Genomic DNA, 141,412 nt, shown 5'->3' with positions numbered 1-141,412 from the left:
CGGGTGAGTGAGGAGACAAAGGGAGTCTGCGAGGAAGGAGAGGTGGGGAGAGGTTTTATATCAAGGCCAGGCGTCCAGGTCAGGTCCTTCTATATAAGGAAGAAAGCGCGGGCTACAGCGGCGGTGGGTGTCCAAGGGCTCTGTGTCCGTTCCTGGTAGTACCAGGCTGCAGGGGGGGGTCGGTCCCCGGAAGTTTAGCCAGCCTCCGGAACCTGTCTGCGGCACTTTTTCAGGGCAGGACTCAACACACCCGACCTTTCATCCCGGCCTTTTTGCTATAGGACAAGGGGCGCCGGTTCTCTCTGGCTTCTTCCTGCTGAACGGGGGCGGCGAGGGGTAGGGTGTGGCCGGGATGGCAGGGAGCGTCTGCCGCTAATTTTGTCACGGAATGTTTGTTGGAAGCCCTTGGTACTGCTGTCGCAACACCATCAGCTGGACCGTGTTGAGCCGTTGTTTGATAAAGGCCAAGAGCCTATTTAAGAGACAGGGCCCGAAAGTTAAGAGCAACAAGAGGATTATAAGTGGTCCCATTAAGGTCGAGAGCAGGGTGGACAGCCAGGGGGAGTTTTGGAACCATGATCCGAACCAACCTTGCTGGGCTTCCCGTTCCCTCTTTCTGCGCTCTAGTCCTTCTCTTATCTTGGCCATGGATTCTCTTACTACCCCTGTTTGGTCTGCGTAAAAGCAACACTCTTCCTTGAGGGCTGCACAGAGGCCCCCTTGTTGTAAAAAGATCAGGTCTAGGCCTCGTCTGTTTTGTAACACCACTTCTGACAAAGAGGTTAGGGATTTTTCTAAGGCCATCATAGACTTTTCTATTCGTGCAATGTCTTCATCAATGGCGACTCTCAGGGTGATCAGGCCCTGATGTTTCGTGGTGAGGGAAGCAATGCCCGTACCCGTTCCGGCTGCCCCCAGGGCGAACAGCGTTGCTAGGGTAATAGCCGTAACGGGCTCCCTCTTATGCCTAGGAGCTGGGGTGTCTCGGTCCCAAAAGTTGTAGAGGACCTCTTCTGGGTGGTATGTAATTTTGGGTACTACCACTACCATGACACAGAATTTCCTGCTCTGGTCAAAGACAGCCAAATGGAGACAGGGCGTCAGCCCAGTCTGTGAGCATACCCACCACCCCCCGATTTCGGGTATGACGTATGTCTTATTGATGAAACTGGTGTCATTGTCAGTCTGGGCGCATAGGGTTTGTTTATCCGTAGGAATCGTGCCCAAGCAGGTCCCTGAACCCCATACTTTTTTTATGGTAAGGCCCACCTTGCGATCTCTCCAAGAACACTGCGGTGGGTTGGAGAGAGAGGATAAGTTGTAGGTGGCATTTAAGCCCACAGCCTCGTAGTAAGGTGGGTGTGAGGTGTAACAAAGCCAGCAGGATTGGGTTGCATTAGGATTGGAGTGGTTGAGGGCCCCGTAGGTTTCTTTGATCAAGTCCCACAGGGGTTTTTGGGTTTCCAGTGGGTCTGTCCGGGTTAGCTGAAGAGAGGGGGTAGGGGCAGGTGAGGTCACAACCTTCGTGGCATCTGTCCCTTGTGGTGAGGGGCTGGGGGGTGAAATAACTTGGTTGGGCCCCACAGCAGGGGTCTGGGCGGGTTGCAGGACTTTCTGGACATATAACGTTGCGCTATTGCTTCCCGTGCCATAGGTATCATATATCACTACCCCCCAGGACAGCCCGGAAATCCATCTATTTTCAGTCCGTCCCTGCTGTGTAAATGATAATCGGACCTGGTCGTTACATTGCCCTTGGTTGGAGGGTTGCCCCTGCCAACCTGATTTCGGGAGAGGGCCCGTGAAGGACATATTGATCAGATCTGGCTTGGTCACCGACCACTTCCAGTACCCATCGTTGGAAGTGACCCAGCCCCAGGATTTACAGTAGCGGCTCACCATTCCCCCACAGGTCTTTATGTTTCCCCGCTGGTGTCCCGGGCAGGCATAAAACCCGAGGGACCTGACCCTACACTTGGAGTATCCTGATTGTTCAATTAACTTTGTAAGGTTAAAGTATAGGTCCGGCCACCACTTATCTTTTGGTTGGGTGGCTGTGGTCTGGTTTAGCTCTTCGTAGGTCTCTCCATTTTTTAAGATCCAGGTGACTTGAAAAGGCTGGTGGGGGTTTTGGTTGGTGTGCCCCCCTTTTTGCAGGACCCCCAATACCCCCAGAGTAACCCAGAGCAGAGAGCCCCGCATTGTTTTGAGGTAGGGGTGAAGGGGTATGGCGGACAACCAGCCTTGTGAGTCTCGTATGGATGGAGTTGGTAACCAGGTCAGGGTGTCCCAAGGGAATAGCACCCCAGGAGTAGGAAGCAGATGGCTAGATATGTGAGGGCCAGGGACAGTCGAAGAGTGGAGGACCAATTGCGGGGGGCCGCGGCCGCTAATCCAATGGCAAAAATTATGGCCAGAGTTGTGACTGTTAGCAGCCACAGCGGGTGATGCCAGGTCAGCATCGGATATCGGGAGGTGGTCTCTCAATTATTTTGGGATCGACGACAGAGGGGTTCGGGTGATAGTCAGTTTGGTCGGCCCCGTGAGGGTGGAGCGGTAGGAGTAATTGGGAGGAGGGGCCTGGGCTGCGGCCACCCCTGTCTCCGGGAGACCCGGGGGAGCTCGTTTGAGCCGGGTTAGGTGATACCAGGGTTCGTGTCCCAGAAGTTTGGCTGCCGTGGGGGTGGTGAGGATTACAGTATGGGGCCCCGTCCAGCGAGGTTGTAGCGGGCGGGGATTTAAGGCTTTTAGCAGTACCTGATCTCCCGGGGCCAGAGGCTGAGCCGACCCTTCGTCGTCCGTCGGTTGTGGCAGGACCCGGTCTGCGTGTTCTCTCAGCAAGGATCGTAAGAGGGAGAAGAGGGGGAGGTATCCCGCGAGTGGGGGAGCCTCTCCCTCTGGGAGGTGAGTCAGGAGGTAGGGCCTGCCGTAGAGCAGTTCAAAAGGGGTCAAACCTGTTTTGGAGTGTGGTGTGGTGCGAATGCGAGTGAGCGCCAGAGGGAGGAGGTCGACCCAAGACAGCCGCAGTTCTGAGGCGAGCTTGGTCAGGTGCGTCTTGATGATGCCGTTCACCCGCTCTACCTTGCCTGACGATTGGGGCCGATAGGGAATGTGGAGATGCCAGTCGATGCCCAGGGCCGTAGCCACCTGCTGGGAGATTTGTGAGATGAATGCAGGCCCATTGTCAGACTGGAGAGAGTTTGGCAACCCAAATCTGGGAATGAGATGGGTCGTCAAGACCTCTGCCACCGCCGCTGCCATCTCTCGGGCCGTGGGGAAGGCCTCGACCCATCCTGAAAAGGTGTCTACTAAGACCAGCAGATAGCGGTAGGTTCGATGTCTGGGCATGTGGGTGAAGTCTATCTGCCAATCCTGCCCGGGCATATGTCCCCTTAGCTGGTGAGTCTCTTGTGGGGGTCGGAGTCCTCCTTGAGGAGAAGTGGAAGCACATGTTAGGCAGGAGCGGTGGACAGCATATATGGTCTGTCTGAGATGTAGGGGAGAAAAGACAGGGCTGAGAAAGGAAAAGAGAGCCCTTGGTCCGATGTGGAGGGTATTGTGGATTTGGGATATTATGGCCTTAGCCTGGCGCTCGGGAAGCACCAGTTTATTATGGAGTAATATCCATCCCGACGGGTGTCTCTGAGACCCTTCCTGTGCCAGCAAGGCTCTGGCTTCTTTGCTGGAATAATCTGGGTTGAGGGTGGATCTCAAAGCCAGCAAGGGCTCGGGGGCTTGTTGTAAGGTGATTTGTCGAGCCACTTGGTCTGCCATATTATTACCCAGAGCGACAGCATCTTGAGTATTTCGGTGTCCCTTGCAGTGTATGATAGCGACCTCTTTGGGCAGGGATAAGGCATCTAACAGTCGAGTAATGTGGGGGGCATTACAGATGGGGGATCCTTTAGTGGTCAGGAAGCCCCGCTCTTTCCAGATTGCCGCGTGAGAATGGGCAATCAAGAAGGCATATTTGGAGTCTGTGTAAATATTGGCCCTTTTTCCTTTTGCTAAATGTAAGGCTCTAGTTAGGGCTGTTAGTTTAGCCTTCTGAGAGGTCGTCCTGGCTGGCAGGGGCTGAGCCTCCAGGACTTCTCGGGTGGTTACCACAGCATAAGCCGCCCTTCGGTTCCCGTCGGGATCTCTCTTTGAGCTCCCATCGACGAACAAAGTTAGCTCTGGATCTGGTAGAGGTTCGGAAAACAGGTTGTGAGGTGGTTGCATAAGGGACTCAAGGACCTCTGGGCATGAGTGGGCTGGGGGGTTTGAGGAAAGGGGGAGGGAGGGCAATGAGGAAAGCGGGTTTAATTGTGGAGAGCGACCCACGGAAACTTGCGGATTGTCCAAAAATACCAGGTGAAACTGCTGGAGCCTGGATTCGCTGAGGTCAGATAGAAATCTAGAGGCTAGAAGATCACCAAGGCGATGAGGTGAGAAGATGGTCAGGGGCTGACCATGAATCAGCTTTTTAGCATCAGCGTACAATGTTGTCACTGCTGCTAGTGCCCGCAGGCAGGGGAACCATCCCCTGGCTGTGGGGTCAAGTTGTTTGGATATGTAAGCAATAGGCAGCAGTTCAGGGCCAATCGGCTGCACCAAGGCTCCAAAGGCTATCCCTCCCTTTTCATCAGTGTATAAATGGTGGGGATAGTTGGGATTGGGAAAAAAGAGAGGGGGTGCAGCCAATAGGGTTGAGCGTAAAGCGTGGAAGGCCTGAGCCACTTCGGTGGGGGAAGACAGCGGTCCCGTGGGAGTCTCTTTAGCGGCGGCATATAGGGGTTTGGCCAGAGTGGCGTAATTTGGGACCCAGTGTCGGAAGAATCCCGTCAGTCCCAAGAAGGACAATATCTGGTCTCCGTTGGCCGGAGGGCAGAGGGACCTGAGGAGGCTACACCGATCTGCTGTCAGGGCCTTAGTGGTAGGGGTGATTTGGAGGCCTAGATAGACAACAGAAGTCTGAGTCAGTTGAGCTTTGGATTGTGAGGCTCTGTAGCCCTGAGAACCGAGGAAATTAAGAAGAGTCGCAGAATGTCGTCGGGAGGTCTCTTCTGAGGGACTGCAGAGGAGCAAGTCGTCTACGTATTGGAGAAGGGTGCTAGGACGGAGCGAGCATTTGGCCAGGTCCCGGGACAGAGCCTGCCCAAAGTAATGGGGACTGTCTCTGAACCCCTGAGGGAGTACGGTCCATGTGAGTTGTGTGGTCAGCTGGGTGTCGGGGTCAGTCCAGGTGAAAGCAAAGAGGAATTGGCAGTCGGGGTGCAGTGGGATGGTAAAAAAGGCATCTTTGAGGTCAATAACGGTGAAGTGAGAGGTTTCGGGAGGTATGGAAGAAAGGAGGGTGTAGGGGTTAGGAACAAGTGGATGGGCAGGGACCACCGCCGCATTGATCAGGCGGAGATCCTGCACTAGCCGGTAGTCTCCTGAAGCCTTTCGAACAGGGAGGATGGGCGTGTTACAGGGGGAGGTCGTGGGGATCAGGAGACCCTGTCCCATGAGGCGGTCGATGATGGGCTTTAGCCCCCTGAGGTTATGGGTAGACAGAGGAAACGGGCCGGGCTGGGAAACAGGTGGGGTCCCTTAGCCGGATGAGGACTGGAGGGTGGTGCCGGGCCACCACCGGGACTCGGGTGTCCCAGACCTCAGGATTAACAGAAGAGGTTGGAGGGTCAACAAGTAGCATCAGGAAGGCCCCTGACGTGGGAGCCGATTCTGGAGTTAGGTGAAGAGTGGCCTTTAGCTTAGCGAGAATATCTCTCCCCAAGAGAGGAGTAGGGCAGGAGGGGATGACCAGAAAGGAATGGGTAAATAGGCAGGAATCTAATTGACAGGATAGTGGTTGGGTCTGGAGCGGACACGAGGGTTGGCCGTCAATGCCCATAACCGAAACCTGGGAAGGACGTAAAGTGCCCCCGAAAGAGGGAAGGACCGAATAGGTAGCCCCCGTATCAACTAGAAAGTTGATAGACTTACCCACTACCTGGAGCGTTACCCTGGGCTCGGCTTGGGTTATCGGGGTTCCCGAGTCTGGGCGGCGTCAGTCATCGTCGAAGCTCAGCAGCTCTAAGGCCGGAGGAGGGCAGGAAGTCTCCCTGGGGCGCTCTGGTCTTCGGCCCCTAGAGGTCGGGGCCCGAGAGGCCTGGGGACAGTCGCTAGCCCAGTGTCCTCACTGTTTGCACAACAGGCACGGCTTGGAAGGAGGCCGCGGATTGGGGCACATCTTGGCCCAGTGTCCTTCTTGGCTGCACTTGAAGCAGGCCCCCGGAGGGGGGTTTCGGGGCCCCGAGCCCGTCGCCGGCCGCAGGGCCGCTACCAAGGCCTGGGTTTGCTGGTTTAGGAGGCTCGCCTGAAATTCGGCCTTTTGCTTGAGCCTTGCTTTTCGACTGGCCTCAGCAGTTTCTTCACGAGCATTGTAAACCTTAAAGGCCATTTTTACCAGGTCTCGAATAGGGGTCTGAGGGCCGTCCTCAGCCTTGGCCAGCTTTTTTCGGATGTCAGGTGCGGATTGGGAGATAAAACGATTGGCCAAGGTAGCTGCCCCAATGGGGGACTCAGGGGACAGTCTAGTGTATTGAACAAGGGCCTCAGTCAGCCGATTAAGAAACATGGCTGGGTTTTCGTCGGGCCCCTGAGTCACCTCATCTAGTCTGAGGAGGTTTACAACCTTATGAGAGGACGTTTCCATCCCATCGAGAATGCATTCTATCATATAGCGTACCCGCAGCTGGCCGCCACCCCCTTCCTGGTAGTTCCAATTAGGGTCGGTGTCAGGAACTGCCTGAGCTCCCGGGGGACGCTCGGGGGAGGGGCTGGCGCAGTGACGCTGATCAGCCTGCGCCCTGGCTGCCGTCCAAATGGCCTGCCTCTCTTCGGGGGTGGTGGTAGACCCCAGGATGACATATACGTCCTGCCATGTTAAGGCGTAGGCGCGGGTCAGACTAGTAAACTGCTTAATGTACTGAGTGGGGTTGGAGGAAAAGGATCCCAGCTTGGCCTCAATCTGTGCTAAGTCTTGGAGAGAGAAGGGGACGTGAACCTGGGCCAGGCCGTTGGCTCCCGCTACTTGCCGCAGAGGGAGTAGCGGGGCTGGGGGAGGGGGAGGGGAGGCTCTTGGAGGGTTGCTATGGGAACCATCGTCTGCCACCAGATAGCCCTTGGAGCGAGTGTGGGAGCTAACCGGAGAAGCGGAGGGAGTGACGGGGGAAAGGGGAGGGTACAAGATAGGGTAAGGGGCCGGAGGGTCTGGGGCCGGCAGTGGAATCTCGCGGGCGGGAGCAGGGACAAAAGGGGCCGGAGCGGAGGGGGAGGGGGGGGGAACTGGAGAGGAAGGGGTGGGGACAGCTGGAGAGGAAGGGGTGGGGACAGCCGGAGAGGCATAGGGAGGAGGGGCCACCAGATCTTCCGGGGGAACGGAGAAAGCAGAGGACTCAGAGGCGGGGGTAGTTGGGTTGGCCCGGGACGGTGGAGTCGGGGGGGCCATGGTGAGTAGGATCTGGCTAGGAGCGCAGGTGGTGCACAGGGTGGGGCGAGAGCGCAACGTCCAAAAGGCCTGGACATAGGGGACCTCAGACCATTTTCCCGTTCTCCGGCAGTAATTATCTAAATCACGGAGGACGTTAAAGTCTAATGTCCCTGCGGCTGGCCATTGTGAGCCATTATCTAGGGAATATTGAGGCCAGGCCTGTGAACACAGAAAGGTGAGCTGCTTGGGGCGGATATATCCTTTTAGTCTTAGGGTCCGCAGGTTAGCCAGCAGGCACTCTAAGGGGGTGGAGTATTGGGGATCGGGTTTGAAGGCTGTCGATCCCATGGCGACCACAGGGCGTGGAGGCAACCCCCGCCGTCCGAACGTCTTCGGACGAGTCAAGGGGAGCCGGAGGTCCGTGTAGTCGTGGAGAACGTCTTCTTCACGACTGCAGGGGCCCGGGAAGGCCGAAGCCGGAGGCCGGAGCCGGAGGTCTACTCAGCCGCTGGGGACGTCTCCCCACCAGCTGGTGACCGGGAGGGCCCAGTAAGTGCGCACCCGTTACGGGGCCCTAGGAGGTGGTCGCCAGGGAGGGCAGGCCCCAAAGCCGAAGGGACTTACCCCGTATCCTGCCGTCCGGGGGGTTGGTCTGTCGCCTGGGTCCGGGGCTACCGCGGCGGTGGAGCTCGAGGGGGCCTCAACGGCGAGTGCCGGAGGGCTCTCACCTCGGCCCCACGTTTGGGCGCCAGATGTTAGAAAACGCCGCGGGAAGAAAGAGCCACCTCTAAGGACCAGTGGTGAAGGCCTTTATTGGGCGGTCGCTCTCGGGCAGAACTCCCGGGGAGGGGCGGGTGAGTGAGGAGACAAAGGGAGTCTGCGAGGAAGGAGAGGTGGGGAGAGGTTTTATATCAAGGCCAGGCGTCCAGGTCAGGTCCTTCTATATAAGGAAGAAAGCGCGGGCTACAGCAGCGGTGGGTGTCCAAGGGCTCTGTGTCCGTTCCTGGTAGTACCAGGCTGCAGGGGGGGGTCGGTCCCCGGAAGTTTAGCCAGCCTCCGGAACCTGTCTGCGGCACTTTTTCAGGGCAGGACTCAACACACCCGACCTTTCAACAGGGACCACGGAAGGGAGTGGGCGCGCCGCACCCGGGGAGAGTGTGCCCGTCAAGCCCCTGGCTGCCTGGACCGCTCTGACGGGGAAGGCACAAAAAGCAGGCGCAGCTGTTTGTTCCGCTCTTTTGTGGAACACCCGAGGGCTGGAACCGCGCACAGCACGGGGTGCGCTCCATATAGAGTAGCCGGGAGCCTGAGCAGCGCAGACGGAGAAAGCAGCGCCAGCCCCTCCCAGCAGCGCGTCGGAACTAGCTACCTGAATAAGAGTCCACCTCCGCCCGCCTGTGTCAGGGCGGAAATGAGGCCCTGAAGAGACCGGCAACAGAAGTCAAATAAACAAAGGGAACCGCTTCAGAACGGACCGGTGCAACAGATTAAAATCCCTGTAGAAAACACCGATTACACCGGAAGGGGCCTGTAGATATCGAGAAGTGTAAGCTGGAGCGAGGAGCTATCTGAAACTGAGCCGAACCCACACTGACCGCAATAGCTCCAGAGAAATTCCTGGATATATTTTTACCTTTTTTTTTTTGGGAAGAAAAAAATTTTTTTTAATTTTTTCTCTTTTATTTTCCTTTAAAATTCCCTATTACTCCCCCATTACTCCTTAACTTTCATTTTCATAGATTTTTACGATTTTTTTAATTAGGGAAAAAAATTTTTTTCTTTTTTCTTTCTTTTTTTTCCTTTTTCTCTTCTATTTTCTATTTTTCTTTTTCTATTATTTCTTTTAAAGTCCTCTAGTACTCCTCTACTACTCCTTAATTTTCATTTTCAATACACTATAACCTTACCAAAAAAAAAAAAAAAAAAAAAGAGAAGAGAAGCCCAATTTTTAAACTGAACTTCATATATATTTCTGAAATTTTTTTGTGTGTGTTTTGGTTTTTGTTTTTAATATAGTATTTTTAAGAGTCTAACCTCTACTCTAGACTTTTAATTTTTGTTTTTCAGTATATGATATAAATTGTGAACATTTAAGAATCCAATATTCAGTTCCCATTTTTATTCAGGAGTGTGTTGATTATTCTCTCCTAATCTTGACTCTCTGTTTTCTACCTCAGAACACCTCTATTTCCTCCTTTCCCCTTCGCTTCCCAATCCAATTCTGTGAATCTTTGTGGGTGTCTGGGCTACAGAGAACACTTTGGGAACAGACAGCTGTGTAGATCTGTCTCTCTCCTCTTGAGTCCCCCTTTTTCTCCTCCTGCTCATCTCTGTCTCCCTCCTCCCTCTCCTCTTCTTCAGGTAACTCTGTGAACCTCTCTGGGTGTCCCTAATGGGGGAGAATCTTTTCGCCATTAACCTAGAAGTTTTATTATCAGTGCTGTATAGTTGGAGAAGTCCTGAGACTACAGGAAGAATAAAACTGAAATCCAGAGGCAGGAGACTTAAGCCCAAAACCTGAAAACACCCAAAAACTCCTGACTACATGGAACTTTAAGTAATAAGTGACCGTCCAAAAGCCTCCATACCTACACTGAAACCAACCACCACCCAAGAGCCAATAAGTTTTAGAGCAAGACATACCACACAAATTCTCCAGCAACACAGGAACATAGCCCTGAACGTCAACATACAGGCTGCCCAAGGTCACGCCTAACACATAGACCCATCTCAAAACTCATTACTGGGCACTCCATTGCTCTCCAAAGAGAAGAAATCAAGTTCCACGCACCAGAACACCGACGCAAACTTCCCTAACCAGGAAACCTTGACAAGCCAATCGTCTAACCCCACCCACTGGGTAAAACCTCCACAATAAAAAGGAACCACAGACCTCCAGAATACAGAAAGCCCACTCCAGACACAGCAATCTAAACAAGATGAAAAGGCAGAGAAATGCCCAACAGGTAAAGGAACATGAAAAATGCCCATCAAGTCAAACAAAAGAGGAGGAGATAGGGAATCTGCCTGAAAAAGAATTTAGAATAATGATAATAAAAATGGCCCAAAATCTTGAAAACAAAATGGCGTTACAGATAAATAGCCTGGAGACAAAGATTGAAAAGATGCAAGAAATGTTTAATAAAGACCTAGAAGAAATAAAAAAGAGTCAATTAAAAATGAATAATGCAATGAATGAGATCAAAAACACTCTGGAGGGAACCAAGAGTAGAATAACGGAGACAGAAGATAGGATAAGTGAGGTAGAAGATAAAATGGTGGAAATAAATGAAGCAGAGAGGAAAAAAGAAAAAAGGATCAAAAGAAATGAGGACAACCTCAGGGACCTCTGGGACAATGTGAAATGCCCCAACATTCGAATCATAGGAGTCCCAGAAGAAGACAGAAAGAAAGGCCATGAGAAAATACTCGAGGAGATAATAGCTGAAAACTTCCCTAAAATGGGGACGGAAATAGCCACCCAAGTCCAAGAAACCCAGAGAGTCCCAAACAGGATAAACCCAAGACGAAACACCCCAAGACACATATTAATCAAATTAACAAAGATCAAACACAAAGAACAAATACTAAAAGCAGCAAGGGAGAAACAACAAATAACACACAAAGGGATTCCTATAAGGATAACAGCTGATCTATCAATAGAAACCCTCCAGGCCAGAAGGGAATGGCAGGACATACTGAAAGTTATGAAAGAGAATAACCTACAACCTAGATTACTGTACCCAGCAAGGATCTCATTCAGATATGAAGGAGAATTCAAAAGCTTTACAGACAAGCAAAAGCTGAGAGAATTCAGCACCACCAAACCAGCTCTTCAACAAATGCTAAAGGATCTTCTCTAGACAGGAAATGCAGAAAGGTTGTATAAACGTGAACCCAAAACAACAAAGTAAATGACAACGGGACCACACCTATCAATAATTACCTTAAATGTAAATGGGTTGAATGCCCCAAACAAAAGACAAAGATTGGCTGAATGGATACAAAAACAAGACCCCTATATATGCTGTCTACAAGAGACCCACCTCAAAACAAGGGACACATACAGACTGAAAGTGAAGGGCTGGAAAAAAATATTTCACGCAAACGGAGACCAAAAGAAAGCAGGAGTCGCAATACTCATATCAGATAAAATAGACTTTCAAATAAAGGATGTGAAAAGAGACAAAGAAGGACACTACATAATGATCAAAGGATCAATCCAAGAAGAAGATATAACAATTATAAATATATATGCACCCAACATAGGAGAACCGCAATATGTACGGCAAACGCTAACGAGTATGAAAGAGGAAATTAATAGTAACACAATAATAGTGGGAGACTTTAATACCCCACTCACAACCATGGATAGATTAACTAAACAGAAAATTAACAAGGAAACACAAAACTTAAATGACACAATGGACAAGCTAGACCTAATTGATATCTATAGGACATTTCACCCCAAAACAACCAACTTCACCTTTTTCTCAAGTGCACACGGAACCTTCTCCAGAATAGATCACATCCTGGGCCATAAATCTGGTCTTGGAAAATTCAAAAAAATTGAAATCATTCCAGTCATCTTTTCTGACCACAGTGCAGTAAGATTAGATCTCAATTACAGGAAAAAAATTGTTAAAAATTCAAACATATGGAGGCTAAATAACACGCTTCTGAATAACCAACAAATCATAGAAGAAATCAAAAAAGAAATCAAAATATGTATAGAAATGAATGAAGATGAAAACACAACAACCCAAAACCTATGGGACACTGTAAAAGCAGTGCTAAGGGGAAGGTTCATAGCATTACAGGCTTACATCAAGAAACAAGAAAAAAGCCAAATAAATAACCTAACTCTACACCTAAAGCAATTAGAGAAGGAAGAAATGAAGAACCCCAGGGTTAGCAGAAGGAAAGAAATCTTAAAAATTAGGGCAGAAATTAAATGCAAAAGAAACTAAAGAGACCATAGCAGAAATCAACAAAGCTAAAAGCTGGTTTTTTGAAAAAATAAACAAAATTGACAAACCATTAGCAAGACTCATTAAGAAACAAAGAGAGAAGAACCAAATTAACAAAATTAGAAATGAAAATGGAGAGATCACGACAGACAACACTGAAATCCAAAGGATCATAAGAGACTACTACCAGCAGCTCTATGCCAATAAAATGGACAACTTGGATGAAATGGACAAATTCTTAGAAAAGTATAACTTTCCAAAACTGAACCAGGAAGAAATAGAAGATCTTAACAGACCCATCACAAGCAAGGAAATCGAAACTGTAATCAAAATTCTTCCAGCAAACAAAAGCCCAGGACCTGATGGCTTCACAGCTGAATTCTACCAAAAATTTAGAGAAGAGCTAGCACCTACCTTACTCAAACTCTTCCAGAAATTTGCAGAAGAAGGTAAACTTCCAAACTCATTTTATGAGGCCACCATCACCCTAATTCCAAAACCAAAGATGCCACAAAAAAAGAAAACTACAGGCCAATATCACTGATGAACATAGATGCAAAAATCCTTAACAAAATTCTAGCAAACAGAATCCAACAACATATTAAAAAAATCATACACCATGACCAAGTGGGCTTTATCCCAGGAATGCAAGGATTCTTTAATAGCCACAAATCAATAAATATAATACACCACATTAACAAATTGAAAGATAAAAACCATATGATTATCTCAATAGATGCAGAGAAAACCTTTGACAAAATTCAACACTCATTTATGATTAAAACTCTCCAGAAAGCAGGAATAGAAGGAACATACCTCAACATAATAAAAGCTATATATGACAAACCCACAGCAAGTATCACCCTCAATGGTGAAAAATTGAAAGCATTTCCTCTGAAATCAGGAACAAGACAAGGGTGCCCACTCTCACCACTACTATTCAACATAGTGTTGGAAGTTTTGGCCACAACAATCAGAGCAGAAAAAGAAGTAAAATGAATCCAGATAGGAAAAGAAGAAGTGAAACTCTTGCTGTTTGCAGATGACATGATCCTCTACACAGAAAACCCTAAAGACTCTTCTAGAAAATTACTAGAGCTAATCAATGAATATAGTAAAGTTGCAGGATATAAAATTAACACACAGAAATCCCTTGCATTCCTATACACTAACAATGAAAAAACAGAAAGAGAAATTAAGGAAACAATACCATTCACCATTGCACCAAAAAGAATAAAATACTTAGGAGTATATCTACCTAAAGAAACAAAAGACCTATGCATAGAAAACTATAAAACACTGATGAAAGAAATCAAAGAGGACACAAACAGATGGAGAAACATACCGTGTTCATGGATTGGAAGAATCAATATTGTCAAAATGGCTATTCTACCCAAAGCAATCTATAGATTCCATGCAATCCCTATCAAGCTACCAACGGTATTTTTCACAGAACTAGAACAAATAATTTCACAATTTGTATGGAAATACAAAAAACCTCGAATAGCCAAAGTAATCTTGAGAAAGAAGAATGGAACTGGAGGAATCAACCTGCCTGACTTCAGACTCTACTACAAACCCACAATCATCAAGACAGTTTGGTACTGGCACAAAGACAGAAATATACATCAATGGAACAGAATAGAAAGCCCAGAGATAAATCCACGAACCTATGGACAGCTTATCTTTGACAAAGGAGGCAAGGATATACAATGGAAAAAAGACAATCTCTTTAACAAGTGGTGCTGGGAAAACTGGTCAACCACCTGTAAAAGAATGAAACTAGAACACTTTCTAACACCATACACAAAAATAAACTCAAAATGGATTAAATATCTAAATGTAAGACCAGAAACTATAAAACTCCTAGAGGAGAACATAGGCCAAACACTCTCCGACATAAATCACAGCAAGATCCTCTATGACCCACCTCCCAGAATATTGGAAATAAAAGGAAAACTAAACAAATGGGACCTAATGAAACTTAAAAGCTTTTGCACAACAAAGGAAACTATAAGTAAAGTGAAAATAAAAAACTAAGGTGAAAAGACAGCCCTCAGATTGGGAGAAAATAATAACAAATGAAGAAACAGACAAAGGATTAATCTCAAAAATATACAAGCAACTCCTGAAGCTCAATTCCAGAAAAATAAATGACCCAATCAAAAAATGGGCCAAAGAACTAAACAGACATTTCTCCAAAGAAGACATACAGGTGGCTAACAAACACATGAAAAGATGCTCAACATCACTCATTATTAGAGAAATGCAAATCAAAACCACAATGAGGTACCATTACACGCCAGTCAGGATGACTGCTACCCAAAAGTCTACAAGCAATAAATGCTGGAGAGGGTGTGGAGAAAAGGGAACCCTCTTACACTGTTGGTGGGAATGCAAACTAGTACAGCCACTATGGAAAACAGTGTGGAGATTTCTTAAAAAACTGGAAACAGAACTGCCATATGACCCAGCAATACCACTTCTGGGCATACACACTGAGGAAACCTGATCTGAAAGAGACACGTGCACCCCAATGTTCATCGCAGCACTGTTTATAATAGCCAGGACATGGAAGCAACCTAGATGCCCATCAGCAGATGAATGGATAAGGAAGCTGTGGTACATATACACCATGGAATATTACTCAGCCGTTAAAAAGAATTCATTTGAATCAGTTGTAATGAGAAGGATTTAACTGGAGCCCATTATACAGAGTGAAGTAAGCCAGAAAGATAAAGAACATTACAGCATACTAACACACATATATGGAATTTAGAAAGATGGTAATGATAACCCTATATGCAAAACAGAAAAAGAGACACAGAAGTACAGAACAGACTTTTGAACTCTGGGAGAAGGTGAGGGTGGGAGGTTTCGAAAGAACAGCGTGTATATTATCTATGGTGAAACAGATCACCAGCCGAGGTGGGATGCATGAGACAAGTGCTCGCGCCTGGTGCACTGGGAAGACCCAGAGGAATCAGGTGGAGACGGAGGTGGGAGGGGGGATCGGGATGCGGAATACGTGTAAATCTATGGCTGATTCATATCAATGTATGACAAAACCCCCCCCCCCAAAAAAATAGAAGGTTTGAACAAATTTAAAAAAAAAAGTTAGAGGTATAGGTTCCCATGTATGTGGGAACGGAAGGAAGGAAGGGAGAAAAGAAGAGGATAATCCTTGGGAATTATTGATTACACATACAGGTTTCTATGTCTATGTTAGTTCAGATTTCCTAATTCATTTTCAGGCCCTTCACATTCTTTTTTCTTTTTCTTGGAACCCTTTGTTTGTGTTTGAAATCTCAGAGTTCCTTTGGGCTTGTAAATTTGATACTTTGTATGTCTATTGTTATTTTGCCTAGAAGGTACATCACACACTATTGTCTTCCTATGCCTGGCTGACTTTTCTTAGAAATGATCCTTTAAGGTCCATCCCTGTGGTTACCTGTGGACATGTGACCCCAGGTGCAGGGTCTGGGGGTGGGGTCACCTTCGAGAATGTCCACATGTGACCTCAGGTGCAGGATCTTGGGGTTGTGTGGGCCTCACCCCTCAACACAAATCAGGATCGTGTGTACTCGGAGACCTCCTCTCTCTCCTTTTGCAGTAACATGTCTTGTTCCCCTGAGATTTCTGACATCCGAGTTGAGGGTGTTGCCCTGATTTACCTGTGGTCCTTTGTCTCCTCTTGTTTCGTTCATAAGAGGTCAGGTGCCTTGGGGCAGCTGTGCTCCATGTTCTGCTGAATGACCGATAACCCTTGGCGTGCAGTTTCTGAACCCCACTTGAGATTCTGGCCCCGGCAGAGTGAAGTCCGTCCACTGACCCCACATTGTGGTGAAGGAAAGGAAGCATGTGTTGCAGGCGCTGAGCAAGGAGTCCAGGGCAGTCCGTGCTTAAAAGGCTGACACTCCCTGAAGGCTTTCATGGGAAATTTAAATCCAGAGTTAAGGAGGGGGTTATGGAGTGGGTGATCTGCTCAGGGACCTTCTCCTGATTGGCTGGTGGTGAGGTCATCAGGAGTCTGCATCAGCACCTTCTGGTTCTAAGGGGTTTGGAGCCTGCATGCTTGTGGAGACTGCAGTCAACGTCTCCACCTGGTGGGGGCTTCAGCGTATATGAGAGCTCACAGGTCATGGCTCAGAATATTATCTACAGCCCCTGAGGAGGGACATAGGTCCTTGACTTTGGTGGTGGTTTAGTTGCGTCTGACTATTGCAACCCCATGGACTGTAGCCTGCCAGGCTCTATCCCTGGGGTTCTCCAGGCAAGAATACTGGAGTGGGTTGCCATTTCCTTCTCCAGTGGATCTTCCCAATCCAGGAATCGAACCTGGGTCTCGTGCATTGCAGGCAGATTCTTTACCAACCAAGCTATAAGGGAAGCCCAAAGAAAGTCCTTGACTTTGTTTAATGGCTAAATTATTGTTTTGTCTTCTTTGACAGTTTTCCTTCCTTTCTGCTTGTTCTCATTTCTCTTGTTAAATGTACTCCTTGGAACTCAGAGGAGCCTGGGAGTCTAAAGGTTTTCTACAGACAGAAGGCAGGCAGAGGACATGCTGTTTTCCCTTAAAATTTGATTATGTTTTGGATTAATGGATAAGTCAATGTTTTGTAGGAACTTCTCTTCTTGTTTTATTCCCACCTCTTCCCAGGAAGGTCAATTTCAGTGATTAAAGGACACGGTAGGGACTTTCTGGGTGGTCCAGTTGCTAATAGTCTGTGCTTGCAATGCAGGGGCCCCAGGTTCATTCCGTGGTCAGAGAACTAGATCCCACATGCCACAGCTAAATGATCCCATGTGCCAGACCAGACCCTGCCAAATATTATGATAAATAAATTGCAAATATAAAAACCAAAAATTTTTAATTAAAATATTTGGTAAAACCCATCCCATTCTTGCAAGTCCTTATTCAGAGAATACATGGCCATGATACATGTCTGCAGACAGGATCCTGTGACATTAGAGAGATGTCACCAGGCAGGCCGTAGCTCTGATACCAGAACTACGAGAGGCAGTGATCTTGGTAAACAGGCAGGATTTGTGATTGCTGAGTTCATTCACTTTTTCACTCTTTCCTTGAATGTGTGTCTGTGCTTGAAACCGAGCAGGACCCTGTTGTCCTCCCCCACCACACCATGTCCTCCGCCTGCCTTTTGTCTGTGGAAAGTTTTAGTCAAAAGGTAAGTTTAATCAGAGAAATGAGATGCTGAAACAAAGGAAAACAGTCAAAAGAGAGTGAACAATAACAATGCTGTCATTAAGCGTGGTCAAGGACATTTAGTTCTTTCTCAAGGTCTATAGATAATATTCTGAGCCACATCCTATGAGCTGTCTTATAGATACCAAACACCAGGTGGAGAAGTTAACGACATGATTACCAGACTGAACCCAGGACGTGAGCTGCCACAATTCAAAACACTGGCCATAAAGAAATGGAAACAAACTGACCCTGGAACTGAAGATTAACTGTACTTAAAACAAGATGACACTGGTCAGGCCACCGATGACCAATTTCAAGATGACTGTCAGAGCTGACTGTGCTGTTTCTGCGTGTAGTCCCCCCTCCTCTGTTCTCACCCCCTACCCCTACCATCTATAAGAGCTCTCAACCCCTCCTTGTCGGTGGTAGGAACAGTCTTTGGATAGACGTCTGCCACCCCGATCCCCACAATTCCGGCATCTAAAATAAAGCACACTTTCCTTTCCGCCAGCGTGGCCTGTTCATTGACTTTTGAGCAGCAAGCAGCCAGATCCCACGTACTGTTTCAGTAACATGCTGATTAACAATTGTTTTAATAAGTAATTAGGTATTGGTTTAGGTTTATTTTACTGTTAACTATCAGTGGGTTTATGCATTCTGATATAAGCTTTATGCAAGGAGAAACATTTCTTATGTTACTAATATGAACAGTATTGCTTCTGTTAATCAGTTCAGTTCAGTCACTCAGTCCTGTCCAAGTCTTTGTGACCTCATAGACTGCAGTATGCCAGGCCTCCCTGTCCATCACCAACTCCTAGAGCTTGCTCAGACTCATGTCCATCGAGTCAGTGATGCCATCCAACCATCTCATCCTCTGTCTGTCCCTTTCTCCTCGTGCCTTCAATTTTTCCCAGCATCATGGTCTTTTCTAATGAGTTCCTTCTTCGCATCAGGTGGCCAAAGTATTGGAGCTTCACCTTCAGCATCAGTCCTTCCAATGAATATTCAGGACTGATTTCCTTTAGGATGGACTGGTTTGATCTTCTTGCAGTCCAAGAGACTCTCAAGAGTCTTCTCCACACCACAGTTCAAAAGCATCAGTTCTTGGTGCTCAGCTTTCTTTATAGTCCAACTCTCACATCCATTCGTGACTGCTGAAAAAACCATAGGTTTGACTAGACAGACCTTTGTTGGCAAAGTAATGTTTCTGCTTTTTAATGTGCTGTCTAGATTGGTCATAGTTTTTCTTCCAAGGAGCAAGTGTCTTTTAATTTCATGGCTGCAGTCACCATCAGCAGTGATTTTGGAGCCCAAGAAAATAGTCTCTCACTGTTTCCATTGTTTCCCCATCTATTTGCCATGAAGTGATGGGACCAGATGCCATGATCTTTGTTTTTTGACTGTTGAGTTTTAAGCCAGCTTTTTCACTCCCCTCTTTCACTTTCATCAAGAGGCTCTTCAGTTCCTCTTCACTTTCTGCCATAAGGATGGTGTCATCTGCATGTCTGAGGTTATTGATATTTCTCCCAACAATCTTGATTCCAGCTTGTGCTTCATCCAGTCCAATATTTCACATGATGTTCTCTGCATAGAAGTTAAAAAGCAAGGTGACAATATACAACCTTGACATACTTCTTTCCCAATTTGGAACCAGTCTGTTGTTCCATGTCCAGTTTTAAGTGTTACTTCTTGACCTGAATCTTGACAGATTTCTCAGGAGGCAGGTAAGGTGGTCTGGTATTCCCACCTCTTTAAGAATTTTTCACAGTTTGTTGTGATCCACACAGTAAAAGTTTGGCCTAATCAATAAAACAGAAGTAGATGTTTTTCTGGAATTCTCTTGCTTTTTCTGTGATCCAGAGGATGTTGGCAATTTGACCTCTGGTTCCTCTGCCTTTTCAATTAATCCAACTTGAACATCTGGAAGTTCCACAGTTCACGTACTATTGAAGCCTGGCTTGGAGAAGTTTGAGCATTACTTTGACAGCATGTGAGATGAGTGCAGTTATGCAGTAGTTTGAACATTGTTTGGCATTGCCCTTCTTTGGGATTGGAATGAAAACTGACATTTTCCAGCCCTGTGGGCACTGCTGAGGTTTCCAAATTTGCTGGCCTATTGAGTGCAGCACTTTAACAGCATCATCTTTTAGGACTTGAAAGAGCTCAGCTGGAATTCCATCACCTCCACTAGCTTTGTTCATAGTGATGCTTCCTAAGGCCCACCTGACTTCAGACTCCAGGATGTCTGGCTGTAGGTGAGTGATCACAACATCGTGGTTATCTGAGTCATTAAGATCTTTTTTTGTATAGTTCTTCTGTGTGTTCGTGTATAATTAATAAATTAGCCTGGTATTAATTAGTAGTTTATGTATTTATTATTGTATTTAGGTGATTGTGCAGTTGACCCTGAATGCTTTCTTAATTGATAACTGCTTTTAAACTATGGTATTGTATATATTTATTCTCTAGAGACATTTGTTGTTGTTGTTGTTTAGTTGCCCAGTCATGTATGACTCTTTGCCACCCCACGGCCCTCCAGGCTCCTCTGACCATGGAGATTCTCCAGGCGAGAACACTGGAGTGGGTAGCCATGCCCTCCTCCAGGGGATCTTCCCAGCCCAGGGATCTTCAAGTTTCCTGCATTGGCAGGCAATTCTTTACTACTGAGCCAACAGGGAAGCCCAGAGACATTTGTACCCTGTAACTAAAAACCTGTATCTAAATACTTATATCTTTTAAAATAACACTGAAAATTATGTTAAAAGTTACATTTTAAAGTAATATTTAAAGTAGAACTAAAGTTCTTTTCTGGACAACCAGCTATCACCAGGCTTATAAGGCTTATTAGCTTTATTCATAAATCATAGGATGAGTTCTTATAAACTGTCCATAAGCAGCTCCTCTGGCTCCAGGAAATTTAACTTCTTTTATCATCCTTCATGATATTTTGTCCATAGCACCAGCTTTAAATTTCTATCTTCTACACAGAGATGCTAAGTGAGTATTTTATTTACTTATAAAAGTTGAATCTGGTAGGGAGTTTTGTCTGGTTTTAGCACAAAGTGTTCTGAGATTTAAAATCTCCTCTAGGCTTCACTTTGATCCATCCAAGCACACTTTCCAGGATGTTCATCTTGTCAGGACTTATCTCCTCTTGTATGTTAGGAGCTTATTAATGGGTTATGAAGTTAATTGATATTGGAGGGGATGACTGTGTGCTTAATGGCTCAATCAAGCTCTCTATTCTTTATTTACCGCTAAATTCTCCTTTGGTTTTTATATTTCCTAAAAACTTTTTTGTAAGGTATGTTCCTAAGGTACAAAATGTAGCCTCCATCTCCCCTTCCCATGGGCTAGGCCTTGACTGAACATCTGATAATTATGGTAATTATGCTTTCTGCTGTTCTTCACCAGGGTTCCCCGAGGATGGGGTTTACCAGAGTCTGTCAATTATCAAACAGGCTCCTCTAGAGGAGCGTGAATCACTGCCAAGTTCTCTGACTTTTAGGCTGATGCATATCCTATTCTGCTGAGTAATTTTGTTGTTATAATTATGTTAATGTAGGGCTAAGCATAGAGGGATATTTAATCCAGTGTGGATCTTCATTGTGGTATAATCAGAAGTGTTAAAGTCAGCTTCATGACTTATTTATATATTTTTTTTATTTTATTATTTTATTTTTAACTTAAAAACTTGTCTTTTTCTTTTATTGATATGTAATTGACATATAGAGACTGTATAATTTTAAAATATACACACCATAATAAGTCAACTTACATACATGATGAAATGATTACCAGAAAAAAAATTTAGTGAACATCCAATCTTATATAAATACAGCATTAAATAAATAGGAAAAGTATTTTTCCTTTGTGTTGAGAACTCTCAAGATTCTCTTAACTTTCATATGTAACATACACAGTGTTAATTTTATTTCATAGCTTATTTTCTTTTAGCTATGGATTTTTACACCTTCACTAGGACTTAACTTTATTTTGAGGTAATCCTTAACACGCTTTACACCGGGTTTCTACTGATATGAGTTAATCTTAGGACCAAAGTGGCTGTCATACAATGTGCCAACCCTAATTAGTTGCTGTGACTTTACTCAGACTTCCTCCCGTGTCTGCTTGGTCTCTCAGTCATGGCCAACTCTTTGCGACCCCATGGACGGTGGCCCGCCAGGCTCCTCTGTCCATGAGATTCTCCAGGCAAGAAAACTGGAGTGGGTTGCCATTTCCTTCTCCGGGGGATCTTCCCAATGCTGGGATGGAACCTGCGTCTTCTCTGTTTCCTGTATTTCAGGTGGATTCTCTACTTGCTGAGCCTCCTCTTAAGGCTTACCTTTCACCCCTGCCGTTTCCCACGGGGCAGGGTTACACAAGGCATAGTTTTTGTGCATCTGGTGTCTGCTCCTTTTAATCTTCTATGTTTAGAGACCATTCTCACCAAATGCAGATAATTGCATGTGTAAAATTGTATCAATATTAGACATTAGTAGGTTGGAACTTTTGTGTTTATGGGGTTGTTAAATCCATCCAGGTATTTACAGAGCTTCACGTTAATTATTAAGCTGCATCACCAGGTTGAGTAGGACTTTGTATGTATAAAATTTATGCATTTAAGTGATATAATGGCATTCAGTGCAGTAGTTGGTATTGGGTTAAAATTAAAATTGAAATATTTAACATTTTTTTCTTTTGAAGATTATTAAAATGTACTTTATTGCTTATTCTGTTTGAGGTACATGGCAGGTCCAGAGGGATGTCTTTTTTTTTTTTTTTTTAACATACCTTGTCTTTTTTATTGGGGCATAGTTGCTTTACAATCTTGTGTTGGTTTCTGCTGTACAGTGAGGTGAATCAGCTAAGTTTACATATATCTTCTCCCCCCTGAGCCTCCCTCCTCACCATCCCACCCCTGAAAGTCATCACGGAGCAGCACTGAGCCTCCTGTGCTAGGCAGCAGCTTCCCACTAGCTGTGTGTGTTACGCATGGTAGTGTATGTATGCCAATGCTACTCTCTCAATTTGGCCCACCTTCTCCTTCCCGCACCGTGTCCACAAATCTGTTCTCTAAGTCTGTGTCTCTACTGCTGCTCTGCAAACAGGTTCGTCAGTACCTTGAGTCAGCATCTTACTTCAGTAGACGAGGACATGGGAGCTTGTACACAGTTTCATTAGCTGGAGCACAATTAGCTCCTAGTGCTGTCTACTCCTTGCCCAGTGGCCGAAGACAGACTGGTCTGGAGGGGGAGGGACAAGTATTCAGCAAAACTAACTGGAAAGTGGGACATCAGGGAAGGCAAAATTGTGATAATTTAAAGTGGCTCTACATGGTGGCTTTTGTTAAAAAAACAAAATCAAAAAGTTCCAGGAGCCTCTCCAGGATCCAAGCCTGCAGCTGACACAGACCATCTGTATTAAACCCAGCCACACCACTCTCAGCCTGTTGCCACACAATCATCTACATGGAGACTGTCAATTTATTGGGTTTCCCTGGTGGCTCAGCCGGTGAAGAATCTGCCTGCAATGCAGGAGACCTGGGTTTGATCCCTGAGTTGGAAAGATCCCCTGGGAGAAGGGAATGGCTACCTACTCCATTATTCTGGCCTGGAGAATTCCATGGACTGTATAGTCCATGGGGTTGCAAAGAATCGGACACGACTGAGCGACTTTCACTTTGACTTTGTCAGTTTATTACAGCTGCTACACTCAACAACACTTTGATATACTAAGGGTATCTCTTCTGTTTGCTACTGTAAAATCACACAGAATCTATGGTGATACTGCTCCGTTCAAGTGTGGCTTTCCATTAAACAGCTTCAATTTACTCATCCATACAATAAACTTTTAACCATGGTCAGAGTGGGCCTACCCAGCTCAGAAGATGGTTTTAAAAATCAAATGAAGTAATTCAATTTTCATTAATTAATTTGTTTGTTTATTTTTGGCTGTGCTGGGTCTTCACCACTGCTCAGGCTTTTCTCTAGCTGTGGCAGGTGGAGACTACGCTCTAGCTGTGGTGTGTGGACTTCTCCCTGCGGTGGCTCCTTGGTTGTGGAGCATCGGCTCTGGGCGCAGGTTCAGTAGTTGTGGAGCACAGACTTAGTTACTCCACAGCATCTAGGATATTCCTGGACCAGGGGTCGAACCCATGTCCCCTGGAATGGCAGTCAGTCTCTTCACCACTGGACCACCAAGCGAACCCATGAGGTAATTTTTACACCTAAAGAGAATTTTACGGAAGCCATACATGTGAACAATTCCAGTAGTTGGAATTCTTCAGAAGGAAGTAATGAGCGTATCATTTGAGTTTTATATTTAAAGCTTTGCTTGCATAATAGTTTAAAATTGTTTCTTAAAAACACAGCAATACACATGCCTCTAAGCAGGAAGTGGATGTAGTGGAATGCTGTGGAAAGTGAAAGTGAAGTCAGTCGTTTCCAACTCTTTTCGACCCAGTGGACTGTAGCCCACCAGGCTCCTCCGTCCATGGGATTCTCCAGGCAAGAATACTGGAGTGAGTTGCCATGTCCTTCTTCAGGGAATCTTCCCAACCCATGGATCGAACCCAGGTCTCCCACATGGCAGACAGACGCTTTAACCTCTGAGTCACCAGGGAAGCCCAATGCTGTGAAGAGACACAAGGAATTGTGTGTATGTCTACACACACACTAATCAGAAATGATAGAAATACCAGTAGTGACTGTTTTCTCTGGGTAATGGAATCACAGAAAATGTTTAAAACTTTCTGTTTGCTTTGCAGTAAGTTATGAATTTTCTCCCATATATGTATAGCTTTGATAATTTCTTTAAAAGATAATACTTGGGGGGGAAATAAATCTTTAAAAGATAATACTTGGGGGGGAAATAATCAATGTTTCCCTGTAAAATAGCATTTAGATAGCTCTCCCCAGAATTTTCATTCTACAGAATTCGATTATTCGAGGCTTGAGGTAGAACAGTAAGTGCAGGGCCACTCCTGAGTGCTATCAGAAAAGTCTGTTTAGCAAAATTAGTGCCTTTCCAAGTAATCACACCAGCAAAAGGATTTCTTTTCCATTTCCCGTCATTGTAAGTTTAAATTAAATTCTCTCTTCTCTTTGTTTCCTTGTTCTCTTGTCTGTGTTGTTTCTCTGTGGCTTAGAAGAGGATCATTTTGTGACACTGTCTCTATGGAAACTCTAAGAAAATACAGAAAGAATTGGCGAAGTTGAAATGAACACAAACAGTGAAATCCATTTCATAGTCCTTTTGTGGACTGTGATTGTCCAGCGCATCTCTGTCTTTTCTGGTTCTGATGCTGAAATGCTTCACCTCTCATTCTGTACGGCTTCGCCCACCTCTGAGACACAGTGTCCCTCCTAGCTGAGGAGGAAGGATTTACTCCCAACATAAAAGCACCAGCAGGAAAATTGTTCTCATCCCCGCTCATGTCTCTAGGGATCTGAGACAACGGAAAGGATGCTTCACTTGCTTTGTTTACTCCTCTCTCTCCTGGATGGAAGCTAGGGCTCGCAAATGTTATTGTGTTCTACTTATTCTATAATGGCTACTTAGCAAAAGGTTACTTTTTTCTCTGCTGAACCTCAAATGAGAGCTTTTCAAAATGTAACTTCTCTCTTCAGGTCATGCAATAGTTAAGTGAAGTGGCTCAGTCCTGTCTGACTCTTTGTAACCCCATGGACTGTAGCCTACCATGCTTCTCAGTCCATGGGATTTTTTCCTGGCAAGAGTACTGGAGTGGGTTGCCATTTCCTTCTCCAGGGGATCTTCCCGACTCAGGGATCGAACCCAGGTCTCCCGCATTGTAGGCAGATGCTTTACCATCTGAGCCACCAGGGAAGTCAACACATATATTGACATGTGTGTAATATAGCATACACTTTGCCCAGATGGGCTTATAATAGCAGAAATCTCAATGATATTATTTATTATGTATTGTTTCCAAAATATGCACTGTTGAAGACCAGCTCAATGGATAGACTGAGTAGAAGCTCCAAAGCACTTTCCCAAAACCACGCTTGCAAGAAAAAAATGTCATGGTAAATGTTTGGTGGTCTGCTGCCGGAACTGATCCACTACAGCTTTCTGAATCCCAGCGAAACTGTTATATCTGAGAAGTATGCTCAGCAAATCAATGAGATGCACTGAAAACTGAAAGGCTTGCAGCCAGCACTGATCCACAGGATGGGCTTAATTCTTCTCCATGACAATGCCCCACCGCAGGTCACACGGCTAATACCTCAAAAGTTGAACGAATTGGGCTACAATGTTTTGTCTCAACTGTGTATCCACCTGACCTCTTGCCAACCAACTACCACTTCTTCAAGCATCTTGACGACTTTTTGCAGGGAAAACACTTCCACAACCAGCAGGATGCAGAAAATGCTGTTCAAGAGTACATTATACCCGGAAGCAATAATTTTTTTTTTTTTTGCTACAGGAGTAAACAAACTTATTTCTCATTGGCAAAAATGTGTTGATCCTAATGGTTCCTATTTTGATTAGTAAAGGTATGTTTGAGCCTAGTTATAATAATTTAAAACTCACAGTTTGAAACCACAGTTAAGTTTGTCCCCAACTAGTAGATGGACAACAGGCACATAATAAGATGCTCAGCATCACTAATTATTAGAAATGCAAATCACAATGAAGTACCACAGCACACCAGTCAGAATGGCCATCGTCCAGCCCTTCTTGTAAGCAGGACACAAATCAGGGATCTTTTTGTGTCTTTTACTCATAAAAATGATTAATAACAGAGAGGCAGAAAGTAGCGTGATGTTTTGAAAGGTTCTTAATTCTCATCAAATGAGAATTTCTAGCAAAGTATTTATTTTAGATAAAACTGAAACATGATATTAAATGTGAAATTATGAAAAAGAAGGAACCGAAGAAGCTCTGATGCAAACATTGTTGATTTCTTTTGTAAATCTCAGGGAGAGATTACTAAATGTTTAATTGCATTTTAATGATGATAACCTTGGAGTTAGATTTCTCCAGCAGTGTTAATGCTGAGGGAGGCTACTTAATACATAAAAATGTCATGTATGTGGGATTCACATAGCAGCAGTTATATACACATGCAGATAACTAATATTTGCTTTGCTAATATGTATCACTGTAAATCTAAGACAGGGCACAGAACTATAGATTAAAACATTTATCCAACCAGCAAAACAGGCAAATTAGCTAGTTGCCATGGGATTTTTAATTGGAAAATTGCTGACTAGATCCAGGTATGGTATGATATTTTAAATTAGTGTCTTCCTTTATCAGATAATTTCAATAATTTAAGGACGTAAGAAAGAAGCTGCACATATTTTGTCTTTCACAATTCGTGCATGAAAAGGGTGTTGGATATTCTACATCCGAAAGAGTGGAAGGCTCTTAGTCCTCAGGGCAACAAGCAGTATGTTGTAACTCTGTTCCCTTGGGCACATGGAGCTTTAGAACTTCCTGTAAACCCAAGTTCAGTGTTGTTCCTTTGCTTAAGCCTCAGGTCTCTGAGTAAGCTAGTAGTCATGCTACCATCAAAGAGCATGGATAGGCAAGTTTCATCTAGAGAACTAGAGTGCATGCCCACAGAATTTCATGTAGAAAGAAAACAATCCTTCAGATCCATCAGACTGGCTTTTACATGGAAGTTCCTGAGGATCAATGTGTGTGATTTAATCAGCTTCTCAAACTCAGGACACTTGAACACTTGCTCAAGATCCCCAAGGAAAACAGACATCATGAAAAAGGACAAAGCAAGCTTCATCACCAACGCCTTTCTGATGGTCTCTGGTGGTAGACGTGACAACATGGAGAACATGCCTACATCAGATGGTCCCCAGAGCCCAGGACTCCAGCAGGAGGACCACAACCACAACCATGGGCCACCCAACCTGGAATATCAGAACTTCAGTCCCTACCACGTCTCCCAACATGCAACAATTAAAATTGTTGAATGGGTGAGAGAGTATCACTCTCATGACAATGAGAGATGATCTGGAGCAAAGAGCTTGGAAGGAGGAAACTGTGCTTGTCTGATCACCTACTAGGGCTCATCTCTGTAAAATGTGAAACTCAGTGGCCTTATTCTGCACAACACCACACACAGAACACATACACAACACACATACAACATATACACAGAACACACACAGGGAACACATACACAGCACATGCATAGAGCACGGCACGCATAACACACACGGAACCTTTTTCATAGAAGTAGAGTGAGGGGAGGGCCTTGGTCCCTTTTGCTGCTATAACAAAAGACCACAGCCATCCCCGTGGCTCAGAAGGTAAAGCATCTGCCTGCAATGCGGGAGACACGAGTTCGATCCCTGGGTCGGGAAGATCCCCTGGAGAAGGAAATGGCAACCCACTCCAGTACTCTTGCCTGGAAAATTCTATGAATGGAGGAGCCTGGTAGGCTACAATCCATGGGGTCGCCGGAGCTGGACATGACTAAGCAACTTCACTTTCACTTTCATGAAGGCTTATAAACAATAGATGATTCTGGAGGCTGAAGGCCAAGTGTGGTTGGGGTCAGGGTCGGGTCCATGTGGACTCACAGGGAGAAAGGGGGAGGTCCGTGGTCCTTCTGAAACAGCACTGACCCTGTTCCCAAGGGCTCCACTCTCATGATGAAGTGTCTCCCCTGGGCCCCACCTCCTAATATCATCACATGGGCATCAAGATCTAACGCGTGATGTGGCAGGGTCTGGGGAAGGGGCGGCAGGTGCCATGTCGGGCCGCGAGGGTGGCAAGAAGCAGCCCCTGAAGCAGCCCAAGAAGCAAGCCAAGGAGATGGACGAGGAAGATAAGGCATTCAAGCAGAAGCAGAAGGAGGAGCAGAAGAAACTCGAGGAGCTAAAAGCAAAGGCCGCAGGGAAAGGCCCCCTGGCCACTGGTGGAATTAAGAAATCTGGCAAAAAGTAAGCTGTTCCCTTGCGCCTGAGGCAGTGATGACCCTTAGTTCCATTCCTGTTTAAACACCTGGATTCCCTGCCATGATATCTGTTGCCGCCTATAACTAGAATGATGTGTTGTCTTGGAACCTATTGTACATTTAAGAATAAACTTTTGTAAAAAAAAAAAAAAAAATCTAACGCGTGAATCTGGGGCAGACACAAATGTTAACAGGAGCCGAAGTGAACACCCCAGGGCTGTACTTTTGAGTTATTGCTTTTTCTATCTTTTTACATAACAAGATAAATTTAAAAGCTGGATATGATCAACCAGGATCATTATTCTTTTTAAAATTAAAATTAAGAAATGTTGCACCAACTGTGCATACTTGGGATAAACCACCCTTGCTTGTGGTGTATAACTATTTTTATACACTGTTGGGTTCTATTTGCTAATATTTTCATGTAGATTTTTACATTTATGTTCATGAGAGATATTGGTTGGTAGTTTCTTTTCATTTTTTAGAATGCGCTTTTGGCTGTGCTGGGCCTTCCTTGCTGTGTGGGCTTTTCTCTAGTTGTAGCACACAGGGGTTACTCTCCATTTGTGGTGCATGGGCTTCTTATTGATGTGGCCCCCCTTGTTGTGGAGCATGGGCTCTAGAGAACAGGTTCAATAGCTGTGGGGCATGGGCTCGGTCGCTCTGTGGCATGTGGAATCTTCCCGGGCCAGAGATCAAACCTGTGTCCCCTGCATTGGCACGTGGATTCTTATCCACGGTTCCAACAGGGAAGTTCATTATGTGATTTCTGTTGTTCTAAATTTGTTAAAGTGTGTCTGTGACCCAGAATGTGGTATGGTATATCTTTGTGAATCTTCCTTGTGAGCATGAGAATAATCTGTGTTCTGTTGTTGCCATGATTCATAGCTGTGAATTGTAGCCAACTAATGAATGTTATATTTTAAATATTTATTTATTTGGCTGTGTGGGGTCTTAGTTGTGGCATGCGGGACCTTCATTGCATCATGTGGAATCTTTTGTTGCAGCTCCAGACTAGTTGTGATGTGCGGGCTCAGTAGTTGGGGGGTGTGGGCTCTAAAGCAAGTAATTTCAGTAGTTGTGGCACACGGCCTTAGTTGCTCCGTGACACGTGGGATCTTAGTTCCTGAACTAAGGATTTGGTTCAAGTCCTGAACCAGGGTTTGAACTCATGTCCTTTGCATTATAAGGCAGATTCTTAACCACTGGACCACCAGGGAAGTTCCTACATGTTATTGTTGAGTTTAACTGTGTCCTTCCTGGTTTTCTGCCTGATGATCTGTCCATTTCTAATAGACAGTTGTTGAAATCTCCAGCTCAGATAGTGGATTTACCTATGTCTTTTGCAATTCTATTAGCTTCTCCTTCACACAGTTTATCCGTTACTAGGTTCATTCACATGAAGGATTGTTACGTCTTCCTGATAATTGATCCCTTTATCATTATTTAATGCCCTCTTTATCCCTGATACCTTTCTTTGCTTTGAAGTTTGTTCTCTGTGAAATTAATAGGCTACTCCTGCTTTCTCTTGACTACTGTTTACCTGTGTATTTTCCTTCATCTGTTTGTTTTTCTACTCAGCATGAGTTTCCTATAGACAACGTATGATTGACTCTGCTGTTTTGATCCGGTTTACAATCAATTATTGGTCATTTAGAGCACTGACTTTCAAAGTGATTATTGATGTAGTTGGATTAGTATCTACCATATTTGTTATTGTAGTTTTTTTGTTGCCCTTTTCCATCTAATTTTTTTGACATTTTTTTCTGCCTTTTGTGATTTTACCTGAGCATTTTGTATGATGTCATTTTCTCCCTTTTATTAGCATATCACTTAAATACATTTTTTACTTTTTTTAATGGTTGCCCTAGAGTTTGCATCATACATTTACAGCTTATCAAAGGCCACTTTCAAATAATGTCATAATTCAAAGGTAGTATAAATACCTTAAAATAACAAAATAATCCTAGTCCCTTCCTTCAATCCCTTGAATCTTTGCTGTCATTTTTAGAATTTATATACAAGCATGTTGTTATTGTGTTTAGTCACTAAGTCATGTCTGAATATTTGTGACCCAATTGACTGTAGCCTGCCAGGCTCCTCTGTCCATGGGATTTCCCAGGCAAGAATACTGGAGCAGGTTGCCATTTCCTTCACCAGGGGATCTCCCTGACCCACGGATCGAACCTGCATCTCCTGCATTGGCAGGCAGATCCTTTACAGCTGAGCCACTTGAGAAGCCCATATACAAACATGTATAAGTATATAATATATGCTTACATAATTGAATATACTGTTTGTAGTATTATTTAACAAAATGTTATCTGATAGATACATGAGAAATATTAAAAATAAAAGTTTATTTTGACTTCACTTATTCTTTCCTCAGTGCTCTTTCTTACTTTATTCAGGCCTGAGTTTCTGACCATCTCTCTAAACAATTATTTTTTCCTTCTGTATAAACAATTTATTATTTTCCTTCTCTAAACAACTTATTTGTACCATTTCTTCCAAGGCAACAAATTCACTCAGTCTTTGTGTGTCTGAGAAAGTCTATATTTCTCCTTCATCTTTGATAGGTAATTTTGCAGGATATAAAATTCTAAGTTGGTTATTTTTTTCTCAACACTAAATACTGTACTCTCTTCTTGTTTTCATGGATTCTGAGAAATCAAATGTAATCTTTAGGTTTGTTCCTCTAAGGTATTAGAGAATGATTAAAGAAAATTCAGGAAATACTAACAAACTTTAACCCTTCATGAAGCAAACAATCTCCATTTGGAAAACTGCAAAATGGGGGAGAGGCAAGAAACTTTTCTAAGAAAGAATGAAGAACAAGAAGGAGACAAATAGAAAATTTCTGATTGGTTGAGCAAAACAGTCAATCTCATTTAGGATGAGAAAAAGCAAGGTAATGAGTATAGATCCAGAATCAGTTTGGCCTTTGGGGATTGACTGACTGGATATGCAGTGTTTCTGGTCAAGAGGAACATGTCTAGAGGCACAAAAGTCATGAAAGTTTCAATTTGCTGCCATGGCACCCTAGGCAGGAGCAGCTCAATCTTGGACCTATTTCAGCAGCAGACAAGGTGCTTTGTTTTTGTCCCCCACCCCCTCCACCCCGTGTCTCTCAGGATTTCTTGTTTATCTTTGGTCTTATATAGATTGAGCATAAAATTCGAGCCAGTATTATTTCATAACCCTAAAAACAATGATGCCATTTAAGTGCTGCATTCAGTATGCCAGCAAGTTTGGAAAACTCAGCAGTGGTCATAGGACTGGAAAAGGTCAGTTTTCCTTACGATCCCAAAGAAGGGCTATGCCAAAAAATGTTCAAACTACCACACAACTGTGCTTATTTCACATGCTAGCAAGGTAATCCTCAAAATCCTTCAAGCTGGGCTTCAGCAGTATGTGAACGAAGAACTTCCAGATGTACAAGATCGATTTAGAAAAGGCAGAGGAACCAGAGGTCAAATTGTCAACATCTATTGGATCATAGATAAAGCAAGAGAATTCCAGAAAAACATCTACTTCTGTTTCATTAACTACGCTAAAGCCTTTGATTGTGTGGATAACAACAAACTGTGGAAAATTCTTAAAGAGATAAGAATACCAGACCATCTTACCTACCTCCTGAGAGACTTGTATGCAGGTCAAGAAGCAACAGTTAGAACCAGGCATGGAACAATGAACTGGTTCAAAACTGGGAAAGGAGTACATCAAGGCTATATATTGTCACCTTGCTTCTTTAACTTCTATGCAGAGAACATCGTGTGAAATGCTGGGCTGAATTAGTCACAAGCTGGAATCAAGATTAATGGGGAAATATCAACAACCTCGATAGCCAGATGATACCACTCTAATGGCTGAAAGCAAAGAGAAACTACAGGGACTCGATGAGAGTGAAAGAGAAGAGTGAAAAGTTTGGCTTAAAATTCAACATTCAAAAAATGAAGATCATGGCATCTGGTCTCATCAGTTCAATTCAGTTCAGTCGCTCAGTCATGTCCAACTATCACTGCATGGCAAATAGATGGGGAAATAATGAAAACAGTGAGAGACTTTGTTTTCTTGGGCTCCAAAATCACTGCAGATGGTGGCTGCAGCCATGAAATTAAAAGACACTTGCTCCTTGGAAGATAAACTATGACAAATCTAGACACCATATTAAAAAGTAAAAACATCATTTTGCCAACAGGGGTGTGTGAGGCGAGCAGAAGTAACGCAACTTAGATTAGGAGTAGGCCTTCCTACTATCAGGTAGCTTTCGCTTAACAATGACCACTGTTTGCCAATTAGGACCAATTAGCTTTCACTGATGTTTGCCAATTAGGAAATTAGGAACGGGGCGGAAACCCCCAGGAAAGTCCCGCCCGCGCGAAAGTATTGACCAATGAAATTGTTTTGCAAACGTGTAACCAATCCGCTTCTCACTCTATAAATTTGTGTAGCAAGTTGGGCTTGGGGCTCTCTGACCCACACCACTGCGTTGGTTGCGGTAGGGAGTCCTGACTCGAGTCAGTAATAAACTTCCCTTCCTGCGAGTTGCATTGTCTCGGAAGCCTTCTCTCTTCCCGCTCGGGGATTCGGACATTGGGCATAACAGGGTGCATCTAGTCAAAGCTATGTTTTTTGCAGTAGTCACGTATAGGTGTAAGAGTTGGACCATAAAGAAGGCTGAGTGCCGAAGAATTGATGCTTTCAAACTGCGGTGTGGAGAAGACTCTTGAGAGTCCCTTGGGCAGCAAACAGATCAAACCAGTCAATCCCAAAGGAAATCAACCCTGAATATTCATTGGAAGGACTGATGCTGAAGCTCCAATACTTTGTCACCTGATGTAAAGAGCCAGCTCGTTATAAAAGACCCTAATACTGGGAAAGATTGAAGGCAGGAGGAGAAGGGGACAACAGAGGATGAGATGGTTGGATGGCATCACCGACTCAGTGAACATGAGTTTGAGCAAACTCCAGGAGATGGTGAAAGACAAGGAAGCCTGGAGTGCTGTAGTCCATGGGGTTCCAAAGAGTCAGACATGACTTAGTGACTGAACAACCACAAATTGTTTCATATATTTCACTTGTTTCTTTCTCTCTGCTCCTTCAGTTAGGCTCTAATGATCCTAACCAGGTGGGTTAGGTTCTTGTTCCTAGGTCTCCCCAAGTGCAGCCTTATTCAGAACAGAGTGCTCTCTCTCTGTTAGAGCATAAAGGGTTTTCTCACTGATATTTAATGTGAGGACCTGGTTGAGCTCCTCAGGGTAAACCCCACAATCTTGTGGGTGTCACCCCTCCATTGTTAGGTCCTGGAGTTTTTAACACAGGTTGTCTCCACTGAGGCTCTGGCAATTCATAAATTACAGTTAAGGCTTTCCTACTCCAGAACTGGCTCCTGTGATAATTTCCACTTGTGTTTCTCCACTCCAGATGTTTCGTTCTCCCATGTGGGATCAGGAGCGGAACAGAGGTAGGTAGTTCCTGGCCCCAGGGCAACTAGGCAGTGAGGAAACCTGAGTAGGTTAGCCTCTGAAAAGTGGTTTCTCTTGAGGACAGATCTGGTGAAGGCCTGGAGCATTGGGAAAAAGTGATACTCAAACATAAAAGTGTCATGAAGAGGTCCTTGGACCTTATAAGCAAAAGCAGCATTCCTTAGTGCCAATAAAAAGTGCACATTAGGTTTTGACTTGATTTATTGATCATCAGTCCTTGAGTTGAGAAGATCCCTTGGAAAATGGAATGGTTACCCACTCCAGTATTCTTGCCTGGAGAATTCCATGGACAGAGGAGCCTGGTGGGCCAGAGTCCCATGTGGTCGCAGAGTTGGACACAACTGAAGCGACTGACACACTTTTGCTTCTTATCCAGTGTAATGGATGTCACCAGTGACATGTTTTCAATGACATTTATATGATAACTTTTAAAGCTTTGAAAATGCAGTTTTGTTAGTTTGACTTCATCCTCTCTATACTCAGAAACCGCACATGGTAAGTACAGGCTGGGAGGACATTTGTGCAAGTAATTCAGGGAAGCTTGAGAACGCTTTGTGTCAGCAAGATGTGATGAACTCCATGGCAGACGTGTGTGTGTGAGTGGCCACATAGGAAGGCAGTTCAGACATTGTCTTGACCAAGGCCTTCCCAGCAGGGTAATTCCTAAATGACAGACTCTGAAGAATAAGTAGTCTGTTCCTGGGAACCACGCGAATGTCTCTTCATCAGATATTTGTTTACAAAACGAACTGTTGCCTGAGATACTGAACCAACCTGAATCCTTGACACGCTGTTTTTGTGCAATATAGAAACTCACAAGTGTTGTCTTGTGTGACTGTACAAACCACCTAAAATACTTTAGCAGGTTGAAGGCCACTTCTGACTCATTCTTTTTAGAGAGAGATCTGTTTTTAAGGTAGGTTTTAAATGGTACATGAGACCAGAATCTCTTTTTTCCTTTTTTAAAAAAAAATTGGAGTATAATTACCTTACTGCATTCTGTTCGTTTCTACTGTACAGCAAAGTGAATCAGCTGTATGTATAACTATATCCCCTCTTCTTTTCGATTTCCTCCTAATTTAGGTCACCAAGGGGGACAGAGGGGTTGGATGATTTGGGAGATTGGGATGGACATATACACACTATTGATACTATGAATAAAATAGATAATTAATGAGAACCTACTGTACAGCACAGAACCTTTTTTAAAAATTTTTATTTATTTGTTTATGGTTTTGCTGGGTCTTCACTGCTGTGTGGGTTTTTTTCTACTTGTGGTGCGTGTTGGCCGCCCTTGTAGCTCCTGGACTCGAGAGCACAGGCTCAGTAGCTGTGGCACAGGCTTAGTTGCTCTGCACCATGTGGGATCTTCCCAGACCAGGGATCGAACTCATGTCTCCTGCACTGGCAGCTGGATTCTTTACCACTGAGCCACCAGAGAAGCCCCCAGAATCTTTGTAGAATACTCTCCTCTCAGCCATTAACACACCTTGGCAATCAGATTGATACACTTTTTAAATAAATTTAAGTTTCTTTTTCTTTGAGTAGGGGAAGTTAATGCTGCTTCAAATATTTTCTAAAGTTAGGTTTTAAATTTCACATTTGTGTATACCAGGAGGTAGGCAGGACTTTCCAATATGACAGTAAGGGTCAATCGCACAGATTCATCTTTAATCATAACATGCTTACATTGTGGAAATGTGCATAAATTATTAATTACAGCTCATTAAATTTTTACAAATGGCAACTCACACCAGTATTCTTGCCTGGAGAATACCATGGACAGATGAGCCTGGCAGGCTACAGTCCATGGGGTTGCAAGGAGTCAAACATGACTGAGCGACTAACACTTTCACTTTCAACTTTTCGCAAGCAAAAAAAAATCTAGGTATCTTTTGTTCATACTCTCATAAATTAAGACTGTCTCATTAAGATCTGTTGGGACTGTACCTTGGTCTTCATGGTCTGAATTTCTGCAGCTTCTTCACAAAATGCCTTCAGTTGCCACCAGAGCTACTCCTGTTCTACACTCAAAACTTGCCCCCTGCAACTTTTAGCAGGAGTGAGCATACATCTTTAAGTTCGAGGGTCCAGAGATCTCAAGCCAGGCCCCTCAAGAAGTTTATAGTCAGTTTTTCAGGGCCCCTAATCCCAGAATACCGACCAAGATGACGACCCACCTAGGAGACAACTTCTCCAGAAGACCTAGGAAGGAAGCTCCCACTATGAGAGGCGGGTTCTCCTCTTTCAGTCTGCTCGCCTGTGTTCTCCCCTTGCATCCTCGCTTTCTCCTTCACTTACTTAAGAATCTAGATTATTAACAGATACTCAAACTTCTTATCTACAATGTGTATATGTTTCCCGTCTTTAATTTTCCTTTTCATGCTTTGAGTCACACCTTGTGTGTCTTTTGATTAAGATGCATGTTCAGTATAATTATTGTTTTTTACTTGTATTCCTTTGAATGATTACCAGCTTCCTCTGATGCTAGTTCATTGCAATAAGAAAGGCTTTTTTCTGTGTAATTGGAATCAAGCAATAAGTGCTTTGTAAATGACAAAGCTATGAGTCGAGTGGCCAGAAAAATAAAACTCCCATCAAACCTAGACATGAAGATGTCTGCCTGAACAATAGCAACACTTGGCAACTTTGTAGCCCATGTTTCACGGAAATAGAGCTTGGAAACCCTTATCTCCTGCTGAATACAGGACTACAAACCCTGAGAGGTATCTTTCTCAGTATTATTCCATGTCACTTTGCTCAAATGTGTCATCACCAAAATCCGAAATACTGAAAAATGGACTTTGTCCCTTCAAGTGGTCCAACAAGTGATCTTTGAGCAAAAAGAAATAGAAAATTTGACAGTAATAATTCTGAAAAACTGCCAGCAGAGCCTTATCATATATCCACAGCTCACCAGAAAGCAGTGAAGATGGAAATCGCTTCTGTTTGCAGACACTGGTGTTGTAATATCCATCCTGGGCTGACATGGATGTCAAGGGGGAGGGGCTGAGAGCATAAACCCATGTGGATTTGGTTTTCCCTGTGATTAGAAACTATACATCCCCAAGATACATTCCTGTCACTACATGAAGGCTGAGAAAAATGAAGGACAAGGTAAGTCTGGCTCTGGGAAATACTTAGCCCAGAATATCAACTGTAAACAAGTAAAAACACTTGAATTATCAAGACCATTGTGCAAACTCTGCTCAGAACTTGGTCTCCTATGCTCATGAATAAAGCTACTGTGTCTCACATGCTTCCAGGTTCCAAGGAGTTCCTGACCTCACAAGACTCCTCTGAGAATCTGGCACCCAGCCAGACCCTACAAACCCATCACTCCACTCTTCCTGTCTGGGCTGTTAAGATTCTGCCAGGGTGTTTTCCTTTCTTATTTCAGCAAATCCAGCAAAGTAAGCCTTGTCTGCTCAATGGGGTTTTTGCTAAAGCCTAAAGTTGGCAAAAGCTATAAACACAGAAATCAATAGTTTATCTGTAGGATAGCAAGGCATGCATACCTAGAAATAGGATTGGGAAACAATCTTTCCACGATACATACAGCAATAATAAAATGCTTAGAAACGATGTCCACAAGAAAGGCACAGGATCTGTATAAACAAAGCAGTCGAGTCATTCTGAAAGAAGTAATGGAAAATGCCAACAAAATGGAAAAGTGTGAGAAGAATAAAAGTATCAATTTCTCCCAAATTATCACAGAATTTGGGATATGATATTGTATGGGATATGAATTGTATGAATTGGGATATGATATTGTATGGGATATGAATTGTATGCATGCACAATCTTAAAGGACCACAATACTTTACAAATATTTTACGATGTTAAACAATTAGCACCATTCTCAAATGGTAGCCTTAGATGAAATATGAGTGGAGTATTAATATCTGTAATTTATTTTGGCAGGTAAACAATATTAAACTAGATAAACATTAGTCTTATCTTTATAAAAACTAAATAAGATTTAATTACATCTTCAAAAGCATTTATATTCAGCTTAATTTAAGTCATTCTGATTTCTTTATATTTTTCATTCTAATTTATCTTTTAATTTTAAAGATAATGTTGAAGCAATGTAATTTTCATTGAACAAATCAAGGTGATCTATTGAAGGGAAGGTAATGTTTAAATGGAAAAAAAAATTGAGTCATATCTTGTAAACTTTTATTAACCTTCATCTTAGCAAAATCAGTTTTCAATTATTTATATAAATATCCCTTCCCTTCAACAGAACACGAAAGTTGTGCAATGATAGTCAGCGGTCTTGGATATTTTGTCAAATTTCAGTCAAACAGCACTCATAATTTCACACATTTTAAAGTCTTGCTTTGAAGATTCACGTATTATTTGATCATTTATTGGCATTTGTAATTTTATGTTTAAAAATGTAAACACATCACACCCTCACCTCACTTGCACTGCTCACGACTGTTAGGAGGGGCTGGAGGAGGCTTCCTGAATTTGTCTGAAAAGCTGGCAGGGGGGTGAGGAAGCACAGGCGTCCCCAGGAGCTGGAGTGGGGACGCAGCTCAGGTGGAGCCTGGAGGAGCTCTAGGTCCAGAGAAACTGCGGCAGGACTTTGACCATGGTTTCTTGACCACAGTACTTATTTATTTTATTTTTTCTGTGATATCTTTTATTTGTACATTTTACTACTGTAGTACAGACAAAATGGAAGACCAGTATTGGACTGGTAAATTTAGCAATGTCATATCACTTAAGACCTATCTGGTCTTTGGTGAGGATTATTCTCAACGTCATGCTTTATGAAGCTATAGCATTGATTATTGTAAAACCCATTTTACATATGAATGAAAATTCAGTATCATGGGTCTGAAATGTTTCTGAAACAATCTCATAAGAAATAGAAACTTTTGTTAATTTTTTAAATATTTATTTATTTTTCTGTACCTGGTCTTATTTGTGACACGTGGGATCTAGTTCCTTGACCAGGGATTGAACCCTGGTCCCTTGCATTGGGAGAAAAAATATTTTTTTCCTTAATTTTTATCTAGTTGTTAGCTCTGAATATAGCAGCTAAGGCTCTATATAGGAAGACTAGGTCTGGATATGATGAAGAATTAGAATAGAAAACTTCGAGAGGAGTTTTGTTGTGGTAAATAAAGTAAAACAGGGAAAAGGGCAAGTAACACTTTGCTTTAAATGTGAGACAACTGCAAATTCAAAAGCAAGAAGCATGGTGGAAAAGGCAGGGATTGAACTTGCATCTCCTGCATTGACAGGCAGCTTCTTTATCACTGAGCCACCAGGGAAGTCCATTTTCAATAATAAATTACTACAATTACTGCGCATTTTTGAGCTGAACAAGGTAACAGAATCAAATTTTGATATTTTTCTATTAATGAAACAATAGTTAATGTGATGAACTAAGGGTAAGGTCATCTTTGAACCTGTGTATCAGAGAAGAAATATCTAATTAAATTAACTTTTAACACAAGAAGTCCCTGCCGTGGTGATCTGGCATTGATTAAATTTGTATTAAAACTACAAAGTGTTTGCACAAAGTGTTTCAGAAGAGAGAAAAGTTGTAACTGTGCATCTAGGTATATAGCTTCCCTTCTTGAAGTTGCAGTGCTTTTCAGAAATACATGTCTTTACCCCTGTCCCAGAAACGATTTTCAAGTGTGCAGTTTCAATCACTAATTAGTAGGGAATCATGGGAAATAAATCTTTTTCTTAGACACACTCATCTTTTTTTTTTTTTTAGAGACACTCATCTTAACTACTAACATCATCCTTGACTTTCATATATCCAAACATCAACTTTTCAACTCCTTGTCGTCTACCTTTAGATTCACATAATTTCTGATATTTTTTGAGTCCAGAAAAGCCTAAGGAAGAAGAAAGCACAGCAAATAAGTAATTATGTTGTTTTCTCCATGTGTACTTGTGAATTGCTAACGATTTCTCATTTTTTCCCATGACCTGAGTTTAGTTTTCCCTTAGTGACTTTTTCTTCACACCTTTAATATGTGCTGAGCTTTATCACAGAAAATGCTGCTTTTCAATGAACTCCAATCTCTTTGAAAACTCTCAGAAATGTTTGGCCTTATGTGAACAAAAGAACAGAAACCACCTAGAACAAATCTGAAACTGTAATATCTGAACACTGTTCTCCACAAAGAAACAAGTGTTTTAGAACAAGAAAATGGTAATATAATAAAAATAAGATTGGGAGTCACAGAAGAATCAAGCAATAAAATTAGAAGACACTTTTTAGCTCAGGAAAGCAAACATAAGTCCTGGATAATCCAATGTCTGTGCTCAAACAAATTAGTCAGTGCACTTTCAAGGTGAAATGCAGATTGCTTTGTTTAAAGATCCTTCTTTTTATCTAGACAGACATCTTGATGCTGAATCCAAGTGGAAGATATCTAAAAGTACATTATGTGTTCACTATAATGACATCATCTCCATAGCTTGAATAATTCTGGGTTTGTATATTTTACACTAAAAAGTTTCACTGGAAATCCAGAGCCACAACTAAATTTGTCCAAAAGGTCAATGGGTAAGAAGCAAAGTCAGGTAAATCAGCTGGCAAACAGAGCAGAAACTATTTTAAAATAAACACCAGTAAACTGTTTTGACTATGGCATTTGGCTTGCATGAATAAGCATGATATTGTTTCATACGACAATTTAAAAACAACATGAAAAAGAAAACAGCCTTCCAAATAAATGGCTTAATGTCCCTTTTCTAGTACTGAAATAAAACGGACAAAGATTTTAAAAAGAGAAGAATCAATAAAAACATATTTGTGAGGAGATCAGAGTACCCACTTTTTGTTTAAATAGTGTATTGATTGAATATTGGCTCTGATTACTGCATTCAGCCTTTGAAACAATTCCAGCCACAGTACTGATGCTGACTTTCAATGTAATGTCAGGGCTGAGTCACCAGAATCAGATGGTGGAATTTTACTAGTAAGGCTTTGTGCAGCCCCATTTCAGTGAGGATCTCGGGAGAATGTGGAGACATTGCAGAGCCTCAGGCAGAATAGGGTTAAGATGAGCATGGTCGCTCTAAGTTGATGTGCTGGTGATAACTCACATTCTAAGATGCGACTTCAGAAACAGATATTATTGAATGGTAAGGGGGAAAAAAGAATATTTAGCCTTGATATGAAATTAACCCTCAGCCCTCATCACTTTGTATAAAACAGATCACTAATGAGAACCTCCTGGATGGCACAGGGAACTCTGCTCAGTGCTCTGTGGTAATTTAAGTGGGAAGGGCATCCAGAAATGAGAGGATTTATGTATACATATAGCTGATTCACTTTGCTGGATGGTAGAAATGAACACAACATTGTTAAGTATCTATACCCCATTTAAAAAAAAAATCTGATTGCCTGCAAGGCACTTGTGTAGGCTCTAGGGTTGCAAGCGTTGGATAAGCAATCAAAAGTTCATGGAGCTCAAGGTCTAGTAGGGAGAAAGAGAAGAAGGGGATTAATGCATCTATAAACAAAGGAAACTAAAGAGATATATGTCATTAAGTGCTGTGAACAAAACAAGCAGGGAAGCGATTTAGGGAATTTCTGGTGATGATACAGTGTTTGTGAAGATGGCTAAGGGTATCTCTCTAAGAAGGTAATATTTGAACCACGGCCTGAGAGTGCAGGAGCTGCGTGTGCCAGAGACGAGTGGACACTTGTGGAGGCATGTTCTGAAGAGAGGGAAGAGAACCTGCAAAGACCCGGAGGCAGGGGCACAGCAAGCAAGCCTGTCTGTCTGGGGCCAGTGAGAGAGAGCAGGACCGAGGAGACGCAGGGCTTGCTGGTTATTTATTGCGACAACTGTGGCTCCTGCTCCAATGACAGAACGTCTTTGGAGGGGGTGGTAAAGAGAGCATTTGTCGACTTAGTGTGAACAACTGTTAGATTTACATTTAGCCTCCAATTCTATCACACCGGGGATTTGGTTTTAAGTTTCCAGTATAATATTAAGACTTCTTAGGTGGCGCAATGGTAAAGAATCCACATACAGTGCAAGAGATGCAAGAGATGCAGGTTTGATCCCTGGGTCGGGAAGATCCCCTAGAGAAGGGCATGGCAATCCACTACAGCATTCTTGCCTGGAGAATCCCATGGAAAGAGGAGCCTGGCAGGCTACAGTCCATGGGGTTTCAAAGAGTAGGACACAACTGAGCTACTGAGCATATTGTCAAATGAAGAAAAGCATTAGAAATGTCCAGAGGTCCAGTGGCAGCTGGAGAATGTGATATTGACTGCCTCATAAATGTGAAACCATCTTAGGAGATGATACACACTTTCTCTAGTATACAAATCCTTGTATAACCATAGTACTCTAAAAAAAGTCACTTTTCCACTTTCAAATAGTTTATTTATATGTATTCTTTCTGTTGTAAAGAATGTCAGTTAATACTAGCACGCTTTATTGATCATTAGAAAAATTTAACAGAAGTTGTTTTTTAAAAGCAGATAAACACTCAGCAGAGATCATTAAAATGATTTACTTTTTAACTCCCTTCTTAGAGTATGTCACTGCAGTCAATAAATGTGTTATTCATACTTTTCAGCACAGTTATCATTTTCTTTTAAGACTTACAGCATGGACCACTTGTTAGTCTTATTTATTTATTCTGGTTTTGATTTTTATTTTATTTTTGGCTGTGTTGGGTCTTTGTTGCTGCATTCAGGCTTTGTCTAGTTGCTGCAACAGGGAGCCACTCTCTAGTTCCTGTGAGTACCAGGGCTTCTCATTGCCTGGCTTCTTTCTTTATCGTTGAGGAGCATGCAGGGGGTTGTCGGTGCACCGGGTTCAGTAGTTGTAGCACTCAGGCTTAGTTGCCCCGCAGCATGTGGGATCTTCCCAGACCAGGGAGGCACTGACAGGTGAATGCTTACCCAGTGGACCACCCGAAAGTCCCACTTGTTACTCTTGATCTTTGACACTGCGCCCCTGGATCTTGGCGTGTTTCACAAACGCTTCACACCCCAGACTCCACGCAGGTGTGATGGAGGGCTTGTCGTCGTCGCAGAGGGGCGGTCTGCACTCGGGCAGCCGCTTCCCCTAGGGAGGTGGAGATGCCCGCCGTGGGTGGAGAGCTCTGAAGTTCCACTTGGTCGCTGAATGAGAGAGCGCGCGCTTCTGTGCGGAGCGGGAGCTGGCGGCGGGGCAGGCTGCTCCCGAGGCAGGAACGCTGGGAACCCAACGGCAGCAGGAGCTGCGAAGGTCGAACGTCGTTCTGTGAAAAGGAGACAGACGTACTTACCTGAGGGCTCACGGCACAGGACAGAAGGCAGTCGTTGCTCCTCTTCCTCTCATGCCTTTGGCCCCAGGGCGGGTGACCTCACAGCACAGGGCTCGCTGAGGCTGTAAACGCTGGTGGTCGGGCGGACGTGATTCAATGCCTCCCTTTGCCTGGTGGTTGCTCATTCAAAGTGAAAGTGTTAGTCGCTCAGTTGTGTCCGACTCTGGGGCCCCATGGACTGTAACCCATCAGGCTCCTCTGTCCATGGGCAGTTCCCAGGCAAGAATACTGGAGTGGATTGCCATTCCCTTCTCCAGGGGATCTTCCCGACGCAGGGCTCAGACACGTGCCTCCTGCTTGGCAGGCAGATCCTTTACCACTGAGCCCCCTGAGAAGTCCGAACTGCCCCTTAGGTGAGAGTGGAGGTCAGCCCCAGTCATCTGAGCAAACACTGCGCTTCCTCCTTCATCAGAGAAGGCACCTCGGGTTCCTCTCCTCCAAGTGTGTCTCACTGGAAATAAAGCTGTGATGACTATCAGTCTACTTACTCCTGAAAAACAGTCATCAGAAACATTAGCCTAATTTTTGTTGATGTAAACACACTGTTTTTCACAGTGAATTACAGTAGGCGCTGGAATGTTTCTGTCATCCTCGATGCTTGAGAACAAGTTTTCCTTTGTAGTAGTCATGAGTAAACAAGTGTAATCTTTTTTTTCTTGACACACCTGGGTAAATAATTCAAATGTAACCCTTCCTTATAAGTCATAAGAAATTATAAATTGTCTAATATGTGCTTAACTGAGTTTGTGCTTAAGGTCACTAACAGTGAGACTAAAAATGATAATAATGAAATACAGTCATTATTTCTGCTGCTGATGAATTTATAATAGTAAGTACAGAGCTGAGCCTCTACTATTCTCTTGCCATTTAACATGAACCCAAAATTTCCATTTTAGATCCCATTACATTGTATTATAATTGTGGGAATTGTCACAGTTCCCTACTCTACAGTTTAGGAATGTGTTGGAACAAATGTTTATAAGTCAAGAAAGTTGTTTCCACTTGGAAAAATAACCAGGCTCTGGGAGTACAGACTCAGCCTGCTGCACACCTTCAGGAAGCATCTCAGTGGGCTTCTTTAGTTGACAGAATTACATGACAAAAAGAGAGTCAATTACATGAGAAAAATAAAGGGCCACTTTTATCAGCCATAGCATGCATAGTTTTCTTGCAATAAAATGATGGTTATAGTCCTTGTTTATCTGAAGTGTTTAAACGTTGTGTCACAATAATATTTTCCTTCAGCACATTTCACCATCTTGTAACATTTCTTTGCAATCATATAACATTACTCAATATTCTTATTTAGTAAAAGTGGACACCATTTTTTTTTTTTAAATATTATTTTATTAGTTGGAGGCCAATCACTTTACAACATTTCAGTGGGTTTTGTCATACATTGACATGAATCAGCCATATAGTTACACGTATTCCCCATCCCGATCCCCCCTCCCACCTCCCTCTCCACCCGACTCCTCTGGGTCCTCCCAGTGCACCAGGCCCGAGCACCTGACTCATGCATCCCACCTGGGCTGGTGGTCCGTTTCACCATAGATAGTATACATGCTGTTCTTTCAAAACATCCCACCCTCACGTTCTCCCCCAGAGTTCAAAAGTCTGTTCTGTACTTCTGTGTCTCTTTTTCTGTTTTGCATATAGGGTTATTGCCACCATCTATCTAAATTCCGTATATATGTGTTAGTATACTGTAATGTTCTTTATCTTTCTGGCTTACTTCACTCTGTATAATGGGCTCCAGTTTCATCCATCTCATTAGAACTGATTCAAATGAATTCTTTTTAACTGCTGAGTAATATTCCATGGTGTATATGTACCACAGCTTCCTTATCCATTCATCTGTTGATGGGCATCTGGGTTGCTTCCATGTCCTGGCTATTGGACTCCATTTTTTTGTTGTTTTTTTTCTTAAAGCTTATTTTAGTTTGGCTGCCCTAGGTCTTAGTTGCATCATGAAGTTTCATCTTCATTTCAGCACGTGAACTCTTTAGTTGTGGCATGTGAGATCTAGTTCCCTGACCAGGGATCGAACCCATACCCCCTGCATTGGGAGCATGGATCCTTAGCCACTGGACCACCAGGGAAGTCCCTGGACTCAGTATTTTTGATTCATCTAATTGCCACTGTCCTTCCTTTTATGACACATTTGGTCTTGTGCTTGAGCATTTACTATTTGAAATAAATTCACTATGGTTCCATTTTTTATATATTTTTCTCTACTGCAACATATCTTAGATTCCATCTGCTTTAGGTTGTGGAGATGAGAGTGAGTGATGAAATGTCTGTGGAGCCAATAGTACCATCAGTCCCAGTTTTCCTAAACTTGAATTTAGAAATACCGTTCACTCCTCTGTCTCTGAGTCACTCTGTTCTGCAGGACACAGCAAGCACAGCTGATCAAATAGAGCTTTACTGTTTCCCTTCAACCTATCATTGTTTATGGGCTTGCTTGGTGGCTTAGAGGGTAGAGAATCCACCTACAATGAGGGAGACCTGAGTTTGATCCCTGAGTTGGGAAGATCCCATAGAGGAGGGCATGGTAACCCACTCCAGTATTCTTGCCTGGAGAATCTGCATGGACAGAGGAGCCTGGAAGGCCAAAGTCCATGGGGTCGCAAAGAGTCTGACATGACTGAACGCCTAAGCACTGCACAGCGCATTAATTTTTATATGCCAATTACAGGCTCAGTTCAGTCACTCAGTCATGTCCGACTCTTTGCAACCCTATAAATCGCAGCACTCCAGGCCTCCCTGTCCATCACCAACTCCCAGAGTTCACTCAAACCCATGTCCATCAAGTCAGTGATGCCATCTAGCCATCTCATCCTCTGTCATCCCCTTCTCCTCTTGCCCCCAATCCATCCTAGCATCAGGGTCTTTTCCAATGAGTCAACTCTTCGCATGAGGTGGCCAAAGTATTGGAGTTTCAGCTTCAGCATCAGTCCTTCCAATGAACACCCAGGACTGATCTCCTTTAGGATGGACTGGTTGGATCTCCTTGCAGTCCAAGGGACTCTCAAGAGTCTTCTCCAACACCACAGTTCAAAAGCATCAATTTTTCGGTGCTCAGCTTTCTTCACAGTCCAACTCTCACATCCATACATGACCACTGGAAAAACCATAGCCTTGACTAGAAGGACCTTTGTTGGCAAAGTAATGAGTCTGCTTTTTAATATGCTCTCTAGGTTGGTCATAACTTTTCTTCCAAGGAGTAAGCGTCTTTTAATTTCATGGCTGCAGTCACCGTCTGCAGTGATTTTGGAGCCCAAAAAAATAAAGTCTGACACTGTTTCCCCATCTATTTCCCATGAAGTGATGGGACCAGATGCCATGATCTTAGTTTTCTGAATGTTGAGCTTTAAGCCAACTTTTTCACTCTCCTCTTTCACTTTCATCAAGAGACTTTTTAGTTCCTCTTCACTTTCTGCCATAAGGTGGTGGCATCTGCATATCTGAGGTTACGATATTTCTCCCGGCAATCTTGATTCCAGTTTGTGCTTCCTTCCAGCCCAGCGTTTCTCATGATGTACTCTGCATATAAGTTAAATAAGCAGGCTCAGTGGGTAAAAATCTGCATGCAATGCTGGAACCACAGGAGACACAGGCTTGATCCCTGCATTGGGAAGATCCCCTGGAGAAGAAAATGGCAACCCACTCCAGTATTCTCACCTGGAGAATTCCATGGACAGAGGAGCCTGGCAGAGTACAATCCATGGGATCACAAAGAGTGAAGTTGCTCAGTCGTGTCCAACTCTTTGCGACTGTAACCTACCAGGCTCCTCTCTCCATGGGATTCTCCAGGCAAGAATACTGGAGTGGGTTGCCATTTCCTCCTCCAGGAGAATCTTTCCGACCCAGGAATCAAATCCAGGTCCCCTGTATTACAGGCAGATGCTTTAACCTCTGAGCCACCAGGGAAGCCCAACAGTCCATGTGATCACAAAGAGTAGGACATGACTAAAGCATGCACCCAGGCATATGACAATTACAGTTCAGTACGTCAACGAAACAGTTTAAGAAACAGTAACTACCATTAATCTAGATATTTCCATTGTACTTCTATTCAAGTAATATGAAATTTTTTAAATTGGGAATTATATTCACTTTGTTGTTCAGTTGCTAAGTTGTGTCCCACTCTTTTAAATCCCATGGACTGCTGCCTTTTCATACTGTTCCTGGGGTTTTCCAGGCAAGAATTTTGAAGTGGATTGCCATTTTCGTCTCCAGTGGACCACATTTTGTCAGAACTCTTCACTATGACCTGTCTGTCTTGGGTGGCCCTGCACGGCATGGCTTATAGCTTCATTGAGTTATGCAAGCTTCTTCGCCAGGACAAGGCTGTGATGTATAAAATAGGTAACTGGTGAGAACCTACTATATAGCACAGGAAACTCTATTCAGTGCTCTGTGGTGACTGAAATGGGAAGGAAATCCAAAAAAGAGGGGATATATGTGTATACATGTGGCTGATTCATTTTGTTGTACAGCAGATATTAACACAACTGTGTAAAGTAACTAACTATATACTCCAATAAAATAAAAGTAAAGAAAAATAATAAGACTGTTACAATCCTGTTTAAAGGCATTAGAATGAGCACAGTTCAGCTAGAGATACATGAATCTTCTAAAGCCTTATGAAGTACTCAAAGCATAATTTGTGAGATAAGAAAATGATTAATGAGAAGATGGATGTTAGTTAAGCCTACAGTAGTAATCATTTCTCAATACATATCAACCAAAACTGTCATACTGTATGCCTTAAGCTTATACAGTGATGTATGTCAATTATTTCTAAATAAAGCTGGAAAAGTCATAAAAATCCATTTTAAAATTAAAAAATAAAAATTTAAGTTTTAAAAAATATTTTAGGTCTTATTGAGGCCATTTAGATCAGCCCCATGAGAAGCCTTCTGTCTTCAGGGGGCCTTCCTTCAAACACCAAGATCCAAAATTTCCATGTTTCCTCAGTTCCTATGTGCAAAATAAAAAGTCTCTGAAATGGTATACAGAAGTGCTCCTAACCTGAACCTTGTAAATCACCTTCTCTTATACCCAAACAGTTCTTCGTGTTAGGTATGCAGAGTCATTTGTGATTACTTCTGTTCATCACCTTTGCACACGTTGTTCTTTCCTGATTGCCTGGAAGAGGTATCATGTAAGAGGTAACCTGAGTGTTAATTTCCCTAAATTGAATCCTATTCAGGGAGTGCACTTGAGCACTTCCCCTGAAAGGCTTTCTTCTGGACTCTGGACTTGATTTCCCTGCCCCGGAGCCTGGCCCAGCCTGGCGACCCGCTACGCTGAAGCCCCACAGTGAGCTGTATGTGCCGTGAATAATTTGTATAGTAACAAACGTTGGACACCAGTGAGCGAATGAACAAGGACTCACAAGCGCAACTTTTACCGTTGCTATTTCAGGGAGTGGCCACAAGGTGGCAGGCTTTTCTCAAGCCCAATTGTGATTACCTGTGAAATGAAAGCTTTTGAGAGTTTTGACTCATTTGAAAAGACCCTGATGCTGGAAAAGATTGAAGGCAGGAGGAGAAGGGGACGACAGAGGACGAGATGGTTGGATGGCATCACCGACTCAATGGACATGAGTGTGAGTAAACTCCGGGAGTTGGTGAAGGACAGGGAGGCCTGGTGTGCTGCAGTCCATGGGGTCACAAAGATTTGGACACGACTGAGTGACTGAACTGAACTGATTGAATTCAGGGTTGTAAATTAACGTGGAATGTACCTGAATGAACACCCAAAAGCTTTTGCATTTTTCCTGAGTATTCCTTTTTAAATTAACCTTTTTTCCATATTATAGTAACATTGATATACAACGTGTTGTCAATGGTGGCAGGTGAACTGAATGTATTTTCTATTTTGTTGTTCTGTTATTTCTGCTTTCTCACCATTGTGCCCTGATTAAATTCTAGAGACATAACTAATGTTTCTTTTTAATTTACCATCTAAGCCACTGGGGAAGCCCCTCATCTGCATTAACAGAACAAAAATAATACCACCAACGTTAGAAATCTGATTATGAAATAACACGTTCCAAATTATTTGGAATTAGTTAGGTCTTTCTTTTTGAAAGGAATGGTTTTGAAATAACCCAAACTTTGGTCCATCTTGCATTTCTGTGTTAAAATAGCGGAGCTCTTTGAAACATTCTTTCCATTTACTTTGAACTCTTCTCTGAGAAACTAAACCACACAGTGTTTTGCCCATTAGGCTCAGGCAGTTTGATAAAGGAGAATGAAAAAAACAAGACACCTCAGATGTCCTAAGACAGTCTGGTAAGTGATTTGTCTCACAAGAAGCTTCAAGGCTTCAGTTCACTGCTGTTGATGCATGCACCTCATAAGCATGGAAGGGTCACTGATATACATACAGGTCATTGAGCATAATCTTCTATCAACCAGAGACCAAGGGTTTCAGGAGCTGTGACAGGAAGCTCTCACTTCCCACTGACTCTGAATCTCTGTGACTTCCTGAACTCTTGAAAGTGAAAATCTCTCAGTTGTGTCTGACTCTTTGCAACCTCATGGACTATACAGTCCTTGGAATTCTCCAGGGCAGAATACTGAAGTGCGTAGCTGTTCCCTTCTTCAGAGGATCTTCTTGACCCAGGAATTGAACTGGGGTCTCCTTCGTTGCAGGCAGATTCTGAGCTCCTTACTTTAATGAATTCTGTCCCCTCGCCATTCCTTCCTGTTGACTGATGGTGACAGCCGCCCACAGAGCAGAAGGTCTGGTCCAATAACTGACGGTGGGCTCTTCTCTTCCCTTTCCAGTCCTGCCTTTTCACATCTTTCTCTTTTCCCTGCTCGTTGCTCGCCTTTGCCATCATCACTGGGAGGTGGTAGACAGGCTTTATTCTTCATCCAAAAAAGAACAAGTAAAAATGCATTGCTATCCCAGTAGAAACATTTTAATTTAGACATAAGAGCAGCTCACAGTGAATATGGACTTGTACAGTTTTCCATAGGTTTGCTGTTGTTCAGTCGCTTGGTTGTGTTTGACTGTTTGCGACCACATGGGCTGCAGTGCACCACGCTTCCCTGTCCTTCATCATCTCCAGGAGTTAGCTGAAGTTCATGTCCATTGAGTCGGTGATGCCATCCAACCATCTCATCCTCTGTCACCCTCTTCACCTCCTGCCATCAATCTTTCCCAGCATCAGGGTCTTTTCCAATGAGTTGGCTCTTCACATCAGGTGGACCAAAATATTAGAGCTTCAGCTTCAGCATCAGTCCTTCCAATGAATATTCAGGACTGACTCCTTTAGGATGGACTGGTTGGATCTACTTGCAGTCCAAGGGACTCTCAAAAGTCTTCTCCAACACCACAGTTCAAAGGCATCAATTCTTCGGCACCCAGCTCTCTTTATGGTCCCACTCTCACATCCATATATGACTACTGGAAAAACCATAGCTTTGATTAACAGACCTTTGTCAGCAAAGTAGTATCTCTGCTTTTTAATATGCTGTATAGGTTGGTCATAGGTTTTCTTCCAAGGAGCAAGCATCTTTTAATTTCATGGCTGCAGTCACCATCTGCAGTGATTTTGGAGCCCAAGAAAATAAAGTCTGCCACTGTTTCCATTATTTCCCCATCTATTTGCAATGAAGTGATGGGACTGGATGTCATAATCTTTATTTTTTGAATGCTGAGTTTTACTCCAGCTCTTCAACTCCCCTGTTTCACCCTTATCAAGAGGCTCTTTAGTTCCTCTTCGATTTCTGCCATTAGGGTGGTGTCATCTGCATATCTGAGGTTATGATATTTCTCCCGGCAATCTTGATTCCAGCTTGTGCTTCATCCAGCCCAGCATTTTGCTGATGTACTCTGCATATAAGTTAAATAAGCAGGGTAACAATACACAGCCTTGACATACTCGTTTCCTGATATGGAACCGGTCACTTCCTCTGCCTCCCCTTGGGGCCCTTGTTGGCTGGGGGGAAGTGGCCGCCACATGAGCATAGACACAGCAGATCTGGAAAGGCACAGGTGACCCGGAAGTGGGGGCTCCCTCCTGCCCTCACCTGTGCAGCTGGACCACACAGAAGTGGATGCCTCAGCTCCGTCCGGCCAAGCCTTCCGATGCCGGCAGCACCCATGACATTCTGCCTATGTCCTCCAGACACCGAGCTCCCAGATAACCTGCCCCAATAAGACAGGGAGTGAGAAAACTCTTTCCTAAGCTTATAAATTCTGTCAGGAAGCAGACGGCGATGATGGTAGCATCCTCACAACTGAGCTTCTATCCTCAGCCGCTCGTCTCTGTGGTCTGGTCCGGCCACCTCCACCCCTGTGTCTCCGGCCACAGTGGCCTTCTCTTTACCCCATGTGTTTCCCGTAACTCCCACTCTCGGAACTTTTAAAAACCCCCTCATGTGGTACAAGGAAATCGACTCTTTCAGAAATTTATTAACTCACACAGATTTAAAACGCATTATTCTTCCAAACAGCTGAAACTTTTCACCTTTTAAAATTATTTATTTATTATATGTTTATTTGGCTGCATCAGATCTTAGTTGGGGCACATGGGATCTTTGCTGTGTTATGCGGGATCTTTTGAGTCGCTGTACAAACTCTGGTGACTCTGAGGCTCAGTAGTTGCGGCATGGAAGGTCAGTTGCCCCTTGGTATGTGGGATTTTAGTTCTCTGATCAGCGAATGAACCTGAGTCACCCCTCGTGAACTTGGGGCACAGAGTTTCTTGTCAGAAATGGGAACTTTTCCATATTTCAGCTCGGGAGCTTGGGGCACAGAGTTTTTGGCCTGAAATGGGAATTTCTCCCTATTTTGGCCCAGGAACTTGGGATGCAGGAACTTGGGATGCAGAGTTTCCGGTCTGAAATAGGAACTTTTCCATATTTCAGCCGAGCAATTTGGGGCCCAGAGTTTCCAGAGTTCTGCCTTGAATTTTGGGGTGCAGATAAAAATATGAGAAATACATCTTCACAGTTAACACCTTTTGAATTGTTTTTTAAAACATCATCAAAATTTTGATGTATCTTATGATGGTACTCATTATCAGAGTGTGGGTTTGGTAAAATGTGACTTTCCCATGGCTTTCTTGTCCTTCTTTATCTTGCTGATAGATTCATTGGCCTCTTTGACTAGTTAGTTCTTTTTGAAGCAAAGATTGAGATGGTCATTCTAGTTTGTATGATTTTTAATAATCTCATCCAAAGTAATTTCTCAGTTGTTTTTTCTGTTGTATAACATTTCCCATATTCATTTTGTTCTTTTTTTCTTCTTGTTTTCTTTTGTATTTATAGCTGTGCACTCATATTTTTTTGTAAGAAGTACAGTTGATTAACATAACTATTTTTGTGTTGTGATACAGCATAGGGATGCAATTTTTATGGAATCCACTTTATTGGACTATTACCAAATTGTGAGTTTTTTGTTGGTTTTGGAGATGAATTGCTTGTGGGTATCTTGGTTTGCAAATATTTCTTTGCATTCTGAGTTGCCTTCTTCATTCCTGAAGGTTTTCTTTTTTGGACACCTGCTTTGAAATTGAAGTATGTTGCATTTTCCTGATTTTGGTTTCATTGCTCTAGGGGATGGATTCCAAAAGACCTTGCAATGAAGTCATCCGAACCCAAAAGCACTTTGTAGTTTATATCCTCATGTGTCCTGTCTATGTTTTCCTTAAGACTTTCATAGAATCCCTCCGGACCTTTAGATATTTATGATTTGGAGTTCATTTCATGTATGGCGTTAGAGAGTGTTCTAACCTCATTCTTGTTTTCTTTTAATAAGCCTTGCACAATCCTTCATAGTGCCTCTCATATATTGCCGGCATCAGGGGAGGAATATTCCCTTTTCTCCATGCCTTCTCCATCAGTTACTGTTTGTCAAGTCTCTGACTGTGGCCAATCTGAGTCCTGTGAGGTGATTCCTTCCTGTGGTTTCAATTTGCATTTCTCATATTTAGCGAAATTGACCTCTTTTCATGTGATTTCTTTTCAAGGGTGAGTTCATGTTACCTCTAGATGCTGCTGCTGCAGCTAAGTCGCTTCAATCGTCTCCGACTCTGTGCGACCCCATAGACGGCAGCCCACCAGGCTCCCCGGTCCCTGGGATTCTCCAGGCAAGAACAATGGAGTGGGTTGCCATTTCCTTCTCCAATGCATGAAAGTGAAAAGTGAAGGTGAAGTCACTCAGTCGTGTCTGACTCTTTCCCGACTTCACGGACTGCAGCCTACCAGGCTCCTCCGTCCATGGGATTTTCCAGCCAAGAGTACTGGAGTGGGTTGCCATTGCCTTCTCTGACCTCTAGATGCAGCTTTCTATAACTCGGCCCTGTTTTAAATTCTTTTCTGATGACCACCCCTAGGCCTATTGTTGAGATCAGCTGTTTTTGCCTTACAGACCCTTTGACCCTGAGAATACTCAATGCCCATCAGCACAGCTTTTCAAGCTGTAGTTACAGAAAATGGCCACAAGTCAGCAGCATTACTCAACTCCACACATTTCCCACACCCCTGTCATTTCTGTGTGGTTTCATATTGGAATAGGGCTTCCCTAGTGGCTCTACCTGCAGGTAAAGCATCTACCTGCAATGCGGGTGACCCAGGTTCGATCCCTGGGTTGGGAAGATTCCCTGGAGAAGGAAACTCCAGTATTCTTGCCTCAAGAATCCCATGGACAAAGGAGTCTGGTAGGTTACAGTCCATGGGGTCACAAAGAGTCAGACACGAGTGAGCGACTTCACTTCACCTCACTTATATATTGGAATAGAAGTGATTTCTGATTTTATGTGTGTTTCAGGTGTATAGGAACTTGATAGATTCATGGATGAACATTTATCTATTCTCTTTCAAGCTTTTGTTCCCAACTAGGTGATTACATGGACAGAGGAGCCTGGTAGGGTACAGTCCACGGGGTCACAAAGAGTCGGACACGACTGAGTGACTTCACTTCCCTTCAGGTGATTACAGTGTGTTCAATAAACTTCCACCTGCTATTCAGGAGGCTGTTTTTGATCATCTACTGGATACATATATGAGTGTCTATGTTAATTCAAATCTCTTAAATTACTTCGCCTGTACCTAGAGATTGAGGGCTCCTGCTGAAGGCAAGAGGCACTCCAGGAACGTCGTGGGGTCACACTGCCTGCCATATCCTCCCAGGACCCTGAGCCCAAAAAAAATCCAGCCTTGGGACCCTAGCCTGCCCAGTCTCCAGAGATGTGATACCAGCCAAGGTGACCATGGGATGAGGGAAATAGAGTCAGCATATGTTTCTATATTTATTGTGTTTATCCAGTTATTTGAACTTTAGTATATAGGTGAATTACAAGGCAGTGGGTGGTGGGTTTTTTTTTAATTCGTAGTCAATTGATTCACTCACACATTGATGTGTATATGCTATATTTCAGGGACTGTTCCTGTACAGATTATGTACAAAAGTGGAGTATCATTCCTAGTGTTAACCAGTAGGTCCTTGTGGCTTATTTTCTAAATAGTAATGTGCACATACTAGCCAAGTAGCTTATTTCTATGTGCCCAACACCTTTCTTCTCTGCTAACAGTGAGATGAGTTTTTTCTAATTCTTTGAACTTTTTATCTTGACTCAAAAAGCTCCTATGGATCCATTTTTAGATTCCACCTAGAAGTGACATCATACTCTTATTTGTCGCTCCCTGTCTCTCTTACTTCACTTGCTATGATCATCTCTACCTTCTTGCCTGTGCCTGAACATGGCATTGTTGCATTCTTCCTTATGGCTGATTCATATACCGTTATATGTATAGAACCCATTTTCTTTACTCATTTCCATGTCCTTGTATACTCAGGTTGCAGCAGTGTCTTTCCTTTGGAAGTCGGGCTGGCAGGGATGGCATGGGCACCCTTGTCTTCTAAAATGCCTCTTTTCCCTGACTGTATGCCAGGCGTGTGATCGCTGTTTCCTCACGCACTCCCATGTTCCGTTTTCTAAAGATCCTCCATACTGTTCTCTCCAGTGGATGAACCAATGGAGATTTTTAGTAATCCCATCCAAATTAATTTCTTGATGGGAGCTTCTATTTCTCAACTTTTCCCTTTTTTATTTTGCTAACCTTCATTCTTGATTATTATTTCTTGTGTTTGTAGCCATCTATCCACTCTTTGTTTTTCAGTTGAGGTACAGTTGATTCACATTACTCTATTTGCTTTGGGATATAACAGAGTGATTCAGTATTCACATGGAATGAAGTGAAGTGACAGTTGCTCAGTCATGTCCGACTCTTTGTGACCCCATGGACTATACAGTCCATGGAATTCTCCAGGCCAGAATATTGGAGTGAGTAGCCTTTCCCTTCTCCAGGGGATCTTCCCAACCCAGGGATTGAACCTAGGTCTCCTGCATTGCAGGTGGATTCTTTACCAGCTGAATTCATGAAATATATGCCATTTAAAGATATTTCAAAATCACAGCTCTATTTCTCTCTGCTGCATAACATATCCTATTATTTTTCTTACATTATACATAGTGATTTTTATTTCTTAATTTCTTCTTCAATCTGGCAACACCCACAATCAAATCCCCACAGGTATCCGTTAGTTTCTGGATTTGTGTCTCTTTCTGTTTCATAGATAAGTCCATTTGTGTCTTATTTGAGGTGGAAATTAAATGTGATTTCCTATGGCAGTTTTCTCTGTGTTTCTGACAACCTTGCCTTAGATGAGAATATGTAAATAAATTCTCATGAAAGGAGTATAATTTTCAGGAATAGTATTATGTCAAATGGACTATTTCCACCTTTCAGTCCGCAGAGTTTCCGGCCTGAAATATGAACTTTTCCATATTTCAACCTGGGAGCTTGGGGCGCAGGGAACTTAACCAAGGTATAGTTTACTTACAATGACCCGCACAGACAGTAAGTATGATTTGAGGAGTTTAGGCAAATGTGAGAAACCATGTCACCTACACCCCATCAGGACCTGGAATATTTCAGGGACTTCGCTGGTGTTCCAGGGACTAAGACTCCACACTCCCACCACAAGGGATCTGGGTTCAATCCCTGGTCAGGGAACTAGATCTCACGTGCTGCAAATAAGAGTTCATGTTTTGCAACAAAAATGGAAAATCCTGCGTGCCACAGCTAAGACCTGGCACAACCAAATAAATAAATATATATATTTTAAAAAGACCTAGAACATTCCAGCATCCTAAATTGTTCCCTCCATTCCCCAGACAACTGTTTTCCTGATTTCTAGCACTCTAGAAATCACGCCTTTTCTGAAACTTCATTGAGTTGGTTGTACACAAGGTGTCTTCAGGGTCTAGCTAAAGAGCTATGACTTTACCAACTTACAGTGTAAGGTAAGAAAGTTTGAAAAAAAAAAAAAAGAAAATTTGTGTTCAGTGAAATTTAAAACTTTTTTGGTTTTTTACTTGAAACATAAATACCTTTATGGATAGACGTATTGGTCTCTTCCCTGGCAGACGTGGAAGGGTGAGATGTTTAAAAATTAAAGACCTTGTACTTTATTTCTCAAAAGTAATTTAACCACCTTGACCACCTATGGGTCCTAAAAATGGTGATTCGAAATAGCATCATTGGGACTTACCTGGTGGTCCAGAGGTTAAGGCTTGTGCTTCCGCTGCAGGGAGTGTGGGTTCCATTTGGGGAACTAAGGTGCCACAGGCTGCATGAAAATGTTAGTCACTCAGTCGTGTCCGACTCTTTGCAACCCCATGGACTGTAGCTGGCCAGGCCCCCTTGTCCATGGGATTCTCCAAGCAAGAATACTGGAGTGCATTGCCATTTCCTCCTCCAGGGAATCTTCCCGACCCAGGGATTGAACCCACATCTCTTATGTCTCCTGCATTGGCAGGCCCGTCTCTTACCACTGGCTCCACCTGGTCAAATCTAGAGGCTTTTATAAAAGGATTTCAGCTTAAAATAAAATGAATAAGATACATTAAATTTGATATTTCGTACATTTCAGAATATTTTCTTATGTATTGATAAAAAAAAGTCTCAGGATTTTAGGTTTTGATTCATCCTTTTAGCAACAGAGTATTTATTACTAGATGCAACCTTGGGGACAAGCATCACCTATTTCACTTCCTACAAATACTTGTGTTTTTGCATCCATGTTGAAATGGCTAAAGTTTTCTGAATTCTCTCCATTTCCTTTAATAAAAACCCTACCAGTAGGTAAACTACTATTCTAAAAAATGTAAAATAAAATGTGACTATGACTTTATACCAAAATTTGTTATGATCAAACATAGTGATATCTTTTGAAGCATCATTTGTGAAAACCTTTTAACTGAATTTTCTGTCTGGTTCCTTTCTCTCTCTTTCAGAATATTTATTTTAGTTGCACCAGGTCTTAGCTGCAACACTAGGGCTCTCCAGTCTTCTCATTGTGATATGCAGGATCTAGTTCCGTGGCCAAGGATCAAACCCTGGTGCCCTGCACTGGGAGCACAGGGTCTTAGCCACTAGACCACCAGGGAATACCATTATGTTTGCTGAGTTTTGACAGATGCACACATCTGTAAAAGAGATCTAGAACATGCTCGCCATGGCCCTGGTTCCATCCCTGGTTCGGGAACTGGGATCCTTCAAGCCTCTGGGCAGTCAAGAAGCAAAACAAAACAAAATATTGTATCAGGTACTGTAACTAATCTAGAAATAATATATGTATCATTTGTGTATAAGTTATAGGCCATACCACAACTTATAATGCTATGCCATTTTGTATAAGGGACTTGAGCATACTCGGATTTTAGTGTGTGCAGTGGTCCTTGAACCAGTCCCCTGCATTATAGGATGACTGTGAATAACCAGAGTGTCAGGGATTATTAAAATAGGTGGGAGAACAAAGTCACATCCATGTTCCTCATTACTAAGAGGTGTTCAGAGGTGGCCACCAGGGCCAATTGCACCAGTTACCCACCTTAGGCATGGGTAACAGAGAACATGACTCTGCTTGCTTAATTCCACAAACACGTTTATTAGTTCACAGAACAAATAGCTGCAAGCTAGGACAGTCTCCAGGCTCACCCGGCAGGCTTCTCCTCTCTTCTCCTTGGCCAGAACTGGGCATGATGTGCCTGGTCCCTGAACCAATCAGTGGGCGAGTCATTCACACTCATGCAGATAGCTTCTGTGATCTTAGGTCTTAATTTCCAATTAGCAGTTATTTTAGAAACTGTTGATCTTACTTTCATTCCCTGGGTTTATATTTTATGTTGACAGATAAAACAAGGCAGAAATTACAAGTTATAATAGGATCTTCAGAGACTTACATGGTTCATCAAATGATAAGAGTAAAATTATACTTTAGGTGAGGCGTTTACAAAGCAGGATTCTGTAAATATTTTCTGTAAACGACCAGAGAGTAAATATTTGTTGGCTTTGCTGAGCATAATATCTCTGTAGCAACTACTCAAATTTGCCCTGGAAGCTGGACAGCACCCTGTAAGTGAGTGCGTATAGCTGTGTACCAGTAATGCTTTATTTACAACCAGGGATGGTGAGCAGGTTCTGGTCTGCAGGGAGGCGGAAGTTGCTGAGGACAGTCATTATGCAGTTTTGTTAGAACTAAATTAGAAATAGCAACACAAACTCCCAATCTTTGAAATTTATTATTTCCACCTGACAACTGAAGTAGACTTTAATGTTTTCCACCACAGATTTACATGCAAATAGAGTCCCAATATTGGCTCAGTGGTAAAGAAACTGACTGCCAAGAAGGAGATGCAGGTTGGATCCCTGGGTTGGGAAGATCCCCTGGAGGAGGGCATGGTAACCCACTCCAGTATTCGTGCCTGGAGAATTCCATGGACAGAGGAGGCTGGTGGGCTACAGTCCATGGGATCGCAGAAGAGTCGGACACAACTGAGCAATTAAATAACAACAGCTCAATATCCAAATGCGGCCTTCAGACTTTTCCCCACCCCGAGGAATAAGGGATCTTTGGAAACTAGCTAGTTTTATGTTTCAGGGCAGGGCAGGTACATTGTGGGCTTTGGGTATCTCACTGCCAGAAAGAAGGGGTGCTCCTCCAAGTTCTGGGGCGCTGAAGGCACACAGGAGCCCACTTAATGATATCTTTCATCAATACTGATGAGTTAATGACCAATTCAACTACTCAAATCTGAATGCCATGAATTCGTAATTATCCTCAAAGACAAGAATCAAGATTTTTGTTCTTTTTGAAAAAAAGAGATATTTATTTTATTAGGATTTTTGTTCTTTATGAAGCTGCTAGTTCAGTATTCACAGCCAGATTTTATTCTGATGAACTGTTTTTAGCATCCCTACATAAAAAGGCTGACATCCCTGTACCACATGATCTATATTCACGATCCAGCTGTATCTAAAGATTTTCTCTATGTGCGTGCTCAGTCGCTCAGTTATGTCCGACTCTTTGTGACTGCATGGACTGTAGCCCACCAGTCTCCTCTGTCCATGGAATTTTCCAGGCAAGAATACTGGAGTTGGTTGCCATTGCCTACTCCTGGGGATCTTGTTGAACCAGGAATCGAACCCGTGTCTTCTGGATCTCCTGCATTAGTAGCTGGATTCCTTACCACTGAGCCACCTGGGAAGCCCATAAAAAGATTCTACTCTTTGTAAAAAACAAATAATAGAACAGATAGTAGATACAGTATTAATATTGGTTACTTTGGGATTTAATATAATAGATGAAGCACACATTCTTTTCTTGAAATTTTCTGGTATTTCCAAGTTCTCTCCTTTATTTATTCATTTATTTATTTATATATTATGTTTAGAACAAAAAAATAAATCTTTGCAAACATTTTATCTACAGGTTCAAGATGCCTTTGTCTATGGTTATAACATTGTTTGCTTTACCTTCAGGAAATTTCTCACCCCAAGGAGGAGAGGATAGTAAGGTGGAGTTTTATAAAAATCTAGAGCCCAATGCTGGGAGTACATCCTCTGAAAAGCCACTGGTGAAATCTGTAGAGCTGGATCCTCAGGCCCCAAGGATAGAGGCTGTCCTCAGGTGAGGGGACTGACTTTCAATTGTGGGAAAGATTTGGAGGGCTTTAATCATTGCCTACCAGACACCTGGCTTAAGGTGGGAGGAGTCTATATTTTAAAGAGTAAGGAAGGTTAGGTGGTTGGGGCTGAGGGTACTGGTTGTCTTGGAGGGAGCTGGGCAGTTTTAGGAAGCCTTGGAGGAGGAGGAGGAGGGACTGGACTACAGTACAAACCTGGGGCCCCTTGTTAAAAAATTATTATGAATTTCAAGATGGTGACAGCAAGTGCAGGGGCTGCCCGTGAAGCCGGCACCTGTGGAGACCCAGGGTTCAAAGTCCCTTTGGAGGTAAGAACTGGCCAGGTTTCCGGCAGAGACTGGACGATGAGGCGGAATTTCTTGCCTATGGCTCTCTTGGGTGTCCAAGGGCCACAACCCACAGGCAGAAGTCCCTTCTCCATGGGGGAGACCAGGCTCTAAACCCCTGGGGGTCTCCCAGTCACTTTTTAGATGCTAAATTGTCACAGGTGTTACTGAAGCTCTGTGTTCAGGTAGGGTCTGGGGGAAACACCCTTATGCTTCCCTCACTACCCAGTCCCTGCCTTCTGGGATATTAAACAGGGTACCCACCCCCCACTCCCCATTCATCTTCCTGACTCCTGAGTCACTGGTCAGCCTCCCTTCCTTTAGGAAGGCCTCCAGGTTGCCCCTGTACCCCTGAAGTCATACCTTCTGTTACATTCCTCAGGCTGCATCTTCAGGTTGTGACCCCCAGGTTGCTCAAGAGACCCTGTTTTATGGCCTCCTAGCTGCCTGTGCCTCTTCTTCAAGGCATTAGGGCACTCTGACATTGTGGGTGCAGTTAGCTGTTTGTGGGTTGCAGCTCTGTGGACACCAGGCACCTGAGACCTGACTCAGAGGAGGGACCTGTATCTCTGTTGATTCTGGGATGCACAGCCCTCCCCTGCATTCAGTGCTCCCCCCACTGTGGGGTCCCCTCAGCTGACCACCTGGGTTTGGGGCTAGGGCTTGGGGCTAAGGTCTGGGGTCCCAGCTATGGGGTCTGGACTCTGGACTTCGGTCTGTATTTGTGTTTTGGGGGTCATGGGTCAGAGATTGGGATCTGGGGTTTAGGGACTGGAGTTGGGGTCTGAGTTCTGGCGTCCCGGGTCTGGAATCTGAGGTCTGGAGTTGGGATCCAGAGCCTGGGTTCTGAGGCCCAGGATGTAGAAGTGGGATTATGGGGACTGGGGTCTGAGGTCTGCAGCCCCTGAAGTTAAGGATCTAGGATCTGGGCTGGTGATTCCAAATCTGAGGTCAGGGTTTAGGTTTGAGGTCTGGGGTCACAATTTCTAGATCTGGGACACAGAGTCTGAAGTAAGGGGTCTGGGTTTAGTACCTGGGTTCTGAGCTCCATGATCTAGAATCCCGGCTCTGGGATCTGAGGTTAAGGACCTGGAATCTGGAGGTCCAGTGTCTGAGATAACAGATCTATAACCCGGGGCCGGGGTCTGAGGTACAGGATCTAGAACCCGGGGTTGGGGATCTGAGGTAACAGATCTAGAACCGGGGGTCCAGCGTCTGAGGTAACAGATCTAGAACCTGGGGTTGGGGGTCTGAGGTACAGGATTTAGAGTCTGGGGTCGGGGTCCCAGGTCTGAAGTACTAGATCTAGCATGTGGGGGGTCCCATGTCTGAGGGTGGGGCTCTGGGGTCTAGACCCAGGGTCTGAGGTACGAAGTCGCCATCAGCCCCTGCTTGCCCCCGCCCCGCCCCCTCCCTCTCCCTCTCCCCTCCTCTCCCCGCCCTCTCCCCCCCTCTCCCCTCCTCTCCGCTCCTCTCCCCTTCGTCCCCCATCTCCTCGCTCCTCCCCTCTCCTCCCGCTCCTCCCCCGCCCGGCCCGCCCCGCCGGGCGCCGCACCGACAAGATGGCGGCGGGTGGGAGCGGCGGGCGCGCGTCGTGCCCGCCGGGGGTCGGCCCGGGCGCGGGGGGCGGCCCCGGGCCCAGCGCCAACGCCGCCCCGGCCCCCGGCAACGCGGCGGCCGCCGCCGCCGCCCCGGCCCCCGCTGTCCCCGGGCCGCCCCCGCCGGTGTCGGTGTCGGGGCCGGGCGCGCAGGCCGCGGCGGGCGGGGAGCGGGCGGCCGAGGAGCCGGGGGCGGCGGCGCTGCTCCGCGAGCCCGTCTACAACTGGCAGGCCACCAAGCCCACGGTGAAGGAGCGCTTCGCCTTTCTCTTCAACAACGAGGTGCTCTGCGACGTGCACTTCCTGGTGGGCAAGGGCCTCGGCGCGCAGCGCATCCCGGCGCACAGGTGGGCCGCCGTCCGCGACCGCCGCCCGACCCGGGAGCGGGTTTAGCACCGAGGCCCTCCCCCCGGGACTCCGTCATCCCCCAAGACGCCGCCGCTTCCCGGGACCCGGTCATCCCCGGGACCGGACCCCTACCCCCACCCCCTCCCCAGGATTCAGTCATTCCTGGGATCCCGCTCCCCGCCTTCCCCCAGGAAAACCGCCAGCCCCGGGGACCCAGCACCCGCCATTCCTGGAACCCTTGCTGTCCTGGGGACCTGCCCTCCCCCACCGCCCCCGGGCCCCAGCACCCTTAAGGCCCTGTGATCCTGCCAGGCCTCCGTCCAGCCTGGACTTCCAGATACTAGCCATGGTCCGCTCCTGCGACCCCTGCCCCTCCACCCTCATCGGAGTCTCCTGGCTGGCTGATTCCTGACCCTGCACCCATGGCCGAAATCTCCCAGGTCCGCTGACCTCTTTCACTTGCTGCATCTCTGACCCCAGCCTGGCCAGCCGGAGGACGTCCAGAGACCCCATCTCCTTCCGCCTCCTCCATCGGGCCCCAGCGACCTCCTCCCCCGAGTGCCCCCTCCTTCTGTGGCTGGGACCCCCCCAGAGCCCACCTCGTGAACCCCAGACCCTCATAACCCCTGTTCCCTGACTCCATACATCACAGGTCTCCTCTTGAATGGGGTTTTCCTTGGTGCAGGCCCACACCTCTGCCAGTCTCAGGGGTGCAGCCTCCAGACTCCTGGGTGGGGCGGGACTGATAGAGACCACCGTGCCCACTGCTTGCTGGGGGATGCTGGGAGGGTTCTGTGGCGGGAGGGGGCTGGAGAGTCCCCAACCTGCTGTGAGCGTTGTCTTCACCATTGTGACGTGTGGCTTTTACTTGGCCTGTGTCTTCGAGATTCCTCTCTCTGGCCCTTTCTTGGTTATTTATGTGCAACTGGGACTAGATTCCTGTCCGAGGAAGGTTCTAGGCCCGTGAGGGGGTCCCCAGGACCTGGGGCTTGTCCCTGCCCTAACCTTCTCGCCTCCCCTGCGAAGTCTCCCTAGGGGGCTGGTTGCCTTCTGACCCAGGAGCCCCCAGCCTCGCTCATGCCTTTCTTGTTTCATATTCCTGCTCTGTGGATCCTCTTGGTGGAAAGTTCTAGTTCCTTTTCTTTTCAGCCTTTGGGTTGTTATTTCATTTGCATTGTGAAATGTTACCTGCCACGATCAGGAGCATGAGTGACCCTGGGGCTCAGTTTCCCTCCACCCCTATGACCTGCGACCAACCATTAGACACTTCCTTCCTGGGGCCACTGGGAGGGTGGCCCCTGTGACCAACCCTGGGACTAACCAGGTCCTTAACACAGTGCTCGGGCTCATCCTCCATACAGGCTGGCCTCACAGGCTGGTGGGGATGTAACCCAGTGCTCCGGGAAACACTCCAGAGCATTGCTGCTGGAGCCCAGACAGGAGTGGGGAGAATTCCTCACAGCACGCGCCCAGCTCCAGGCTGGACCTCACCCCCGCCTCCCTCCCAGATGGGCTGCATTAAGGGACTGGCTTGTAAGGAGCAGATTGGAACCCCATCTTGGGGAAACCCGGCAGATGCCTCTTTAGCCAAGTGGTCAAGTTGATGGTCCTGGAGGTGTCTGCACCCCCAGCAGGAAAGACTCCTCCCCCCGGTGTGCTCCACCCCCAGCCCTGAGTCCCAGTGTCGTGGGTTGATGGTGGCCCTCAAGTTGTGTCCAAGTCCCAGTGCCCAGAACCCATGAATGGGACCTTATTCCTTATTGGGAAAAGGGTCTTGGCAGATGTGATTAAGAGTTTCAAGAAGAGATCATCCTGGATAATCTGAACAGCACTAAATCCAACAAGCGTCCATGTGAGAAACACGGAGAAGAGGGACCGGGCAGAGACTGGAGGGACATGGCCACAAGCCACAGTCTGCCTGGGGCCCTCAGGAGCTGAGAAGGCCAGAGCCTTGCAGGGTCCATGGCCCTGATCTTGTACCTGCAGCCTCCAGAACATGAGATTCTCTCAAGTCACCCAATTTGCAGGAATTTGTTAGAGGAGTCCCAGGAAACCAGTCCACCTGGAGAGAATAACCAGATAAACCCAGTGGGGCATGCCTCGGGACCAAGACACCGTAGGCTCCCCAGGACGATCCTGGGAGGAGCCCAAGGACACAAATAAATGCCACATGGGATCCAGAAACAGGGCCTGGGGCGGGAAGGGCGTTAGTGCAGAGCTGGTGACTGCTGCTGAACTGGACCTGAGCTTGCTCCACAAAGCAGACTGAGGGCAGGGCTCGTGCTAACTTCCAGAAAGGCTGTTGGGTCTGCACCCATCATTTGCCAGGATCCAGGCTTGTGATCTCGGGCTGGGGCTCAGAATGGCGTGGACTCTGGGTGAAGGGTGACCTGGGGCATGGGACGCAGGAGGCTTTCCTTTGGCATATGTAGTGGCAGAGGAGCCAGCTCTGGCCAGGACAAGCTCAGGCCTCATTCAGAGTCTCTGCCTTCCACCCCCACCCGCTCTCCACTGTACTACTTTTTCATAGCTCTTTTTCCTTCTAACTTCTGTGATGGCTGTCCCTGGCTTGCCGTGAGCAGCGTCTTGCTGCTCTCCCTCCTGCCAAGCCCAGGAAAATGCTGGCACACTAGGTGCTCAGGAAATCCATCGGTCCAGTGTCTGTACTCACAGGGCTCCCTCTGAGGAGGTACTGAGCATCTTCAGGGTAGCACTGTACAATTTGATGGCCCCACATTAATATCTAAAATACCTTTATTCACATATCACTGGAGATTTAGCAGCACAGAGATGTCCCCAAAGTACAGCAGTCTCTGTGTGTGCTTAGCTAAATAGCGTGTTTTTTGGTGGCTTTATGGTGGATTTTGACAACTGCTGTGGCTGTTCTTCCCAGTTTTGCTCAAGACTTTTTGTGAAGGCTTTTTCAGTTCGTCTCACACATTTAGCTGTTCCAGGATCAATTACCCATCTGTCCATCCCTTCCTCCTGTCCATCCCTCGCTCAATCCAACAGTCTCTTAAAACGGTGCTAACAAAAGACATCTCTCCCCGTGGAATTTACTTTCTAGCACAGTACCAGCAAATTTTTGTAAAGAGCCAGACAGTAAGTAGTCTCAGTAGGCCACATGGTCTGTGTCCCAACTGCTTAATTCTGCTATAGCAGTGTGAACACAACAAGACAGAAATGAATGTGCATGGCTGTGTGCCAATAAAACTTTATTTTCAAAAACAACTGGTGGGCTGGATTGGGTCCAAGGGCTGTATTTGACCAGTCCCCTGGCTCAGTGGTTCCCTATAATCTTTAGAATCAGTTTGTCAAATGCTAAAGAAATGACTGGAGGGGTTTGTCTTAGCAAAGGTACCAGGTTGGGAGAGCTGACAGTTTAGAATACAAAGTATGGGCACATATTGTCTCTTCATTTATGCAGGGTGCTTTTGTGTTTCGTTAGGGAAGTTTTGTAGTTTTATGTTTTGTTTTGTTGTTTTTTTTGGCCACACTGCCAGATTGTGGGATTTAGTTTCCCCTCTAGGGATTGAACCCAGGCCCCTTTGACAGTGAGAGTATGGAGTCCTAACTACTGGACCATCAAGGAATTCCCAGTTTTATAGTTCCTTCATTTAGGTCTTGCACATTTATTACTAGGTGTTTTTTTTGTTGTTGTTTGTTTGTTTGTTTTTGTTTTTTCTCTGTTGTGAATAATTTCTCCATTACATATTTCTTAGCTGGTTCTTGCTGGGAAGCTGTAGGTCTTGCACATTTATTTTTATCCACTGGAATGATTTCTTTCTGAATCCTCTTTGGTGTTAATAGCTGTTCCACTGATTCCATGGTCCAGTGCTGTCCAGTAGACTTTTCTGTGACGATGGGAATGTTCTAGATCTGTCCTCTCAAGTCCTAGCCACTAGTCACGCATAGCTACTGAGCACTTGAAATGTGGCCCTCACAACTGAGGAACCAAATCTTTTGTTTTCTTAGTCACACGACATGGCTCGAAGCATCTTAGTTCCCTGACCAGTGATTGAACCTTTGACCTCAGCAGTGAAAGTGTAGAGTCCTAACCACTGGACTGCCAGGGAATTCCCAAACTGAATCTTTTTCTTTTTCTTTCTTTAAATCTATTTATTTTTGGCTGCCCTGAGTCTTTGTTGCTATGTGGGCTTTTCTCTAGTTGCAACGAGTGGGGGCTACTCTCTAGTTGCAGTGGCTTCTCTTGTTGTGGAACACAGGCTCTCGTTTTGCCGTTTGTAGAAATCTCACATAATTAGAATGACAGAATGTGTAGGCTTTGATCTGGCATCTTTCATTCAGTGTCCTGTTTGTGAGATCCATCCACATCCTTGTATCGACAGCTCATCTCTTTTTATTACCAGAGTAATTCATCTTACTGCTGAATCCCATTGCATGGATGGACCACACATTGTCCATTCACCAGTCATATGGGTTATACGGGCATACAGGTTAAATGGGTTATTTCTAGCTTTTCATTATAAGGAATAATACTGCCATGAACAGTCAACATTTGTGCAGAAGTCTGCATATGGAAGTACTGTTTCTTTTCTCTTGGGTAAATACCTGAGGAAATGTTGGAAATGCAAGGTAACATTTACATGTGACATTTTAAGAAACCGCCAAACTGGTTTCCAAAGTGGCTTCCCCATTCCCCACCCGCCATGTTGCCCGAGGACTCAGTAATGTTTTTGGCCTCATAGGTGAATTGGGAAATGTTCCCTCCTCCTCTCCTTTCTAGAAGAATATGCAGAAGGTTGGTGTTAATTTCTTCTGGGAATGGGCTTTTCCTTGTGGGGAGATTTTTTTTCTTTTTTCTCTTTTGGCTGCACTTGTGGGATCTTAGTTCCCTAGCCAGTGATCGAACCTGTGCCCCCTAACAGTGGAAGCTCAGAGTCTTAACCACCGGACCACCAGGGAATTCCCTGTGGGAAGATTTTTTTTTCAATTGGTTGTGTTGGGTCTTCGTTGCTGCATGAGGGCTTTCTCCAGTTGTGGTGAGCAGGGACTGTTCTTTGTTGCCGTGTGTGGGCCTCTCGTTACAGTGGCTTCTCGTTGCAGAGCACAGGCTCTAGACACGTGGGCTCAGTAGTTGCAGCTCGTGGTCTTTAGTTGCTCCACGGCATGTGGGATCTTTCTAGATCAGAGATTGAACCTGTGTCTCCTACACTGACAGGCAGATTCTTATCCGCTGTACTACCAAGGAAGTCCCAGAAGATTTTTAGTGACTAGTTCACTTGTTATTTGTTTGTTTAGATTTTTCTGTCTTCAGTGAGTGTTGGTAGTTTGTCTTTACAGGAAGTCATCCATTTCCTCTAAGTTGTCTTTGTTTGTTGACATAAAGTTGTTTCAAAGTTCTTTTACCACCTATAGGGTTGATAGGGTACTAGTGATATTCCCTTTTCAATCCTGATTTTGGTAACTTGTGTCTTTTTTTCTTGATCAGTCTAGCTAAAGTTCTAGCTGTGGTTTAAATTTTTTTTCCCCCCAAAGAGTGACCTTTTGGTTTCATTGATTTATCTCTATTTTCCTATTCCCAGCTTCATTAATTCCTGCTCCCACTTTTACTATCTTCTTTGTTCTTTGGGCTTGATTTGCTCTTTCTTTTCTAGATTGTTGAGATGGAAGATTACCTTGCTGATTTTATTTTTTATTAATTTTTGGTCACTGTATGTGTGGCTTGTGAGATCTTCGTTCCCTGACCAGGGAAAGAACCTGGACCCTGGCAGTGAAAGTGCCAAGTCCTAACCACTGGACCGCCGGGGCATTCCCAGAAGCTTAGGTTGCTGGTTTTAGATCTTTATTTAATGCATACTTAATGTTTACCCCAAGCAGTGTTTTAGCTGCATTCCTTACACTCTGATGTGCTGTGTGCATTTTTGTTCCAGTCAAGATCTTTTCTGATTCCCCTCGTGTTCCTTCCCTGACCCATGGGTTACTTAGAAGTGTTGTTTCATTTCCAAATATTTGGGGGATTTCTCAGAGGTCTTTCTGTTATTGGTGTATAGTTTAATTCCTCTGTTTGGAGAACAAGCTTTGACTTCTTTCAGTGCCTGTAAGTATATTTGTTTGACTTTGTACCTGGTCTGTCCTGGAGAATATTCCTTGAGTATCCATTCTGCCATCACCGGGCTGAGAGTTTTGTTTGGGGAGTTTAAGAAATCTTTATTTATTTGACTGTGTCAGGTCTTGTTTGCAGCATGCGGAATCTCTAGTTGTGCAGGCTCTGTAGTTGTAACATGTGGGCTCAGTTTTCCCATGGCCTGTGGGATCCTAGTTCCCTGACCAGGGATCCAGGCTGAGTCCCCTACACTGGAAGGTGGATTCTTAACCCCTGGATCACTGGGGAGGGTTTCCTAAAGGTACGTTGGTGGTGGTGTTCAGTGTGGCTGTTTGTCAGTTGTGAAGAGTGAGATGTTGAAACCTCCAGTGGAAACTGTTGGATTGTCTCTCCTGCCTCTTTATGCTTAGTTTCTCTCTGTGTGATTTGGGACTCAGTTGTGTGTTTGTTTGCACTGTTACGTATTCCTGTGTCCTGACCCTCTGTTTGTAGGAAACGTCCATTTTCCAGTAACATTCCCTGTCTTCACATCTGTCTTGTCTGGTATCGGGGCAACCACTCCAGCTCACTGGTGCTTTCTGTCTGCAGGATATGTCTTTCCTCATCTTTCTCCTTTCACCCCCTTTGTGTGTTTAATGTAAAACTTCCGAGCCTGTGATGTCCGCCTATCCCATCTCTGGTGACGTGAGCCTTGGCCATGGGGCAGGTTTCTCCACTGGGATGTCCCTGCTGTCCCCTCGTCATCACCCTTCCCTCCTGAGGGGTGCTCTGTACAGACATCCCCTTTCCCCTCCTCTGCCAGCTGATGGAGTATCTCTGGATGGTGGTTCTAGCTGGAAAGAGTTGTTTACTCTGGCATCTGCCATGTGGTGATTTCCTGTTTCCATAACTCCTTCCCCATTTATTAACTGGGATTCTGAAGGGAAAAGCTGTCCCTTCTCCCTTGCTCACACACCTCCTCCATTATATATTTATTTCATCGTTGACTCACAGTTGTTTATCCTGTGGGTCATTGTCCACTAGGAGCATTACTGTCCCAGATTTGACCATTGGAAGTCCTTATGGTTGGCTCAATTCCATTTAACATTGGCCTGTCATATTGGGAAAATGTCTTTTATTTTTTGGCCCCACAGGATACCCCAAGCTCATTTCATCCTTCCCCTCCCTCAGCCCAGGAATCAGCCGTTTCTCCTTTTAGTGGAAAATGGTATTTAGAAACCAAGATACAGGTGCTGGGTGTGCTCACTGCTGCTGGGGTATTGTTGTTTAGAGACCTTCTTAGCAGATAGAGCAAGGAAATATACCAACACACACAACCTCTATTTCTGTGTCTCTGTCTCCATCCATCCACCTAGTCTGTCCGTCCATCCATCCATTCACCCACCTAAAAGCCACGAGATCCACTTGAGTCCCTCTGACTCTGGCTCAGCCTTGGAGAGTTCACCCCAGCCTCCCTTCCCCTCACCTGTATAACTCTCTTCTCCAGTTCTGAGAACCTGGCTCTCATGCTGCACATGTCTGCTTAGTGGCACAATATGTGTAGCTACAGAGCTGCTTTCCCTCTCCTGTGAAAAATACTTCCTTTGCATGAAGCACAGTATTTGTATATAGTTCTTTTGGCCTTTAACCTGTTTCCCAAAGCTGTTTAGCTGGTCTTTCTTCCCTGTCCCTTCAGGGTAGTATGTCATTCTTTCTTTCTTTTTAATTTTTAAGTTGTAAAATACACATACCATAAATTCACCCTTTTAGCCATTTTCAAGTGTACAGCCAGAACTCTGCCCCGTGAAGCACTGACTCCCCACCGCCTTCCCCAGCCCCTGGCCCCACCATCTTCTCCCTGTCTCTGTGGATCTGACTCCTTTAGGGACCTGTGAGTAGAACCAAACTCTGTGTTCTTCTCTGTCTGGCTTCTCTCACTGAGAATCACGTTCTTAGAGTCTGTTCGTGTTGTAACATGAGTCCAAATCTCCTTCTTAAGGTAACTAACACTCCTTGTGTGGACGGACCACTTAGTATGGATGATGTGCTCATTGCTCGTCTGTCATCTGTTGATGGACATTGGGTCGCTTCCGTCTTCAGGAGTCCGTGGATCATGACACGCTGAATACACATGCGCAGGTTTCATGCGGACACGTGTGTTCACTTCTCTCAGGCACATAACCTGGGAGTGGCACTGCTGGGTCAGACAGGAACTTCGTGTTTCGCCCCCTGGTGAACCACTGGCCTGTCCACCAAAGCTACACACCTCATGCCCCCCCCCCTGTCACCCTGCATGAGGACTCTGATTTCTCCACATCCTCAGCAGCTCTCGTCATTGTCTAGGTTTTTTATTTTAGCTGGTGGTCCAAGGGGTAAGGTCATGTCTCATGGTGGGCTTTTTGTTTAATTGATGCTTTTGCTTTCATGCTGCATTTCCATCTTACTTTCTCATTAGTTTTGATCTTTCAGAGGCTTTTGACTCTTCCACTGTAAGTGCGTGCATGCTCGTGTCTGACTCTTTGTGACTCTGTGGACTGTAATGCACCAGGCTCCTCTGTCCATGGAATTTCCCAGGCAAGAATACTGGAGTGGCTCGTGGTGGTTTTTTTTTTTTTGTTTGTTTGTTTGTTTTTTAATTTATTTGGCTGCATCAGATCTTAGTTGCAGCACTCAGGATCTTCGTTGCCTCATGTGGGATTTTTCCTTGTGTTGCATGGAATTCTAGTTATGGTGCATGGGCTTACTAGTTATGGCACTTGGACTTAGTTGCCCTTAGTTGCTCAGTCGTGTCCAACTCTTTGCAACCCCGTGAACTGTACACATCAGGCTTCCTTGTCCATCACCACCTCCTAGAGCTTGCTCAAACTCATGTGTATCGAGTCACTGATGATATCCAACCATCTCATCCTTTGTCGTCCCCTTCTCCTTCTGCCTTCAACCTTTCCCAGAATCAGGATCTTTTCAAATGAGTCCTTTCTTCACATCAGGTGGCCAAAGTATTGGAGCTTCAGCTTCAGCATCAGTCCTTCCAATGAATATTCAGAACAGATTTCCTTTAGGATTGACTGGTTTGATCTTGCTGTCCAAGGGACTCTCAAGAGTCTTCACCACCACAGTTCAGAAGCATTCAGCTTAATTCTTAAGCGCTCAGCTTTCTTAATGGTGTAACTCTCACATTCATACATGACGGCTGGAAAAAAACCATAGCTTTGACTAGATGGACCTTTGTCAGCAAACTAATGTCTCTGCTTTTTAATATGATGTCTAGGTTTGTCATAGATTTTCTTCCAAGGAGCAAGCATCTTTTAATTTCATGGCTGTAGTCACCGTCATCTGCAGTGATTTTGGAGCCCCCAAAAATAAAATGTCACTCTTTATATTGTTTCCCCGTCTATTTGCCATAAAGTGATGGGAATAGATGCTGTGATCTTCGTTTTTTGACTGTTGAGTTTTAAAGCCAGCTTTTTCACTGTGTTCTTTCACCTTCATCAAGGGGCTTTTTTTAGTTTCTCTTCACTTTGTGCCATAACGGTGGTGTCATCTGCATATCAGAGGTTATTGTTATTTCTTCTGGCAATCTTAATTGCAGTTTGTGCTTCATCTAGCCTGGCATTTTACATGATGTACTCTGCATATAAGTTAAATAAGCAAGGTGACAATATACAACCTTGACATACTCCTTTCAATTTGGAACCAGTCGGTTGTTCCATGTCCGGTTCTAAGTGTTGCTTCTTGACCTGCATACAGATTTCTCAGGAGACAGGTATGGTGGTCTGCTAGTCCCATCTCTTTAAGAATTTTCCACAATTTGTTGTGATCCACACAGTCAAAGGCTTTAGTGTAGTCAATGAAGCAGATGTTTCTGTAGTTCTCTTGCTTTTTCTATGATCCAAAAGATGTTGGCAATTTGATCCCTGGTTCCTCTGCCTTTTCTAAAACCAGCTTGAACGCCTGGAAGTTCTTGACTCACATAGTGTTGAAGCCTCGCTTGGAGAATTTTGAGCATTAATTTGCTAGCGTGTGAGATGAGTGCAGTTGTGTGGTAGTTTAAACATTCTCTGGCATTGCCTTTCTTTGAGATTGGAATGAAAACTGACCTTTTCCAGTCCTGTGGCCACCGCTGAGGTTTCCAAAGTTGCTGGTCTATTGAGTGCAACACTTTCACAGCATCCTCTTTTAGGATTTGAAATAGTTCAGCTGGAATTCCATCACCTCCACTAGCTTTGTTCGTAGTGATGCTTCCTAAGGCCCACTTGACTTCACACTCCAGGATGTCTGGCTTTAGGTGAGTGATCACACCATCGTGGTTATCTGGATCACTAAGATTTTTTTTTTGTATAGTTCTTATGTGTATTCTTGCCACCTCGTCTTAATATCTCCTGCTTCTGTGAGTTCCATACTGTTTCTGTCCTTTTTTGTGCCCGTCTTTGCATGAAATGTTCCCTTGGTATCTCTGATTTTCTTGAGGAGATCTCTGGTCTTTCCCATTCTGTTGTTTTCCTCTATTTCTTTGCACTGATCACTGACTGAGGAAGGCTTTCTTGTCTCCTTGCTATTCTTGGAACTCTGCATTCAGATGGATATATCTTTCCTTTTCTCCTTTGCCTTTCACTTCTCTTCTTTTCTCAGCTATTTGTAGGGCCTCCTCAGGTAAACATTTTGCCTTTTTGTATTTCTTCTTCTTGGGGATGGTTTTGATCACCACCTCCTGTACAGTGTCATGAACCTCTGTCCATAGTTCTTTAGACACTCTATCAGATCTAATCCCTTGAATCTGTTTGTCACTTCCACTGTATAATCGTAAGGGATTTGATTTAGGTTATACCTGAATGGTCTATGGTTTTCCCTACTTTCTTCAATTTAAGTCTGAATTTTCCAGTAAGGAGTTCAGGATCTGAGCCACAGTCAGCTCCTGGCCTTGTTTTTGCTGACTGTATAGAGCTTCTCCATGTGGGATGGATCAAACCTGCGTCCTCTGCATTGGAGGGTGGATCCTTAACCACTGGACTGCCAGGGAAGTCCCCTCATGGTGGTTTTGATTTGCCATGTTCATCATCATGGTTTTGAGGGTGGATGGAGAAGTGGGGATAGGAGACTCCTGGCAGGAGGCCAGTGAGGGGCCTGGTGGGCAGGGCTGCAGAGGGAGATGATCAGACTCCCCTGGACCCAGTTGCTCTGCCAGGCCTGAAGTTTGTCACCTTGTCCACCGGGAACACTGAGGACAAGTATAGCCCACCATCCTGGGTCCTACACAGGCACACAGCCCGGTTGGGCTGCCTCTTATGTCCTGCCAATGAATCGTCAGGGAAGGTTTTCCCCATAGGAGATCAAGATGCTCTGTTGAATCTAGAAGAAAGGAGGAACAGGAAAGCATTGCATATATAGATTGTGTGTGGGGCTGGGGACCCCGATGTCACGGTGAATGAGCGGGGCTCCAAGGACATGACAGGGTTGGCAGCTGAACAGGGCATGAGCATCCTGGGGTGGCCAGATGGTGGCGCAAACTACATCAGTTATCTTCTCTTGGAATCTGGCAGGGCTGTGCTCCCTCCAGAGGCTCCTCCAGCTTCTGGGGCCCCAGGCGTCCTGGGCTTGTGGATGCTTCTTCTCAGTCTCTGCCTCCCTCATCATGTGGCCTCTCCTTGGTGTCTTCTTATAAGCCATTGTGTCAGGGTCCAGCCTGGATGAGGGTAACCTGGGCTTAGCAAGTGACATCCGCAAAGACCCTATTTCCAGACGAGGTCCCATCCTGACGTTCCAAGGGGATGTGACTTTGGGGACACTCCTTTCATTCACTATATTCAGCCTCTCACCTGGCCCCCATCTCTGGCCTGGCCCTTGGGGTGCTGTTAAGCCCTGGGCAGGACTGGGGGTCAGACCAGAGCCTGGCAGAGCTGGGAGCACACATCCACGATGGAGGAGTGGGTAGGAGCGGGGGTGGACGGGCTTCTCTTTTCAGGGAGTGAGGGATGCCTGGGTGGGGTTTGCTGGGAGCTGTGGGGAGGGTCACTGGGCAGAGAGAGGTTGGGGAGTGGGCTGTCACTGCTGAGTCCAGAGGTTTTGCATGGGGGTGGGTGCTTGGATCCCTGCATGGGTCATGGTAGGACCCAGGGAGCAAGTATGATACAGGCATGGTGGCTTGCAGACCCAGAGAATAGGGCTTTGCAGGGGGCTGGCCTCTTTGCTGGAGGCTGTCATGGGGCAGGCCTGGGGACCCTGAGTACACAACTGGTGGAACCCGGAGGACCCCAAAGCCACTCACATCCTAATGCTCCCTTGGCCTTGACACCCTTCCCCACAGACTCAGCACGGTTCTAATGTTCCTTCCAGGCCTTCCTTGGCAGCCTGACCCTGGGGGATGTGTGTAGAGCAGTGGAGTGAGTAAGTGAATGAATGAGGGAGGGAGTAAATGAGTGGTTGAGCAATGGTTGAACAAGTGAATAAATGAATGAGCGAATTGGAGGGAGTGAAGTGGTTGAGCGAATGAGGGAACGAGTGGTTGAATGAATCAGTGAGTGAACGAGTGAGTGAATGAACGATGAGTGAGTGAATGAATGATGGGGGAGTGAATGAGTTGGGAGGTGCCTGAGCTGCCTGTGGCGTGTGGAACTGGCAGAAAGCTGTCGTCCATGCAGCCCCAGGGAGATGATTTTGCGTCTGTGCCCTCTGTCACTGTTGATCCACAGGAGCTATCTTCTCAGTCCTCAGGGACTTCCTTCGGCAAAGATCTAGGGCAGGATGCTCTGGGCAGGGTGTTACTACTGCGGGGATGCTCGCCATCCACATCCCAGGGCCCCAAGAGACCCCAGACTCAGGCAGTTGGGGACTGGTGGGCCTCACAGAGGGTAACCAGGTCTTCTCTGATTCTCTAGGTTCGTGCTGGCTGTGGGCAGCGCTGTCTTCGATGCCATGTTCAATGGGGGAATGGCCACTACGTCCACCGAGATCGAGCTGCCCGATGTGGAGCCGGCTGCCTTCCTGGCGCTACTCAAGTAAGACCTTCCAGGTCCTTCCCACCCGGGGGTGGGACAGACACACCTGGTGGTTAATAAAGCCCTGGGGACATTGCCTCCGGAGCCCCAGAAGTGACCCCCTCGAGATTTCTAGAACTCAATTCAGTGAGGAGTGTGCTCTGGACATCCCCCCCCATTTTCATATTTTGCATTTTTTGTGTCAAAATGTATTTCACATATTGTTCAACTCACCCTTGAAAGTGTACAGTGTACTATTAGTGGCATTTAGTTTTTCCACAGAGCGTGCAGCCACCACCTCTTAATTCCAGAACAGTCCATCCCCAGAACCGCACCCTTCCCAGTCCCTGACCACCAGGAACCCACTCTGTGTGTCTGTGGATCAGCCTGTTCTGGACGTTTCCCATCAGTGGAATCACACCCTGTGTGTCCTGTGTCTGCTTCTCTCACCGAGCATTGTGGTTTCAGGTTCACCCACATGTTGGTGAATCTCCCAGTTTTCATTCCTTGTACTCAGAGTTTTTAAAGAAATAGCCTAACGTAAGAATTTTTAATTCGACCTATATTTTTTCTTTGCAAGTTTCATTTTTTTTTTCTCAAGGACTTTAAAACAAATCTAGTGATTCGGGGTGGGGGTGCTACACACAGACTGCAGGAAGCTGTGGAGGCAGCACCACCAGGCCGGCAAGCTCCGTGGACCAGATGTGTAGCTTGAAGGTTATCCTACACAGTCAAACAGCTTTTCAAACACGAAGTTTACTTTTTGGCCCTTTTTGTTGTTGTTGGCCTCGGGACGTGGGGGACCTTAGTAGTTCCCTGACCAGGGGTCAAACCTGGGTCCTCAGCAGTGGAAATGCAGAATCCTAACCACTGGATGGCCAGGGAAGTTCTTTTCCCTTCTGATTATAAAAATGGCATTGATTCACAGAAAGAGAGAGGGAGGGAGAGAAAGAGAAAAGAAAAAGTGGAAGAAAATGGAGTGAACCTGTCCCCACTCTGAGCACCATGGACAAGGCCTTGACTGGCCTGTCCTGTTCATATCCAGTCTCATCTGTGTTGTGTACTCCCAGCCCCCGGCCCCAACCGTGTCACCTCCCCTCTGGTATCCACAGTTACCCTCGGATGTAAATCAGTTCCTGTTAGCTCCCTCTAACCACGCTGAATTCTGCGGGCTGATCACAAACAACACTTGGTGGAGTAATCTCACTTCTCTGTCTTTAGGCAACTTTTCACACCAGGGGCCACAGGCTGCCTGCAAGAGAGGGCAGGGGGTGCTGCTTCCATTGCTGCCTGCTGATCCTGCAGAAGCGGCCTGGAAGAATCTGTAAACTGTAGGCAGGGCTGAGTGCCAAGAAAAACTTATTTACAAACCAGGTGGTAAAATCACAGTGAGCTGTCACTTCACACCCACCAGGATGGCTATTATCAATATTAAACAAACAAGTTGTCTCAAGGACATGAAGAACTGGGGGCCTTGATGCACTTCTGGGGGAATGTGAAATGGGGCAGCCACTGTGGAAACAGTCTGGAGGATCTTCAGAATCTAAACATAGAGTCACCATATGCTCAGGCAATCCTACTCTGGGTACAGATCAAAAAGAAGGGAATGCAGGGACTTGAAGAGAGATTTGCACACCCACATTCACAGCAGTGTGATTCACAACAGCCAGAAGGTGGAAACACCCCAGCTGTCCATGAACCGATAAGGGATGAATAAGGTGTGATCCATCCACATGCTGGAGTATTACTTAGCCTTCAAAAGGATTCTGACACTTGCTCCAACATGGATGGACCTTGAGGACATGATGCTCAGTGAAATAAGCCAGATGCAAAAGGACAAATACCGTCTGATTCCACTAACAGGAGGTCCCAGAGGAGTCAGATCCAGAGACAGGAAGTGGATGGTGGGGCCGGGGCCTGGTGGAGGGGACAGGGAGTCAGTGTTTCGTAGGGTCAGAATTTGTTTGGAAAGTTGAGAAAGTTCTGGAGATGGATAGTGGGGATGAAGGCACAATGATATGAATGTACCTAATGCTACTGATGGTTAAAATGGTATGTACATATTACCATAATTTTTAAAAATTAAAATAATGTCTATTTAAAAAAAAAGACAAAAAAAGTGACAGATTGCAGTTAGCCAAACCCTCCCTTTAGTCTAAACTTGGTGAGACATGGGGTGAAAGGCTGTTCTGTCTCATCTCCATCTCTGTGTCTGTCTCTCTCTATATATTTTTTCTGTTTCTCTTTCCATCTCTGGGTTTTGACGGCCATAGCTGTTCCCCTGAGAGGGTGGACACTACCTCCATTGGTATGTGAGGGGCTTACCCATCTTCTCCCACATGTCCTGGTCTGTTCCATTACGAGGTCCCCCTCGGCACTGCTGACACTGATGGTCACTCTGTCCCTGACCCCGCCAGATCCTGCTGCTGCTGTGTAGGCTTCCAGTGTGTTCTGGGGCTGCTGAGTGCCAGGAGGGGGGCACCTTCCAGGAACTTGCTCTTCGGGCTGTTCCCGGTTGGGCTGGGCTTCCCCCTTGCTCTCTTCTGCTCCCGCTGTGTGCCTGTGGACGGACACTCGGGTGGTTTCCTGTGTATTGTGCTGCTGTGAACACGCATCATTTCTCCTGCACGCCCAGGGCCGCCCTGAGGTGCTCCCACCAGACGGCCAAGGGCTGCTTTCTCACTGTCTCCCGGTGGTTTTGTAATCGACCCCACTTCTGAGCCACACAAAGAGTTGGCCTGAGGGCAGGTGGTCACCACGGCCACCAGCTGGCACTTCTGGTCCCATCAGTGGTTGAGCTTGAGCTGGCTGTGGCTGGGCCCGAGGGTGGTTCAGAGGGTCATGGTGCTGGGCACATCCCATGCTGCCCACAGAGGAGCCTGCTGTGTGGACACGTTCCGTGGGTAACGTGTGGGTACTTCAGCTGTTTCTTTTCCCTGGTAACTGTCTTTGAGGGGTCGAGTCCACAGGTCAGAGGGCAACTGGTGCTGCTTTGGATGGTTCCTTGGGCCGGTCTGGAGGGTGAGGGCAGGGAGGCTGGCCTCACACCCCCCTCCACCCCCAGGTTTCTCTACTCAGACGAAGTTCAGATTGGGCCCGAGACGGTCATGACCACGCTGTACACCGCCAAGAAGTATGCGGTGCCTGCTCTCGAGGCCCATTGCGTGGAGTTCCTGAAAAAGAACCTGCGGGCTGACAACGCGTTCATGCTGCTGACGCAGGTGCGGGGCTGGGATGCAGGGGGCGAGGATGTCGGGGAGGGGAAGGCGTGGGACCCGCTGGGGCACAGGTGCTGAGTCTGGGCAGCAATACAGGTGGGTGAGGACGACACCGGGGCAGGAGAGATCGGGTTGGCGCATTTCTGAGTTTTAGGTGTCTGCTAAATCTTGTGGAAAGATAAGTTCCTCCCTCACTGTACCCTGCACCCCGCGGGTGAGTTTCCCTGGTTACTCTTGTGCTCCTGTGGACGTTTTGGTGCCCTTGTGCAGGGCTCAGATGTGGGGAGAAAGGTGTTCCGTTACTAAGTTTTTTAGAGGGGCACGTTTGAGGCTGTCTGGTCCCCCTGCCTGTGGCGGGGCTGGACCACTGAGAGGCCGGCTGGGATGGGGCAGCACCCAAGCGTAGTTGTGGTTCTGTGACCCCTCGCCGTCGTGGTATCTGGGCCCCGGCACATCTGCTGAGTTGCTCTCGAGTGCTAGAGCCTGGGCTGTCATGTGAGGACTGTTCCCAACCATTTCCTGAGAGCTGCAGCCACGTGGGGCATCCTGGCCTCCTATCCCAGCCCCAGGCAGAGCACAATGCATAGGGGTGTGGGTTCGGGCTGCCCCACAGCTTCCCGGGCAGAAAGGAACCTGAATCTTCTCTGTCCCTGGGCCCCACCCTGTGCGTGAGTTCTTATATCAGGGGCACAGTTCTGCCATGTCCTGCGGGTCCTCCTCGGCCCTCTCCCCAAGGCTCCTGCCTGACCTGGGGAGGACTGGGCCCACCTCCAGCCTGAACCTCTCAGTACCCTGACTCCTGAGGTTCAAGCCTGCCCTCCCACGGCCCCCGCCCCCAGGCAGTGGTTACTGTGATTCTGGGACCCTGGAAGAAGATGATCTCTGGGCTGCTGCTCGGCTACCAGGACTTGAAATCCATGCCCATGTGGAGCCAGGGTTCATGTGGCTGGGTGTTGACATGCTCTTCTCTTACTGCCCTCCCACTCTCCAGGCAAGACTTTTTGATGAACCACAGCTTGCTAGCCTATGTCTGGAGAACATTGACAAGAACACGGCTGATGCCATCACAGCTGAGGGCTTCACAGACATCGACCTAGGTGAGGCACACTGGTCGCCGCCCAGGGCCCATCAGACCTCATCCCCGAGGTGGGGCCGCGCCCACTGACAGCCCTTCCCCGCAGACACACTGGTGGCGGTGCTGGAGCGGGACACGTTGGGCATCCGTGAGGTGCGCCTGTTCACAGCTGTCGTCCGTTGGTCCGAGGCTGAATGTCAGCGGCAGCAGCTGCAGGTGACGCCCGAGAACAAGCGGAAGGTTTTGGGCAAGGCACTGGCCCTCATCCGCTTCCCACTGATGACCATTGAGGAGTTTGCTGCAGGTAACAGGGGCACCAAGGAAGAGTGTGACCCCAAGTGTGAGTCATGTGACCCTCAGCTGGGCCACAGTGGGTCAGGTGCTGGCCCTGTCCACGTGAGAACCTGGACTGGGCTTGAGAACCTGATGTTGGAGTGACCCCCAGAGGCCAACCATCCTGAGTCCTACATCTCAGGTGTCCACACGCGTGTTGTCTTAAGTGTTGCAGGCCCCCAACGGGGGCTCCCGTGTGGGGGATGGGCTGTGGCGTCCGGGTCCTCCATGAGCCTGTGAAGGGCTGAGAGGTGTCTGGGGCTTGCTGCAGGGCTCGGGCTGGGACTCAGGCCCCGGCGGGGTTGGCCCTGACCCTGCCTCCCGCCCCGTGGGGACCCTGCCATCCTTTGGGCCGTGTGGCAGTAGCTGCCAACCTGGCACCCTCCCCCTGGGAGGCTGGGTCTCCCCTTTGGGTCATTTTCGTGGCTGATGCCAACCTTGGTCCTGGAGCCAGCCTGGCCTGGGAGGTTCTGGGTGGAGCTCTAGCCCACAGCAGGTGCACCACGTCCTGTCTCTCCCAGGTCCATGCTGCTCCTGTTCCCGCCCTGGTTCAGGGTCACCAGATTTAACCACGACAGCAAACAGATCATTTTTCAGTGTGAGTGTCTGCCATGCAGCAGCAGGGAGACACTTCTTCTATGGGTCAGCTCTCTATGATCTGAATTTGACTTGACCAGGTGACCCATGTTTTATCTGGCAGTCCCTGGTGGCACGGCAGAACTTGGGTACAGCCTCAGAGGCTGTCTCTGGTACTCTGGGGCTCACTTATCCATCAGATACTTAGCACTTCCTCATACGAGACCCTGGCAGCACCACAGTGATGTGACTGTCAGTAGTTGCAGCACATAGGTTTTCTAGTTGTGGAGCTCAGACTTGGTTGCCCTTTGGCGTGTGGTAACTTAGTTCCCTGACCCGGGATTGAACCAGAGTCCCCTGCATTGCATGGTGGGTTCTTAACCACTGGTCTGCTAGGGAAGTCCCACCCCTATGTTGATGATCACGGATGTCACAAACATTGCCCAGTGTTCCCTGGGGAGCTGGGACCTCCAGGTGAGAGCCCTGAGCTGTCCCAACCTAAGACACCTATGTGAGCCTTGTAGGATCCCTCTTTCTCCAGCCCTGCTTGTCACACTGAAACAGCTCTCCTCCTGGTCCCTCAGCCCACCTGGCTGCCAAAGCCCCCCAGGGTCTCAGGTCTCCTGGAAGCACCACCCTCCAGCCTTCCTTGGCCCCCTCGCCCCTCCTCCCATGAGGGTCCCTGGGCTGGAGCACCCGCCCCCCACATGCAAGCTCCTGGGGGTGTGTGCCAGACCTGGGCCTTGTCCTTCTACTATGGGCGGGACCTGTGGGGCTTTGGCTCTTTGTCACTCAACTGTATTTTGGAGAATTTTCCTGCCTCTTCTACTCCCCTTGAAAATATAGGAAAGTAGAAGGTTGGGAAAAAGTCCCCCAAAGACTACCCTAGCTGAGTGTGTCAGGACTGAGGTCAGAGGTGTTTTTCTTTCTGTTTTCTGTGCAGAGATTTAAAGAGTGATTCTTGTCTGTGTTCAGTTTTGTATCTTATGTGCTCCACGGACATCTCTCCCCTGTTGCTGCAATCTGCGCAAATGGGGCTACTGGGTCTGTGAGCCAGGCCATGGCTGACCTGCCCCAGAAACGAGCTCAAAGCTGGTGAATGAGCGATTCCTGTAAAGGAGGGCAGTGCGTCTAGGCCTGTTGCAGACACCTTGTCTTGCCACAGGTGGTGGGCAGGGGTGGGTGTAATCCTCCCACCCACTGTGGCCCAAGAGACCCCAGCACCCTGGTCTTCCCCACCAGAAGCTCCTCTGAGCTCTTGGGTTGCTGCATCTAGGCTCCCATATCCACACTTTTCCAGCTTCAGGCTGTCTTGGGGCCAGCACCCCCTCATCTGTAGGTGCCTGGGGCGGACAGGCAGGGGGCATGAGCTCTTTGGACCCGTGGTGTTCCCCTAGGTGGTCCCTGAGGAGGTCAGCAGACCTGAGGAGCTGAAAGGGATTTTGCCCAGTTAGCTAGCAAATTGGAACATTGGCCCCATGTCAACCTGGGACCGTTCCCCAAACGCTCTTGGAAGGGCCATTTCCCCCTCACTAACCGCCCCCCCCCCCCACCCCCAGCCCGGCGGCTGCTTGAACCCACGACAATTTCCAGAGAAGAGAGACTGGGTCTTATGCCTTGCCTTCTGCTGTCTTTGTGCACTCACGGTTTGCCCCGTCCTTCCCATCTTGCTCCTGTGCCGACAGGGCCCGCGCAGTCGGGGATCCTGGTGGACCGTGAGGTGGTCAGCCTCTTCCTGCACTTCACCGTCAACCCCAAGCCGCGCGTGGACTTCATCGACCGGCCGCGCTGCTGCCTCCGTGGGAAGGAATGCAGCATCAACCGCTTCCAGCAGGTGGAGAGCCGCTGGGGCTACAGCGGCACTAGCGACCGCATCAGGTGGGCGGGGCAAGTCGCGGGGGCGGGGCCTAGTTGGGGCCTCCCCGTGGGGAGGGGCGGAGCCTGGTTGGTCGAGGTCACTCAGCACCTCCTCCCTCCGATCCCCTCAGGTTCTCGGTCAACAAACGCATCTTCGTGGTCGGCTTCGGGCTCTACGGCTCTATCCATGGGCCCACAGATTACCAAGTGAACATCCAGGTCCTGCCCCCACCTCTGGGCCCTGCACCTCCAGATCACCCCTTCCTCCTCTCTCCCCTTCTTCACATCCCACCCCTCTCCCCTAGCCAAGGGGGGACCCAGGACCATGCCTCTCTACCCCCACCATTGGCCGCCTCCTCTCGGGTTAGCTCAGCCCTCGGGTCCAGGCTCCGTGGGATTCTGTGGGTGGGCACCAGGTTGGGGGCGCTGGGGTGAGCTGTGCCCGGCTCTGGCCCTTAGATCATCCACACGGACAGTAACACGGTCCTGGGCCAGAACGACACGGGCTTCAGCTGTGACGGCTCTGCCAGCACCTTCAGAGTCATGTTCAAGGAGCCGGTGGAAGTGCTGCCCAATGTCAACTACACGGCCTGCGCCACGCTCAAGGTGTGTCTGACCCCACCCCTGACCCCAGAAACCTACCCAGGACTCCAGCCCTGAACCTGACCCCCAGCCCAGACTCAGGGTGTCTGAGTCCCACCCAGGACCTCGGCTCCCAGTTACTGCCCACCTCTGAGGATGTGAGGCTGGGAGGGCACAACCTTGTGTCCTTTGGAGGACACGGGGCGGGCCCTGAGCTGTGACCTCATGCAGCACACCCTTGCTGACCCGCTGGGTCCTCCCCACAGGGCCCGGACTCCCACTATGGCACCAAGGGCCTGCGCAAGGTGACCCACGAGTCACCCACGACGGGGGCCAAGACCTGCTTCACCTTCTGCTATGCGGCCGGGAACAACAATGGCACGTCGGTGGAGGATGGCCAGATTCCAGAAGTCATCTTCTATACCTAAGCCACTGGCCCGGCGCCCCCAGCCCAGGCAGGCCGCCTGGCCCCACTGCTGTGCCTGCCGCCCACGCCACTGCCCCTCACAGGGCCAGGAGGGCTCCTCTCTGCGTGCGGTGAGCTGGCTGCCTGTTCCAAGGTGATGGAGGGGTGGTCGGGGCGGCAGAGACAATCCCTCAGGACTTGGGGGGCAGGGCCGGCCTAACCCCGCCCTGAGCAGAGGGTCTGCCTACCCACCACCCCTGCAGCCCCACTCAGGGTTGGTGTAGGGTGTTGCCTCCTGTTTGTTTCAGCTGCACATGGCAATGCATCCTGAATTCCCGTTTCTCTGGTAGGAGAGCACGTGTGGGGCCCTAGTTGGCATGGGGGGCTTGTGTGCCTCTGCTCTGTTCACCGGGGAGGCTCAGGGCCCCCAACCTGCCCGAGGATGAGGGCTCAAGCCCTCCCAAGGTCCTGCAGGCCGGCTTCCTGCCAGGCCCAGGCCCAGGCCCTGCCCCTGGGCCCAGTAAAGGACCGTCTGTGTCCAGCCTCCCTGGATGCCCCTCCCCACCCCTGCAGCTGTGGACGCAGGCGGCAGACCGGGTCTGCCTGGGAGGGGCAATGTTGTGGGCCAGCCATGGTGGCCACGTCCCTGCTGGCCCGCCTGCCCACCCTGTAGCCCCACTCCCAGCCCCCAGCAAGTATTCTGCCCAAGGTGCTGGAGGGTGCAGCCCCCACCCCAACCCCATGCTTCCATCTGGAGCCTGTGTCCTCCCCGAAGCCATGGAAGGTGTGTCTGCACACCACACCCCAAATGTTTTTTTTTTTAAATAAAGGAAAGAAACGTATAAGCCCTGAGACATGTGCTGCTTCCGGTGCAGTGGGGTCCTGGTGGAGCCAGACTTCTCACCTTCAGCACATCCAGATCACACAGGGCTTGCCCTGGGCTCCTCCTGGAGCAGCCAAGAGTGTCGGGAGCGCCCCCCACCCCCCCACCCCCTGAACCGGGAATCTTGTCGGCTCCCTGGACCCAGGGATGCAACCCAGAGTGGCCCTGCTGGCTCTGCCCAGGGGGTTGTCCTGCTTCCACAACCCACCCTGGCCCCTCCTATCCAATGAGGACTCTTGGGGATGACCTGGACCCAGGACCAGGCTGGCTGCAGACTCTGAGCCCCTAAGCTCCAGCCCTTGGGCTCTACGTCACCTCCTGAGACCTGCCACACTGCAGGCGGACCCCAAGTGAGGGGGTCCATGGGGCGGGGGACCAGGCCTCCCACTGTAGCCCCCAGAGCAGCCTGTCCTGGGGCCACTACAGTTCAAGGAGGCTCCTCAGGACAGGAGAACAGATGGTGTTAGCCTGGGGCACCCACAGGGTGTGGGCTTGCCAGGAGTAAAGGCTGGGCAAGAAGCTGGTGGGCTCATTAGAAGGGGCCCCGAGATAGCTGTGCCCCACTCCCAGGGTGTGTGGCTATTCAGGGTCACAGTGAGCTGCTATGACCGTCTCCTGCCAATGGAACATGTGACCTACCCTCTGGAGGAAAACAGCAGTACAATCTTCCAGCATCATCACAATGTCCTACAGCAAGGCACAGATTACAAAGCCAGAGAGAAAACAGAAACAGATCTACATGTACTTCAGAAGCTGGAGTTATCAATGTTCCTTGACATGATAAAGGCCATATATGACCAAGTCCAGAGCTCATACCATACTCAGTGGTGAGAAGCTGAGAGCATTTCCTCTAAGATCAGGACTAAGACAAGGATTCCCACTCTTGCCCACTCTTATTCAACAAGGTTTTGGAAGTCCTAGCCACAGCAATCAGAGAAGAAGAAATGAAAGGGATCCATACTGGAAAAGATGAAGTAAAACTGTCACTATTTGCAATAACAAGCACTATACATACATTACCAGAAAACTACTAGAGCTCATGAATGAATTTGGTAAAGTTGCGGGATACAAAATTAACATACAGAAAGCTGTTGCATTTCTGTAACAATGAAATATCAGAAATTAAGGAAACAATCCCATTTATCACTGCACCAAAGACAAAATACCTAGGAATAAACCTACCTAAGGAAGCAAAGACCTGTAGGCCAAAAACAACGAGATCCTGATAAAAGAAAATGAACACAGAAACATATGCAAAAACATAGCATGTTCTTGGACTGGAAGAATCAACAGTTGAAACGTCCATACTACCCAGGGCAACCTACAGATTCAGTCCAATCTCTTATCAAATAACCAATTGCATTTTTCATAGATCCAGGACAAAAAATTTTAAAATTTATATGGCAACACAATCCTGAATAGCCAAAACAATCTTGAGAAAAAAGAACAGTAGAAGTTAGAACACACTCATAACTTTACACACTACTACAGAATACAGTCATCAAAACAATGTAATACTAACACAAAAGGACATGGAGGAATAGAACAGGCTAGAAAGACCAGAGAGAAACCCATGCACTTACTGTCAATGAATCTATGAAGCAAACGGACTTCCTTGGCAGTCCAGTGGTTAAGACTCTGCAATTCCACTGCAGAGGGTATGGATTCAGTCCCTGGTTGGGGAACTAAGATCCTGGGTGCCATGTAGTGAGACTAAAAAATAAAATATATTATGCTTTCCAGGTGGCTCTAGTGGTAAAGAACCTGCCTGCCAATGCAAGAGACTTAAAGAGACAGGTTCAGTCCCTGGGTCAGGAAGATCCACTGGAGGAAGGCATGGCAACTCACTACACTCTTCTTGCCTGGAGAACCCCATGGGCAGAGGAGCCTGGTGGGATACAGTTCATAGGTTGCAAAGAGTCAGATGTGACTGAAGTGACGTAGCATGGATGCATATATATATGTATATATACATATATATATATATATATATATGAGGCAAGGATATACAATGGAGAAAAGACAGTCTGTTCACTAACTGGTGATGCAAAGACCTGACAGCTAAATTTAAAAGAATGAAATTAGAACTTTCTCTAACATCATATACAAAATAAATTCAAAATGGATTAAAGACCTAAATGTAAGACTGGATACTATAAAACCCCTAGAGGAAAACATAGGCATAACACTCTTTGACATAAATTGCAGCAATAGCTCTTTTGGCTCCCCCTCTTGGAGTAATAGAAACAAAAGCAAAAATAAAGAGATGGAAACTAAACTTAAAAGGTTTAGAAAGAAAGTTAGTCACTCTGTCATGTCCGCCTCTTTGCGACCCCATAGTCTGTCATCTAGTCAAGGCTGTGGTTTTTCCAGTAGTCATGTATGGATGTGAGAGTTGGACTATAAAGAAAGCTGAGCGCCAAAGAATTGATGCTTTTGAACTGTGGTGTTGGAGAAGACTCTTGAGAGTCCCTTGGACTGCAGGGAGATCCAACCAGTTCATCCTAAAGGAAATCAGTCCTGAATATTCATTGGAAGGACTGATGCTGAAGCTGAAACCCAATACTTTGGACACCTGATGCAAAGTACTGACTCATTTGAAAAGACCCTGATGGTGGGGAAGATTGAAGGCAAGAGGAGAAGGGGCCGACAGAGGATGAGATGGTTGGATGGCATCACCAACTCAATGGACATGAGTTTGAGTAAACTCTGGGAATTGTTGATAGACAGGGAGGCCTGGAGTGCTGCAGTCCATGGGGTCTCAGAGAGTCAGACACGACTGAACTGAACTGAAGTCTGTAGCCCACCAGGCTCTTCTATCCATGGAATTCTCCAGGCAAGAATGCTGGAGTAGGTTGCCATTTCATTCTCCAGGTTAAAAGCTTTAATACAGCAAAAGAAACCTTGAACAAAATGAATAGGCTGTCTAGCCTATGGATTGAGAGAAAACATTTGCAAACAATGTGACATATAAGGGATTAATTTCCAAAATATGCAAACAGCTCATACAACTCAGTATAAAAAGAAAAAAGGGCCAATCAAAAAATGGGCAGAAGATTTAAATAGACATTTCTCCAAAGAAGACATACAGATGGCAAAAGGTACATGAAAAGATGCTCAACATCACTAGTTATTAATACTAGGGAAATGAAGATCAAAACTATGAGGTATCACATCTCTGATCAGAATGGCCATCATCAAAAAGTCTATAAACAATAAATGCTGGAGAGGGTGTGGAGAGAAGGGAACCCTCCTACACTGTTGGTGGGAATGTAAACTGATGCAACCACTATGGAGAACAATATGGAGGGTCTTCTGAAAACTAAAAGTAGACAATCCCACTCTTGGTCATCTATCCAGATAAATCCATGCACCCCTATGTTCATAGCAGCACCATTCACAATAGCCAAGGCGTGGAAGCAGCCTGAGTGTCTATCAACAGGTGAACTCTCAAAGAAAATGTGGTGCATGTATACAATGGACTATCACTCAGCCATAAGAAGAATGAAATAATGTCACTTGCAGCAACAAGGATGGACCTAGAGATTATCATACTAAGTGAAGTAAGAAAGAGGAAGACAAATATCATTTCACTTATATGTGAAATCTAAAAAATAATACAAATGAGCATATTTACAAAACAGAAACAGACTCACAGATGTAGAGAACAAACAGTCACCAAGGGTAAGGATGAGGGGGAGGGATAAATTGGGAGTATGGGATTACCTACTTAAAACACAGGAAACTATCTAGTATCTGTAATAACCTATAATAGGATAATCTGAAAAAGAACATAAATGTAACTGAATCATTTTGCTGTACATCTAAAACTAACAACACTGTAAGTCAACTGTACTTCAAGAATAATTTATCTCCTGTAAAGCATGTTGTCTGGCTAAAGAGGAATCACACTGGAATCAATCACAGGATAAAAACAAGAAATCCCCAGATGTTTGTTAACCAACTCCTTGACATAAACATTGGCTGAAACAGAAACTATATGGAAATAAGGAACTATTTTGAACTGAATGATATTGTGATTATAACATACCACAATTTGAAGATCCCACTAAAGCAGAGTTGACATTTATACTTTATGCACAGACTGGAAAAGAAGGTTTATTTTTATTATTGTTGTTGTTCGGTTACACTGTGTTACTTATAGTATCTCAGTTCCCTGACCAGGGACTGAAACCAGGCCCTTGTAGTGAAAGTGCTGAGTCCTGACCACTGCACCAACTGGGAACTCCCAAGAATAAAAGTTTAAAACCCATGGCCTAAGCTTTCCTCTTAAGCCACTGGAGAGTTAACAGCAAGTTCAACTCAAAACAGGAGAAATAACAAAATGAGACCGAAAATGAAGCAGAAAATGAATGAAATACAAACCATCAGTTGGTTCTTTGACAAAACCACAGCAAAATGTTTCTTTTTGTTCATTTGTTTTTAAAGAGAGACAACACATGACTAATATCAAAAGTGAGAAAGGGCCACCACGGCAGATCCTGTAGACATTTAGTAGATGGTAGAAGGGGTTCAATTTCTGGACAGGATATAAACTGATGTGGCAGACCACAGCTTTAGCTGGTTATAAAGGAACTAGAAAAAAACAAATTCACTACAGGAGTCATATATACGTACAGCCACAATGGAAAACAGCATAGAGGTTCCTCAAAAAATTTGAAACAGAATTACATACTTTGGCAACCTGATGTGAAGAACTGACTCATTGGAAAAGACCCTGATGCTGGGAAGATTGAGGGCAAGAGGAGAAGGGGGCGACAGAGGATGAGATGGTTAGATGGCATAACCGACTCAGTGGACATGAATTTGAGCAAACTCTGGGAGATAGTGAAGGACAGGGGAGCCTGGTGTGCTGCAGTCCATGGGGTTGCAAAGAGTTGGCAATGACTTAAGTGACTAAACAACACCAACCAGCAATCCCAATCCTGGGTATTTATCCAAAGGAAATAAAATCAGTTGTATTAAAGAGACACTTGCACCCAGTGTTCACTGCAGCACTATTTACAACAGCCAAGACCTGGAAACAACCTCAGAAACAAAGAAAATATGATATATATATTGCAGATATATTATAATCATAACATTATTTAGTTAGAAATTATTCCTAATTTGCATACAGTAGAAATACACACATACACATTATTCAGCCTTTAAAAGAAGGAAGTCTTTGAAATTTGCAACAACTTGGATGAACTTGGATGACACTGAGTGAAGTAAGACACAGAAAGATTAACTACTGTCTGATCTTGCTTCTGTGTGGGACATAATATTAAAGGTGAAATCACAGAGGCAGTGTGTAAAACAGTGATTGCCAAGGGCTGGGGCTATGGAAAAGGGAGATGCTGGTCAAAGGACACAAACTCTCAGTCATAAAATGAGTAAGTTCCAGGGATCTAAAGTACAGCATGGTGACTGCCGATGATGATACTGTATTTTACACTTGAAATTGGCCCAGAAAGTAGATCTCTCATCACACACACAAAAAAATAACCATGTGCGGTGATGGATGTGGTAATTACCTTGACTGTATGCGTCTGTATATTAGATCATTGCATTGTATACCCTACATTATAATATATATAATTTAAAATATATTGATGAAACATGAATGCTAAGAAATTGAGAGGGACTAGATTCCAGTGAGGAAAGAGCCCCTTCCAGGTGAGTGGCCCCCAGCAGTCTTGGAGGAACTGGGCGCTGCTGGGGCCACGTGGGCTTGCCGGACAGCCTGGACCCCAGAGGAGCTAGAAGCACTGCCTAGGTTGTCTCCTATGGGACCTTGCCTTGTGCTGGGTGGGGAGTGTGTGGGCTGAAGAGGAAGAGTGAAAAAAATGTTATTTTCCTGCTGTAACGCCGGAGTCGCAGGTCAAGATGTAAGTGAACGTCAGGACACCTGGACTAGAAGGAGGCTGACACGGGGAAGTGCAGCCCAGTCAGCTCAGCTCCCGTAAAGGACCCGCCCCCCAGCTGCTCTCTGGTGCAGCTCTATCTGGCGGATCATCCTCTCACAGTGCTTGGGATGTGATGAAAATTTTGATACACACGAAGCAGGAAAATGTTACCTGAAATGAAGAAGGAACAACAGCTGGTAGGAGCAGACCTACAGGGGACCCAGATGTTGAAGTTAGTTGTCAGTGATTTTAAAAATTACTGTAATAAATCTGTTAAAGAATATAGAGGAAAACAGGGCAGGAAGTTGAAAAGATGGAGGATTTCAACAAAGAAATGGAAACTCTACAAAGAAACAAAAGGAAGTTCTGGGACTAGAAAATACTTAAACAAGATTTAGAGGATGTGGGCAGCTTACAGGCAGACACACCAGAAGGGGGATGGATGTCTCTGAAGACAGGTCGAAATGAAGCCCAGAGGGAAAAATCAGAGGAAATGTGGGGTGTGAGAGACCTGTGGGATCACATGAAAGTCCTACATACAGGCAACTGGATTCCTGGGGGAAAAAATAGAAAACATGAGCAAAACAAATATCTGGAGAAATAATCACAGGAAATTTCCCCAAACTGATGAAAAATATCAACCCAAAGATCTAAGCTCACCAAATGGTCAGAAGGATAAATAGAAAACTTGTCATACAGCTCAGTAAAAAACACACAACCCAGTCAAAAAACGGGCAGGAAAAAAAGAAGACCTGAGACATTTCTCCAAAGACAACATACGGATGGCCAACAGGCACATGAAAAGATGCTCAACGTTCCCAAGTATTAGAGAAACACAAATCAGAACTACAATGAGGTACCAGCTCATACTAGTCAGGATAACCATCGTGAAAATGTCCGCAAATAACAAATGATGGTAAGGGTATGGGAACCCTCCTACACTGTTTCTGGGAATGCAAACTGGTGCAGCCACTGTGGAGAACAGTGTGAAAGCTCCTTAAAAAAAGAACTTTCAAAAAAAAAAAGAACTTTCCTGTCTGTCTAGTGGTTGGGAATCTACACACCAGTGCAGGGGACACTGGTTCGATCCCTGGTCTGGGAGGATCCCACATGCCAAGGGGCAGCTAAGCCCAAGCACCACAAGTACCGAGTTCAAGCTCTACAACAAGAGAAGCCACCACACCACAACCAGAGGGCAGCTCCCACTCCCACAACTAGAGAAAGCGTGCACAGCCCAATACATAATTAATTTTTAAAAACTAAAACAAGAGCTGCCGTTAGATCTAGCAATTCCACTGCTGGGCATACATCCAGACAAAACTCCAATTTGAAACGATCATGTACCCCAGTGATCACAGCAGCACCATTCATAATAGCCAAGGCATGGAAGCAACCTGAATGTCCACGGAGAGAGCAACGGATAAGTAAGATGTGGTACAATCGGCTATGCTCGAATACAAAAAAGTTTTTGGTGTTAAAAAAATGAAGATGCTATAAAAATAAAGATATGGTACATACATACAGTGGAATACTACTCAGCCATGTAAAGGAATGAAATAATGCCATTTGCAGCAATATGGGTAGACCTAGAGATTATCATAATAATCGAAGTAAGTCAGAGAAAGACAAATACCATAAGATATCACATATACGTGGAATCTAAAATATGACACTGATGAACTTATTTACAAAACAGAAATAGACTCAAAACAAATTATGGTCATCAAAGGGGACAGAGACTGATGGAGAAATAAATTAGCAATTTAGGATTAACAGATACATATTGGTATATATGAAACAGATAACAAGGACCTACAGTATAACACAGCCAACTATATTTAATATCTTGTAATAAACTATAATGGAAAAGAATCTGAAAAAGAATACTTACATTTATATACACACACACGTAACTGAATCACTTTGCTGTACATCTGAAACTAACACTAAATCAACTATTCTTTAATAAAAAAACAACAAACCACACATCTGAATCAAATAAATTTAAAACTAAGATAAAACGCACACAGGACAAGAAAGGACACATTCCTTTGAAGGAGACAGTGCCCACTCAACTCTCACTGGGAACGATGGAGCAGTGTCTTCAAACGCTGAGGCAACAAAGTCACACCCAAGCCACCTGCCGACCCAAAGTTCCATTCCCACCAAAAATACCTTCTGCTGATGCAGGTGAAATAAAGGTATTTTCAGGCCACCAAAAGGTGGGAGAATTTGCTGCCAATGAACTCACACCATGGACATTTAATAGGAAGCTTTTCAGGGTCTCAGAGAGAACCTCTGGTAGATCTGCAGGAAGTCTGACCATGTGGGCAAAACTCTTTAAAAAATGTGACTGAAAGATTTGACCATATAAAGTAAATATGACTACAGGGGAATCATCATGGGCTTATATGTCAGAAGTACAATAAATGGTAAAAAAAAAAACAGCACAAAGCGGGTCTAAGTGGGAATGGGCCAACAGCATACAGGTGGGCCTCTGTTCTGCACTTGTTTCCTGTTTGACAAAACTGCCCTGTGAACCAACGCCCCTAGGGCTCCCCTCACCACAGGGCTGGGTTGGCCTCCTCTGCCTGCCTTCCCGACAGCACCATTTCCACTTCCCCATGACACAGAGATGGCCTTCATCACCCCACTCCCCCATGCCCGGTCGGGCAGCGCTGACCTTTCTCAGATCTTCCTTGGACCCTCACACACCTTAAGAGTTTACTCTTCGTTTCTAAATAAAAATTTCACTTATTTTTACCTTTGCTTCTCAAATCTGATTGGCTGGTTCTGAGTCCAGTTTTTGTGTCTGTCCTTCGTGTTTGAATTTCTGATCCTAGGTGGTTTCACATCTTCCACTGCTGGGAGAGTCTTGTCCCTCTCAGGCCCCATGTTACATTCTAGGGAACCTAGGGCTCCAGGCTGTGGGGTTGGGGGACCTCTACCCACCTTGGCTGGCTGCCCTCAAGGCCCGGCAGAGGTAGGCAGGAGGCCAGGCTCCTGGAGGAGCTGGGCACATTACTTATTTCATGGGTAGGACATTGCATGCCCCAGGCCTTCCTCATGTTGTTGTGACTTGGGGTCCTTGTGAAGCTGCTCCAGGAGCCGCTACGGTTTCTGTCAGGCCAGAGTCAGAGGGCAGCGTGGCCGGATCCTAGTGAGGGCCCACCTCCTGGTCTGCAGATGGCTGCCTTCCTGCTGCATCCTCCAGAGCAGTGGTCACTCTTCCTCTCTGTATAGGGACCCTGGCCCCATCCTGGGGGCCCAATCTCCTGAGACCGACCCCACTGAGGGTTTGGCGCAAACTCTAGGCCCCCAAGAGGGCGTTTCCTCAGCCATCCCAGAGCTCCTTGCTTTGCTGCAGGGTTCACTGGAGACCCAGCCATCCAGACACGGCTGAGGCCTTTCTGCTCCTGGAAGGGAATCTGAGTGGGGGTTTCAAGTGGATTTGTGTAAACCGGGACAAAGTTCCCGATCCTTTATGTTCGTATTTGTGGCTCCTCTGTTCTCACTGTGATGTAGTTAACTGATTTTCCCACTTGCCCCCAATAAACCAACCCGGTTCTTATCTCCACTTCAGTCCTCTTGTTTCCCACCTCCGTTTCTCCTGCGCAGGGGGTTGCTACTCCCTGGCTCCCTCCCCAAGTCGTGTGCCTCCTTTCCAGACACCCAGTCTTGCGTGTCCCTTCCTAGACACACCCCTTTGACAGACTGGACACCATGCTGGGAATTGATTTCCTTTTCCTTTATTTTTTTTAAAAAAGCCCCTAAGTTCTATGGCTTCCAGGAAGCATCAGAGAAACGGAAGTGCCATTTCTGTACACTTTGTAAAGCCAGACCTAGACGCACGCACCGCGAAGACGCCCCAGCTGCTCTACCCGCAGCTCGCAGCCCCAGGGGACCACTGGAACCGCACTGACGGGGCTGCCCGCTCCACACACACCTGCGGGGCTCAGACGGGCTTTAAGGCGCTTGTCTCCAGGCTCAGCCGGCAGCGCGGAGCGACACGAAGAGCCCGCCCACGCGCCGCCCACGGGCCTCGAGGTGGCTGCCCCCAGCCGAAGTTCGGGCCGGCGGCTCCACCGACAGGTGCCCAGGACCCCTGAGGGCCGCGCCTGCCGGCCCAGGCTTTGGTGCAGCATTTTGGTTGGGGGTCGCCCCCACCCCGCCTTCCCCTCCAGTCTGGGGAGGCCCAAGGCGGGCTCACCCCCGGCAGCAACGCCCCGCAGCGCCCCCTCGAGAAAACGGCCTTTGGATCGAGGGAGACAAGCTGGACTTTATGACACTAACGGGCGGGCGGCGGTGCTGGCGGCCGCTCTACTCACTCAGCAGACGCGGGCGGGGGCGCAAGGCAGGGCAGCCGCCGTGGTTTCTCTTTTCCTTGTTTTAAATAGTTAATGCTCTCGGAGGGGAGGACTAGACACAGGTGTAGAAATCTCGGCCAAAGTCTTATGTGAAGGTCGTGACCCCGCGCGGGGGGCGGCAGCTCTGCCGGCCTGCAGTCTGCGTCCGGCTGTGGCCAACGCGGCCGTGGACAAGCTGGCCCCGGGGGGCTGCAGCGGGAGGATTCGGGGGTCACTGCCCTGGGGTCACTTGTGTCGCTGTAGCGATTTTCTCTTTCTCCTTTTGAAGAAACAGCAGCACCTGGAAGGGGGACACAGGCTGGAAGGGGGCCCAAGCTGCGGAAGGGGTGAGGGTGGAGAAGGAGGGGCAAGGGTTCGAGGGGGCAGACCCAGGACACCCCTGCTTCCCGTCCCTGCGCGCGGGCCTTACTTTGTGTCGTCAGCCACCTCCACCTCTGCAGGGGCTGTGATGGGGGCGTTAGAGTGCCCGGCGGTGGGGTCGTCGGCATTCAGCTCCCCATTGGTGGAGTTAAGTGCCTGCGGGGAAAGGGGGCGGGGAGTCATGTGGGCCCCGCCTGACACCACCCCCCCAAAACACACACTTTGGTGCGGCCCTTAGCCCGGCACTCACCTGGTTTTTGCTGTAGAGCAGGGCTTTCTCTCGAACCTGAGGCTGCGCGGGCAGGTCGGAGTGAGCCGTGCCGATGGGCGTGGGCTGCAGGAGAGCAAAAGGCAGCTGAGGCTCGGCTGGGGGCTCCTGCCGGCCGCCCCCACCTGCCAGGGGCCCCTCCCGTGACAGCCCCCCTCCCTCCACGTACCAGGGGCTTCCCGGCCCAGTCGTACTCGTAGTCAAACACGAAGCCGCTGCGGTCAAAGAGATCGGTGAAGAGCTTGCGCAGGTAATCGTAGTCCGGCTTCTCGAAGAAGTCTAGGCGCCGCACGTAGCGCAGATAAGTGGCCATCTCCTCTGCAGACACCAACAGAGCTAGTGGAGGCCCGGGGCGGGGGCACTGGGCAGGGGTCTGCAGAGCAAGGGGGCCAGGATACGTGGGGAGACGACTCTCACCTGGGAAACTCTCACAAAGCACCTCGATGGGTGTGGCCCGCTTGGTGTCCCCGATCTTCTGGTAGCGTTCCTTGAGCGTGTCGGCCTGCGGGGGAGTGCGGTCAGCACCTTGGCCGGCCCGCCCACCTGGGAGACCTCCGGCCTGCCCACCCAGCCTGGCCCACCCACCTTCAGACCCTGCCAGGGCAGGCTGCCGCGCAGAAAGTACATGAACATGTGGCCCAGCGCCTCCAGGTCATCACGGCGACTCTGCTCTGCGGGGGACAGCAGGTCAGCATGGCCCTCCCAACCCCCATCCCCTGCCCGGCCCACACGCCCCCCACTCACCCTTGCCCAGGTGCGTGTTGATACTCATGTAGCGTGCCGTGCCTGTCAGGCTCTTGTGCTCGCGGTACGGGATGTGCTTCTTGGTCTCGGGGTCGATGTACTCCTTGGCCAAGCCGAAGTCGATGATGTGGATGGCGTGTTGCCGCTTCGTGCCCGGCCGCCCCACTAGGAAGTTCTCCGGCTTCACATCTCGGTAGATGAGGCTCTTGGTGTGCACGTACTCCATGCGCGTGATCTGCCAGTGCCCGGGCGGTAGGTGGGCCTCAGCCCGCTCTCTGCGCCCCCAACTCCCGCCGCCCCCCGCCCCGCCCTTTCCGCCCCATCCCGGCCCGCACCAGCTGGATGGCTATCATGAGCACCGTCTTGAGCGTGAACGTGCGGTCGCACAAGTCGAATAGGTCCTCTAGGCTAGGCCCGAGCAGCTCCAGCACCATGGCGTTGTATTTCCCGCACGGGCCGAAGTAGTAGACCTGAGGGACGCCCTCTGCGGATGGACGACATACAGACTAGCGGGGTGCCCAGGCGGGCTCCCCCGGCTCCCCCACGCCCGGCCCTGGGGTACCTGCGGCGCTGAGCTGCTTGTAGAAGCGGTACTCTAGGTGCAGCTGCGGCGCCCGGGACTTGATGGGCTCCTGGGAGGGACGAGAGGACGCATGGGCGGTACGCAGGGCGCGGTCCTGCCCTCCTCCCACCCCGACCCTGTCCAGGCCCATCGGGACAGCTGCCGCTTGGGGCTAGGGGGAGGGCATGGACTCACCAATTTGATAGCTACGTATTCATTTGTATAGAGATTCTTTCCTGTGGGAGAAGCAGCACGTCAGGTCCGTGGGACTTCCAGCCCACGAGACCACGAACCACCCACCCCTCCAAGGGGCATCTCCTGTTCCCCCCACAGCACTCCTTGTGCTTGTCCCCTCCTTTCCCAGTCTAGGAGGGAAAGGGATGCCTGCAAGGGGCTCCCCCCCGGCTGTGAGCACCCCCACCCATCCCGTCCCCAGGCCAACCCTGCCTCCGCCCACTGGGGGCTGCTCCCCTGTCCTCCAGCGGGATCCTTCCCGCCAGCACGCCCACGCACTCCACTTTCTCCCATCTAGAAGAGTGAACACAGAACAGAGTCCTGGTGACCTCAAGGCCCTTCTTCAGCTCCGGAGACCTGGAGGAGACATCCACACAACCCCACACCCTGTCTCTGTCCCCATGTGCTCTCTGAGCCCTCCTCCACCACGCCATTTGACCAGCACTCACCCCTCTCGGCTCTAGGGACCCTCGAGGGCGCCCCCCAAACCGCACCCTGCCCATAAGTCCAAATAGTTAAGTTGTAAACCTCTGCTGGACAAGCCCCACCGCCTCACTGTGGAGCAAGGGCCCCAGGCCAAGAGCTCCTTCTCCAGCCTGAGGCTTCCTAGCACAAAACCCATTGGGAGGAAAGTAACCTGTGTCCTTGGCTTAGAAACTGACATGCCTGTGGCAGGAGGTCTCCCATAGCCCCTCACCAGCCACCTGACCCTCCAGGTGTGCATGGAGAACCAGCTACTGTGCTCAACCTCATAAAACTGCAAACACAAAAGTTTCAGAACCCCTGCGCAGGCCAGCTTTTCACCTGCTAGTTGCCACCCTTGGCTAAGCCCCAGACAGCGCCCAGGGGTGGTGGCCTGTGTGCATACCCAGCAACCTGCCGCACCCTCTCTGCCCCTCTCAGCACCAGTCGGTCACCCTCTGGGGCCTGAGTGCCAGCAAGCCCCACGGTGTGCTGTGCCCCCAAGGAGACCTCATGCTGAATCACCCCACTGCTGCATCTTGCTTCTGAGAGGGTCCAGCGTGGGAAGAGGCCTCAGCTAACCCTCCATCCCCCTGCAGTGGGACAGTCTGAGTGCCCAAGGTGCTGGCCCCATCTGCCCCACTCATGGGGTGGCTGAGACACCGATCTGTAGGACCACACAGGCTGAAGCCAAGGCCCACATGCCTGTCATATCAGCTCCCTCCTCCCCCCATCCTGGGTCTCCCATCACTGTGGCCCCTGCCTGGGGTCTTCAGCTCAGCCCCTGCTTCTCCAGGGCCTTGGTTTCCCCTGTGGTGCACAGTCAGCTGGTCAATTTCCCCAGAGACCTGACAGCATGGCCCCCAAGTCTGCAGAGGAATCGTGTCTTGGGAATTAGCTTCACAATGCGCTTAGTGCTCAGCGTAGGGGGCATACCACCTTCGTTAGGTTTATCCTGTAGACACCTGGAGAGTAGATTTTTAAATGTTTCCTTTCCCACTGTAGCTCCAACAGAGAAATACAGCTGATCCATGCTGGTACACCCAGCAGCCTTACTAAACTCACTCCCTCCTGTTAACTGAGCGGTCACTCTGGCCTCTGCACATGGACAGTCAGGCTGTCTGGACGGGTCACGCATGTTTCTTCCTGTCCCATCTTTCCACATTTGGTCCATTCACTGCCGCTGTCGGGAAAGGGTACCCTCTGGGACCCCTCCTGCAGCCTCTATTCTTCCATTCCGATGAGTAAGACGCCCGTGGGCAAGGAGAGAAAGCCTCCATCTAGTCCTGGTTGTCAGATTTTGAGTAAAAAACAGGCATGCTTCTTGTGACCCCCCAACATTTTATTGTGAAAGCTTCAGATACAGAAAATGCAAGAGCCGGGGACACGAAGCCTGCACCCTCGCCGCCAGGCTCGTCAGCTCATGGTCTGCTCTGCTCTGCCGCACGGCTGCACAGTTGTCACCTGTTCATTCTCAGATGCGTCTCAAAGTTGTAGACCTCAGTCCCCTGTTCCCTAAGTACTCCAGCCTGCAGACCACCTTCAGTCTGTACTCAGTCCCTGTTTCTCCCTTGGGAAGCGACACTGATCACTGAAGAGCCCTACATGAGCTCTGTGCCACCCCGCCCCATCAGGACAGAGCACATCCCACTCACCTCCCCAGAAGAGGCCTTCCTTCGGCAGCGCATCACTTCTTGGCCAGGTCTGCTGGCTTGTCCTGCCCTCCACACCCCCAGCCGCCTGACCGCTGGCTCCTGGGAGGTGTCTGTTTGGATCTCACGCCCAATTTTAATCGCACCGCCTGTCTTCTGACTGAGCCATACCCGTCTCCTGTGCCGTGGACACTGGCGTTTTGTCCGGGGGTGCTCTGCCAACAGCACCTCCCAGCATGTGGCTCGCCTGCTCCTGCTCTTAACACTTCTGGATGCTTAAACTGCGATGATGTCTAACTGGTCCCTCCCAGTAAACAGTGATCTTCTTCTAGGTCTTGTGGGAGAAACCTGATGTTTTGCTGCATGTGTGAGCTCTGGGGTTCAGCTGAGTTTAACGTGAATGTGTGGTCTGTGCACACGCACATGCGGGCAACTAGAATCCGTGGTTACAGTCTCCCCGTGGACCTCAGGGTTCTGGGCTCGGCAGACTGTGTGAAGAGTAAGAGTCTGTGAGGCCTGATGAAGAACAACTCAGGGGGGACACTGTGAGCAGAAGGGAGATGCCAGGGGCTGCCCAGGGCAGGAGCAGGCTGCAGACACTGCATCCAGGGCACGGAGACTCCCCGAGCTCCCCTCCACTCGGCTGAAAACCCGGAGAGCCCATATATTGGGAGGGGCGTGACTCCAGCCCTTAAATAATGTCTTCTCTTGGGCCAGCCTATCAGAGCTGCGAGCCAGCCCCTCATGGGTTCAAGATGAGCCCCCAGGATGAAGCATAATCCAGACCTCACAGGTGCTACCCACGTTGTCCAACAACTGATCAAACATCAGTACACATGTGAAAAACGAACAGGACCGTAAGAAGGAAAAACAGAATCAAAGGGACCCTAGAAACTGGCGTTTAAAATAGACACTGCAGACAGGAACCCTCCTACACTGCTGGTGGAAATGTAAGGTCGTGCAGCCACTGTGGAGAGCAGTATGCAGATTCTTCAGAAATCTAAAAATAGAGCTGCCATATGATCCTCCAATTGGGCATATATCTGGTGAAAACTCTAAATTCAAAGACACAAGCACCCCAATGTTCACAGTAGTACTGTTCACAGTAGCCATGACAGGACATGGAAGCAACCTAAATGTCCATGGAGAGATGACTGGATTGAAGATGTGAGACATATATACAATGGAACACTCAGCCATAGAAAAGAAGGCAATAACGTCATTTCCTGGTGGTACAGTCGATAAAAATCTACCTGCCGATGCAGGGAACACAAGTTCCATCCCTGAGCCACAGCTACTGAACCCATCCTCAACAAGAGACGCCACCACAATGAGAAGCTAGTGCACCGCAAGGAAAAACAGGCCCTGCTAGCCTCAACTAGAGAAAGCCTGAGCACAGCCAGGAAAACCTCACAGAGCCAAAAATAAATTTTTTAAAGAGATGAAAAAAAAAAAAAAAAAATGTCTATATATGTGTAACTAAATCACTTTGCTGTAAGGTAGAAATTAACACATTATAAATCAACTATATGCCAATTAAAAAATAGCTACTTTAAGTATATTCAAGAATTAAAGGAAAAGATGCAAAATTAACAAGCAGATGGAAAAATCTCAACAGGAAAAATAAGAGGAATCAAATGAAAGTGAAAAATATCATGTATGAAATGAAAATTTCAGTGGATGTACCTAATATATTATAGATGCTGCAGAAGAAAAAAAAGAGTGAACATACAATAAAGAAATGAAAGTTGTCCAGATTGAAGAAAGCAAGCAAGCTGGGAAAAAACTCAAAGGAACTTGAGGGACCTGTGGGCTAGCATCCAACACTCCTGACAGGCTTCTCCGGTGGCTCAGTGGTAAAGAATCTGCCTGTTAATGCAGATCCCCGGTCCAGGAGGACCCCACATGCCACAGAGCAACTGAGTCTGTGTGCCACAACCTGCACTCCAGAGCCTGGGAGCTGCAGCTACCCCAGAGCGCGTGCGCTCCAAGAGGAGAGGCCACTGCAAGGGGAAGCTGAGGCACTGCCACTAGAGCGCAGTCCCAACTCACTGCAAACACAGAAAAGCCCACACAGCAACGAAGACCCAACGCGACCAAAAACAAACAATTAAAACAACACACTCCTGACCATAAGTGACTGGAGTACGAGAATGAGAAGAGACTAGACAAAGGTAGAAAAAGTATTTGGGGAAATAATGGCAATCCTTGCCCAAATTCAATGAAGCAGCGTGCAGATCCTACAAACTCAATGAACCCCGAGAAGGATAAACAGAAAAGCATACCTAAACAAGGCAGAATCAAAATCTGAAGCCAAAGATAAAGAGAAATCTTTGGGGGCTTCCCTCGTGGTCCACTGGCTGGGACTCCACTCTGCAATGCTGGGGATACCAGTTGATCCCTGGTCAGGGAAGATGCCACATGCCATGGGGCAACTAAACCTATGTGCCACAACTGAACCCACGATCTCAAGCCTGAGAGTTGCAAATATTGAACCCTGCACACCCTAGGGTTCGTGCTCTGCAACAAGAAGTCACTGCAACGAGATGCCCATGCACTGCAACTAGAGAATAGCCCCTGTTGCAAGTAGGGAAAGCCTGTGCCCACCTTTCTGAAAATCCAGAGCAGCCAAAAATTAAAAAAAAAAAAAAAAAGAAAGAAATCTTTGAAAACAACCAGAAAACAAGACATACGATACACAGAACAAGGCTCGGCATTAGTCAGTGGGGAAAAGCAAATGAATTCCATATTAGGCACCATTTCACACCCACCGACATGCTCAGAATGGAAAGCGGGCCACCCAAAGTGCAGAGGAGAGTGTGGGACATCCAGCGCTCTCCTGTGCAGCCCGCAGGGTTTAGAGATTCCCCGGCTCCGGAAACCAGTCTGGCGGTCCCTCATAAGCACCTACACTCTAGAAGAGCGCCCCAGGGCGGTTTTATTCACAACACCCCAGACCTGGGCACCGGTCCCTCAGCAGGACGAGAGGAGTGAGGAACCCAGAGTCACGTAGGCAGGCGCAGGAAACCACGTGACTGAGCCGTGGGCGGGGGGCCGCGTCGAAACCGCTGGCACTCCAGCCCTGACCAACCTTTACACATGAAGGGCACACACAGCACGGTAGTGTTCTGTATCTGGGCTTCGGAGCAACCACCGAACCTGAATTCTTAAAAGGCGTTTTCTGTGCGGTTCAGGCTGCAGCCCCAAGTGCCAAGGGCAGGACCCGGGGGTGTGAGTGCGTGCGCGTGTCCGTGAGAGCATGTGCAGATGCTTAACTGCGCAGCAGGGCTGAATCTCAGCCCCTTCAGGGGAAGCTGCGGTCGGTCGGGCGGTGGGGGGTGCGGGCCAGGCTGGGGGGAACCCATGCTAGGGGTGGGGTTACACCCCTGCCATCAGCAGCCTGGCCCCGCCCTTGAACCTGGAGCCCTGGAGCCTGGGCGGCGAAGCTCTGCCGGCCCCACCCCAGCGCCCTCAGAATCTGCCAAGGTGCAGACTCTGCTCGGGCCTCTCCACCCAGCCTCACAGGGCTGCCGGACACATTTGACACTGGCAACAACAGACACGAGCTGGGCAATGACCACCAGACAGGGACTCGGGATTGCCCAGAGCTCACCACTAAGGGCTGTGCAGGATACGCCCCCGGTCCTCCGCTCTGCCCCGTTGGGTACCATGGGCCAGGAGCCCCCAGCACAACTGCTCCTTCCTTGGGCAGAAGCCCCAAGCACTTACCTGTGTTCTGTCCCCACGACTCCCACCGCCCCCAGGGCCCCAGACGTGATCGCGCGGGGCTCACCTAGCCGGAGCTCCCCGAAGTTGCCACAGCCTATCTTCTTCCCGACCCGGAAGTTGGGGCCCACCATCAGGACCCCCGAGCTGGTCCCCGAGCTGCGGACGCCATGGCTGGCCCGGCCGGCGGCCTTGGACATTCTCCGGCCCTCCTCCGACTCCCCTTTCCCTCCTTTCTTGTCAAAATCCATAAGTTTGTGGTACCCTGGCCTCTCCACGGTGACTCTGCTGCCGTGCAAATCCGGCTCCACGGAGACCTGCGGTCGCGGCGGCTCTTCGGGGCTAACACCCCATGGCGCCCGGCGCGCTCCAGCTAGTGGGACGTGGGCGCGCGCGAGGGCCCGGCCGCAGCGCTCATCTCGGTGGCCTCCGGGTCGCGCACGGGGGGAGGACTCATGCTGCTGACGGGTCCCGGGGGCTCAAATCTCGTGGGTCTCGGCTGGAGGAGAAACAGAGGCCCAGGTTAGAAAGACACGCGCCTCCGCTACACGTGCCCGGAGGTCCAGAGCACAGCCTAGCTGGACCTGGGACTGGGCCGTTCACTGCTGGTGGAACCTCCTTCTGGAAAGATCTCTGAGGCACTGGTGCAACTTGGAGCCTTCTAGGGGCTGAGGGATGGGAGGTTCAGGCCTCTTGAGAATCCCACGCATCCCCTGCTGCCCGCCCCCGCCCTCCCCAAGGGCTGCAGGATGGCTCTGCCGGCAGGGGAGATGCCCAGTTGAGTGACCGAGGCGCCACCCCCGCCCCTGCCATGCGGCACTGAGCCCTCCGAAGAGGACAGATGCAAAGCAGTACATGCAGGGGCCTCGGAGACAGGCCCCACCACTGACATGGGGACTCCAGAGATGCCCCTCCCTCCCCCACCCAATGTCCAGGGCACATAGAGGTCCCTGGGCCTCGTTCCAGGAGCTCGTGACCCTGTGGTTAGGTGGGTGACCCACTGCTGCAGGACAGAAAGCAGGCAAGGAGGGGCTACGGAGGCCAATACCAGCCTGGCTTCATTTGGCCCAGCAGCCCCCTGCCTTGACAGGGCTGGCTGGGCACATGTCGCTGGGGTGAGTCCGGCCTGGCCTCGCCAGTACAAAGCTGGGGTTGTGGACCAGATGGCAGGCACCCCAAAAGTCCCCCAGGTTGCAGGAGAAGCAGCCCAAGTCAGGGGGTGTGGACACACAGGCTGTGTCTGTGGTGTGGGCTCCTCCCTCCCCCCAGCCCTCCCTACACCCCCGTGCAGACCAGTCACCCTGTGTCCAAGACAGAGGAGGGTCTCCCCTGCCAGCCATCCCCTTCTCTCAACCACAATTAGTGCACCCTCCAACAGGCCCTCACCGCCTCCCGTTCTCTCACACCAAAGTCACAGGAATCTCTCTAGAAAGAAAACACTAGCGTCCTCCTCTAACACCTCCCTAGCCCCGCTCTGGCCCAGACTGGCCACCGTGAGGCTCACACCTCTGCCCCTCCCTCCCAGGCACTCAAGGGCTGACACCTGGTGAAGGCCACGCCCACCTAACAGCCAGGGTGAGGGGAGGCCAGAGGTGGCCCTTCCTGGAGAGTAGGGCGTACCAACACCAGGGTCCTAAGGTTTCAGCAGGATCAGCTCCGTAGAGCCTGGTGCCCTAGCCCCTGAATGGGTGCCCACACAGCCTCCAGTGCTGATGGACAGAAGGGCCAGGCAGCCCCCGTGTGTCACTGACGGCACAGGTGCCAAGAACAGGCCCCAAAGAGGGGACCCCCTGGGTACATGCCCAGAGGCAGGACCACAAGCTGGTAAGACTGAGGCCGGGGTGCTCACACACACGTGTACACGCCAGTCCTCGCTTGGGCACAGCTCAGGAGTCCCAGACAGGTAGGAGCCTGGGCTTCAGGCCAAACCTCACTGCTTACAGCTGGCGGCTCCCACGCTTCCCAACCACATGAACAGCGTGCACAATCCGACCCCAGCGAGGACCCATGCACCCAGCTCCACCGCTGCTGGGGTTCCTGGCGGCCATGTCCACCCCCGAGCAAGGGCCCAGCCTGGGGCCGTGTGAATGCGGCTTTTACACCAGCAGCGTGTGCCCCTCCTGAGACCAGCGCCCTGGCACCTGTGGATGAGACCCCCCTCACCGGGCTCTGGGGCGCTGGCCTGGCCAAGCAGCTGCTGCTCTGCCTACACCTCCATCTCCATTGGTCGCGCTTATGGGAGACTGGCCAGAACCACTGCGATGCCAAGGGGGCGCCAGACAGCAGGAGTGACCGGAGGGAGGGAGGGAGGAGCCTGACCAAGGGGCCGGGGGCTCAGGGCAGAGCAGGCTGCCCAACCCCCACTCCACGGGCGGCCTCCACCTCAAGGGGCCATGCTGAGCCCCAACTGCCCACAGTTCCCTGTGGGGGGAGGCTGTTCAACCTCAAGGATTTGGGAGTTAACTGTGAACAGCTGCTACAAATTTACAAGTAAACAGCTACATTAAAAACATTAATATGTAGTAGAGAGCAAAGACTAATAGGGACCTACAGTAGAGCACAGAGAACTCTACTCAACACTCTGCAATGACCTATATGGGAAAAGAATCTAAAAAAGAGTAGATACGTGTAAACCTGTAACCGGTTCACTTTACTATATACCTTTACTAACACAACACTGTCGATCAATTCTACTCCAATAAAATTTAAAAGCACACAAAACGGCCAGCAAGCCTACTGGGGTGGAGACTGCATGCTTGGTTCTGAGTTCCTGGGACATCTTTATTCACATCTGGAGACGACGACCACGGGGCTTACAACCCCTTCCAGAGAGGACAGATCAACGGCTCTTAATAGACCTTGCTTTATGCTTGCAGAGTTGTGCTACAATCACCTCTGGCTCCAGAATGTTCTATCCCCTAAGAGGAAGCCTGTTCCCATCAGCAGTAACCCGCCTCAGCCCCTGACCACCAGGAACCCACTCTCTGTGTCCGTGGATCGGCCTATTCTGGACGCTTCCCACCAGTGGACTCACGCCCTGTGGGTCCTGTGTCTGCTTCTCTCACTGAGCATCGTGTTCTCAGGGCCTGTCCACGTGGTAGCGAGTGTCAGGGCTTCTCTCCTTTCCGTGGCTGAGGGATGCTCCTGGGTGTGGAGGGACACACTCACCCACAGGACACCCAGCTGTGTCCACTCTTGGGCCACAGTGAACAGAGTGGCTACAGTGCTTCTGCACTAGTTTCCAGGAGGCCACGTGCTGTCCCCCTCCCGGGCACTACCTACGGCTAGAATTGCAGGGTCAGGTGGAGGCTCTAGCTTAATTGTTGGAGGAACGGGAGGCTGCCTCCCGTCAACTATCCCACTCCCACCAAAGCCCTCTGCTGCCTCGGGGTGGTTCTGATCTGCATTTCCCCAATGGTCCTGCTCCACCTCCAGACACATGCCTTCCCCAGCACTCCCTCCCCCCACCCAGCACCAGACACACTCCTGTGAATCACTCATTGCTTGTTGGAACAGCACCCGCAGGGGATGGGCTGAAGGGCTGAGGGTCTTCACAGGGAGGCAGGACAAGGGCCTTCACACCTTGAGAGGAGGTGAGCCCGGAGGCCAGGGTGCAGCCAGGCTCGGAGCAGCCAGACACCTGACTGCATGGGAGCTTGTGCCCATGACTCGGTAACACGCCAGTGTGAGATTCCTGCAGAGAGCGAGCCATGCCCTGCAAACATCTGGGTACCTCCTGCTCCCAGACAACACACCTGCACAGGTAACCCTCCTTTCTCTGAAATCCTGCCAGGTTCCACAACAAGCGGACACCAAAAGCCCCTTGCCCCCGGATGAACAATCAGAAGTGGTTTCCTGCCAGATTTTCTTTCCTCTAGGAAATTAACTAAAACACAGGTCCGGACGCACACCCCCACACACAAAGGTGCACAGAGGTGGTCGTAGAGCCCATGGGAAGCTCAAAGACAGCAAGGAGATGTCTGCATTCTTCTGTCTCCATGCCTGAGGACACTGCGGGCACTCCCACCGGGCGCTCCCGCCCACAAGCAGCAGAGAAAGAGCCAGGGAGTGTACGGCCGTGGCAGGACACTGTAGGGCCCCCACCCAGGGAATGGAGGAGACACGCATGGAGGTCTGGAGGGACAGTGGCCCAACCAGGAAGACCAGGTGGGAACAAAGGAGGGGAGGGGAGGGTTGGAGATTGGGGCTAGACTTCCTGGCCAACAAGATGTGGGTGCGTCCGCGTCGATGGAGGAATGGTGGGCAGGGGCCTTGCAGTCCCCCATGCCGCTGCTGTGACCTACTCATCCCTCACAGGCAGGGACTAAGGTCTGAGTCCCACTTTGTGCAAACTGTTTTTATGGGGCCCAGAGTCACGGGGGTCCTGGTGTGCAGCACACGGACAGCGACCAGGCCTCAAACTAGAAGCTGTGGCGGGTGTGCTGCCCCAGCCCAGCCCGCCAGCCCAAGTGGCCCTGACGAGACACCAGAGGCCCGCCCCGTCCGTCAGCCCCTGGCCAACAGGGCAGGCATGTGGCCACCAAAGGGTCACCGCCTGCGGGGGACAGTGGACACCAAGGAGACAGGTGCGGAGGCCAGACCCTGACCCTCCCAGAGACAGGACGCCAGCGCCTACTCAACCCATGAACAGGAGCTACCACCCGCCACCCCACAGAGGTCTTCCTGGGTCCTCTCTTGGGACCTCGGGGGGGACGGCCAGAGCGAGTCACCGGCTGGCCTGCGGGGCGCAGGAACAGCAGAGTGGACACAGGACTAAAAGCAGAGTCAAACGCCGCCAGGAGCCTGGAAGCTGACAGGTGCCCCCGGCACACCTGGTGAACCGGGAAGCAGGTGTGTGTGATGTCAGCAGAGGCACTAAAACTCGGGGGGAAGGGAGGGACCGAGCCCAACACCCGGCCCTAAAGCAAGCCAGTCTCACCCCACCAGTGTGCCCCCAGTTCCTCCCAAGGGCACCTGGACTCACTCCTCACTCCGGGAAGGCCCCCCAGGCGTGTGGACTCTGCTCAGGTCCTCGTGGGGAACTTAAACCCCAGGCAGGCAGGGCTCCCAGCCTACCCCCAACCCTCCCAGCCCACACCCCCAGTGACCCCCGGCCTGCCTTCCAGCTCAGGGGGCTTACCTGCTGCGTTCTCCTGGGGGTCCTCCATCTTGTCAGGGCCAGGGCCAGGCCCCCTGGCAGAGGCCCCAGGAACCCCCTTCTCTGACCGTCTCCACCCAGTGATGTCACAGTCCCTGCTGACGTCACGGGCACAGCCCTGAGCCAGAGGCAGGGTGCATCTGGAGGAGTGGCAGCAGCTTCACCCCTGGGGGTGGCCCCACCACACCTGCAGGTTCTGCCGTGGTAGCCACCTGGGAGTGCAGGGCTCCAGGGCGACCCTGGCCACAGCCCCCTCAAGCGCCTCTGGACACACACGTCCCCCTCCTCAGGAGTCACCCAGGTCCTGGGCCCCAGCAGCCACGAGTACCCCAAGTGCCAGGTGGTGCCATCCACACACCACTCCCTGAAAGGGACCTGGGATCTGGAGATGCACCAGCCTGGGGGGCCGCAGCCTGGAAGCCTGACGTCACTGACAGGTAGTGTTACCCGCGACACGGGTGACAGGGAGTGCGCCAAGAACGGGGACCAGACCCCAGGACGAGGTCAGCTTCCAAATGAAATCAAGCAGAAACGGTTCACGACCAGGGACTTACAGACAACGGAACACAACCCTGGATAACTGGGAAAGGAGGGGGCACCCAGGCAGGGGCTGTAGCAACCCTGAGGGAAAGGCCCTGTGCGAGGACACGCAGGGTTCATTGAGAAGGGCAAGGGAAACAGTCAGAGCTCACGCTCAGGGTCATGAAAAGCAGGTGTGGGCAGACGCGCAGGTTCATCCAAGTTACAGACAAGCCCAGAAGGATGTGGGACTCGGAGCACTTTCCCTGCAGCCTTTCCAAGGACTTAAACATGTGCATGACAAACCCCACGGCCCCAGCCCAGCAGTCAGCAGGCCATGTGCTTGCTGGAGTGACCACTAGCTGGCTCCCTGGGCACACTTGAAAACCCCCACGACTGAGAGCTGAGAGAGAGAGATGGGGAGAAGAGGGATCGGGGAGGGATACAAAAAGTGCTCAAACCCCGCATAACACCTGCTGAGAAGGGACAAGAAGGCACAGAGCCAGGGCTAGGTGGCCACACGGGCCATAAGTGAGAAGACAGACACACGTACGGAGACGGCTGTACCCCCCACAGGAGAGCCGACAACGGGCAGAGCCCGGGGGGCCTGGGGCAGAGAGGACGGGGGAAGCGCGGACCCTGGCTGAGGATGACACACCAGCACCGGCCCATCAGCCGCGACACGGGTGACAGTGAACTGAGGTGTGACCCACAGGGACCCCAAACTGATCCACAGACTCGCCATAAACCTAACACTGCTCTGAAACAGAGTCTAAACAGGTTGTTTAAAAAACAACCTCCACCACCTCTGGCAGCGCCCCCCAGAGCCCCCCTCCCTCTACACGGTGCCAGGTGGGCACACTCCTGCCCAGGACCTTTGCACCCGCAGCCCAGCACCCGCCCAGCCCCTCGGCCTCCACCACAGAGCCCACCATGCCGCCAGTCCAGCAAGCACCCGTCCCAGGGACACAGAGGCACCAGCCAGGAGCACGGCTGCTCCTTGGTGTCAGGGTCCACGACCCCCAGAGCAGAGCAGGGAGGACAGGCGACACCTTGGTCAGTCAGAGAGAAAGACGGAGCCCCAGCTGAGCACCGGGCGGGGACACGAGCCCTGAGAGTGATCGAGACGTGGGCTCTGAGGCCAGACGAGGGGGAGACGCCTGATGACCTGCAGGGCAGCCTCCATGGTGCCCGGTGCCTGCCCCATGCCCAATGGAATCCTGGGCTGGCCTCTGCTAGCAGGTGCAAACTCTCCTGAGCTCAGAACGGTGGGGAGGGGGATAGGAGAGCTGGGCTGGACCACCCTCCAGAGTGTGTAGCCTCAGCCCAGGGCAAGGGGCTGTGCGGGCAGACATTAAAGATATTAAAGGGCCAGAGCACCTGCAGACCTGCCAGAAAACCACATGTCCTGTCTCCCCGTCTTATTGGAGCTGGCCGAGCATCACTCACCCACCCAGCTCTCCTGCTGGGGGAGATGGCTCCTTTACTCTGGAGGGTCCTCAGAGGTCGGCACATCCGAGACAAGGACCCAGCCCCTCTGCTCAGGACTGGTGGTTGGGGGAGGACCAGCACCCACCCACCACGCAAGATCCCGTGTCCCAACTGGAGCCTCCCTAGACCTGGTGCAGCAGCGGGAGGGCCAGGCCAAAGCACAGGAGCACACGCCCCCGGAAGGATGGCTTCACTCCTGTGGGCGCAGCTGGAATGGTCTCTCGCCCCAAGGAGGAGGAGACCCACGGCCACTCTCAGGGGGAAGCGGAGCACAGCAAGCAACCAGACCCGCCTGTAACACACCCATGGTGTGTGGGGATTTGGAAGGACGTCACTGACGTGTGAACAATGCCCACCACCTAGATTCTGAGTGAGTTCTCAAAACTTTCCCACGCTTGGCCGAAACATCCATTTTCCTCAATGTGTGTGTGTCTTCTGCCCCTGAAAAACACCGACGACAGGACAGGATGATGGTAACACGCGGCCAAGGCACCTGGCCCTGTGGGGCTGCAGTCCCTCCCAGCACCCAATACACCCGCTCAGAGGGGCACCAGGAAGGAAGACCACGGGCCGGCCTAGGTGTCTGAGACATCAAGGGGCAGGGACAGCCCTGGCCCACGTCCTCTGAAGGGCTGGCGCTCCAGAAAAGGGCAGGGCAGCAGGAAGATGGTCTTCCAGAAAATGGCCAGGGTTCCCAGGATCGGAGGAGGTAGAGACACTATGACCAAGGGTCAGACCCTAACCCTGGAAAGGACATCACGACCAAGGGTCAGACCCTAACCCAGGACAGGACACAGAACCTGGAGAGGGAGTCTGCGAGGACGGGGACAAACAGGACCCTCCTCCACGGCAGGTGGCACAGAAGATGAAGCAGCCACCATAGAAAACACAGCAATTCCTCACAAGAGTCACCACTCAATCTACTCAGTGTCCACCCAGGAGAACTGAGAACACGTCCACACAGACCTGTGTGCACAGCGCACAGGCATCCACAGCCGCTACTCATAACGGCTACAAGGCCCACACAACCCAGTGATCACACGTGTCCCTCCACACAGGAGTGTCCTTCAACCAAGAAAAGGGGTGAAGCCCTGACATTCATTACCACATGGAGAGACCCTGAGAACACGATGCTCAGTGAGAGCAGCAGACACAGAAGGACACACAGGTGTGTGATTCCACTGATGGGAAACGTCCAGAACAGGCAGATCCATAGACACAGAGTGGGGTAGTGGTTCTTGGGGGCTGTGGTTCTTCTGGGGTGACAGAATGTTCTGGAATTGACTTTAGTGATAGCTGCACAACTTGTGAATATACTAAAACCACCGAGGTCTCCTCTCCAGTGAACTTTATGGTCTGTGAGTTGTATCTTAAAGCCAGTGTAGTGTGTGGCATCACAATAAAGCTGTCAGGAAGGGCGTGGGGCTGGGCGGGTGGCCCAGAGCAGGGCTCCTCTGTCCAGTGTGGGTCAAAGTCCGACCCTCAGGCAGCTGCCAGAGTCACACCTCCCACTCCTCCGACAGATGCGGTAACCATTTCAGACAGAAATCAAGAGGTGTGCACCCACAGGAAGTGAAGACACAGAAGCCAGGGAGAAGGTGGGGAGGGGAGGAAGGAGAGCTTGGTCTTCCCCAGCAGCGCTGGCCCAGGCTGAGGGGACACAGAACTCACCCACTGCTCACCCAGCGCTCTTCAAACCGGCCAGGGCAGCCACCCGGCTCATGCTTACCCGCACCCACCCCGGGCTGCTCTCCCCACCCGAGCCAACCTGCTGGCCTCCGGCCCATCTATTCCCATGAGCTGGCAGCACTCCAACCCTGGTCCCCCCAGATTGGCCATGAGCTGGGGAAAAACCCCTGGCCGAAAGGCTGCATCATAATCACCAGATGCCCTACCTGTCCCCAGATGCTGCCTGCAAGGACCACACCTGATCGCAGAGGTTCCAAATCCAACCCACCAGCGACAACGCAGCCCTGAGCCCCAGACAGACAGCAGAAGGATGCAGCCTGGAGTGGCTAGACGTAGATTAAACCCCAGACACCCCACAGACAACAGAAGTTCAGATAAGCAACGAGTTAACTTTTACTGCAAGTGTGTCCCACACACCACCCGGGGTACGTTTATACCAGGCAACTTTCAACCGTTTGTCAGGAACTACAATTGCGCCTGGTGCCCCACGCTTTATCAGCAATATCTGGCCACGCCTGACAGCAGTGCCGACAGCCTCCCGGCAGGACTCACTCCCCAGGGCCCTAATGTTTTTCTACTCAAGCTCTGTATTTGTTAAAATAGAGTGTTTCCAATGAAAATTTAGCTTCCAAATGGTGATAAGCCACACACACCCAAATATGAAGGATGTAAACTATCTCAACAGTAACCTCTCACACCAACTACACATTTGACTGTATCTCAGATACCCCAAACTAAATGAGATAAACAGGTCACCTGTTTCTTTCTGCTTTCTAATCAGCACAGTGTCCACCATCCACATAGCTCTCATCCTGTCTGTATCAGGGGCAGGGGCTGTGGGTCTTGACAGATACGTGTGCCTCCAAAAGACTTGGGACCACCTGCCCCCAGGGTACCAGCATGACCATTGTGAACTGGGAAGTTGAGGCCAGAGTGTGAGAGACGCCGGGCATGCCCTACAGCATGCCTGGGTTGGGGGCACAAGTCGGGGACGAGCCAGGCTGGAGCTTCTAGGCCAAGGGTCTCATCATAGACTCTCCCCTGGGCGGCCACACATGAAGCCCCAAAAGCCCAGCCACAGCTTGGAGACCAGAAATAAACCAGGAGGGACCCTGCGGGTCACCCTTGGGCCAGCAGGAGGGCGGCCCGAGGCAAGAGCAGGGGACATTGCACTGTGGGGGGACCTCAGCCAGCTACCATGTCTGGTCCACAGGAGCAGTATCCCTCCTGACCTGCTTCCACAGACTTCCTGCTCCCAGGGGCAAAGGAAGGGGGCCTGTGGAGGCCCAGAGACAGGCTCAGGGAGCCTCTGAAATGGGTACCTGCAAGCCCCTCAGCTGCAGCTCACTGGGTGCAGCAGGCTGGTGGGAAACCCTGAGGTGGGTGCTCACTGGACCCGACTGCCTTGCCACTGGGCAACGCCTGGACATTGTCCCTCTGTGGCTGCCCTAGAGAATGACCCACTCCAGCCCCATAGGGCGGAGGGGACAGACGGCCTAGAGAGCATGTCTGACACCCCTGCCTATAGCTTCAGAGGAAAAACGCCCATGTCCAGGGGCCGGCAGGTGAAGGGAGAACTAGGCCCAGGCAAAAAGCCCCACGACTGCTCCCTGCTGGTGTGAGAGTAGACGCCGAGGCAGGGCACCGATGGGGGCACAAGGGGTCCTGGAAGCCACCAGTGCCTCAGGTTAAGCCACACAAGCAAAGGGCTGCCAGGCCCGTGGGTCTCCGTGGGCGGCTCCTGGGGAGGTGCGGCCTAGTACATGGTGTGATCAGGTTCCTATAAGATGCCAGGCTCCCAGTGTGGGCCTGGAATGAGCCCGCAGCCAACTCTAGAAGCTACAAGGAAGGGAGCCCTCAGGGCTTTGTGCCCTAGGCACCAGCCCCGTCTCTCTGTTGGACCCCTCTTCTCTCTCAAGCCCCTGGTCTTCCCAGAATTATCTCCCTTGAATTCTTCATCTCGGCCCACTCCCCATCTAGCTGCCCCGCACGCAGCCCCGCTGGGTCACCCACCAGGCTCCCAGAGAGCCCTGCCAATGCCCATCAGCTGGGCCCTGGGACTGCAGCGAGCATGAGGGGCACTGCAAACACTCATCGAGGTCCCATGGAGGCTGTGGGCCCCACAGTGAGTGACACTGCCCTGTAACCCTGCCCTGCAACCTGGGGTGGGGATGGCTGGACCTCCAAAATAGGGATCATGCTGGATCACGCCAGGGGTGACGTTTAAGCACAACTTTTTAATACTCTGAGGTGTGTCATGAACCAGTGTGAAGTCGTGACACATGAGGTGTATCTGTTTCTACCTTTGAACAGTCATGCCGTGACCCAGGATGACACAGGACATGATCTGCACCTGGGTGCCCCCGCCCGCCACCTGCAGGAGAGACTTCCATTGCCTTTCTGCTCAAGCAGGGGCACTCCTGAGCAGCACAGGCCTCGGCAGAGTGAAGGTCCTCTTCCTGAAGGTCACTTGGGCCTCACTTACTCATATGTAGAAAGAAAGGGGGCTTGAGGACTCACCCAGCAAGGCCCCCGAAGTGCCTGAATAGGGTGGGGCAGACACAGAACTGCTCAAGGTGGGACCTTCTGCACCTCCAGGCCTTAGTCCCTGACCAGGCGACAGAAAGAATCCTGACTCGTGGCTAGAGCACACCTGCTGCCTAGATCACAACAGCAAAGCCCCCATCAGGTGTGACAGCCCCGGAGAAACACCAGACACTGACGGTGACCACGACCCAACCCGTATATACAGCTCCTTTACAAAAACCCTTTCCAGGGAAACCAAAGGTGCCCCCCCACCACGCTGACCTGTCCGACACCCCCCAGCCCTGCTGCCAACTCCCTCCCCAGACTAAGACCTTGTAAAGCCTCCCGTAAGGCCTCTGTGGTGCTGGCGGGGAGGGGGGTAAGTCTAGAAACTTTCCAAGGCAGAGACCAAGCCCCACAACAGCCCTGAAAAGAAATGCTGCACCTCTGAGGCAGCCATGGCAAGTCCATCGGACAAGGCATTCCTGGAATCCCATGCTGTCCAGGGGACGTGCCCCTGTCCCCGGTACTGCCTTGAGAGGGCTGGGCCCTCCCTGAGTGCTTGCTCAGACCCAACACCAAATCCCCGCAGCTGTCCGGAACACCTCTCAGCTGGCTGGCTTCCCCAGAGCTGGATGAGCAGACAGGATGCTTTCAGTTTATTAAAAAAAGAAAAAAAAAAAAAAACCCTCACCTACTTCCTCTTGCAACCCAGAGGTAATTACTAGGTAGTTAGAAGGAGGAGGAGATTCAGATGGAATCAGAAGCCACAGTGCAGAGGAGTCTGTGCTCACAGGACCTGCTGTCACAGTTCAGAGCCAGGTGACCAGATACCTGCCCCCAACCCGCCTCAGAGAAATGAGACAGACCCAGAATCAGATAAAAAGGCCCAACAGCAGGGGGGTAAAAAACCAGAGCCCTGCCCAACGCCCGCTGGGGACCTTGGGGTCTCACCCACAGCTGGGATGGCGGTCCAGCCAGCTCCTTCCAGATCTCCTTCCCTCTCTCCACTGCCAGATGCAGCAGACACAACTGGCCCCTGAATCTGGGAGCTGCCCCCCACCAGCTAGATTCCCGGCCCACACTAACCACCCCCATTCCATTTCTCAGAGGTTGGGCCACAGACACCACCGCAGGGGTTGAACTAAACATCTGGGGCTCCAGAGACAACGAGATGGGCCAGTAAAGTCTTGTCTAGCCCAGTGTGCGCTCCTGAGGGTGCTATAGTCAGCCCGCCCCCGACCCCAACCTCCAGCTGCAGAGCCCAGAGCAGGTCACAATTCGGTGGAAACACAGCAGATAAAAACAAACTCCTGGCAACGACCACAAACTTCCCCCAGCAGCTCAGTCTGTTCCCCTCGGGGGCCACATCCAGCCCCCCAGTGGCTACCCCCTTCCCTATCAGAGCCATCCTCCCCTCAGATTCGTGCTTCCCCACTCATCCCCCACACCCTGAGCCAAAGGAGCCCCTGAGGGTCAGGAAACGCCAACTGAGCCTGTCTATGTCCCTCAGGGCAGGGACGAAGCTGCCCAGAAGCCCCTGAGGATGGATGTGTGGACACCCCCGGTAGTCCCAGACACTGGCCGGGCCTGGAGCCCCCTATGGAGGGGGCTGGGGAGAGAACGCTGGACTCCACCTACGTGCACGGAACCCTCCAGGCCGTTTCCTGCAAACAATGCCATCCGGAGGCCAAGCGAATAACCCAGCTGCCCAAAGCCGGCCCAGGACGCCGCCCCGGACGCCAGGGCAGGGCTTTCCCTCAGGCCCCCAGTCCGGTCCTCAACGCCTCCCCTGAGAAAACTGGGGCAGAGGGAGCAGGCGAAGCGCAGGACAGGGAGGGGGTGGTGTGGCTGCCGGGCACGCAGACGTCGCCCCCCCCCCCCCCGCCCCATCTGAAGTGTTTCCGGAAAACAAAGCCGGTGGCGAGGGCGGAAGGGGGAGGCGCAGCCCGGCGAGCGCCGGGAGTTCCTGAGCGTCCCACAACAGGTCCCCCAGCCCAGACCCCTCCTGTTGTTCCCCTTTCCTGCCCCTAGCTCCCCCCACAAATCTGCAGGGCCACAAAGGGCCGAGTGTGCGCGCCAGCGTGGGGAGGAGCGACGGGCCCAGCGGAGAGGGCTGAAGAGGGGGAGGCCACGGGGAGTGGGCAGTGGGCTTGAGCACTTGGGGGGGCAGTGAAGGAGGGAGGTGGGGTGGAGCTGAGGGATGGACAGGCCAGCAGTCAGGAGTGACGAATCCGTGGAGAACACTGAGGTCTGAAGTGAGGGAACAGTAGGGTCTGGAGTGAGAAATGGAGGAACAGTGAGGTCAGTAGTGTGAGGATCTGTAGGGAGTGAGAAGTGGCAGGACCTGAGTTTGGGAGTCACTGACAACGACTACGTCTGGAGTGCAAGGGGGTGGAAACGAGGAGTTGGGTCGACAGTGTGGGGTCACTGGGCTGTAGAGGAAGTTGGGGTCGCCGTGGGGGGTGCAGTCGGGAGTGCAAGGGTTCACAGAAGCAGGTCCACATTGTGGACGTCTGCGAAGTCCGGGGGTCCGAACTGCGGGGTGTAGGGGCTGCGGGGTCTGAGGAGTCTTCGAGACATATGAGCAGAGGGTCTGGGGGTCCGCGGGGGTGGGGCCGCAGGACACGCGACGCGCGTCCGCCGCCGCCAGCGAGGGCGCGCGCGTCGTTACCTGACAGCCTCCGCCGCGGCCGTGGCCCCGCCGCCGGACTGGGCGACTCGGGCTCCCTCAGCAGCGCTGCGTGGACCCCCGCTCCGGACCCTGTTCGTGCTCCGGCTCTGGCTCCGGCGCCCGCTTGGGTCCCCGCTCCCGCTCCCGCGCCGCCGCCGGCCTCCGCATGTTGGGCGCGGGCCGTCCCCGCCGCGCGGGCGCCCGGCTCGCCCCGGTCTCGCAGCGTCGCCCGCGGCCCGCGCTTACGCCGCCAGCGTCGCGGGGGAGGGCCCGGCGCCCACTGCGCAGCCGCTGGCGGCCTTGGGGCGCGCACGAGACGTCACTGAGGGCGGGGCCGAGGCGGCGCGCCCGCCGCTTTGCGGCAACGGGTGACGCCGCGCGACAACCGCTGCGCTTTGCGGTCGCTCCAGGGTGCCCGGGCCACAGCCCGCGGGACTACCGGAGGCCCGCGGCCGTGAGGACACGCAGGGGCTGAGAAGGAACCGGGCCCAGTCCACCCTCCCGGGGGGGCGGGGCTTATGCCGCCGACCCTGTCCCACCCCGCCGTTGCCATGGCGACGCGTGGCCGGTCGCCCCGACACCGCCCACCGCGCTTCTGTGACGTCAAGGTCTCGCCACTTGACGTCACGGCCGGGCGGTTCCGCGGGGCGTGGTCAGCGCGGGGACCCGCCGACTTCCGGGGCGGGCGGCTGGAGTCGGGTTGGGTGGGGCTGGGAGCGGCGAGGGCTGTAGGTGATGGGCGGGGGGCGGGGCGGCGCTTCTCTGCGTGGTAAGAAGCGGTGACGTCAATAAGGAACCAAGGAGGGGGTCACCCAAGGTCCAGCTGGGCCTTCTGGCCGAGCTAGGGCCCTGGCACGCAAGCTGACACTCAACAAGTGTGATCTGCAGAGTGCTGGCTCACGCACCGTGTCAGTCGCGGGCGACTGGCAAGGGGCCCACAGTGAGACCCTGCTCCACCTGGAGCCTCTTCCTGCGGGGAATTTTTACGGTGGAGGGAGACTCATCCATTCTCATCTTTATTAAGTGCCTGCTAGCGGCTCTGAGAATAGAATGGTGAACTAGACTCTTGGCATGGCTTCCCAGCAAGTCCTCAGTCCTGAGCGCGGGGGTAGACAGGACAGAGACTAAATACACAGGATAGTTTCAGGTGGTGTTATAAGGTGGCTTGGGGCAGAAGTACCAAAGGGCAGACCCTAAAGGCCAAAAGCTAGATGTGGCACATGGAAGGAAGATTTCCGTGGTCTCTGATTATCGTTTTGCTGTCCAGCAGCCAAAAGCGGGGAAGGAGAATTAAACCTGAGGGGAACGGCGGAATGGCAGAGCTTTAGAGCTGGTTCTGTCCCACTTCTCCTTCCGCCCCCTTGTAATGTTGACACCTCCAGAAAGCCCAGGTCACGTCCCCCTGTTGTCGTTTCTCAATTGCTCCTCACCCTCCAACCTGAACCTTACCTTTGTTTCAAATCCACCTCTTTCACCAGCCATGCCAGACCAGGGACCATATGCCTTGCTCACTGCTGTGCCCGCACACAGTATAAACTCAGTCTGTGTGGTCACTGTGTGTGGTCACCATGTGTGGTTCATTTGTTATGAACGAAACAACCAATGACTCTAAGGTCCTTCCAGATTTTGGAGAGCCGGGAATTGTATTTACTCAGACTTCCTGGCCCCATCTGTCCTCTTCTCTTCGTTCTTAACGTTCAAAAAAAAAAAAAAAAAAAAAAAACCTGCTCTCCAGTGCTAAACTCCCATAAGAGCAGGGAGCATGGTGGCCTCTCCTCCAGAGGTGTTTGAGCATTAAACTTGAGCGCCAGCCTTGCTTCTGTAAAATGCAGGGTGGCTTGTGCAGATGAAAGACTGCAGAAAGGCCACGGTTAGGGTTGAGCCAGCCAGAGGCTGTCTGACTATGGGTAGGTAACTGACCCCTTCTGGTCCTCTGCATCTTCTTTTGTAAATTGTAACTAATGATACCCCACTCCCGTACATCATGAGAATCCATGGGTTAGTGAATAAAGAACTGCCAGCATAGGATCTTCTGCCTCACATGGACATATATCTTTCTAATCACCTGGGATCTGTGAAAAAGCAAACAGGTTTCAAAGCTTCCTCTTTTTTTAACCCACTTCAAATGTGGCCCACATGTTCCTGCATCAATTCAGCTTTGATCATGGGGACACCATTTGGGAAAGTTGGGATAGGGAAAAAAAAAACCTTTTGGGGCTCTAACAAAATCTCATTGTAAAGAGGATGAGCTAGTCTCCCCATTGCCCCCATCCCTCAAGGGTAAGTCAAACAACATCCCAGCTTTCTAATAAATCCCAAACGGCTGTGGGTTTCAGCAAGAGACAAACAGGAAATGCTCTCTTCTGTTCCTTTTACCCATGAAAGAGGCAGGTCCATGGAAAGATCCCAGGACAGGTTCAGGGCTGCATCCTGGTTGTCCAGCTACAGCACACAAACACAAGTTGGGGGGCCATGTGTTTTTGTTGAATTGAATGGAAGTAGTAGCTCTCCCTATGGCCAGGTCTTTCCCCCAGTGGGGCAGGAACTTGGACACAAATATCCTCATTTTCAAATTGTGGAAAGTGAGGCTTATGGAGCCCAAGTAAAGTGCCCAGTGTCTCCCAGCTTTGACCTCCAATTCAGCTGCCCTCCACCAGTGAGTACAGGGTGGGCCCAGCACCCCCACCCCAATCCCAGTGGCTGCAGGCGAGGTCTGGCAACATAAGCTAACCAGTGATTGGTATTGTGAGCCACCAGACATAAAGCAAGGTCAGAAGACAAGAGGCTGTGCGGCGCAACCATGAACACTCTGTGCTTCCACTGCAGGGGGCACTGTTCTGCCCCTGGTCAGGGGATGCTGCATGGTGCAGCCCCCAAGAAAGAAACCAAGGCCTCAAGGATGCAGAAGCTCCCAGGGCACTTCACTCCAGGGGTCTACCCATCATCCTCTGAGAACAGCCCCAAGCGTACCATGTGACTGCCCCGCCATCTCTGATTGGCTCATGAGCCAATCAGCGTCTCCTCTAGGAACCAGTCAGCAAACGGAGGCCAAAGGACCTGATTTGTGTGACATACGACCCAGACGATGGCCTTCTGCCACTGCATGGTTGCCATTGTTGAGGTACAGCGTAGGCTGACCAAGCATCTCAACTTCCCCGGGTCTCCTGGGACCCTGACTTCTCATTGCCAAGACCCACCAAACTAGAAAGGCTTAGTCCCCTGAGCACAGGACATACCGTGTCCTACTTGTCCCCAAGGGGTCCCCACGAGGAACGCCTTTGCCCCACTCTTAGGGCCGAGGTATGGGCTTATTGTTTAGTTGCTAAGTTGTGCCTGACCCTTTTTAGCACTCCCCAAAATTCATATTCCACCTGAAACCTCAGAAGGTGACTTTGCTTGGAAATAAGAGTGTTTGCTGATGTCATCAGTTAAGATGAGGTCATGCTGGATCATGCCTCTTGATGAGGGTCAAAGGAGAGTGAAAAGTTTACTTAAAACCCTACATTCAAAAAAACTAAGATCATGGCATCCAATTCCATCACTTAATGGCAAACAGATGAAGAAAAAGTGGAAGCAGTCGCAGATTTTATTTTCTTGGGTTCCAAAATCACTGCAGATGGTGATTGCAGCCATGAAATTAAAAGACGCTCGTTCCCTGGAAGAAAAGTTATGACAAACCTAGATAGTGTATTAAAAAGCAGAGACATTACTTTGCTGCCAAAGGTTGGTCTAGTCAAAACTGTTTTGCCAGTAGTCATGTACGAATGTGAGAGTTGGACCACAAAGAAGGCTGAGCCCCAAAGAACTGATGCTTTCAAATTGTGCTGGAGAAGGCTGTTAAGAGTCCCTTGGACAGCAAGATGAAACAGTCAGTCCTAAAGGAAATCAACCCTGAATATTCGTTGGAAGGACTGATGCTGAAGCTTCAATACTTTGGCCACCTGATGTGAAGAACTGACTCATTGGAAAAGACTGATATTGGGAAAGATTGAGGGCAGGAGAAGGGGCAGCAGAGGATAGCATCATTGACTCAGTGGACAGGAGTTTGAGCAAACTCTGAGAGATCGTAAAGGACAGAGAAGCCTGGCGTGCTGCAGTCCATGGGGTCACAAAGACACTTGAGGCCAGCTCACTCCAGGGGCCAGGCGGTGGTCCTGCCCTCTCATCACGCAGGACGCTTTCAGAAGATGGTGACCTGTTAGCATCTCTTGGTCCTTACAGCAACCTTCGCTCACACCTGAACAGGGTCTCCCTCATGGTCCCCAGTCACCCACCAATGCCACGGGCATCAGCCAAGTTCCCGTAAATCAATTTACTCTGAAGAATCAACTCCAGTGACCTCCTGGCTGCCTCAAGAGAGGCGCCCAGCTAACCTGTTGGGTGAGCAGAAGCCATGAGGCAGTGGGGAAGACATCTTGAGTCTGGTTGGTGACAGCTTAGGTCACAGGAACAGAGATGAAGACTAACCAGGCGATCGGGCGTGTCTAGGGGTGGCCAAAACAAAGCACCCTGAATGAGCAGCTTCAACAGAGATTTACTCTCCCCTGGTTATGGAAGCCAGAAGTTCAAGGTTGAAGTGTCTCGGTGGTGTTCCCTCTGAAGGGGGAAGTGAAGGCCCTTCTCTGAGCATCTGGCAGGTCTCTGACCCTGGCTGCATCACCCCCTCTCCAGCTGCCTTCTCCCAGCCTCGGTGTCTGGGTCCAGACTTCCCCTTGGATAAGGACACCAGCCATCCATCCTGTGTTGGGGCCATCCCACCCCAGTCCCATCTGAACTAACCCCATGTGCCCTCAAGGTGACCTGTCCCAGTCCTGGTCAAGGGCAGCCCCTCCCCTCAGGGGTCCTGCTGAGGATGCTCTCAGCACAGCCTCCCCTGTGGGAAGCCCTTCCTCCCCAACGGTGTCCACCACCATCATGAATGTGGCTCTCGTCCATCCCAAGGCCCTGTCCCCCATGGCCAGACCCCTCACTGCAGCCTCAGCTCTTCCTGCTCTGAAAGCCGTGGTTTTCCTGGACAGGCTGAGCGGTGCCCCCACATCCTAAAACCTGGGACCTTCCCTGGAATCAAGGTCTTTTCAGACATTAAAGCTTAGGATGCAGTTGAGGTCATGTGCTGTGGGGTGCACCCCAAATCCAAGGATGGTTACCTTGTTCTACTTTTTTTTTTTTGGCCATGCTAATCTTAGTTCCCTAACTATAGATCAAACCTGCGTCCCCTGCACCCCTGCAATGGACGCATGAAATCTTAAACCCCTGGACTACCAGGGAAGTCCCCAGGGATAGTGTCTTTGTAAGAGACAGAAAAGTTTGTGAGGACAGGCAAAGCCTGGAGCCACTGGGGGCTGGAAGAGACTGGAAGGCTGCTGCCCTGGGGCCTGACATGCAGTCTGGCCACACCTGGATCCAGAGCCAGGGATCAAGCCTTCATTTAGGCCCCAGGTCAGTGGTTCCATCCCAGCCACCCCAACAGACAAGCTACCTTCTCAACCTGGCCTTCATCCCCTCACTTCCACACTGTCCTGTGTCCCCTGTATCACCTCTGAGTCCAGGTTGCAGATCCCCTCCCCCAGGCCCACCTGGGCCACCCATCCTATCTCCAGCAGACACTGTTCGTCCTCCAGGTGCTCCTGCCCACCAACCTGTGTCCCCCATGCCAACGGGCAGCAGAACCCCCACAGCCTCCTTGTCTCACCCGTGGATACTCTCGGGGCAGCTGTGACGGAGCAGGGCGGACTGCACCCACCCGTGTATCCCCTCCAGTTTGGGAGGGCAGAGGCCGAGGTCTGGTATCCCAGGCTGGCTCTTGCCAAGAGGCCACCTACCGACCCCCAGCTTTTGGAGGTTGCAGTCAACCTGGGCTGATAGGGGCCTCACCCCAACTCCTCCTCCACTTTCATGCGGCCCCTCCCCACGTGTCTGTGTCCAAATACCCCCCCTTGTGAAGCCCAGTCTTGCTGCGTCAGGATCACCTGCTCCCACACAATGCCCCCTTAACTACCTACCCCTGGAAGGATCCTGTTCCCAGGCAAGTCCTGCTCTGAGATGTGGGGTCAGAACCTCACATGAACTTGGAGTTACAGCATGCAACAGCCTCTATCACTTACTTTGGGTCCTGTCTTTCTCTCTGGGCGTCCGCTGCCCTCCCCCAGTGTCTGTGGAGTGACAGATGCACTGCCCCCGTCCCATGTCTACATGGGGTGTCCACTTTGCCACCAGGACCCCCCGAGAGTTGGGTGAGGGCCCCGGCTGACCAAGCTGCTCCTACTCCAGCCGCTTCTGTCCTTGTGTCTTCTGCACAGCAAGTGGCGCTGGTATTTCATTTTCTGCAAATTTCCTTTTTCAAGTGAAAGCTGTTGAGCATGAAGAGAACATGACTGAAAGCAAACAAGAAGGGAATGACCCCAAGGTGCAAGGATATGGCCGCTGGGTCCTCTGCGGTGGGTCAGGGCAGGGTCCCCAGGCAGGGCGGCTGGCAGCGTGGACAGGACTCGGCCCAGGCGCACAGCATGGTCCTGTTTTATCCCTCTTGAAGTCATAGGCGCCAGGATCCATGGGAGGAAGGCCCTCAGAAAGCTCTCTTGGAGGCTCACCTGATGCACAAAGGATGTCTTTATTTCCTGGATATTTTCACGTAACAAAAACCACAACGCGCAGTGAGGAGTGGGGGAGGGGTGGGTGCTGTGGGCGCACCCTACTACCTGCTCAGTGCCCATCAAAAGCAGTGCCCCGGACCCGGGAGGCTTGGCCCCACCGGGAGCGCGACGCTTGCCTCATCACAGGAGGTGGCCTTGGGGACATGAGGGAACCTGGTTTCCCATCTGGGCCCCAGACCCCGGTGCTCTCGCAGCCGTGGCCACTTTCAGGCACCCAGGGCGTTCAGCAGGAGTAGCCAAGCAAGCAGGCATAGGGGGTGGCCTCGGGGAGAGACCTGGCGGCCAGTGGGACAGGAAGTACGGCTTGTCCCGAGAGCTGGGCGGCTGGGAGCCAAGGGGTAGTGTCAGGGCACCCGGGGCCTGGCCCACGAGGGCCGAGAGGACACTGGAGGTGTCTCTGGCCCGTCCCCTCACAGAGGTGCTGGCTGCTTATGTGGGAAGGAGAGGGCAGGGATTCAGATTCCTAATAAGGCACAGACTTATTGAGTCTCCCTTGTCTCCGTCCTTCAGGCTGGGAACTCCAGCTCCTGCCCCACAGCAGAGGAAGGGCTCCACTCTCAAGAGATGCACCTGTGTGCCATGTGTTTCCAGCGAGGCAGGCTGGCGGCTCCCTCCCCCTCCACCACAGGCTCTAATGAGGTTCAGCCTGAAGGTCCCAGCTCTGAGACCCCTCCATGGGACAAGCGTGGCTCCAGACAGGGAAGCTGGAGGAAAGCTGCCAACAGACGAGACAGACAGACAGACGGGGAGCAGTAGCTCCTATCATGAGACAGAGGAGGTGCATCAGCCTCTGGACCTCCCTGTGGGCTCGCCCACTACTAGAGGAGCAGCCACCACCCAGGCCCTCAGTCTCCTACCAGACACAGAACCCTGGTGCCTGGACAGCCTCCCTCCTCAAGTCACTGGGTCAGGAACGACTGCCTGGACGGCGGCTGCGAGGGGTGGCCCTGGGCTGGGCCCTTCTCCCTGTCATCAGTTCTGATAGGGGCGGCCCGGTCAGCCCCCAGCGACTCCGAGGGAGAGGGTGTGGCTGCAGCACAGTGGACGTCGCCATGACAAACGGTGCTCCAGACTATGGGGGGCGTCCTGTCGGATGGCAGTGACCAGACAGCTTCCGGGCAGAGCTGGCAAGGAGCCCTGCCTCAAGAGTGAGATGAATGTGGGCTCGGGTCGCCGAGAGCCCCTGAGCTGCCCTCTCAGCTGCGGAGGGGCCTCACCAAACCCAAGGTGGTGGGAGTGGACGGTGAGGGGCAGGTGGGCCGGTGGCAGGTGGGCAGCAGGGCTGCTGGCTCCCCCTAAGGCCACTGGCCACCACTGGCCGGGTAGCTGGGCACGGTGGGGTACTCGGGCAGGCTGTTCCCTGAGAAGTTGTTGAACTGGGCCTCCCTGGACGGTGGGTTCCTCCAGGTGCCCGTGCTCCACTCCGTCTGTGCCTTCTGGAAGCTCCCACCAGCCCCTCGGTAGATGCTGTGCACCTGTGGGGGTGAGGATGATGATGGGGAGGCCACTCCTTGCATGCAAGGAGGGGCTTTTCTTAACCAATTGTGACTAACATGACAGCCTCTGCAAGAACTTTAGAAAACATACAGAAGCAGAGGCAGGGGGCTCTGAGGGCCACGCCTATACTGTGAGTTTGCCGGCTTGTCCCCAGGGGTCTCCACTGTCCCAGCCAAGCCCCAACACTCAGCACAAGTGCTTCTTCCAGGGGAGGGGCTCATCCGGGGCAGGTCTGAAGCCTGGCAACCACCTGGTGACTCCTCCCTCAGCCATGTCAGACCCGGGACCCCCAGGTCACCAAGGGGGTGACATCATTCTCTTCAATGATGTCCTCAGCAGAGGCCTAAGCGGATAGGCCACTGCCCCCACACTGTCCAGGAAGGCTGGGCTCCTCAGATCTGGGGCTGGGCTGTTTCTGGAAGTCTGGCAAATCCCATAACTGAATTCATTTAACTTGAGGTTCCTGACCAGCAAAGCTGACGGTACTGTCCTTTCCCATCAGAATTTGTCTTTCTTCCTTCTCGGAGAACTGCCAAACCTGGAGTGGTGCAGGGGACCCCAATGAAGTGGCCCTACTCTAGGGGGCTTGCTTGGCTCGGAAGCCCCTCCCTTCTGCCGTGACACGTCCCTGCCAGAACCACAGCCGCCTTGTGTGGCCTTCATCCTGGCCTCTGACCAAGTCTTCCAGGGTCTGTTCTGCCCCGGTTATCCCCCAACCCCCTTCAGGTCGTCCACATAGTCAGGGGGCTTTGGAGGCAAACATGGGGGGAGCAAGTACCCCTCTGTCCTCCCAGACAGTCTCAGGACCAGCTGAACAGCCCAGGCCTGGAAACCTGAAAAACAGCTGGGACCCTGCAACACGGAGGCTGGAGAGACCCCAAACCCAGGTTTCAGGAGTTGCTTGCCAAGCTGCAGCACAGGGCAGATCCAGCTTCCCCAAGCAGGCTACCAAGCACATGGCCAAGAAGGTCACCCCGGGAAGGCCAGGCAGGCGCACTGTCAGCCATCAGTCTCTACATGGTCCCAGGACAACCCTCGTGTGGTCAATGCCCCAGACTACAGTGCACATGTTCCTGCTGGTGCCTCAAGGCACTTGGAGCAGGGCCGTCCAGGGAGTGGCCGTGATGGTGGAGACAGTCAGTGCCAGCCTTTCAAAGCCTGAGCACTCGGTATGAGGGCAGTGCGATGGATGTGAATTTTCAGTTTTAGTTAATTTCACTTAATTTGGATTTAACTGTAAGCAGCAGCACGTGGCCAGTGGTGGCTGAATCAGCAGTGGGGTCAACCCTCTGGGACACACATGCTGGGGACTCCAGCAGACACCCAACTGCCCCGATGTGGAAGTGGTCACCCTTGGCCACACGGCACTGTCTGCTCTCCTCCCTGGAAGGTTATGTGGGCAGGAAGGAAGGCAGTCAAAGGCCCAGACTGCAGAGTCTGCCCTGCTGTCAGCAATCACTTCACTCGCCAGCGCTTGGCCTCTTGCTCCTAAAACAAGCCAGGACGAGTCCCAGGGCTGGGAGGTCAGAGAACAGGATGTGAGGGGGGAAGTGGAATATCCCGGGAGCTGGACGACTCACCTTCATGATTATAATGGCCATCATGGCAGCCGACATGGAGAACATGATGGCTGGGAGCAGCATGACCACAGCGGCCCCGACGCTGGTTTGGAAGAAACCAATGGCTGCCAGCCAACCACTGCAAGGGGCGAGAACATATGTGGGAGCCAGCAGGACCGTCAGCCGGGCCCACTACCTCTCTTATGTAAAGAGCTCTGGCAAATCAAAAAGAAAAAGGTAACCCACCAGCAGAGACATGGGATTCCCATGAGGACTACCACGGGGCCAGTATACTTAGGGAATGATGCCCACCCACGAAGACATGCTGGTCAGACAGAGGTCTCATTCTCACACCATTGTCCCAACACATGTTGTGTGGAGGACAGAGAAACAAACCCTATTCTGTCAGTTTGGGCTGCGCCCTTTCTGGAGCACGATGGGGTCTGACCCATAACAAGGCTTAAACACTCATTTCCTTCTCCCCGAACTGTTTCACTCATCCAGTGTCTGTAACAAGGACAATCTGAGGATGATCAAAACACCCATTGGTTGGGCAAAGCATGAACGTCAGTTACACTAAGGAGATGTGAAAACAAGAGAAAGTTGAAGGTCTGGGGTAGATCCTGAACCCGCACATGGGAGAACATGAATCTGGTGTCCAGGCAGGCTGGGGGTGGGGTGGGGGAGAGGCAGGAAATAGAGTACTTTTGAGAATGTTTTTTCTTAGTGAGTAACAAAACCACACAGTTCAGGAAGCTTAGAAAAACACACAATAGATGCCTCTCTCCTTTCAACGCCACTCCCCAGCCCAGAGGACACTGGCATCCCTCATCTGCTAGTACACTTCCAGAGAGAGTTTACAGAAATGTGTGCAGGGGATTCCCTGGTATCCAGGGGTTAGGACTCTGTGCTCTCACTGCCAGGACCCAGGTTCAATCACCTGTTGAGGAACTAAGATCATACAAGTCACACAGAAAAAAAAAAATGTGTGTGTGTGTGCGCACATGTGCACAGGTATACAACCTGCTGGACATGCACACACATACACACGTGGACAGGCCTCGGCCCTCTGTGAAGCCAGGAGGGACGTCCTTGCGTACAAATGCACACTGCTCTGCAATTTGAGGGAGTGTAAGCATAGCTGGGGGTCTGGGAAGATGACAGACCTGGAGATAAGGGGGATGGGATGAGGGTATGAGGTGTTCCTCCAGGGCCACTCAGCTAGGAGCTCAAGGGGTCAGAGCCAGGGAGATGGGGATGCAGCCTGCAAAGGCCAGGAGAGGGTCTGGCAGCTCTGATGAAGGTTCAAGAGTTACCATGTGGCCCAGAAATTCCACAGCCAGGCTTCCACCAGAGAGAACTGAGAACACATGTCCACACAGACAGGTGTACACAATGCACAGAAGAACTACCAGCAACAGAAGAGCAGAGAATCCAACGGTCCACCCACAACAAACAGGTACACACACTGCATCCCACCAACTCAGCCATCAAAAGGGGCAAAACCCTGACACTCGCTACCATGTGGACGGACCCCGAGAATACACTTGCTCAGTGAGAGAAGCAGACACAGAAGGACACACATCGTGTGATTCCACTGATGGGAAACATCCAGAACAGGCCGATCCACAGACACAGAGAGTGGGTTCCTGGCTGTTAGCGGATGAGCAAGGGACTGCTCATGGGGATGGGGCTTCACTTTGGGGTGGTGGAATGTTCTGAAACTGGAGAGAGTGATCGAACCTCCATCCTTGTAAACACACAGAACCAGAGTCGTGCACCTAATTGGCTGCCTTTCTGGGCTGGGAAGGCACCTCAAGGAAGCCCCAACTGTGGAAAGGACAGGCGGTGGGGGTCCCAGTCACGGAGGGTGCACACTCCACCCTACCTGGAGTCCAATGTGGACCAACCACAAAGGCCAACTGTTAACAAGCTGCAGGGACCCCAAGGGGAAGGCCTGACATGGTAGCACTGTGGGTGAGGGCACTGTGCCCACCACATCCAGTGGAGGTGAGGGCGTCAGACGGGTGGGGAGGCAGCTTGGGGTGGACGCTCTACCCCAGATCTGCAAACCACGAAGAACCCCCATGTGAAAAGGTCACAAGCGGGCAGGACAGACAGGTCTGAGCTTCTGGTCACTGTTGCTTCCTAGTGTGAAGCAGCACTATAGTCTTTTACACATAAAACGTCTCACAGGTTTTAAAAGGCCTTCTGAATGGACTGACAGGGAAGCGTTCACCGAGCGGATGGTGGAAGTCTGGGGCCAGCGGGGAGGGATGGATACCCAGGGCCCAGGACTGGCTGGGTGTCCCTGTAGCTCCACAGCAACAGTGGACCCCCCCCCCCATGCTGTCCATCGCCCCCTGGAGGGGACTTGCAGGACTGCGGCCACCCAGACTGGAGCAGGTGGCTCTCTGGAAGGACCAGCCCTGCCAACCTGTGGGTTACATGAATTCTGACCCCGGGACTTAAGATGAAAAGTTTGTTTCAAATCACTGAACATGGAATAATTCACTATAGCAGCAGCAGACACCTCATGTGTTAATGAGTGCTAAGTCGCTTCAGTTGTGTCTGACTCTGTGTGACCCTATGGACTATAGCCGCCAGGCTCCTTTGTCCATGGGATTCTCCTGGCAAGGATACTGGAGTGGGTTTCCATGCCTTCCTCCAGGGGATATTCCCAACCCAGGGATTGAACCCACCTCTTTTATGTCTCCTGCATGGGCAGACGGGTTTTTTTTTTTTTTTTTGGCAGATGGGTTCTTTACCACTAGCACCACCAGGGAAGCAATGGAAAATACCTCTCCCAGATGGTGGGGCATAGCCCTCCCAGCTGCTCTCTGACCCCGGGGACACACAGCTGGACATGCCTGCCAGGTTTCCCGGGGGTCAGGTGACTGGCACGAGAACCACTGTGCACGGGCTACCAACCCGGCACCTCCCAGGGTAGGGGGTTTACAAGAGCGAGGAGCAGACTTCACCCTCGTCCGGCCATTGGTATTTTGGTCTTCTGGCCACAGTGTTCCGCCTAAGCTCATGTCTGTCCTGCGTGTGACACATGTCCCCATGGCTGACCCCACAAGCTTACCACGCGCCCCATCCTGAGAACCCGACGGCCTGGATGATGGTCAAGATGAACTGGGCTCCAAAGATGAAGAAAAACGCCATGAAGTTGAAGGAGCTGTCGGATCTGGAGGGAAGCAAATGGCTTTGTTACCAGTACTAGAGGGGAGGGCGGGGTGGAAGTGAAGGGGCGGGGCCGAGGAAGGGCCCAGGCCAACCCGGCTATCCACCGCACCTCCGGTTCCCGCCCCCAGAAGAAGGACACCCCTGACATGCTCCTCAGCGGAAGAGGATTTAGGAGCCCCCACTATGCCCAAGGACCTGCCAATAGCCTGAGGTCAATCTGATAGGTTCGTGGTGGCTTTGTGATGCCCTGCTGTCCCGGACAAGGGAGGCTGCAGGGGGCTCACATAGGGAGGGCAAGCAAGGGGAGATCTGGGATGGAGGATGGGCGGGACCTCACGGTGCAGGGCTGCGCCTGGGCTGCCCCCAGAGCCCTCGGGGGGTCCCCATTCTTGCACACAGTTGCTGGAATCAGCTTGGGACCTGAAGTCACAGCGCCCCTTTCGCTTCAGCACAAGTGGACAGGTTTCTGGTTCTTATCTCCAAAGGGCCCCAGGGGCCCCACCTGACTCCCACTGAGGGTCTGGTATTAGGGGCTACATGGAACAGACATAGCACATGCCTGAGTGCAGAGGGCAGGTTTGGGGTGAAAGCCACAAAGCAAGATTCACAGTAGCCAGAAGGGGGCAGCAACGTCAACGCCATCCACAGATGATGGAGAAACACCACTTGGTCCCTGCACACATGGGAGCATCACTCAGACCCCCAAAGGGATAAAGCCCTGACACTTGCTACCACGTGAATGGACCCTGAGAACATGATGCTCAGTGAGAGAAGCAGACGCAGAAGGACACGCAGAATGATCCCACTGATGGGAAAAGTCCAGAACAGGCAGATCCACAGACACAGAGAGTGGGTTCTTGGTTGTCAGAGGCTAAGGAGATGAGGATGGTGCTAATGGGGATGGGGTTTCTTGTTGGTTTGTTCTGGAACTAGACATGCTGGCTGTCCAGCCTTGTATAAACGCTAGAAACACCAAGCTGTTGAGCAGATGAGCTGAGTGGTATGTGCACTATGTCAACAAAGTCATTAACAAAACAGGGAGAGATGGATGTGGCTTGTGGACCCCAGGACAATGTCATCCAAACACGAGAAAGAGGCATACTCACAGCTGGGCCGGGCAGCAGCTGCAGATAAGGGTGCACCCCTCTAAGGACTTGGCCCGGAGGGGGGCACGCACAGTGAGGTCACCTGCTCTTGTTTCTGAGCCGTCCGTCAACCCCAGACACTCCCCAAGGGCCCCTGGAGGGCAGGGGCCACCCCAACTCACCGGAAGGCCTTGTAGGCAGGCCGGAACCAGCACACATAGCCGCAGGGCGAGAAGAGGAGCAGCCAGAGCAGGGCCAGGCCAAAGTTAGCGCCTGAGCCACCCGCGATCCACCAGGCCAGGCAGGCAACGAGGTTGACGCCCAGGGTGGCACAGTAGACTAGAGGAGGGGAGGAGAAAGAGGGCGCTGAGTGGGACAACCCCTACCACTGGGGTGTGGCTCCCACGAACACAGGGACCTTGGGGCCAGAGAAGGGCCTGGGGGGCCGGGGCTCTGTGCAGCTGCCCACCTGCTCCATCCACTCTGGAGAGGAGCTCATCAGTGTGTGTACTCAGTTATGTCTGACTCTTTGCAACTCTATGGACTATAGTCTGCCAGGCTCCTCTGTCCATGGGATTCTTCAGGCAAGAATACTGGAGTGGGTTGACATGCCCTCCTCCAGGGGCTCTTCCCAGCCCAGGACTGAACCCACATCTCCTGTAGCTTCCGCATTGGCAGGTGGGTTCTTTACCACTGAGCCATCGGAAAGCTTTATTACTAAACCCTCAGGCTCCCACCCACCTGGGTGGTGCACCCCTCCCCTGACTCACACAGCCACAGACGGTAGATCCTCTTCACCAGGACCTGGTGCTCAATAGGGATTTCATCAGAGAAGTTCTGGTAGAAGCAGGGCTTCAGGGGGATGAACTTGGGCAACGGGGGGAAGTTGTTCTCCTTTCCTGCAGGGATGGAGGGGCGGAAAAAGACTCACATTGCACTCAGCTTGTAGTGGCCCTAGGGCTGTGCCCATATGCTCCTGGGACCTGTGGATGCATCACCTCACGGGGCAGAGGGGACTTGGCCAGAGGGATTAAGCCAAGACCCCTGAGACGGGATGATCCTGGATTCCCTGGGGAGCCCAGTGCCATCACAGGGTCCTTATAAAAGGGAAGGGGGAAGGTCAGAGGCAGAGAGACGTGAGATGCTGTGCTGTCGGCTGTGAGGATGGAGGGAGGGGCCACAAGTCAGGGATGCAGCACCTCTAGAAGCTGGAAAAGGGGGAAGCTGGTGCTCTCTGGGAGCCTCCAGAGGGACCAGCCCTGCCCACGCCTGGATTCAGACCTGTGGTAGCCATGTGGGACTCCTGACCTCAGGACTGTCAGAGAACAAATTCTATTTACTTATTTATTTATGGACTTAGTTTCTGACCGCGCCACATAGCATGCAGGATCTTAGTTCCTCCACCTGGGATTGAACTCGCACCCTCAGCACTGAGAGCACGGAGTCCTAACCGCTGGGCCTCCAGGAAGTCCCAGAACAAATTTCATTCAAGTATCTGAGTCCGTGGCGGTTTCCTACTACAGTCACAGGCACATGTGAAGATTCAACAGCAGGGTCCACACATATCCACACTGTAGACTCCAGGGCAGGTTGTGGCATTTGGGATGTGGGAGCTCCCTGGGGTTGCCGTTACAAAGGACCACAGGCTGATTGGACAGAGGTCTGTCGAGGCTCCATTCTAGAGGCTGCACAATCAGATCCAGTGTCACAGGGCCACGTTTCCCCCAGATGCTCCAGGCGCCCCGGGGTTGTGAACCCGTCCCTCTAGCCTCTGCCCCATCCTCCCTGCTTCCCTGTATCTGTCTCCTCCATCTTAGGATGTCAGTCCCACTGTTATCTCAGGGCCGCCCTGCTCCAACATGACTTCATCTCACAGCCACACCTGCCACTGGGTCCTCTTCCTGGAGTCTGGACTCCACGGGGTTTTGGTTTTTGTTTCCTTGGCCTCACTGCGCACCTTTAAGATCCTAGTTCTCTGACCAGGGATGAACCCAGGCCCCCGGCAGTGGAAGCTCAGAGTCTTAACCACTGGACCATCAGGGAAGTCCTGGGACTTCCTGTTTTCCAACAGGGAACACTTCCGTCTTCCATGTCTCCATGGCAAAGGGGCCGAGCTCGTCTCTGTATGGTCCCTCTTTAGCACCTGTGCCACCGTGGCAGGCAGTGGACAGACTTCATAGCACAGTAACAAAGTGCTGCCTGGAGCCGCCCACTTCACCTCCACGTCCAGGCAATGACATGGGTGCCCCATGGGCTCTGCTGGCTGGGCCAGGTGCTCACTGTGCGGACTCGTCACCCTGTTGTCCAGTCCAGTGACCGGAGCAACCCCGACTCCTATCCCGGGAGAAGAGCGAGGCTGCGCCCCTCCTGGGGTCACAGTGTGCCCAGCTGCCCAGGGAACTTTCCTGATGGCCTGAGAAGCCAGGACCCCCCACTGCGGGGTGCGGGTGGGACTCACCTGACATTTCCGCTGTGAAGACAGGGTGGGAGTGGAAGCCTGCAGCCACCTGGAGGGAGACAGGCACAGTCAGGGGGGCCCTATGGCTGCAGAGCGACCCCAACACCACCTGTGGATCCAGGGGCCACTGCAGTTACTGCCCTAACCACCAGAGCATCCACAGGGGTATCTGGGCTCTTGGCTCAAGGCCAACCCAGCCCCGCATGTGTGACCCCAGTCACCACCTCATGTCAGAGCCCCCCACCACCACCCCGGGCAGCTTGCCACTGATGTGGGGGAGGCATCTGGGTGGAGGGGCCCAGTGACCCACCACTACTGCCCTCCTGCCTTGTCCTTCCCCAACTCCCCCACAAAAGTGAAAGTGTTAGTCACCCAACCCTTAAACTTTCCCTTTATCCACGGATGGCTCTGCACACTTCCTATGGCCACAAAGTCTCCGAGTCACCAAAAACTGAGTTCACACTCATTGCTGTGTGACCTCAGGGAAGTTACACAACCTCTCTGGTCCATGGCTTTTGCCCCTGTGAGCTTTGCAAGGCCAAGGACCCTACTGCAACCCAACTGAAATGCTTGGAGACAGGACAGGCACCCAGAGGCCCTGCCCAGGAGGAGCCCAGGAGCCCGTGTCATGGAGCAGCCCCTCAGGCGGCACCACAGAGGTGCCAGTTGCACAAGGACCTAGGAGGCAGACATTACCTTCTCCAGGAAGTGGGCCAAGCAACGTGGCCACACCTGGTACCCAACCGGCACAGCTGAGCCTGAACGGCCCCCAGTGCTAGGCACTGAGCAGGTGCAGAGCCCCACATGGAGGGGGTCCAAGGGAAGGATCCAATGATCGAGAGTCCTCGGGTCCACCCCGGCCCCCAGCTCGGAGAGGGCCTCCCCCTGGGACCCGAAGCCTGGCCCAGCCCAGCCCTCCTGCCGCAGGCCCCACCGGCCATCCACCGCTCCGGTTCCAGCAGACCCTCCACCTGCCCAGCCCTCATGGGCAAGGAGTAGCCCTGGGACGGGGGCTCAAGGCATGGATGTCTCAGGGACCTGCAGCACACACATTTGCTGCTTGGAGTCCCGTACACCTGGGTTCCAGGGCTAACCACTCCAGAGTAGGCAGACCCCCACCGGCCCCTCCAGGGACCCTCTGGGCACCTGGGAAGGACGGGAGACTGATGCAGTCAGCAATATCCAGGCTGGTGGGCCCTCTCCCTAGGCTCTAGCCATAGCCATCCAGACTCAGGGCCCCTCCCTGCCTACACTCCACTGAGCAGCTCACCTCCTCGTGCAAATCCAGGTGTCAGAGAAAATGGCCACCCTGACCCAGGGACTCTCGGCCACCGGGGCCTCACGCCTTTGTTAACAGACACCAACCTGGTTTAAGTTGTTTATTTTCACATGTCAAAGCTGTTCCCTGACATCTGAGAAAAGGGGACCCAACGCTGGTGACCCCAGGGGCCCACCTGGGTCTGAAGGTGCCTGGCTACTCGGCCAGCTGGACCCCCACTCTGCTCAACTTTGAGGAAGACCGTGTCCAGAAAGGGGATGCCCCCCATGTGCCAACAGAAACAGCATGAGTGTCCATGAGCTGAGAGAGCAAAAGCCCCTGGCGATGTGAGGAAAGCCAAGGAGGGTCCGGGCTAGCGCCTATGCCTTGGGGTCCAGCCCATCAGGGTCCAGCTGGCGGCACTGGGCCTCCAGGATGCCGCGGAAGGCCTGGAAGCGGTGGTTGAGGTCAGGCCGGGCGTGCAGGCGGAAGCAGGTGCCGAGTGCGCCATCAGGCGAGGGCGCCCCATAAAAGACACGCCGCACCCGCGAGTGGACCAGGGCCATGGCACACATGGTGCAGGGCTCGCGGGTGATGTACAGGTCGTAGCCGGTGCACACGTAGGGCAGCCCATCCTCGTCCTCGTCCAGCTTGCGCACAGTGCCGGCGCGGACGGCCGGCGCGAAGGAGCAGGCAGGCTGGGGCGCCAGGTTATAGGCACCGCAGCCCTGGCCTCGCGCTACCAGGTCAATGCACACCATGGCAGCGTGCAGCAGGGGGCTGGCGGCGCTGCTACAGTCGTGGCCTGTGGCTAGCACGCGGCCTGAGGCCGGATCTACCACCACCGCGCCCACGGCCCTCAAGCCCCTCGAGGCTGCCTGCTGCGCGGCCCACACGGCCCGCTCCATGTGGGCCTGCATCGCAGCCCGCTCCTGGGCCGAGAAGAGGCATCCAGCCAGGGCTCGGGTCACCTGCTTGTCTTCATGAAAAGTCGTGGGCCAGTGAGTGCGCGCCTCCTCGAACTGGCTCCTGGTCAGGGGCGGCCGCACAGGCACAGGCACCAGGAAGGGCTGCCCCAGGCCACGGGTGTCCACATCCGGCTGCGGGAGGAGCTCGGCCAGTGATCTCGAGCCCCAGGCCGGCCCCGCCAGGCACAGCAGCATTTCCAGCGAGTGCGGGCGGCTGGGGTCAGGGCTGGGCCGCACCCTCTTGAGGTGAGGCTGCGCAGGCAGCGGGTGGACTGCTGACACCTCCTTGAGGAGGCGTGAGGTCTGGCTCTTATCCAGGACGGGCGCAGCATAGGCCAGCACCAGCTCCACGGCCCCAGACTGCTGCTCTGACAGAACCGGGAGGGCTTGCCACGTCAGTTCTTGCTCGGGACTCCTGGCCTTTGCATCTCTGCGCAGCTCCATGACGCCCAGGGCGGGGTCCATCCTCAGTGGGGCTCTGACTGTGGGAGACAGAGACCGGAGCAGGGCATCATCCTGGGCTGTGGTGGGGCCTGACGAGCTGGAGGGGTCGTCCCAGGAGCGTGCCAAGTCTGCAGGCTCGTCCCACCGAGCAAAAGGCACCAGCAGTTGAGCTCTCACTCACATCTTACTAACGTCGTGTTTGCACAGAGTTTAAACCGCCCTTGTCTGGGTGTCTTTCCTCTGCCCGCTTTTTTTTACTGAGAAGTGCCATGAGCAAAAATGCACACTGGATCCCAGAGACTTAATACAAAAGAGAAAATGTAACTGTCTCGTTAAGTCTCTTTCTGTATTCCACGGACACAGAAGACCGACTCACTACACCACTTTATTCAAAGACCTTGAGATCCTTGGATCTTCTTATCCTTGGGGGCCCTGGACCCAGTTCCCCATGGATGCCGAGGGATGGCTGTGTTAACTACATGACTGAAGTGGGAATACTCTACATGTCGCAGGTTAAATAAACATATGATTAAGGTTAAGTTCAACTGTTTCCTTGTAGTTTCCCAAAACGTGGCTTCTACACACTTCGTGTACATGTCTCTCGTTATATTTCTACTGGTCAGGGCTACCCTGGATGACAGCAGAAATGGGCCACAGATGACCTTCACAAGGCTCCAGGGGAGCTCTCTGCCATGGCTGCAGAGCCCAGTGCCCTGGCAGTATCTGGGATTGGACCAACCCCTCCCACCTCTTTCCCATGGACAAGGTGTGCTGAGACCGTGTCACAGTCTGGCCCTTACTGCTGCAATGCAGCCTATTCATCATTCCTCAGCCCATGGGCCCTGCAGTGGGCACAGGAGGTTCTCACCAACCACTACCAGCAAACACACAGCATGGCTGGGGGCCTCTCGGGTACCCAGGATGCCCAGGCCACGTCAGGCCCTGAGGAGGGTCCTGGGCATGCTGGGTCTAAATCCGCTCCCAGCACACACCGTGCCCAGGGCAAAATGGCTCCCACAGCCTGGTCCAGGCCACAAAAGGTCCCACTGTCTCCCGGGCAAGACAGACACAGTCCTGTTTGTCCCTTCAAGACTGCAATCTCTGTCTGACCGAAACAAAACAAGTGACAGAGACAGGAGGCTGGCCTCGGACTGCTGCTGGTGGGGGTGCCATTCTCCAGGGAGAACAAATAAAAACCACCAGGAGGCCACCATCTGGCCCAGTGACCCCACTCCCAGGTGCACGCCCAGGAGAACTGAAACACATGTCCATACATGTCCATACAGTCATCTATACACACAGCACGACTCACAACAGCAAAAGGTGGTTGCAAGCCCATGTGTTAACTGGAAGATAAACACAGAAACACCAGGTGGTCCCTTCACACACGGAAGCATCCCTCAGCCACAGAAAGGAGAGAAGCCCTGACACTCACTGCCACGTGAACGGACCCCGAGAACACGATCCTCAGTCAAAGAAGCAGACATAGGACACACGGGGCGTGATTCCACTGATGGGAAACGTCCAGAACAGGCAGATCTACAGACACAGAGGGTGGGTTCCTGTTTGTCAGAGGCTAGGAGGTGGAGGGCGGGGGGATCTGCTCCTGGGGACAGGCTTCCTATTGGAAGATAGAGTGTTCTGGAACCACACAGAGGTAATGGTCATATAATACAGTAAATACACTAAAAAACACTAATATGTGGGTGATCCCCACACTATGTGAACCGTACCTCAGTAAAGCTGCTGCTCTTTGTGGCAGCGGTGGGGAAATTTGGCAGTCACCAGGGCGTGCATGCTTGCTTGGTCAATCAGTCATGTTGGACTTTTTGTGACCCCATGGAATGTAGCCCACCAGACTCCTCTCTGTCCAGGGGATTTCCCAGATAAGAATACTAGAGTGGGTTGCCATGTCCTTCTCCAGGGGATCTTCCCGACCCAGGGATCGAACGGGCATCTCCTGCATTGGCAGGTGGATTCTTTACTGTCTGAGCCACCAGGGTCACACCTCGAACAAGGCCCAGACCTCGTGACTGCTGCCAGTGCTGAAACCACTGCCTGTCTTCACTCCTGCAAGTGGGCTCCCCAACTTCCCCCACGACCGAGACAGAGGCTGCGGGGCTGGTCCCCTTCCAGAGGCCAAGGGACTTGCCCAGGGCCACGTGCCTGGGAGGGCAGAGCTGCAGCCCTGCCGGCCAACAGCTCCCAACTCTGCCTTCTGAGCCCCGTGGTGGGGAGGGGCTTTACAGATGAGACACAGGCTTCTCCAGGGTGACACACCCAGACCGGGAGCTGCGGCCCACCTGGGAATGGCCCCCACGCCCAGCGATTTGCTTAAATGAACCCTGGGGACCTCAGCATGCTGGGAGGCTGATCTGTTCCTCTTTTCCTCCTCAAAATCACGCGTCCACCCCAGCTCTGGGCACCCCACTGCCCTACCCTGGCCGAGCGCCCTGCATGCACACCCCCACACACACACTGCCCCACACCCTCCCTGCTGTGAACTTGGCTGCTCCGCCCAGCTCAGGCCCTTCCCTGGGTGTGTCTACCTCCCTCTGTCCACAGCCAGGCCATCTCCTGAAGGTTCCTGTGCTCCAATGGGGTGGAGGCCAGCCCCCTCCACAATTGTTTGTATTTATGGTTGGAGCCTCTGTGGCTGGCACCCACTGTCAGGGCCTGTGGGGAAGGTCCAGGAGGGTCCAGGAGACCAGGGAGCTGGGACCCCCAACAGCCAGTCCCCTCACTGGGTGACGTGGCCTGAAGCCCAGGAGGCATCAAGAACGTGGGGCTTATTCAGTGAGCTGAGGCAGCCTCTACAACCAGAGGTAAGGGCCTTATCTCACCCCAGGGTGTGTCATGGCCCTGCCCACATTCTCCTGGCTGAGACCAGGCCTTAGGCCCAGGACAAGCTTCCCCCTCAGTAAAATGGGATCCACCAGCACCCTGGCTGGAACAGAAAGTGAGAAAATCCATGAGGCTGGGCCCACCCCAGGGCACAGTTCTTCTCAGGAGCCAGTGCCCTGTGAAGGGCAGATTCCTGGAAGGCTCCTCGGAGGCAGTGACCCACAGCTGGACCTGGAAAGCAGGTGAAGCAGGGTGGGGAGCCCTGAGCAGAAGGAAGACCCAGTGCTGGAGTCTTGGACTCTTGAACAAAGGCGGCCGATGGCTTCAAATATGGTATCTAGAACTTGGCCCCGTGGTAGGGGGAAGGTGCATTAATGTCCACATCTGACAAACTCCCCAGCAAAGCAGGATCCCCGGATAACATGCAGCACACCCCACTAAGTGTGAACCCACATGAGCAGATGATTTCTTAACACAAATGTGTCCCATGGAAGCTTTGCGATACTCTTAAACTAATAGATATATATGTGTGTGTGTGTGTGTGCATATATTTGTTGTTTACACAAAATTCAAATTTAATGGGGCAACCTGCCTGGTTATTTGCAGAACCTAACAACCCTACAAGCAGGCCTTTGTGCATGAAATATCGATAACCATGCGCATGTGGGGTGTGGCAGACCCAAGGGCAGAATTTAAAAAGGCCTTGAAAACTCACACTTCCCTTAAGTATCAGCAAAGATGATCAATTCTTAGGGTTTCCCAAGCGGTTCAGTGGTAAACAATCCGCCTGTCAATGCAGGAGACGCAGGAGATGCGGGTTTGAACCCTGTGTCGGGAAGATCTCTTAGAGAAGGAAACGGCAACCCACTGAAGTATTCTGGCCTGGGAAATCCCATGGACAGAGGAAACTGAGGACCACAATCCATGGGGTCGAAGAGTGGGACACAACTGAGAGACTGAGCGCGCGCACAAACAAGACGTACAGAAAGATTTGGGGTTTTCGCCCAAAGCGGGCGGAAAGCTGGTAACACGACAGCACGGAGGTAAAAGGCTGACCAAGCCCCGAGGCCTGAGCACAGCGGAAGAAGTGAGGGCACGGGGTCTCAAAACCCGGCGGCAGGGGCGAGCGCACGCGCAGAAGGACGACGGGCGCCGAAACAGGGGTCCCCAAACCTGGCCGGCCCGCGCGCACGCGCACACGTGCCCCTCCCCGCGTTCGACCGATGCGCGCGCACGAGCCCGGTCTAGTTGGGCCCCCTCGCTCATCGCGCGGCCGGCGCCCCTCCGCAGGCGCGCCCCCTGCCTCCGCCCTCCTCGCCCTCCGCGGGACCCTGGGTCGTAAAAGCCCGAGACCCCGGGGCCGTGTGCTTACCTGAGGAGACGGGCGGAAGCGCTGCGCTTTACCAGTCTTAGCAACCAGCCCGCCTACTCCGCCTCCGCCACCGCCTGGAGCCTCGAGGCACGACGGGAGCGTAGTTCCAGGGGCGGAGTCGGCGCGAGGCGGAGGCGAGGCCGGGACTACAATCCCCACAAGGCCGCGCGCACCACCAACTCTTACCTCCCCTTCCTTGAGCGCGGCTGCTGTGACCCGCAGGATAGTGAGGCGAGCTCTGAGTTACGGGTTCGAGACCCAGCACGGCGGCAGGAAACGTTGGACCCTGCGAGTCTTTTGGGAAATCAGCAGAGTGAAGAAACTGAGGCAGAGGGGTTCAGGCCACGTACTGCAGTCACTACCAGAGTGCAGTTTGCTGCTGCCACGTGGCTCCAGAGATCCTGACGCCACAGACTCGGTTAAGGTCGGCTTCCAGTTCTGGTCTGGGGCCCCAGCCGACCCCAGCCTACCCCGGCCTTATTTTATGGTCTCTGCAGTAGACGAAGAGGATCTGTTGACGCTCCCAGGCAAAACTTGCTAATTTTATGAGAAAATCCAGTTATTCATTCTAGTTAGAGATTAAAACCAGAGAGTCTCAACCAGGGGCAGTTTGTCCCTCCACTCCCAGCGGTGGTTACGTGGTGGCTACTCCGGGAGTGAGGGTGGGGGTCCTCCTCGCATCAAAGCCTAGGATGTCGCTGAACAAGTGAAAGTGGCTCAGTCGTGTCCGACTCTTCGTGACCCCATGGGCAATACAGTAAGTGGAATTCTCCAAGCCAGAATACTGCAGTGGGTAGTTTTTCCCTTCTGCAGGAGATTTTCCGGATCCAGGAATCAAACCGGGGTCTTCGGCATTGCAGGCGGATTCTTTACCAATTGAGCTATCAGGGAAGCCTTACAATGCATAGGATGCCAGGAAATCAGCCTCCCCAATTGTCCACAATGCAGGCTTTGGAAGACCTTGGTTTAACCCCACTGCTAAACAAGGAGAAAGATTTAGGTCTAAAAAAAAGATCCTAAAGAGAGGAATTTTCAGTCTTTCCATTTTTCCCCCTGCTCCCCTCCTTCAAAAACCAAGAAATAAAAAAACAAACAAGGAATCCTCTGGCAAG

The 141,412-nt window shown here is 50.0% G+C and overlaps 6 protein-coding genes across 7 annotated transcripts; 2 read left to right on the top strand and 4 right to left on the bottom strand.

The window, feature by feature from the left end:
• Positions 1–7: 7 nt before the first annotated feature.
• Positions 8–8,745, bottom strand: LOC136158165 (uncharacterized). The gene is made up of 5 exons (XM_065919934.1): positions 8,727–8,745; positions 8,081–8,155; positions 4,105–4,181; positions 2,758–3,150; positions 8–472 (listed from the first exon to the last, which is right to left on the bottom strand). Exons 1-5 carry the CDS (start codon positions 8,743–8,745, stop codon positions 242–244), a joined length of 795 nt encoding a protein of 264 aa, XP_065776006.1. The 3' UTR covers positions 8–241.
• Positions 8,746–28,356: 19,611 nt separating this feature from the next.
• Positions 28,357–28,725, top strand: LOC136167783 (translation machinery-associated protein 7-like). The gene has a single exon (XM_065935301.1). The coding sequence runs from the start codon at positions 28,379–28,381 to the stop codon at positions 28,571–28,573; it is 195 nt and encodes a 64-aa protein (XP_065791373.1). The 5' UTR covers positions 28,357–28,378; the 3' UTR covers positions 28,574–28,725.
• Positions 28,726–62,289: 33,564 nt separating this feature from the next.
• Positions 62,290–84,591, top strand: BTBD2 (BTB domain containing 2). The gene is made up of 9 exons (XM_065918537.1): positions 62,290–62,681; positions 75,601–75,720; positions 78,764–78,920; positions 79,909–80,014; positions 80,099–80,296; positions 82,587–82,779; positions 82,890–82,977; positions 83,218–83,364; positions 83,607–84,591. The coding sequence occupies exons 1-9, from the start codon at positions 62,299–62,301 to the stop codon at positions 83,766–83,768; spliced, it is 1,554 nt and encodes a 517-aa protein (XP_065774609.1). The 5' UTR covers positions 62,290–62,298; the 3' UTR covers positions 83,769–84,591.
• A 9,683-nt stretch (positions 84,592–94,274) lies between these two features.
• Positions 94,275–117,249, bottom strand: CSNK1G2 (casein kinase 1 gamma 2). 2 transcript variants are annotated; one of them, XM_065918535.1, is made up of 12 exons: positions 116,974–117,249; positions 102,984–103,415; positions 97,038–97,078; positions 96,843–96,912; positions 96,616–96,764; positions 96,281–96,515; positions 96,122–96,207; positions 95,954–96,038; positions 95,706–95,854; positions 95,519–95,602; positions 95,318–95,424; positions 94,275–95,188 (listed from the first exon to the last, which is right to left on the bottom strand). In XM_065918535.1, the coding sequence occupies exons 2-12, from the start codon at positions 103,165–103,167 to the stop codon at positions 95,134–95,136; spliced, it is 1,245 nt and encodes a 414-aa protein (XP_065774607.1). In that variant the 5' UTR covers positions 103,168–103,415; positions 116,974–117,249; the 3' UTR covers positions 94,275–95,133. The 2 variants fall into 2 exon arrangements, with proteins under 2 accessions (XP_065774607.1, XP_065774608.1); XM_065918536.1 differs by lacking the exon at positions 116,974–117,249 and having other exon boundaries at positions 103,181–103,260.
• A 6,315-nt stretch (positions 117,250–123,564) lies between these two features.
• SCAMP4 (secretory carrier membrane protein 4) lies at positions 123,565–140,377 on the bottom strand. Its single transcript, XM_065918534.1, has 7 exons — positions 140,301–140,377; positions 133,415–133,463; positions 131,727–131,855; positions 131,139–131,295; positions 129,771–129,872; positions 126,704–126,821; positions 123,565–125,101 (listed from the first exon to the last, which is right to left on the bottom strand). The coding sequence occupies exons 2-7, from the start codon at positions 133,419–133,421 to the stop codon at positions 124,922–124,924; spliced, it is 693 nt and encodes a 230-aa protein (XP_065774606.1). The 5' UTR covers positions 133,422–133,463; positions 140,301–140,377; the 3' UTR covers positions 123,565–124,921.
• ADAT3 (adenosine deaminase tRNA specific 3) lies at positions 134,789–136,548 on the bottom strand. Its single transcript, XM_065935292.1, has one exon. It carries the CDS (start codon positions 136,103–136,105, stop codon positions 135,053–135,055), a length of 1,053 nt encoding a protein of 350 aa, XP_065791364.1. The 5' UTR covers positions 136,106–136,548; the 3' UTR covers positions 134,789–135,052.
• Positions 140,378–141,412: the final 1,035 nt, after the last annotated feature.

This window comes from Muntiacus reevesi, chromosome 1 (genome assembly GCF_963930625.1).
Source record: "Muntiacus reevesi chromosome 1, mMunRee1.1, whole genome shotgun sequence".
Lineage (NCBI taxonomy): Eukaryota > Metazoa > Chordata > Mammalia > Artiodactyla > Cervidae > Muntiacus > Muntiacus reevesi.
Note: the sequence above shows the minus strand (reverse complement) of the source record. Positions and strands in the feature narration are given on the sequence as shown.

Coding starts and splice junctions, on each gene's coding strand:
- LOC136158165 (XM_065919934.1), bottom strand. Junction 4,182..8,080: donor CCCGGACGGCAGGATACGGG/GTAAGTCCCTTC, acceptor AACCTCTACCAG/ATCCAGAGCTAACTTTGTTC. Junction 473..2,757: donor CTCTGGCCCCGGGAGATCAG/GTACTGCTAAAA, acceptor TCTCTTAAATAG/GCTCTTGGCCTTTATCAAAC.
- LOC136167783 (XM_065935301.1), top strand. CDS start 28,379: ATGTCGGGCCGCGAGGGTGGCAAGAAGCAGCCCCTGAAGCAGCCCAAG.
- BTBD2 (XM_065918537.1), top strand. CDS start 62,299: ATGGCGGCGGGTGGGAGCGGCGGGCGCGCGTCGTGCCCGCCGGGGGTC. Junction 80,297..82,586: donor CATTGAGGAGTTTGCTGCAG/GTAACAGGGGCA, acceptor CTGTGCCGACAG/GGCCCGCGCAGTCGGGGATC. Junction 82,978..83,217: donor ATTACCAAGTGAACATCCAG/GTCCTGCCCCCA, acceptor TCTGGCCCTTAG/ATCATCCACACGGACAGTAA.
- CSNK1G2 (XM_065918535.1), bottom strand. CDS start 103,167: ATGGATTTTGACAAGAAAGGAGGGAAAGGGGAGTCGGAGGAGGGCCGG. Junction 95,855..95,953: donor GCTTTGTGAGAGTTTCCCAG/GTGAGAGTCGTC, acceptor TGGTGTCTGCAG/AGGAGATGGCCACTTATCTG. Junction 95,425..95,518: donor TGCTCTACAGCAAAAACCAG/GTGAGTGCCGGG, acceptor CTTTCCCCGCAG/GCACTTAACTCCACCAATGG.
- SCAMP4 (XM_065918534.1), bottom strand. Junction 129,873..131,138: donor CCTGCCTACAAGGCCTTCCG/GTGAGTTGGGGT, acceptor GCTTCCCTCCAG/ATCCGACAGCTCCTTCAACT. Junction 125,102..126,703: donor TGGCCATTATAATCATGAAG/GTGAGTCGTCCA, acceptor TCACCCCCACAG/GTGCACAGCATCTACCGAGG.
- ADAT3 (XM_065935292.1), bottom strand. CDS start 136,105: ATGGACCCCGCCCTGGGCGTCATGGAGCTGCGCAGAGATGCAAAGGCC.